Genomic DNA, 106,153 nt, shown 5'->3' with positions numbered 1-106,153 from the left:
TCCCCTCCCATCTGCTACCCCCCACCCCTCCCCTCCCCTCCCATCTGCTACTCCCCACCCCTCCCATCTGCTACTCCTCTCCCATCTGCTACCCCCCACCCCTCCCCTCCCATCTGCTACTCCCCACCCCTCCCATCTGCTACTCCCCACCCCTCCCATCTGCTACCCCCCACCCCTCCCCTCCCATCTGCTACCCCCCCTCCCATCTGCTACCCCCCACCCCCTCCCGTCCCCCACCTCCTCACCCCTCCCGTCCCCCACCCCTCCCCCGTCCCCCACCCCTCCCCCACCCGTCCCCCGTCCCCTCCCCCGTCCCCCACCCCTCCCCCGTCCCCCACCCCTCCCCCGTCCCCCACCCCTCCCCCGTCCCCCACCCCTCCCCCGTCCCCCACCCCTCCCCCGTCCCCCACCCCTCCCCCGTCCCCCACCCCTCCCCCGTCCCCCACCCCTCCCCCGTCCCCCACCCCTCCCCCATCCCCCCGTCCCCCACCCCCCGTCCCCCACCCCCCGTCCCCCACCCCCCGTCCCCCACCCCCCGTCCCCCACCCCCCGTCCCCCACCCCCTTTCACTCATCCTTCCCTGTCACCCTCACCTCTCCCCCTTCCCTGTCCTCTTCTCACCCCCTTCCCTGCCCCCCTTCCCCGTCCTCTTCTCTGCCCCGTCCCCTACCCCCTTCCCTGTCCCCTTCCCTGTCCCCCATCCCTTCTCTCGCTTCCCTGTTTCCCCCAAGCCCCCTCTTCGCCTCTGTGGACTGTTCATTGCCGGAGGTGGTGACGTAACAGCGGCGGCTGGAGGCCGGGTGAAGTCACCGGCGTGTTGTGGACGTGAGACTACAAGTCCCAGCGCGCCCCGCGCCGATGCCAGGATGTCACGGCGAGCGGTGGGGTTGAGCTGCGCTCCTCAGGTGCTGTCCTCGCCCACCGGCCTCTGCAGCATGATCGCCACCTCGAGGAACGTGTTTGTGGGCAGGAAGAGGAGAGGGGCGGTGCAGAGCTCCAGCAGGTCTGTGTGTGTCCGTCCACCTTCTCCACACTCCGTCCTTGCTCCTCTTACCTGGGAATCTGAGGTGTTCCTGCTATCCCCAAGGGAACGGTCGGCAACCTTCGGGGGGGGGGGAGGAGGGGGGGGGAGGAGGGGGCAGACGGGGTGGGCAGGGCAGGGAGCAGAGGGAAGGAGGGGTGGGGGACCGGAGATAAGAGAGGGAGGGGGTGTGGGTCAGGGCGGGGCGGTGGGGGGGGGGAGAGGAGGTGGGCAACAGGATGTGAGAGATGGAGGGGATGGGGACAGGGGGGAGTGGGACAGAGAAGAAGGGGAGGGGGATAGAGAGGGGAGGGAGGGTGTGGGGAGGTGGGGGAGAGAGAGAGGGGGGGTTGGGGAGAGAGGGGGGGTTGGGGAGAGAGGGGGGGTTGGGGAGAGAGGGGGGGTTGGGGAGAGAGGGGGGGTTGGGGAGAGAGGGGGGGTTGGGGAGAGAGGGGGGGTTGGGGAGAGAGGGGGGGTTGGGGAGAGAGGGGGGGTTGGGGAGAGAGGGGGGGTTGGGGAGAGAGGGGGGGTTGGGGAGAGAGGGGGGGTTGGGGAGAGAGGGGGGGTTGGGGAGAGAGGGGGGGTTGGGGAGAGAGGGGGGGTTGGGGAGAGAGGGGGGGTTGGGGAGAGAGGGGGGGTTGGGGAGAGAGGGGGGGTTGGGGAGAGAGGGGGGGTTGGGGAGAGAGGGGGGGTTGGGGAGAGAGGGGGGGTTGGGGAGAGAGGGGGGGTTGGGGAGAGAGGGGGGGTTGGGGAGAGAGGGGGGGTTGGGGAGAGAGGGGGGGTTGGGGAGAGAGGGGGGTTTTGCTTGCTGATTGCCAGGCTTGGAGAGTTGAGAGTTGGTCAGGGAGTGCAATGGGGGTAATGTTTGCCCTGAGCTCCTTGGAAGAGTTGGATCTACAGGTGATTGTGAAGTTCATGTGTTTTTTTTATAGATCGACTTGGGCTGAGCTTGTTTTTGTTGCCCTTTGCAGTTGAGTGTGTTTCTCATTATTTATTGGCAGGCAGCCAAATTTAAACGAGTTCTTGCTCTTCTATGCAATATTTCCACTCATGTTACCTGTTGTGGGGAATGAATGTTTTCCCCTCATCATTTGTTTCGGTCCTTTCTGCCTTGCACCGACTGTTGTGCGTCAACCACTGGCATCTGTCTCTCTTTTAAAGAGACAGCATTTACTTGGGGGAAAGACAAGTTGTCAATTCCTTACTTTTATAACACAGGTCTTTCTTGATCACTGGTGGGTCTAAATCCCACAACTCTTTTCCCCCAGCAGGCTCTTTCACCAGAAGGTCTGCAATAGTTCATGAAGTGTCCCCCCCCCCCCCCCAAAGCAACCAACCTCCACCTTCTTGGGGGCAGTTAACATTGGGCAATAAGTGCTGGTTGGCAACGACACCATTTCTCAGGAGTGAAAGTTTCTGAATGTGGTAATAACTTATCTGATAGTTTTATTTTAATCCTCACTATTAGTAAGAATGTAACTGAGCTGGAAATGGCACGAGAGAAACAGATTTCAATGATTAGGAGACTGGATTATTAAAAACATGAAATTCAGTTCACAGAATTGGAAGTGATCGTTGAAGAGGAAATGACTACGGGGTGGGAATATGATTTAAATTAATACTGGATCTACAGGATCAGTCAAGGATATTTGATTATAGATAAGACTTCAGAACAAGAGCCACAAATGTAAACTGTAACAAAATAATTTAAAAGAGGATGCTAGATTGCTTTTTCTCAGCATCAGAATTTATTGTCATGAACACATCACGAAATTCGTTGATTTGTGGCAGCATCATGGCAAACATTCATATGAACCACCTTACAAAATAAATAAAAATAGGGCAAGAAAATGTCAAAGTGAGGCTGTGTCTGTGGTTCATTGATTATTCAGGAATCTGATGGCGAAGGGAAAGAAGCTGTCCTTGTGCTGCCGAGTGCTCGTCTTCAGGCTCCTGTACCTTTTTCCTAATGGTAGCAGAGTGAAAAGTGCAGAGAACAAAACAAAGGACTCTACATCACCTTTGTTGACCTCACCAAAGCCTTTGACACCGTGAGCAGGAAAGGGCTTTGGCAAATACTAGAGCGCCTCGGATGCCCCCCAAAGTTCCTCAACATGGTTATCCAACTGCACGAAAACCAACAAGGTCGGGTCAGATACAGCAATGAGCTCTCTGAACGCTTCTCCATTAACAATGGCGTGAAGCAAGGCTGCGTTCTCGCACCAACACTCTTTTCAATCTTCAGCATGATGCTGAAACAAGCCATGAAAGACCTCAACAATGAAGACGCTGTTTACATCCGGTACCGCACGGATGGGAGTCTCTTCAATCTGAGGCGCCTGCAAGCTCACACCAAGACACAAGAGAAACTAGTCCGTGAACTACTCTTTGCAGACAATGCCGCTTTAGTTGCCCATTCAGAACCAGCTCTTCAGCACTTGACGTCCTGTTTTGCGGAAACAGCCAAAATGTTTGGCCTGGAAGTCAGCCTGAAGAAAACTGAGGTCCTCCATCAGCCAGCTCCCCACCATGACTACCAGCCCCCCCAGATCTCCATCGGGCACACAAAACTCAAAATGGTCAACCAGTTTACCTATCTCGGCTGCACCATTTCATCGGATGCAAGGATCGACAACGAGATGGACAACAGACTCGCCAAGGCAAATAGCGCCTTTGGAAGACTACACAAAAGAGTCTGGAAAAACAACCAACTGAAAAATCTCACAAAGATTAGCGTATACAAAGCCGTTGTCATACGCACACTCCTGTTCGGCTCCGAATCATGGGTCCTCTACCGGCATCACCTACGGCTCCTAGAACGCTTCCACCAGCATTGTCTCTGCTCCATCCTCAACGTTCATTGGAGCGACTTCATCACCAACATCGAAGTACTCGAGATGGCAGAGGCCGACAGCATCGAATCCACGCTGCTGAAGATCCAGCTGCGCTGGGTAGGTCACGACTCCAGAATGGAGGACCATCACCTTCCCAAGATCGTGTTATATGGCGAGCTCTCCACTGGCCACCGAGACAGAGGTGCACCAAAGAAGACGTACAAGGACTGCCTAAAGAAATCTCTTGGTGCCTGCCACATTGACCACTGCCAGTGGGCTGATATCGCCTCAAACCGTGCATCTTGGCGCCTCACAGTTCGGCGGGCAGCAACCTCCTTTGAAGAAGACCGCAGAGCCCACCTCACTGACAAAAGACAAAGAAGGAAAAACCCAACCCCAACCAACCAATTTTCCCTTGCAACCACTGCAACCGTGTCTGCCTGTCCCGCATCGACTTGTCAGTCACAAACGAGCCTGCAGCTGATGTGGACATTACCCCTCCATTAATCTTCACGAAGCCAAGCCAAAGAAGAAGCAGAGTGAAGAGGGCATGGCCTAGGCGGTGGGGGTCCTTGAGGATAGAGGCTGCTTTGGACGGAATGAAGTCTGGTGCCCGTGATGTTGCTGGCTGAGTTAACAACCTTCTAGGATTTATTCTGTCCCCGAGCATCTCTATACCAGTCAGTGACGCATCTGGACAGAATGTAGAAGTTTTCGGTGACGTACCAAATCTCCTTCCAAAATATAGTCACTGGCGCGTCTCCTTCATGATCCCATTGACGTGGAACTAATTTGGAATAGTTCATCAAAGGAGGTTTCAGCAGGACCCAGATGTCCTCCAAGTGAATTTTTGAGTTACAAGAACGAAAGCATGGCCTTGAACCCACCGAATCTGCACCGAGCCACTGATTTGATTTTATTCTGATTTTCCCACCAACTCTCTCAATCCTATTGCTCATCTGCACAATAGGGGCAATTTGCAGAAGGCAATTAACCTGTCAAGCTGCATGTCTTTGGGAGATGGGGGGACCCCTGCAGTCACGCAGAATGTGCAAATTCTGCACAGGTGGCACCAGAGGTCAGGATTGAACCTAATTTGGTAGAATGGATACGGAACATTGTGTCGGGTGACCTTGTGGTTTTTTTGCACCCTTTGCATAGCGTAGCTGGGGAAAAGCTATTGGGAGAATCCAGAGCTGAGGTAGAATCTTAAAAATGCGTGAAACACTTGATCACACACAAGGTAGTGAGAAAACTGTAGGTTTTTGGGTGGTCATTTTGAGATTTCAAGTGCAAGGTTCAGAGTTTGTTTCTTATGGTAAGGGGTGTTCAGTGATTTGGACCAGAATGTGCCTGTGGAGGTGAGTATCACCATGGTGGAATGGGCTCAAGGGGCTGCACCTCCTGTGTTGATGTGGTAAGGGTTCTCTGTCTTGGCATGAGCTAGCTTGGAGCGTTGGAGTCAAATATCCCAAACAGTGCCTGCGTTGGTATGTTCTGATGTTAAGCTTTGTAGTTGAAGAGGAGAGTTGTTAAAAATGAGAAATGTGATCACATGGTGACAGCTGCCAAATGATGTAATGACCTCAGCCAAATCTTTGTACAGTGAAAATCTGGATCAACTGAAAATCTGGGCTTCTTGACGACGCTTGGCTTTTGTGTGTATGCATTATGTGCGAGCATTGCTTAAGTGCCACAGATGAACTACCCCAGGATCTGAACATCTGGGCTGATCCATTCCCTGAGCAGTCCAGATTTTTAGGACTTGTACTGTACTGATGAAATTTGTTGCCAGGTTGTAGAGCTGCTCAGTTTTATGTGCATTGTGGAGGGATTTTGTACTTCTTGAGGGGATTTCTGAGTTGAGTGTTAAGGATGTTGAGTGTTTTTCCATTGTAAGTATGTGGGGGTGAATCTTCACTTCTTGTTGAGGTGGGTGGTCGTGGGCTGGCTGCCTGTTTTACAGCAATCTATCTACTGCCCTTCAGACGACTGCAGGAGTGAGATGGTTGTCCACCTTGTGGCAGATTGGGTTTGCGAGGAGGTTTTGGCACAGCATTCCATAGTCCTTGTTACAGTTCATCCTGAGCAGCTGCCTAATCGAGGACTCTCTGAATTTACAGGCTCTCACCAGGGGTGTGCACAGAGACCGACATCTGGTGCTGCTGGAAGATCATCAACTGGGTTGAAAGACATGCTGGTCTGCTCAAAACTTGTTGATCTTCCAGTGCAGTGGGACATGCAGAAGCGAAATGCCAGACTGTAGGAGTACGTGGCGAATGCGAAGGCATTGTGGGACAGGACCACCATCTAATATCCTTCTGCTCCTGTGAATTGAGGGGCTGAGACTGGTGGGGAAAACTTTGTAAACAATGGAAGGGTGTATCACCCCACGGGACCACATTAAGGGCAATGGTGCTTTGTTCAAAGAAAAAAAGGACATGCCTATTTGTAGAAGCAGTAACACTGAATCCAAACAATGAAGAACACAAAAAGCTTTGCCCTGTTTTATTTTTATAATGAATGAGGTTTATTTTTGAAATAAAATTCTTCACCAGTCTGGTATCAAAACTGAAAGTTCACTCTCCCAGTGACAGGCTTGAGCCTTTACTGATCAGCACTGCAGCAGATAATGCCCTGTGTATCCTTTCTCCCCTACCCCATTAATGGCAGGCTGAGTTGAAGGTGCCTTGCTGTGCTTCTGTACCATTTCCTTAGCTCTGCTTCATCTCCCCAGGGTGGGCAGGGTTAGCGGGAGTGTGAAGCATCCCGTGACGCGGGCTTCTTGAAGGGCATTGGGGTCTCCTGGAATCCAATGTTCAGCCCTCCACCAACACCATGAGCCAAGTTTATTGTCATTTGATTGTACAAGTACAACCCGACGAAACAGTATTCTCCGGTCCTCGGTGCATAACACGTGTAGAAACAATACATATGTAGGACAGGCCATCGATTCTCCAGTCACTGACCATTTAGGGATCTTGCTGTGTGTCGATTGGTCCACTGGGTTTCTGATTATACGTTAGCAACCAGGCTTCAAAGTACTGCACTGGCTATAACGCACTTTGGATGGAAAATCTGATGCTGCATGGAAATGCAGGTTCGCTCTTCCTTTGTTTTTCATCAATGCAGGGAAAAAAAAAATCATTTTTGAGTTTTGCATAAAATGGAGTGCTGATGAATGTACTCACCACTTGCCTACATATTAGAGGTAATTTAAAGTGGCCAATTTCCCCCTTTCCCTCCCAAAAGCAGCAGTGGGAGGAAACCAGAGCACCCGGGGCAAACCCACATGGTTACGGAGGAAGGTACAAATTCCACGGAGACAACACCAGAGGTCAGGATTGAAACCAGGTCCCTCGAACTGTGAAACTGCTCTACGCCACTGGGCCAGTCCTTGAAATGGAGTACTGGAGGGTGTCAATGAAACTAACTGATCAGAAACCTCGAGTATCGTTTCACAGACTTTATTGCACATATGTCATGGCGAGCAGGCAGCATCTTCACTGTTTGCTGACTTAGAAATCTACTTCAACAAGCACGAAGATTTCTGTTATGGAAATAAGATTTCTTTTCTTCTTTGGCTTGGCTTCGCGGATGAAGATTTATGGAGGGGTATGTCCACGTCTGCTGCAGGCTTGTTGGTGACTGACAAGTCCGATGCGGGACAGGCAGACACGGTTGCAAGGGAAAATTGGTGGGTTGGGGTTGGGTGTTTCCTCTTTTGTCAGTGAGGTGGGCTCTGCGGTCTTCTTCAAAGGAAGTTGCTGCCCGCCGAACTGTGAGGCGCCAAGATGCGCGGTTGGAGGCGATAGCAGCCCACTGGCGGTGGTCATTGTGGTAGGCACCAAGAGATTTCTTTAAGCAGTCCTTGTACCTCTTCTTTGGTGCACCTCTGTCTCGGTGGCCAGTGGAGAGCTCGCCATAGAACACAATCTTGGGAAGGCGATGGTCCTCCATTCTGGAGACGTGACCCACCCAGCGCAGTTGGGTGTTCAGCAGCGTGGATTCGATGCTTGCGGACTCTGCCAGCTCGAGTACTTTGATGTTGGTGATGAAGTCGCTCCAATGAATGTTGAGGATGGAGCAGAGACAACGCTGGTGGAAGCGTTCTAGGAGCCGTAGGTGATGCCGGTAGAGGACCCATGATTCGGAGCCACATCATGGAATAAACTCGAGAACTGCATCACGACCTTTATTACAATTTTTGTCCCATATATTCATGTGTAATAGGTGATACCATGTAAAAGTCACGCCCTGACCACTACTCTCTCCTCAGCCCCTGTCACCCGCCCATCCAAGCTCCCAACTCCTCAAACGACACAGGTACTTACCACAGTCAAAGGCAGTATGCGTGTAAAAGTCTACCCCCTAAATTTTACCCTAAAAAGTTGGTTCACAAAATTCAACTGTTGCATATATTAGGAGAGGGAAAAAGAGCACAAATTGAAATTGAATTTGGCTTTTTGCTTCCAGTTAATTGAACCCTGAGCTGTTGGAGCAGAAAACCTTTTGAAAGTAATGCTCTTCCCTTGTGTGCACCTGTGAGGTCGTTTCTGCCCACTGCAGGCTTGCAAAAGCCACAGTGCTTTAATGCCATTCTTTTGCCATGAGACAATAGATTTAATGTCACATGGGTTTTCTTTCAAAACGTGCTGTTCTACTGTTGGAAAAACTTCCTCCTGCAACTTTCCACGTAAAGGATTAAGGAGACTTAGGCACCTGATTTGGGGACAATTGGAACCTTTCTTTTTGAATATGTGTGAGTGCATGCATTTAAAAAAAAATCAAACTGCATTTCTTGAGGGATGGTGTTGAAAAGCAGAATGGTTCTGTGACGCTTAAATATAAGCCCATTCAATGAGTTGCACGTGTCTGGTTGCTGTAGTTTGCTAAAGAATATAGAGGCACCTGGGATGTTGAGGAGAATGTTACCTATTGGAATGACTGAACTGAAAGGAGGTCATTTTGATTAGAAATGGGAACCATCTTAGGTATGTCTTCAAGAACATGAAAATGATTTGAAGAGTTCATATTGAGAAGAGCAAAGAATCTCCTGGAGGAGCTTATTGGATCCAGCAGCATCTGTGGGAGTGAAAAACAAATTGTCAATATTTGTGGTCAGAAACCCTTCAGCCTCAACAAAGAACTTCGACCTGAAACTTTGATAATTCCTTCCCCAACCCCCCCCACCCTCCCCCTCACAACATACTGGTCGACTTGCTAAATTCCTCTAGCATCTGTAGTCTCTCATCTCATGGTAGTGAGAAGGCTTTTTCACTACTGATGGAGATCATAATAAATGGTCACAAGTATTTAATTGTCACTAATTTTCCACAAAGAAATTCTGGGCACATTCCGCTCCTCAGAGTGGCAAGAATAAGGTGCTTGCTGCCCCTTAAGTATTTGGGGTGAATCCACTTGATGTATTCAAGGGGAAACCAGAAAACACATGAAGCAGAAGGGAATCAGAGGCGTTGTTTTTCATATTTCATTCATGACATACAAGGAGGCCATTTGACCCATTGAGTTTATGCTAGTTCTCAGAGCAATCCCATCAGTCCCATTCTCCAACTTCTATCTCTCCATTAATTCTCCACCCATTCCCATGAACTCCCCCGCCGCACCCCCCCCCCCCCCCCCCCCAGATTCTAGCACTCATTTATACATGAGGGGCAATTTACAGCCACATCTTTGGAATATGGGAGGAAACTGGAAGGGGGGGGGGGAAGAAATCCACACGGTTACGGGGAGAACCTGCAAACTCCACACAGACAGTGCCAGATATCAAGGTTGAACCTGGATCACTGACCCTGAGAGGCAATGGCTCTACCTGCTGCACCACCATGCCAGCCCAAATATTGATTGAGGGGAGGGAGGGTGAAGAGCACAAACCCCAGGACAAGCTAAGTGGGCTGAGTGGCCTGCTTCTGTGCTGTAAATAATTTGTAATGCAAAGAAAATCCGGACCACGCGAGAATCCAGATTTCTCACACTCTCAGCTTTTGTATACGTGATTCACAGACATATTACCTGAAAATCCAGACTGACCCAATCCCTGAGCAGTCTGGATTTTAGGACTTTTACTGTCGCATGATTATTTTCAAATGTCGGTGTGTGAGCTGGAACCTGCCCATTTGCTGCCAACCAGACCTGCCCATGAAACGCACAAATGCATGAATTTGCCTTCTGTCCAAAGCTTGCACTTGTCACTGCAGAGGTTAAGAGTTTCTCAAGGAAAATACTACAAGTCTAAAATAAAACCTGGAGATGCTGGAGGTACCCCGGTCCCAATCACTGGTGCTATAACAGTGTTGTGCTGACTATGCTCTCCTGACCATCACACTGGGGAGGGAGTATGTAGTTTAGAGGAGAATAATATGCTTTGTTAATTTCCTTGGAATTTTTAAAAAACCATAATAAAATGAAAAGGGCTGCAGATAATTAAAAAAAAACACCCAGGTAATTTGCAAAACAAATGTTACACCTGTCTTTCCCATCAGCAGGGGCCAAATTTAAATTTCTCTGTTTAGAGCCCCCTCTCCGAGGCTGTCATCCCAGCCCCATGATCACATTCTCCTTCAGTGTGAATGACTTGCACCTCCTCAGTGACGTGAGTGTTTTTCTCGATCAGTGATTCTGTGCCAGTCTTGTCAATGTGAACGCTGGGTTGGGTTGCATCTATGTTCCCATGCAGCAGGGCGGTGGGGTAAAAGCACAGAGGAAATCTAGCCTCCACCTTGCTCATTGGTGATAGTGGACCTGTTGTGAATTTTGAAATTTAAATTAATTTTAGAGACACAGCACGATAACAGGCCATTTCGAACCCATGCCACCCAATTGACCTACAACCCCGGTTTCAAACAGTGGGAGTAAACTGGAGCCACGGGGAAAACCCATGAGGTCACAGGGTGAACATGCCAACTCCACGCAGGCAACGCCTGAGGTCAGGATTGAACCCAAGACTCTGGGTCTACCCACTGCCCCACCCTGCTGCTGGAACAGGAGGGGGTACTGCACACTATTGGATGGAAGCACGTGTTCCTGATTTGTGCTGACAACATCTACATTTCTGACCATGGACCTTCCCACTGCTGGGTGAAAACATTGTACCTGGGAGGCCAAGAGAGAGAAGCAAATAATTCTCAGTGATGCCCTGTTTCGATGGTTGTGTTTTTTTTTTCCTTTTGCTGGCAGTGAGGCTTTGACCTTGGTTGGCTACCATTGTGGTTTTGGCCATGAGTGGCACTGGTGAGGCTGGGGAAAGGTTCGAGTTCTGTTGGCATTGGTGGCATTCTGCAATCTTTGGCTGTGGTGACACAGGAAAGAAATGATTGCAACAGCAAATGTTCCCAGGAGTGCACTTCTGTGTAATGGGTTTGTTGTCAGTGGAACTATTGATGTGGGCAGCACCATCTGGTCCGTCACAGTAAGTGTTTTCAGGCAGCTGTGCTGCCTTTGCTAGCAGCAAGGAAAGGGATCTCGCAAAAAAGCCAAAGTCCCTTGGTTAAAATTCCAGTAAACACTGCTCGGAGTGGAAGGAGAAGAGACCTTCTTGGTATTTTTGGCTTGGGTTATATCCTGATCATATTGGAGGTTTGGATCTGGAGCTCGGGTTGCCATTGGATCAAACAGGAGTCTGCGCGACTGCAGAAGTTGTGGGAGGTGAATCCACGGACCCTCAATGTCTCTGAAGGAAACTTCATGTAATATTACATTTTTGTTGCATGAGGGGTATCTTCTTTGGCTTGGCTTCGCGGACGAAGATTTATGGAGGGGTATGTCCATGTCTGCTGCAGGTTCATTGGTGACTGACAAGTCTGATGTGGGACAGGCAGGCACGGTGGCAACGGTTGCAAGGGAAAATTGGTGGGTTGGGGTTGGGTGTTGGGTTTTTCCTCCTTTGTCTTTTGTCAGTGAGGTGGGCTCTGCGGTCTTCTTCAAGGGAGGTTGCTGCCCGCCGAACTGTGAGGCGCCAAGATGCACGGTTGGAGGCGATATCAGCCCACTGGCAGTGGTCAATGTGGCAGACACCAAGAAATTTCTTTAAGCAGTCCTTGTACCTCTTCTTTGGTGCACCTCTGTCTCAGTGGCCAGTGGAGAGCTCGCCATAGAACACGATCTTGGGAAGGCGATGGTCCTCCATTCTGGAGACGTGACCCACCCAGCGCAGTTGGGTCTTCAGCAGCATGGATTCGACGCTTGCGGACTCTGCCAGCTCGAGTACTTCGATGTTGCATGAGGGGTATGGATAAAGTGAATAATTGCTGTCTTTCTCTCAGAATTAGCAGGCTCAGGTTTAAGGTGAGAGGGGAGAGGTTTAAGAGGGACCTGAGGGGCAACTTTTTCACTCAGATGGTGGTCCATATCTGGAACGAGCTTCTGGAGGAAGCTACAGATAGGAAGGGGTCCAAAGTATATGGACCAAAAGCAGGCAAATGGGGCGAGCCTAGAATGTCAACTTGGTCGGCATGGACCAGTTAGGCTGAAGGGCTTGCTCTGTGCTATATAACTCTATGACAAGCCATGGCCAGTTCAGCTCCCTTCTGCCCTTGAAGCAAACCGGCTGACTTTCCCTCTTCTGATGACTATTGTATTTGGAGGAACTAATGGCAGTGATCAATGAGACGTCCTGCCTTGCCCTTGTCAATGGAGGGGATTGCCCAGGCCTGATACCAGGCTGACTCACAATCAGTGTTCCCTTTCACTGATGCTTGCTGGATGCGAATAAGCTGGTATCCGGAAGCTTTGACTGGCCCTGAGTGATCTGTAAATGGCAGTGGGGAGAAGCCTTTGCTATGACGTCAGAAAGATTTGAAAAAAAAACCCAAGTTCAACAGCGTCCTGATTTCTACTCACATTGGAGAGTTCATTGAAGTTTTGAATCTCAAACTCTCTGGAGTGCTCTCTCCGCTTGGTACTGGTTTTATGCCTTCCAATGTGAAAGTGGAAAATGTGAGCTTACAATAGTAAAGCATAATAGTCTGCAGACACTGTGATTGAAGTCAAAACAAATGCTGGAGGAACTCAGCAGGTCAAACAGTGTCCTTTATGTTGCAACAATAAAGATACAGAACCAATGTTTTGGGCTTGATCGATCAAGGTATGGACAAAATGTAGGTAGGCTCCCAAGTTGCCACAGCAGCTGCAAAGATTGGCAGGCAGAGGAGGTAGAAAGCAATGGGTATGGTTGATAGTGGAAACTCAACTCCTCTGCAGCCCGACTTGGAGCTGGGATTGGCTTGGGATCTTGTTCACCTGCACCAACCATGACACTGGCTGGGGCACTGAGCTCTTGAGCCTTGGAACCAGGAGAGTTACCATTTCAGCTTCACAGGTAGAGGGTGCTCACTTGAATTTAAATTAAGACGTACAGCACGGTAACAGGCCCTTTTGACCCACGAGTCAGTGCTGCCCAATTACACCCAATTAACCTACAGCCCCGGTACGTTTGGAACGGTGGGATTAAACCGGAGCCCCCCGGGGAAAACCCACGCAGACCTGGGGAAACATACAAACTCTTTACAAACAGTGCGGGATTCAAATCCCGGTGCCAAATACTGGTGCTATAACAGCGTTGTGCTGAGTATGCTGCCCTGACTATCACACTGGGGAGGGAGCATGTAGTTTAGAGGAGAATAACATGCTTTGTTAATTCCCTTGGAATTTTAAAAAAACCATAATAAAATGAAAAGGGCTGCAGATGATTTAAAAAAAAACACGTAATTTGCACAACAAATGGTACACCTGTCTTTCCCATCAGCAGGGGCCAAATTTAAATTTCTCTGTTAAGAGCCCCCTCTCCAAGACTGTCATCTCAGCCCCATGATCACACTCTCCTTCAGTGTGAACGACTTGCACCTCCTCAGTGACGTGATTGTTTTTCTCGATCAGTGATTCTGTGCCAGTCTTGTCAGTGTGAACACTGGCAGCCAGCTCGAGGAGACTCCACCATATCGCTATCCAAATGCAAACTCGTTGCAGGACCAGTGCCAAGCACAGCTATAGGCAGGAGGCAGCAGAGAGAACTTGTGATACACATCAACATCGCCCTGCTCTCACAGTTCAGAGAAGTACCTTGCAGCATTTTGCTCAATTAAAGATGCAATGTAAATGCTAAGGTGAAATATTGTTTTCTCTCTCTCTCTTTCCCCTCCCCCCCCTCCCCCCCACCTTGCAGAAGCACTGGTGCATTTGCAGCATTCCCAGCTAAAGCAGGTCAATGAGGTGCAGGTGTTGTGAATGGAACAGACATTCAAGGAATGTGCTGGTATTTTGGATTTGAACAATGACCGTCTATATTTCCACTGTATTGTGCAATGAACAAGGCTAACAGGTGCTCTAGCCTGGAATCCTGAATATGAAACCTTTCATGAAGCCTTTCATTGACGTTTCAATGTAAATATAACGTGTTGGACAATATCCACTTGTTTACCGTGGATTTTTTTTTGAAGGCCTGTCTTTATTGAGACATTTACCCCCCCCCCCCAACCCCTGTCCTTCTTTCCTTCCCAGCTCTGCTGCTGCGCTGCCAAGACCTTTAGGCTGTGGCAACGAGGTGTCTCGTTGCTGGGTGTCTACCTGTTGATGCTGGCAACGGCTACCAGGTGAGCATCCAAGGTTTCTGGATGGATTACAGACTTCCTTTGGTCATGAATATATTTTATTAAAAACTTGTCGTGTGGTTCCATCTGGTGAAGGATAAGTCAGGTTTCTCTCAATCCTTTGACATTATGAATTAAAAATAAAATCAACTTTCCATCGTCCTCTCCCACCACTTTTTAATCCCCCTCTGCAGTTTCTCTCTCGTGTACTCAGCATCTTCAATTAGATTGCAGCCAATTCTGGACCAGTCTCAATAATGATGACGATTGTCAAGCTAGTGGTCTGTGGTGTGAATTGCACAGGAAACTATTCTCGCCCTCAGCAACTTTTCAGGAGTTTGCCACGTACCCAGACTAAAGTTGTTTCATCAAAGTATCTTAGCAACACTACCCTGGATGTAGAATACTCTGACAGCAATTTGAGGGGAAGAATTAATGATCCTCATACAACAAAAGTGAAGTAGAAATTTGGAAGTGTTCGAACTATTGTCCATCTGAGATGAATTGTGGTGTCCTAACTGTGAAAATGGTGATAGCAAAACTTGCTGTTTGTTGCAACCACTGAAACCTGCAGCCAATATTGTACCAGTGCCAAAACTAATGCTGTACCTGCATTTCTCTCACACCTTTCATGATCTTTCAAAACACTTTCTAGTCTATGGGGTACTTTAGAAATGTAGCCACTGTTGTAATTCAGCACAACGAGCTTCCAGAAGCAGTTGTGGCCAGGTAATCTGTTTTTAGTGTCATTGGTTGATGGGGGCATGCTGTCAGTCAGGCCAGAGAGAACTTTGATGCTCTTCACAATCATCCTGTGGTCAGAGGTCCAAAAGCTGGATCCAATCACCAATCGTGTTGAAGATGTTTCTCAGTTTGTGTGAGATCAGCCTGGATTATATAGATTTTTACATCGTAGGGGAATTAAGGGATGTGGGGGAAAAGGCAGGTCTGTGGAGATGAGCCTCTCATCAGATCAGCCATGATCACATAGAATGGTGGAGCAGGCTCGATGAGCCAGATGGCTGACTCCTGCTCCTGTTCCTTGTGTCCTTATGATGCACCCTGTCAGATTGAAGATTTTGTTTGGTATGTCTTGGAAGAGTGAGATTTTGGGCTCAGTTCAAGGAGAATAAAATGGGAAGCCCCATCGTCAACTTGCTATCAAAGTTGGATGAGAATCCCATTGTTCTCTGGGCACAAGTGGTGCCTGCACCCAAGGCTTGGCCAATGTGAATTTTAATGGTACAGCTGCAATGAAAGTATGGGCTTTTCATGCGCAATGTAGACAGGAGAGGATCAGCAAAATCAATGAGTCAGTTGCATTATATGATAGTCTTCAATTAAATTGTTCCATGTTCCTCATGGTGGGTACAGGAACACAGCGGTCAAGTTACTGGGCAGCCAACTCATCACAGATCAAAATAGTTGAAATAAATGTTGAATGAAAGCGAGTCACGGTAACTGAAATGACCAAAATATTATTAAAAAACCTTCTGCTTTCGGGGAAGGGTGGTTGCCCTTCTTGCTCAGTCAGGCCTCTCCGTGACTCCAGTCCCACTATTGTGGTCCACTCTTGCTTGTGTCTTAAGTTGAGGAGGAAGTTGAACTGTTGGACTGCTAATTGTCAGTGATGTCTGTATCCATCAGCAAAAATTAAATGCAGGGTAGTGAATTGATGTCTACTGAATAGACAATAGATGGTAGCTATTCGCAATGTCACCGAAGAATCTTGAAAACTGGACCGGAGGGCCTGTGACATCACGGGCACCAGTCTTCACTCGATCGAGGATATCTACATGCAGCAGTGTCTTTTTTTTTAAAAAGCAGCCTCTATCCTCAAAGACCCCCCCACCACCCAAGGCCATGCCCTCTTCACTCTGCTACCATCGGGGAAAAAGGTCCAGGAGCCTGAAGACGAGCACTCAGCGGCACAAGGATAGCTTCTTCCCCTCCGCCATCAGATTCCTGAATGATCAATGAACCAAAGAGACAGCCTTACTTTTCATGCACTACTATGTTTTTTGTTTACTTTGTAAGATGGTTTATATGTATGTTTGCACGGTGACCCTGCTGCAAAACAATGAATTTCGTGACTTATTCATGACAATTAATTCTGATTCTATGGTTTCATGGTACTGAGGAAGATGGGGAGATTTGAAGGTCATAAAACCCCTTCAGCCTGTTCCTGCATCCAATAAGATCATACCTGATCTGAGATCTTTTTAAAATTTATACATTTTAAATTTAGACATACAGCACAGTAACAGGCATTTTCAGCCCACGAGCCTGTGTTGCCCAATTACACCTGCAGCCCCCAGTATGATTTGAAGGATGGGAGGAAACTGGAGCCCCCTGGGGAAAACCCACGCAGACGTGAGGAGAACGTACAAACTCCTGACAGACAGTGTGAGATTTGAACCCTGGTCATTGCGCTGTAACAGCATCGCGCTAACCCTAATGCCCACCTAACTCTATATTTTTCCTCAAATCCATTAAGGCTTTGATTAATTAAAAAAACCTTGCAGATTTATAGTTAGTAATTGACCACGTTATTAATTGTCACTTTCAGCTCGTTCCAAACATCTATCAATTTGAGTGCAGAGGTACCTCCTAACCAGGCCTGAAAGAATTAACTTTAATTTTTGAGATCTGGCCCCAATGTCCCAACCTGTAGAAATAATTTCTCTCCATCCACGTTAAATATCCCCTTAATACAGTGGTTCTCAACCTTTTTCTTTCCACTCACATATCACCTTAAGTAATCCTTAACTAACCACAGAGCACCTATGGTATAAATTGTGATGGGGGATAAAGGTTGCGAACCACAGCCTAATATCTTGAGTTACCTCTTAATCTTCTGAATGCCAAGGAAAATTAAATTCTGTTGAGGACTCGTTCTCAATTCTCATCATTCTCAATTGCCCTAAGATCGAAAAGTCGATTGATCTCAGCCTCGAGTCCACGTAATGACTATCTCTGTGTCTTCCTGTGTTATGTACCTTGGACGATGTTATCTTTGACAGAGGACAGGACTGAACCCACTGAGAGTGAGCCTGCGGTTGTTAGCCTCTCTCCGCCAATGGGGAGAGCTGGAGGCACGCGCTGGGCAGTTTAAAAAGTCCAGCGTGCTGGTTTTGAAGAGGTTAGTCAGTGGACTGGACTGCAGACAGTCGGTCTGACTATGCATGCTCACAGGGCAGCTTCGGCAAGCTACACGCTGAGTTGCTTTGTTCACGGGTGCTAGCACCGCCATCTGGAGCTGTATGTCAGTGTGTTGGCCCAGTAGTTTCAGTGGGAAAAGGAAGACTGAGCTACTTTGTCCACTGGTGCCAGCACAGTTGTCATTACAACAGTTTGGGGAACTCTGATTCTGCGTGCGTGCGTGCGACCGAGTGTGCGTGCCACATTCGAACCTCAAACCAGTCTCGTGTTCCCCTATCAGGGTTGAAAGTCTATAGGGACCACGGTCATTTGGACACCGCTTCAAACTAAAAGGCTGGTGGGCAAGGAAACAAATCTGGAGACCAGATCCGTGAGCTGTTCCTTTTTGACTGACCGACTTGACGTGACTGACGTGGGGGTTTTGTTTTGGGAATTATTGATTTTTGTGGGGGGGGGGGGTTGTTTGAGCTTGGACTTTAATGGTCTGGGTTTTTTTTTCCCCCCACATACGCCGTATAAGCTGTTGTTTATTTAGGGTTGCCATTAAGGCTGGTGTTCGGGTGTTAAGTTTGTTGGATTAATTCTATTATTGTTAGTTTGTTAATAAATTTTGTTTAAAATTAACCCATTTGTTTATGCAACTCTCAATTGCTGCTAGGGAGTGGAACTCCTGAATGAGGGTGATGAATCTTTGACTTTGAGACAATACATTCCTCCTTATCTTTCGTGTTGGACCCTTGATTCTGAGGGTGTTCCCTTCTTTGTGTTTTCCCCACGTTCTGCCTGTCGATACATTTGACTTTGTTGACTTGAAATTTGGTTGCGGTTTGGTGTTTTTTTTGTGTTGCTTTGTCATACTTGGTGGTTCGGTCCATGAGTTGATGATGCGAGGCTCCGTCCTCTTCCACCTGGATTCAAACAAAATTGAATTCATGTGAGCAAGACCCTCCAGCTATTTACCAGCTGATTTACTCGACTTCAGTGGTTCTCAACCTTTTTCTCCCCCCATACCACTAAGTATTCCCGATGCCATAGACGTTCTGTGATGAGTAAGGGATTGGTTAAGATGGTGTGTGAGTGGAAAGAAAAAGGTTGAGAACTACTGCTCTACTTGTTATATTCAAAACCCTGCATCTGATGCATTTCTTGACCTTCACTCTTGATGATTTCTATTATGATCGAGGGCAGAGGAAATGGCTGATGCAAACTTGCCAGGTAATGACTGGATGTCCTGCCAGAGGTGCTGCACTCATGCCCTCCACTGTGGAGTGGACTTAACTACAGCTTAGTGGGTGCAGATGGTCCTGATGTGGATAATTGCAATAACATGGCATATGGTTTAGATTGTATAAGATGAGATCTAACAATGAAGATGGGTTCTAGATAAAATGCTGTTCACCCATTAAATTTACTCATGAAACTCACAAATTAAGTCAAGTTCTGTCAATTCATCAGACTTTACAAGTACAACCCGACAAAACAGCATTCTCCAGACCTCAGGGCAAAACACACAGACACACATCCAGACATAACACACATCCAAACAATACACATGTAGAATAAGTATTCATGTAAATAAATATTGTTTCATGAATACGAGAGGGTTAGTGTGAGCAGTTCCTTTGGTCGCTCAGCATTCTCACTGCCCGTGGGAAGAAGCTGTTCCTCAGCTGTGTGCAGGGTGGAAGCGGTCTTCGATGACTTTGCGAGCTCACTTCAGACGACGGCCCCAGTGGATCATGTTGATGGGGGGCTGGGGGGGGGGGGTGCGGGGGGAGACTTCCAGTGATTCTCTCTGCCACCCTTGTGGTCCTGTGAATTGACCTCTGATCCATTTCTCTGCTGCAGCCGTTCCACACTGTGATGCAGTTGGCCAGGACGCTCTTGATCGAGCTCCTGTAGAAGGTTGACATTATGGTGGCTGGTAGCCTTGCCCACTTGAATCTTCTCAGGAAGTGCAATTGATGTTATACCTTCCTTATAAGTGAGGAGATGTTGAGTCTCCACGATAGGTCATTAGTTAATGAACCCCAAGGATCTTGGTGCTCTTCACTCTCTACTACAGAGTTGTTGATGTGCAGTGGAGAGAGGTCGTTCCTGGTCCTCAAATCCATGATCATCTCCTTCGTCTTGTCCACGTTGAGACTCGGGTCGTTATACTCTCACCATATCACGAGATTTTCCACCTCTTCTCAGTAGTGTGTCTCATCGTTGTTGCTGACGAGGCCGACGACTGGTGTCATCTGCAAACTTTATGGCAGTGTTGGAGCTGGATCTGGTCATGCAGTCGTGGGTTAGTGGCGTGAATAGGAGTGGTGCGCCAATGCTTACCACTTGTGTTCTGTCTTGTATATTTTAACTTAAATGGAGGCAATATGGCCCACTGTTTCCAGCCAGAAGAATTCCATTGGTCCCATTCCTCCTTCCTTTTTCCCTGCAACCAATTATCACATGCCCATCAGTTCCTTCTGCTACACTAAGGGATAATTTGCAGTCTCCAAATAAACACACAAACATAGCTTTTGGGATGTGGGAGGAAACTATGGAGCATGTGGGGAAACTCATCCAATCATATGGAGAACATGCAAACTGCACAGACAGGGTCAGAGGTCAGGATTGAACCCAGGCCACTGTGAGGCAGTATGCAAATGCTGTGATCCCCTTCTGCCTCAACAGGCCTCATAACTGACATGTGACCTTGCTCCCTTCTCTACTTGTTCCTCCAATCCCTTTGTACCTTTTGTTCACAAAAATCTTATCAGCATCAAACTTATGGGCCCAGCATTAAATGCAATTTGCAGAAAAGTATTTTGCATTTCCACTGCTGTTTGCATGTAGAAGCATCTTTCCAACTCTTGAGAGTTCCAGTCATAATATTTAGACCCTTCTTGACCCCCTAAACAGTGGTAATCGTTTTTCTCCACCGTGTTTAACATAGTGGGCTACACCATGTGGAGCTTTGGGCCACACACACAGAATAATACTCAGGCAATTAAGAGGGCACAGCACAGGTTCCTTAGTGTGCCACCTGATACCAGGAAATACAAATGGAACAAAAGCCTGTGCAAAATTGGAATCCGAACACGAGATTACAGGATGATTTGACAGAGATGTTCAAAGCTACAAAGGAATGTTGTGAGCCAGACTGGGTCTAACATGGGAGGATTAAGATGAATTGGAAGTGATTTGGGATGGAGAGTATGGGAAACATGTTCATGCAACACCATGAGGCACCACCTGAGTTACCGATCGAAGTAACAGCAATGTTCAAGAGTGGGTAAGGCAAGAGGTTGAAGGGATGGGAAAAAAGAATGGAAATGGAGCAGACACATGGGACTTGAAGACAGCTCTTGTGCAGAATCAACATTGACATAAGTTTTTTTGGGCAGAGCAGCAGCTTTCAGTAGAGCAATACAGGCCCTTCATGTTGTGCCAACCCATATATTCTTTAAAAAAAGGTACTAAACCCTCCCAACCCCATAACCCTTTATTTTTCTTCCATCCATATACCTAAGTCTCTTAAATGCCCCCAATGTTCCAGCCTCCACTACCATCCCCAGCAACACATTCCAGGCTTAAGGTGGCTGCATTCTTGGTGCCCTTGACCTCACCTGATGAAAAATCTGCTCCTGGCTGGAGATCAAAGATCTCTGATGGAAAGCTTGCATGACATTTGCTGGGAGGAGGATAGGATTTGGCTGTGATTTCCTCTGAAGAGGAATTGATTGCAGGAAAAGCGAGAGGCCACAGCTGGACATGGATAAGAGGGCAGGAGAGGAAAGGTGAGAATTGATCAGGGCAGGGGGGTGGGTCTGTGAATGCAGAACTGGGGGAAAGGAGACAGAGATACAAGGGCTGGTGACCTGGAGACATGGGGATAGGGAAGGGGAGAGAGAGAGGGGTGGGGCTAACAGAAACTGGAGAAGTCGATGTCAATGCCATCTGGTTGGAGGGTGCCCAGACGGAATATGAGGCATTTTTCCTTCACTTTGCAGCTCGTCTCCATTTGGCAGTGCACGAGACCATGGACAGTCATGTCAGCATGGGAATGGAGCGGGGAATTGAAATGGGTCCTCTGATTTGTGGATTTAATGATATTGTAATGCCTAAAGAAAGCTCTTGGTGCCTGCCACATTGACTACCGCCAGTGGGCTGATCTCGCCTCCAACCGTGCATCTTGGCGCCTCACAGTTCGGTGGGCAGCAACCTCCTTTGAAGAAGACCGCAGAGCCCACCTCACTGACAAAAGACAAAGGAGGAAAAACCCAACACCCAACCCCAACCAACTAATTTTTCCTTGCAACCGCTGCAACCGTGTCTGCCTGTCCCACATCGGACTTGTCAGCCACCAACGAGCCTGCAGCTGACGTGGACTTTACCCCTCCATAAATCTTCGTCCGCGAAGCCAAGCCAAAGAATGGGATGAATATTGACTGGAATACTGGGGAGAGAAAACAGTTTGATTTCAAATTTAATAACCATGCACATTGGCTGCTGAAGAGATGGGGAATTACTTGGTGCTGGTGCCTTTGAATGCTTCCCAATGGCTGGTTAGTTGGACTGAATCACCCTTGATGTTGAGGACTAATTGTGGCTGGAGGGAGAACTCAAGATCAGGGCAAGGGAAGAAGTGCCTTGGGAAAAAACAGAATGCTTGGAGGTTGGCAGACAGTGGACGATATGTTGGGACAAGTAAAGGCTTATTTAAAATTGGAAGGAGTATCTTGTACTTAATCACGCAATGTAAATTGCACTTTCTTGTAGAGTATCGACTAGTAAGAGAGAGGGAGAGCTCAGACTTGATTGGCTTAGAATATCATCTTGGCTCAGTCCTTAGTGCTCTGGCTCGGGCATGGTTTGGAATCAGGGCGGTGTGTGTCATTTCACAAAATGTGAGCATGGGCCAGTGCTCCCTTCAGAAGAGTGTCCATACACTGATTTGGAAGTGAGGTATGGCCCTGCTAAGGTGGGAACTTGACACATGTTCCCAAGCATTGGCTAATGTTTGTTCCTTCTCAGCCATCAAGGACAACTTCCCTGCTTAATTGCCTTGCTGCCTTTTGTAGGTTTCTACTGGTGCAGATCAATTTGTCTTCATCTAGATCACAGTCACTGACTGCAGAGATTTATTCAATGCTTGCTGAGTCATTCCAATGTTCAATTGGATATCATATAGAACTATAAAACATAGGAAGCTATTCAGCCCTTCATCTCTTGATTGATACATTTATTTGTAGTTCTTTTTGGGATGTACCCAGAACATTGTTTATTATGGGCGGCACGGTTAGCGCAACGCTGTTGCAACACCAGCGATCGGGACCAGGGTTTGAATCCCATGCTGTCTGTAAAGAGTTTGTGTGTTTTCCCCGGGGGCTCCGGTTTCCTCCCACCTTCCAGAACGTACCAGGATTGTAGGTCAGTTGGGTATAATTGGGGGGCACGGGCTTGTGGGCCGAAAGGGCCTGTTACCGTGCTGTGTGTATAAAATTAAAATTTAAAATAAATTTTAAATATTTATTAAATGACGAGAAACTGGGGGACATTCACATAGAAAGGACTATTTTGCAAAGAAAAGGAATACAGAGAGAATAGCTCATTAAAATGATTCCTGAGATTGGGGAAGTTGGTTTATGAGATGCCCATGAAAATAGCTTGACTGTGGGTGTCACCACTACAAAATGCCAAACTGGCTATTTCTTCCCCTCAATCTAATCTACCCAATCTCTCATTTTGAAACCATGGAAGCACAGCAAATGAGCAGATTGGAAAGGGAGACTGTGGATAGCCTTCAGGAGAAGGGAAGAAATAAGCTGTTGATGCACATCTGTAGCCAGTGAAAAGTAGCCATGTGTTCAGCCAAATGCAGGTGTGTCTCTGGGTAAGATGGAGGCCAGCGAGGAGCAGTGAGAAGCTGTAAAGCAGTGGTTCGCCACCTTTTTTTCCACTCACAGACCACTTTAAGTAATCCCTATGCCATCGGTGCTCTGTGATTAGTAAGGGATTACTTAAGGTGGTGTGTGGGTGGGAAGGGAAGGTTGAGAATCACTGCTCTAGACTCACTTGTTACTGATCTATTTTGCTTGAGAAAAATTGTCAGTGGCCCAGTTCCTTTGGAGTTCTGAAACCGTGCACATAACGAGTCAATGAGGGACGATTAAAACAGTGGTTTTCAAACATTTCCTTTCCACTCACATCCCACTTTAAGCAATCCCTTACTAATCACAGAGCACCTATGACATAGGTGGGATGTGAGTGGAAAGAAAAGGGTTGAGAACCACTGCTGTAAAGGGTCAATGGTCTGCACTTCAGCAGGAACTGGTAGAGAGACCTCTGCAGAAGAGAAGAACCTTGGTTGGCATTATTCCCAGAAGTGATGTACTCTGTCAGGAGTTCCATTCCACAACAGGAATGCAGCAGTGAGGCCTTGTACTGCTGGAAACATGTTGCTGCTTTGCTGGTACTTGAAGTCTGTCATAAATAAAGATCAGATTGATTTTTAAACTATGCACATTTGGTTGTACCTAACCCGACAGGCCTGAACTCAGCTTGTACTTCGAACCACGGCTTATTGAATTTTGATGGATGCCTCCTTCTTCGAGTGAATTTAGAGAGAGCGTGGGAGATGGGGGCAGAGGTGCAAGTTTTCCTCGATAGAAAAGCATGAGAAGGATAGAGACGGGTGCAAGTTGGCCATTGAGCCCTTCGATCCTGCTCCATCATTCACCAAGATCTTCCAGCTCCTTCTCCTTTGATGTCCTGGTATCCCCTCGATACTTGGCAGAGCATTGATAAATGGTTCCAGCTCAGGGCTCTGAAAATGTCGAGTATTCCAGCTACAGGTGCTTCCTTGTTCCTTAAAAGTTCTCCCCACATCATCCCAGATGTCCACATGCCAGTATAGACTGATGAGAGGCCTGCAAATTTACTGATCCAAGTACGTGCCTGCATCATTTCTGGAAGTCCCTAGTGAATCCTGCTTCCACCAATGATGCATTGGAGCAACCTTGCACATTTGAAGCAAAAGTTTTCCTCATTTCCCCTCTGGTCCTTCTCTTTCAAAGAGAAACAAGAAAGTCTGCAGACACCGTGGTTGAAGTAAAAACACAATGCTGGAGAAACTCAGCAGGTCAAACTGTGTCCTTTATGTAGCCATGATCTGCTCCACTTAACTGTCTTCACAGTTTTGAACTGCTCTCTCGAACTGCTGATTGGTGGACAAATAGGACAGTCAGCTCTGGTTTTGGTAAATGCCCAGAATGCAAATATTTCTATTACGTGAATGCAACCTGAAAAATGTAGAATCATTTCCTCTCTCTGCTTATCGCGTGCGTTCCTGTTGATGAAGGAGGAGATTCTAGCTCCTGGAAAGTGAGACAAACCACATCAATCACTCAGAAGTTCTGGCTTTCTAAACGATGGCATAGAAGACATGTGTAAAACACGAAAGTCTGCAGAGACCCTGGTTAAAGTAAAAATACGACGCTGGAGAAACTCAGCAGGTCAAACCGTGTCCTTTATATAACAAAGGTAAAGATACATAAACCAACGTTTTGGACTCGAGCCCTTCATCAAGGTGTGGACAAAATGTTGGCAGGCGCCCAAACAAAAACAACATTTTATTCAGACACCTGCCGACATTTTGCTCATACCTTGATGAAGGGCTCAAGCCCGAAACATTGGTTACGTATCTTTATCTTTGCTACATAAAGGACAGTGTTTGACCTGCTGACTTTCTCCAGCAGTGTGTTTTTACATGGAAGGTGTGTGTGGCTGCTTGCAATTGCTGATGCAAATGAATGTACTGGATGTGTGTTTGTATTAACAAACCATTTGTGATATTTTCTAAAGGAATTGACTTGCTCCTCAACCATGTTTTTTTGGTTTCTCCAAAATACTTCAATGAATGGGTGTCAAATACTTACAATAATGTAAGAGTGCATTCCTCATAGCCAAGTGTGGTGGGTTTGCCAGTTGACTGGCTTTGCTTGGTCTGCACTGGGTTTGTTGAGTAGGAAGCCAATTTCATTCAGTTGCCTCAAAAAGTTGTTTGAGCTGTTGGGGACTCTTTCCTGACTTCCTGTGTTGCCTTCTCCCCAACCTAGAGCCGAGCAGGGACCTGGGAACACCGTCAAGTCAAACCCTTCCAAGCGGCACCGCGACCGGCTCAATATGGAGTTTGACAACCTATTAAGTCTGCTTCCAACCACCGAGGATGTAGCTAGGAGGTTGGACAAGCTGTCCGTGCTGCGTCTCAGTGTCAGCTGCCTCCGACTTAAAAGGTTCTTTGAAGGTAAGGGCTACAGACTTATGACATCTAAATATATGAGATTCTTTTAATTGTCACGTCATAATAGATTAAAAATGTAATGTACATGATATACTTTAACTTCTGCCTGCCGTAAGGCAAACAGTCCCCATCAGAGTTCCCCAGTGCCCTTACAGTACGAGAGAAAGAGAAGCAATGGAGAGACCCTTCAGAGTCACCGAGCGTCCATGGATTCATCTATACTTCTGCAGCCACACAGATTCCTGTTCGATCCATGAGCCGCCCGAGTTCCAGTTCCAAACCTCCAATATGATCAGCAAGCCTTCAGCGCCCGAGGCCCTTCGGGAGCCCTTCTTGCTCTCAGTACCCTCTTGAATCCTGGCTTCGATACCTGGTTCTCACGAGCCAGTCTCCAGCAGCCTGTGCCCGATTGCAAGTTGCCAACGGCCTATGTGACCCTGCTGTGATCACCATCCTGTAGCGTTGTCTCCTCTGCTCCTCAGCAAGGGGTGTTTCTGGTGCCTTGTGCCAGCCTGCTGCTTCCCCGAAGTCTTGAATGTACTGTGAGCTGACGTCTGAAATCTTCAACTGCCCTTTTCAGAGTCAGAAAATTTATTGAATAGAAGGAGGTCTTTGAGCCCATTGTACCTGTCCCAGTCAAACAAGAGCTGCCTAGCCCAATCACTTGGGCTCTTGGTGCTCTTAGCCAACACACCATGTATTGTTTAAGAATGTGAGGGTCTCCACCTCTCACACCCTTTTCATGTTGTGAGTTCCAGACCCCACTACTGTCTGAGTGCAGGGTAAATTGCTCTTACAATAACCAAATTGAAGCCTCTGGTTTCTGAGCCCTCTGCTTCAGGAAAAATCAGTTCTTCTTTGTCTATTGATCCCCCTCATAATTTTTCTACCCCCTCGGTACAGCTGTGGAGTATCAGCATGCGTTTTGCAAGTAAGGCTCCAGAGCTGATTGAAGGGCAAGGGTGCAACCTCACTGTCGTTGCAGATGTTGATTGACACGTGAAAGCATGCAAATAATTATTGAAGATGTAAACTCCATGCTAAATTGTAAAGACCAGGGTTGTACCTTCAGGAATGACAGATTTCATGGATTACCCTGAGGAACAGTTAATCAGAGAGAGTATTTAGCCTGACCTAGGAAGCAACCTGGTCAGAGGTTAGAATACCTATGCACTACAAATAAATGGTAACACGACCAATAACAGGTAATTCTGCCTGGCCCACAGGAAGAAGAATGTCATGCATGTCCCCTAACAATAAATCTGAAATCGAAATACTCTGACATAATGGTTAATATAGAGCAAAAGTGAACAATAAAGAAATGCCTTTCTGTTTTATTAAAAAAAAAGTGCAGAATTCCCCTCAAAAAAGAAAGTGGATTCTATCATCTTTCCCTGAATTCAAGCAGCCTTCAGGGAGGCTTCCAAACTTTTGTTCCATTGCAGCCATGAAAATCTAGCCAAGAGGGAACTGCACAGTGAGTGGCAGTCAGCTCTTTAAATATAGAAGAGCTGTTGTCTACAGCACTCGTATACAGAGGTGATGATCCCAAGGTTACCCAATTGGGCTCTTTTTTTTCATCTCTCCCTCCCTTCAGTTTTATCCACTTTTTAAAAAAAAACTACTGTCCCTGAAAGTGTTAATCTGACAGGTTACCTGTTGCTTTGTGAGTTGGTGAGTAAAGTGTGTGGTGTGTAAAGAGGAAGGAGTTGTCACGAGATATTGATTTGAGTCAGGCTTTTCGATTCTCAGACTGAGATTTCTTTGTGCAAGGGTGAGATTAGGAGCAGAGATAAGCAAGTCTCAAAATCTCTGAAGATTGACTTCCTTTCTTTAGGTAAAGGCTAAAGTTGCATTTCAGGGCAAGGGCCAAGTTCATCGGCCGATGCCTTACACTGGGAGAATTTGATAACAACACACTGGCCGTTTAGACTGTCAGTGTCTCTGGCCCTCTGGCTCCATGTGGATATCTCTCCCAGCTGCTGTTGTCTGTGTCCCGTCCTTGACTCTGCCTTCCCTCCAAATGGAATTTTTTAAATTAAATTTTATTTCCAGCACAGTGGAAGCCTATTCCGCTCATTTAAACTTGTGCCACTTAATTATCCCCAATTAACCTTCAACTTTTAAGGGCAGCACTGTTAGCATGGGGCTTAGCAAAATGCTGTTACAGCGCCAGCAATAGGGGGCTCGAATCCTACACTGTAAGCAGTTTGTACATTCTTCCAATATCTGTGTGGGTTTTCTCCAGGGGCTCCAGTTTCCTCCCACCATTCAAAACATACCAGGGGTTGTAGGTCAATTGGGTGACACAGGCCTGTGGGCCGAAATGGACTGTTACCGTGCTCCATGTCTAAATTTATAATACATTTTTGGACAGTGGGAGGAAACCAGAGCCCTGGGAAGAAAAACCCATGCATACGTGGGGAGAGCGTACAAACTCCTTTCAGACAGCGCAGGATTCGAACACTGGCCCTGATCACTGGCGCTGTGATAGTGTTGAGCTAACCGCCTCACCAACTGTGCTGCCCCATTACTTTCTCTTATTTTTGCTTGGACTTTGCATGCTCCTGGTGATTCCAATCAACAGGTCCACTTCGAACTGTCCTAGTGTAGACTGGGATCTATAATCATCCTTTCAACCCTCTTCTTAGACTTCCTTTTTACAAAGCTGGACCTCACCAGCAGAAGAGGAAACTGTACAGCCTTTGTCTCCAATGTAAAACCAAGATCACCTTATCCTGAGTACTTGAATTCCAGGGTACAAGCAATGCTTCTGCAGGAGTACACTCAGAGGCTGAGTTGTTAATTCAGGGGTTAGTGCAACATGGTTCCAGCGACTGGAACTACTGTTCAAATTTGGCGCTGTCTATAAGGAGTTAATACGCTCTCCTCATGTCTGTGTATGTTTCCTCCCATCGTTCAAAAATGTACTGGGTTGTTGGTCAATTGGGTGTGCTTGGGCAGCACGAACGTGGGGCAATGGAGTCTGTAACAGTGCTGCATGTCTAAATTTAAAAAAAATTAAACAATTGTGGACTTGTTCTCCAAAGTGTCCATGAGAATTGGCCTTGGAACTCCAAACTAGGGGGCTTAATAGCCTACCCCAGCTATAGACTGTCCCTGAGAACAAAAGTGGCTCTATGTGTGACCGAGAATGTGTGCATGTCTGTGTGTAGTCTTTGTGTATGTGTGTGTGTATGCATTAATGTGTAGTCTGCATTTGAATAGGGTCCGTCTGTAATCTGTGGGTGTATGGAATTTGTGTGAGTGTGCGGGTGTCTGTGTAGTCTTTGTGTTTGTAAGAGGTCTGTGTGTTCCTGTGAAGTCTGTACGTCAAGAGTCTCTGTGTAGTAGAATTGGATCACCATCAACTGTGTATTTTTTTTTTCCTGGGATTCATGCTGATTTTACTGATCATTCGATGACAAATTGTAAATATTTTTCATCTGCTCGCTGTCTCATCGCTTTCAGCCGGTATTGTTTAGTCAGGCCTTTCGTGCCGAAGTCGAGCCTGGATGACAGCCAGTGATTGTTGATGGCAGATTGAGGAATGTAGGGGCCAATTTGTTTGTGGTGATAGAGTTCATCTGAGTTATCTTGTGATAGATGATCTGCCGTATTGTACCTTTTCCCTGTTTGTTTCAGCTAGTTTTGTTTCTACATTCTTGAGTTACCCCATGCATTCTGCCAATGGAACTTATTGATGAGCAATCCTGATCAGGAACTCTGCCTGAGTCAATTAATTTTTCTCCTTCCCCCCACCCCCCCCTATTTTTTTTTCTTCTTTGGCTTGGCTTCGCGGACGAAGATTTATGGAGGGGTATGTCCATGTCTGCTGCAGGCTCGTTGGTGACTGACAAGTCCGATGCGGAACAGGCAGGCATGGTTGCAGCAGTTGCAAGGGAAAATTGGTTGGTTGGGTGTTGGGTTTTTCCTCCTTTGTCTTTTGTCAGTGAGGTGGGCTCTGTGGTCTTATTCAAAGGAGGTTGCTGCCCGCCGAACTGTGAGGCGCCAAGATGCACGGTTGGAGGCGAGATCAGCCCACTGGCAATGGTCAACGGGGCAGGCATCAAGAGATTTCTTTAAGCAGTCCTTGTACCTCTTCTTTGGTGCACCTCTGTCTCGGTGGCCAGTGGAGAGCTTGCCATAGAACACGATCTTGGGAAGGCGATGGTCCTTCATCCTGGAGACGTGACCCACCCAGCGCAGTTGGGTGTTCAGCAGCATGGATTCGATGCTTGCGGACTCTGCCAGCTCGAGTACTTCGATGTTGGTGATGAAGTCATTCCAATGAATGTTGAGGATGCAGCGGAGACAGCGCTGATGGAAGAGTTCTAGGAGCCGTAGGTGATGCCGGTAGAGGACCAATGATTCGGAGCCGAACAGGAGCGTGGGTATGACAACGGCTCTGTATACGCTGATCTTTGTGTGTTTCTTCAGGTGGTTGTTTTTCCAGACTCTGTGTAGTCTTCCAAAGGTGCTATTTGCCTTGGCGAGTCTGTTGTCTATCTCTTTGTCGATCCTTGCATCAGATGAAATGGTACAGCCGAGGTAGGTAAGCTGGTTGACCGTTTTGAGTTCTGTGTGCCCGATGGAGATGTGGGGGGGCTGGTAGTCATGGTGGGGAGCTGGCTGATGGAGGACCTCAGTTTTCTTCAGGCTGACTTCCAGGCTAAACATTTTGGCAGTTTCCGCAAAACAGGACGTCATGCGCTGGAGAGCTGGCTCTGAACGGGCAACTAAAGCGGCATCGTCTGCAAAGAGTAGTTTACGGACAAGTTGCTCTTGTGTCTTTGTGTGACCTTGCAGGCGCCTCAGATTGAAGAGACTGCCATCCGTGCGGTACCAGATGTAAACAGCGACTTCATTGTTGAGGTCTTTCATGGCTTATTTCAGCATCATGCTGAAGAAGATAGTAAAGAGGGTTGGTGCGAGGACGCAGCCTTGCTTCACGCCGTTGTCAATGGAGAAGGGTTCGGAGAGCTCATTGCTGTATCTGATCCGACCTTGTTGGTTTTCGTGCAGTTGGATAACCATGTTGAGGAACTTGGGTGGTGGACTAGCCTCGCCAAACGAACCCAGCTCAGCGCGGACATTGGCGACTTCAGGGGTTTTTATGAGACACTAAAGGCTGTGTACGGCCCCTCACCCCAAGTCCAAAGCCCGCTGCGCAGCTCAGACAGCAAAGTCCTCCTCAGCGACAAGATCTCCATCCTCAACCGATGGTCAGAACACTTCCAATCTCTTTTCAGTGCCAACCGCTCAGTCCAAGAATCCACCCTGCTCCAGCTCCCTCAACAACCCTTGAGTCTAGAGCTGGATGAGGTCCTTACCCGGGGAGAGACATATAAGGCAATTTGAACAACTGAAAAATGGCATAGCAGCAGGTATGGATGGAATACCCCCAGAGGTCTGGAAGGCTGGCGGCAAAGCTCTGCATACCAAACTGCATGAGTTTTTCATGCTCTGCTGGGACCAAGGAAAGCTGCCTCAGGACCTTCGTGATGCCATCATCATCACCCTGCACAAAAACAAAGGCGAGAAATCAGACTGCTCAAACTACAGGGGAATCACACTGCTCTCCATTGCAGGCAAAATCTTCGCTAGGATTCTCCTAAATAGACTAATACCTAGTGTCGCCGAAAATATCCTCCCAGAATCACAGTGTGGCTTTCGCGCAAACAGAGGAACTACTGACATGGTCTTTGCCCTCAGACAGCTCCAAGAAAAGTGCAGAGAACAAAACAAAGGACTCTACATCACCTTTGTTGACCTCACCAAAGCCTTCGACACCGTGAGTAGGAAAGGGCTTTGGCAAATACTAGAGCGCCCCCCCCTCTAAATTTAGTTATAATGACAGAGATTCCCTCCCTTTTGCCAATGCTAATGTAGCTCATGTCAAACCTGTCCCCCTCCATCACCACCACCCTCTATCTGGCAGAACTTGTTCTCACCCTTAATAACTTCTCCTTCAATCATCCCACTTTCCCCAAATCAAAGGAATAGCCATGGGTACCCGTATGGGCCCCATCTATCCCTACTTGTTTGTGGGCTTTTTGAGGCAATCTTTACTGCAAGGCTACACAGGCAAGGCCCTCAACTCTTCCTCCACTACATTGTCAACTATAACGGTGCTGCCTCATGCACGTGATATCTCATCAACATTATCTACTTTTCTGCTAATTTTAACCCTGACTTCAAATTCACCTGGTCTATCTTCGGCAACACTCTCTCCTTTCTTGATCTCTCTGTCTCCATCTTGGGAGACAAACTTTCTATGGATATTTTTTTTCCAAATCCACCAACTCCCATAACTACCTTGACTACAATTCTTCTCGTCCAGTCCCCTGCAAGAAATGTATTCCTTTCTCTCAATTCCTCTGTCTTATCTGTTCCAAAGATGATGTCTTTCAATCCAGATCATCCAAAATGTCGTCCTGGAACATGGCTTTCCCTCCACCACCACCATTAACTCAGTCCTCACCCACATCTTCTCCATTTCCCGCTCACTGCCCTGGCCCCTTCTGCCCCCACACGCAACAAAAACACGATTTCCCCGGTCCTCACCTACCACCCCACCAGCCTCCACACCCAACCCATTATCCTCCATAATTTCTGTCACCTGCAACGTGATCCCATCACCAGACACACCTTCTCCCTCCCTTTTTTGCCTTCCGTCTTTGTAACTCCCTCATCCACTTATCCCTTCCCAATAATTTTGCTCACCCAGGCACTTCCCCTGCAGCCATAGGAAGTGCCAGACGTCCCCACCCCTCCTCCCTCACTTCTATTCGGGGCCTCAAACAGTCCTCCCAAGTAAGCAACACTTCACTTGTGTATCTGTGGGAGCGATCCATGGCACCCGTTGTGGCCTCCTGTTCGTTGGACGCAGACTGGGAGATCGCTTCGCTAAGGGCCTTTGCTCTGTCCACAGTGACCGGGATCTTCCAGTGGCCAACCATTTCCATTCTGCACCCCACTCCCACGCTGATGTGTCTGTCCATGGCCTCATGTACTGTTAAACCAAACCCACTTGTAAATTGGAGAAACAACACTTTATTTTCCACCTGGGCCCTCTCCAACTGGATGGCATTAACATCAACTTTTCCGGTTCCTGCTGGCCTACTCCCCCTCCCTTCCCCCTCCCTTCCCCATCCCTCTGTCTCCTTTCCTCCAGCCCTCCACCCCCTTCCCTCTCCATTCACAGAGCCATCCCCCCCTCCCCCGTTTGCTGGTGGGCCCTCCCTCCCTTCTCCACCTATTATCTCCTGCCCGTGGGACTGTGGTCCTCCCCCTGCCCCTACCATTTTGTCCAAGCCCCTGCCTACATTTTGCTCATACCTTGATGTAGGGCTCAAGCCCGAAAAACGTTGGTTGTGTCTCTTTATTGTTGCTGTATAAAGGACACCATTTGACCTGCTGAAAACCAACAAGGTCGGGTCAGATACAGCAATGAGCTCTCTGATCCCTTCTCCATTAACAATGGCGTGAAGCAAGGCTGTGTTCTCGCACCAACCCTCTTTTCAATCTTCTTCAGCATGATGCTGAACCAAGCCATGAAAGACCCCAACAATGAAGACGCTGTTTACATCCGGTACCGCACGGATGGCAGTCTCTTCAATTTGAGGCGCCTGCAAGCTCACACCAAGACACAAGAGAAACTTGTCCGTGAACTACTCTTTGCAGATGATGCCACTTTAGTTGCCCATTCAGAGCCAGCTCTTCAGCGCTTGACGTCCTGCTTTGCGGAAACTGCCAAAATGTTTGGCCTGGAAGTCAGCCTGAAGAAAACTGAGGTCCTCCATCAGCCAGCTCCCCACCATGACTACCAGCCCCCCCACATCTCCATCGGGCACACAAAACTCAAAACGGTCAACCAGTTTACCTATCTCGGCTGCACCAGTTCATCAGATGCAAGGATCGACAATGAGATAGACAACAGACTCGCCAAGGCAAATAGCGCCTTTGGAAGACTACACAAAAGAGTCTGGAAAAACAACCAACTGAAAAACCTCACAAAGATAAGCGTATACAGAGCCGTTGTCATACCCACACTCCTGTTCGGCTCTGAATCATGGGTCCTCTACCGGCATCACCTACGGCTCCTAGAACGCTTCCACCAGCGTTGTCTCCGCTCCATCCTCAACATCCATTGGAGCGCTTTCATCCCTAACGTCGAAGTACTCGAGATGGCAGAGGTCGACAGCATCGAGTCCACGCTGCTGAAGATCCAGCTGCGCTGGGTGGGTCACGTATCCAGAATGGAGGACCATCGCTTTCCCAAGATCGTGTTATATGGCGAGCTCTCCACTGGCCACCGTGACAGAGGCACCTCTTGGTGCCTGCCACATTGACCACCGCCAGTGGGCTGATATCGCCTCAAACCGTGCATCTTGGCGCCTCACAGTTCGGCGGGCAGCAACCTCCTTTGGAGAAGACCGCAGAGCCCACCTCACTGACAAAAGGCAAAGGAGGAAAAACCCAACACCCAACCCCAACCAACCAATTTTCCCCTGCAGCCGCTGCAACCGTGCCTGCCTGTCCCGCATCGGACTTGTCAGCCACAAACGAGCCTGCAGCTGACGTGGACTTTTACCCCCTCCATAAATCTTCGTCCGCGAAGCCAAGCTAAAGAAGATAAAGGACACCATTTGACCTGCTGAATTTCTCCAGCATTGTGTTTTTACTTCAATCACAGTGTCTGCAGACTTTTATGTTTTACTCTTGGCTGTTACTAATTTGGCAGTGCTGTTACTCCCTGAGACAGCAGAGGGTTTTTCTTGATATTTTTCTCCCCCCTTCAAGCTTTGCCCACCAAAGTAAAGAACGAGTTAACTCCACTTCCAATTGTGAGCTCCTCTCCTCCTCTTTGATGCAGTTTAAGTCTGAGTGATTAGTCTCAAACAGATCAAGCATGCACTCTCAAACTCTGGTCAATCGATCTTCCTGGTCTTGATCACTCCACTGCTGGTGACCCTATTTTCAGCTTCTGAGGCACCAAACATTGGAATTCCCACCCTAAGCCTCTTTGCCTCTCCTTGTATTAAAATGCAGCTTAAAAGCAATCTCTGATTTTACAATAGAAATGGAGATTATTATGAAAGAACAAGTTTTTTTCTTCTCTCCTTTTCATTCCCATCTGGCACTCCCTAATTTTCCCATCCTTGCCTGAAGGTCATGTCTTCCTCCTGGCTTGTGCTTGCAAAGGTATCGGGGACTTGCTGGTACCTCACTGAGAGTTTTGTGGGAACTCCAGTGGGCTTGCCGTGAGCTATTGAGCTGCAGGGAATAGCAGGCAGTGATAATTCTATCATGGCACTCGTGTTCTAATAGGCAGACCCAGATAGTTATTGGAAATGGAATCTTGAAATTTTGCTGTATTCCTTCTCGAAGGATGTGCAGTTTTATTTTAAAGCCCAGTTTCTTCACTGGATAAGAAGATAAGAAATAGGAGCACGAGTTGGCCATCCAGCCCATTGAGCCTGCTCCGCCATTCAATAAGATCATGACTCATCTCCACCTATCTGCCTTTTCCCCACATCCCTTAATTCCCCTACAATGTAAAACATCTATCTAATATTATTTATTTCATTGGTCGTCCTTCGGTTTGTAGAAGACATTGTTGTGCATTTCATCTGTGGACATGAAGGTGACTCTGCAGTCTAGTCTGGAAGCGCAGAGTCTTGTACAATGGGGGCACTGGAAGTCTGTTGTTGTAATAACTGCGACTGCTCCTTCGTGACACCGTTCACAGTTTTCTATCAGTTTTTGGCAGCGCCTGTCTTCAAAACTGGTGTAGGCTTCATAGCCCAGGGCTCACCAGCGGCATCTGTCAGCAGCCACAGCTTCTCGTTCTCTTGGCTGGATGCCACAATAGTGTAAGGTTTCCTTCACAGCATCTTTATAGCGCTTGCATGGACGACCTTGAGGTCCCCTTCCAATTTTCAGTTCACTATAGAGCAGCTGCAAGGCATACGGTGGTTGTCCATTCTGATGACGTGTCCAACCACTGCATCTGGGCTCTGATGATCAGGGACTCGATGCTGGTGGACTCGCACGACCCAAGATCTCCAGGTTGGAGACACGATCTTGCCAACGAATACCAAGAATGGAACAGATGACGTGCATATGGAATTTCTCCATTTGTTTGATGTGACGTTGGTACAGAGTCCAGGTCTCGCATCCATATAGGAGAGAAGGTAGACTTTCAGCTTTATGGAGATGCGGACTTTGTGTTGATTGAGCGCTCTGGTACGCAGCCTCCCAGAGCCTGGCTGGCCTTCCTGATCCTGGAGTCAATGTCTTTGTCCAAAGACACAATTAAAAAAAAATGTAAACAGCTTCAAAAATCTATCCAACCTTGTCTTAAATATATTTACTGAGGTTGCCTCCACTGCTTCAATGGGCAGCGAATTCCATAGATTTCTTCCCCCCCCTCCCCCGCCCCCCCGGGAAAAGCAGTTCCTCCTCATCTCAGTCCTAAATCTACTCCCCTGGATCTTGAGGCTCTGTCCCCTAGTTCTGGTCTCCCCCACCAATGGGAACAACTTGCCTACCTCTATCTTATCTATGCCTGTCATAACTTTATACGTTTCTATCAGATCCCCTCCCTTATTCTTCTAAATTCAAATGAGTACAGCCTCAGATGACTCTATCTCTCTTCCGAGACTAACCCACTCAACCCTGGAATCGACCTGGTGAACCTCCTCTGCACCCCCTCCAAAGGCAGTCCATCCTTCAAGTAAGGAGACCAGAACTGCTCGCAGTTCTCCAGATGCTGCCTCGCCAGGACCTTGTACAATTGCAGCAGGACCTCCCTGCTCCTAAATTTAATCCCCCTAGCAATGAAGGCCAACATTCCATTTACCTCGACAGCCTGCTGCACCTGCAAACCAGCCTTTTGTGAATCATGCACAAGCCCTCCCAGGTCCTTCTGCAAGACACCATGCTCTTATCCTCCATTTTTCCTTCCAAAGTGGATAACCTCACATTGCACTCCATCTGCCAGACCCTTGACCCCCTCACTTAATCTATCTCTATGTCTCTGCAGACTCTCCATAATCCACTGCACAATTTGCTTTTCCAGTTAATTTAAGTGTAATCAGCAAACTTGGATGCACCACGTACTCTGTCCCCTCTTCCAGATCGTGGATATGGATGTCACTTTGCAAAACCAGCATTTATTGTTCCTCTGTAGCTTGCCATATCATTGGCGTAGGTCTAGCGTTGCACACGTGGTCTAGCGTTGCACACGTGGTCTAGCGTTGCACACGTGGTCTAGCGTTGCACACGTGGTCTAGCGTTGCACACGTGGTCTAGCGTTGCACACGTGGTCTAGCGTTGCACACGTGGTCTAGCGTTGCACACGTGGTCTAGCGTTGCACACGTGGTCTAGCGTTGCACACGTGGTCTAGCGTTGCTTCTCTGAAGCATATCAGTGAACCAGATGAGTACCAGTATTTTTAAAATAATCCCTTTGGTTGCCAATACAGGTGCTCACTTTTTAATTCTGGGTTACTGGAGTTTAAATTCCTGTTGCCATGGTGAGATTTGAACTTGCGTCAGTGGATTAACAGTCATGGATCTTGCTCGCTAAACCACTATGCCATGTAACCCTTGGTCTTCAGGACCTTCTGATGGGACCTGTAATCCTGCTTTGTATTCCTGTCTGCTAGGATCTCATGAAGTTGTTCAGCATATTTTCAATGGTATAAGGAGTTGGCAGTGACCAGCAGTATATACCAGTGTTGAATTACAAAGACCTCTATTGTATTTGCAACCTCTGTTGGTTAGATATTTTTAAATAAAATTTGGATTCCGTCAAGCAGCAAATGCTAGAAGAAGTCACATGCTCCACTTTACTCCAGTTACACTAGGCTCTTTCAGGTGGCCCAAACCCCCCCGTGTAAAGCCATTGATTACCACCCCTTGCGGCTAAATATCTACTTACCTGAATGTGCCCAGGGTGCCTCTGAGGTGCCGATGTCAACCCTCCTCGGGGTGGGATGCACCTGAATGTGCAGCTCCTATAAGCGCTTAGGGGCGTGCTGAGGACTCCATCAGCCTGCGACCCAACTCCCCGCGACCTGACAGCCCCCCCGCCACGCGACCTGACAGCCCCCCCCGCCCCGCGACCTGACAGCCCCCCCGCCCTGCGACCTGACAGCCCCCCCGCCCCGCGACCTGACAGCCCCCCCGCCCCGCGACCTGACAGCCCCCCCCGTCCCGCGACCTGACAGCCCCCCCCGTCCCGCGACCTGACAGCCCCCCCCGCCCCGCGACCTGACAACCCCCCGCGACCTGACAGCCCCCCCCGCCCCTTTGGGAAGGGGGGCCTGCCGGTGCACTTCAGTCTTCGGGGCCGCTCTCTGTGGCTCAAGACGTGGCATACCAATGGCGGTCTTCTCTACCCATAATCCACCATGCAGCTGGAACTTAGGATGGGTGGCACTAGGCACCTGTTACCTTGGATCTGGAGGGCGTTCGAGTTGTCTCTGGATGTGAATGGGATTCTGGAGCAGCCTTTTAGGGTTGAAAGGTGAGTTCTTAGTTTTCAATCTGCTCTTGTCGCTGCCCTCAAGGCAGAGGGTTTGCCTGAAATGGCCTATAAAGTGTACACATCTACTGCGTTCCCAAAATCACTGGAATAAATAACTCTCTGCAATCAAGAATCAAGAAATAATTTTACCCACAAAACACAAGAACATAAGAAATGAGAGCAGGAGGCGGCCAATCAACTCCTTGTGCCTGTCCTGCCATTTAGTAACGACTTGTCCCTCAGTTTCTGTTTCCAGCACAAGCCCCTCATCTCTCAGTGCTACATCACTCGGAATAAACATTGTCTTTTATGGCAGGTGCTGCTGGGATTTGTTTTGATCCTACTGTCAGAGAATCCTTTGCCCATCCCTGGTCTGTGACATAACTGTGATCAGTCATTTTGCTCTCTCTTTGATTGCTCGTGCATTGGGGATGTCATTTGAATGTTACCAGCTGGGGTTCATTGCTGGTGCCAAGTCGTTTGTTTACTTATTCTCTCAAGAATAATCATATTGGCAAAGGGTAAAGCTGATCCATTGGTGACTTGGCACCCCTGTGATAAAGACAATTAACTGCCCAAAGACCGATGCAGGATGAGTGAGGAGGACCAGAAATTCCTTCCAGCCATTGCGATGTTGGTAATGCCAGTGTTCATTACCTGTCCTTGAACTTAATGACTCACCATTGTCAGAGGGCATAGGCTGACAGTGAGAAGTTCAGATGGGATCTGAGAGTATTTTTTTCCCCCAGAGGGTGGTTGGATTCCAGTTCCTGAGAGAGGGTGGTGGAGGCAGAGACTCTCTCAACATTCAACGGGTATCTGATTGAGCACTTGAATTTTCGAGGTGGAGAAGGCTACGGACCAAGTGCTAGTCCAGTAAAAGTCCAAAAATCCGGATGCCAGAAATTCAGACCACCCTGAGAGTCTGAACTTCTTAAACTTATAAAATTTAGTGGGCTTTTGTGTGCGTGCGTGCATAAGCACCACAGAGTCACAGAAGACACAGAAATGAACGAATAAATAGTTTTTTTTTTTACTTTGTATGGAAAACAAAAGTTTTGTTAATCAACTATTTCATCTCTTTATTCTCCTTAAATTTGAATTTTAAAAGTACAGCCAGAGAATCCGGACTGACTCAATGCCCGAGGAGTCCAGATTTTAAGACTTTTGTAAATGGGAGGAGTGTGGGTGGGCATGGTGCTTATCATGAACATGGTGAGCTGAAGGGCCTGCAGTCTGACTCTATGGCAACAGCATTAGTGTAACAAGGGGAGATTCAAGAGTCTGTTCGGTATTGGAAAGAAACCATTCTTGAACCTTGAGGTGCTGGTTTTCAGGCATCTGCACCGTCTGCCAGTGAGAAGAGGTGGTGACCAGGATGATTGGGGGGTCCTTTATTATTGTTGGCTGCCTTCTCGAGGCAATACCTCACATGGATGTCTGCAATGGACAGGAGACCAGCGACTGTGATTGTTCCAACTACACTTAATACCTCTGCAGCCTTCTGAGTTCTTGGGCAGTCGAATTCTGTGACTCAACTAGTCAGTGTGCTTTCCACAGTGCATCTGTCACAGGAAAAATGTAGAAAGCTATTATTAACCATATAACAATTACAGCACAGAAACAAGCCAGTTTGGCCCTTCTTGTCCATGCTGAACACCGTCTCCCTCCTATAGTCCCATTGACCTGCACCCCCAGCCCATAGCCTTCTATACCTCTCTTGTCCATATAACTATCCAGCTTTTCCCTCAATATTAAAATTGAGCCCGCATCTACCACTTTGGCCAGAAGCTCATTCCACACTCCCACCTCCCTCTGAGTGAAGAAATCCCCCCCCCCACTCATGTTTCCCCTAAACTTTTCCCCCTTCAATCTCAATCCATGTTCTCTTGTTTGAATCTTCCCCCACTCTCAATGGAAAAAAGCTTGTCTACATTGACTCTATCTGTCCCCCTCATAATTTTAAATACTTCTTTCAAAACATCCTTCAATCTTCTACACTCCAAGGAATAAAGTCCTAGCCTGTTTAACCTTTCTCTGTAACTCCAACCCTGAAACCCAGGCAACATTCTGATAAATCTTCTCTGCAATGTACTGTTTATATCCTTCCTATAATTTGATGATCAGAACTGCACATAATATTCCAAATTTGCCCCACCAATGCTGTATACAACTTCAACATGACATCCCAATCTTGTACTCAATAGGCCAACATACCAAATGCTTTCTTCACCACCCTATCAACTTTCAGGGATTTATATACCGGAATTCCTAAACCCCTTTGTTCGACTGCCCTCCTCAATTGTCTGCCATTTAATGTGTATGACCTGTTTTGATTAGTCCTACCAAGATGTAGCACCTCACACTTATTATTAATCTCCATCTGCCATCTTTCAGCCCACTCTTCTAATTAGCCTATATCCCACTGCAAGCTTTGAAAACCTTCCTCACTGCCCACAACATCACCAATCTTCATATCATCTGCATATTTATTAATTCAATTTACCATCCTATCATTCAGATCATTAATATATATGACAAACAATAATGGGGCCAGTACCGATCCCTGAGGCACTCCACTAGTCACCGGCCTCCACTTTGACAAACAATTTTCCACTACTACTCTCTGGCATCTCCCATCCAACCATTGTTGAATCCATTTCACTACTTCACATTAATACCTAATGATTGAACCTTCCTAACTAACTTCTCCCTCCATCCCCCTCCCATCCATATACTTATCCAACTCTTTTTTAAATGACAAAATTGACCCTGCTTCCACCACCTTTCCCAGAAGCCTATTCCACACAGTAACCACTCTCTGAGTAAAGAAGTTCCCCCTCATGTTACTACTAAACCTTTGCCTGTCAACTCTCAACCCATGACCTCTTGTATCCATCTCTCCTACTTTCAATGGGAAAAGCCTTTCCACATCAACTCTATCTATCCCTTTCATTACCTTAAACACCTCTATCAAATCCCCTCTCAGCCTTCTACGTTCCAAGGAATAAAGACATAATTTGTTCAATCTTTCCTTGTATTCCAAATGCTGAAACCCAGGCAACATTTTTGTAAATCTTCTCTGCACTCTCTCTATCTTGTTAATATCCTTCTTCTAAATTGGTGACCAGAACTGCACACGGTACTCTAAATTTGGCCTCACCAATGCCTTGTAAAATCCACATAAACAACATTCACAGTCTTCCTCTCGTCAACCTTCTTAGTAGCCTCCTCGAAAAACTCTTACGGCAGGATACTTTTTATATTAAAAAAAATTTGGCAAAGTCAACATTATTTTGTGAGGGTGAAATTGTGTTTGACTAATTTGAGTTATTTGACTAATCAACGTGCTGCGGATAGAAGGTGGATGGACTGCACTTGGATTTCCTGAAAGGCATGTGATAAAATGTCACATCAAAAAGAAAATCTCTGTGTGTAGGAGGTCGTGTATTGCTATGGATTGAAGATTGTATGGCATGTAGGAAACAGAATAGGCAGAAATGGGTCTTTTTCTACTTGGCAACCTACTGTGAGTAGTGTGCCACAGGAATCAGTGGTGCAGCCTGCGGGGCGGGGGGGGGGGTGGCAGGCAGGCGGATTACAAATGTGTGGAACCTGGTGATGAGGGAGGAAAGATTTGGAGAACAGAACATAATGTGGGGAAATGTGAAATTGTGCATTTTGTATCTACATTATTCAAATGGTGAGAGAGATTGCAGAGCTCTGAAATGCGAGTTCTCTTGGTGGCTTAGTTCATAGTTTACAGAAAGCCACTGTGTGGTACATCGTCATTTGGAAAGCTAGGGGAATTGAATACAAGAGTGGGGAGATTGTATTTCAGTCACTTCAGAACTTTGGTGCAAATTCATCTGCCTACAGTATTGGTCACCCTATTTACAAAAGGATATAAATTCATTAGAAGTAGTTCAGAGAAAGCTTGTGAGATTTATGCCTGGAATGGGAGGTGGGGGTGTGGTTGGTTCTGCGAGGAAAGGGTGGACAGGATATCCACTGGAGTTCAGAGAAGGAAGAGAGGACTTGGCAGAGTGACTCTGGAGTTGATATTTCCTTTTGTGGGAGAATCTCAAACTGGGCTCCCTGTTTAAAAACAAGAAGAAAATCACAAAATTCTGTAGACTCTCTGTTTGAAGTAAAAACACAAAAGTGCTGGAGAAACTCAGCAGGTCAAACAGTGTCCTTTATGTAACATTTCTCGTACCTTGATGAAGGACTCAAGCCCAAAACGTCTGTTATGTATCTTTTGTTATCTAAAGGACACTCTTTGACCTGTTGAATTTCTCCAGCATGTGTGTTTAAAAAGAGGTCACCTATTTAAGATGCAGAAATTGGAAGTTTCTTCCTCAAAGCAAAGTGGAATCAATGTCTTTGAATGTTTTTAAGACCGAGGGAGAAAGAATCTTGATAAGAAAGGAGGTGAAATGTCACCATGAGTTGATGGATTTGAAATTGCACACTGATCTTCCATGGTCTCATTTAAATGCAAAGCAGGTTTGAGAGATTGAATGGTCTACTCCTGCTTCTAATTTCTATCTTTATAAACTGGCACTGTGAGCTTTCTTGCGTTTTTGCTTCCTGCCTTAATATTCATGAAGCTGGAGGGACTCAGTGGTCAGGCAGCGTCCATGGAGAGAAACGATCAATCAGTGTTTTGGGTCATGACTCCTTTTTGAAACCAAACTGGGAATGGGAGACAGCAAACATAAAAGGGTGAGGGAGGAGCCAAGAGGTGACAGGATGCTGGACAAAAGAAGATGGGAGAGGTGAAGGGACAGATAGAGAGTAGTGTTTGAGGGAAAAGTGAGAATGGGAGCAGATGAAGGAGAGATGGAAACTGCGGAACTGGATCGTGCTGGGGGTTACCTGAAATTGGAAAATTCATGGTTCATCGTGTTGGGCTTTTGGCTCCCCAGCCACACCCCCTTCCCTCCCCCACCTCCCCTTTTTATGTTTGCTCTCTTCCCTTTCCCTCTTTGGTCTCGATTAAGGATCCTGACCCATAATGTTGACTGACCATTTCTTCCCATGGATGCTGTCTGACCTGCTGAGTTTTTCCAACATCTCAGTGTTTGGTTGCCGATCCAGCATCCACAGTTCTTGTAATTCTATATTTGTAGACTTTTATTTTTTTTTTTAAACGCAAGAATTCCTGCATGTAATAAAACCTCAGAACTGCCGCCTTCAACACACACACACACACACACACACACACACACACACACACACACACACACACACACACACACACACACAGTGTTTTAGCTGAGTGCTAGTTTTCCTGTGGGCATGGTTCAAAGTCTGTTCCAGTTAATGGGGATGAAATGGACACATTAACTGCAATGTATTGGACATAATTCTCTCCAATTCCCAGAAAGCTCCAGCTGACATAATCACAGCAGCATTGATCTCACTCCAGAGAACCAGCAGGGCACAATTGTCCCTTTCTCTTCACTGCCACCACACCCCCCCCCCCCCCCCCCACCAATTCATGTGATCTATGGGGGTTGTTGTCTGATGAGGGCATACAAAATCATCGAAGACTCCTTCCACCCCGCACACAGCATCTTTCAGCTGCTCCAATTGGGGAAGAGATCCAGGAGGATCAGAGCCAGCACCACCAGGCTGAGAAACAACTTCTTCCCACGGGCAGTGAGAATGTGAATGACCAAAGGAACTGCTCATACTGACCCTCCGAGACTCTCATATTCATGAAGCAATATTTATTTGAATAGCTGAAATACTTGTCCAGCATGTGTATTGTTTGACGGTATGTGCCTGATATCTGGTTGTGTGTCTGTGTTTTGCACTGAAGACTGGAGAATGTTGTTTTGTCGAGTTGTACTTGAGCAATCAGATGACAATAAACTTGACTTGGGCTTGTGCAGGGAAGGAGGATGTCACAGACACAGTAAGGATTGTTTTAGTTTGATTTCTGACTCAATTATTTGGGAAAGAAACTTTTTTTGAAGTTCAATGAGCTTGTTCATGTTGATCTGCAATTGCTCACTTGAGGAAGAGTATCCTGTAACTGAGTAAATCATCCCAAAATATGGATTGTGTGTGCACCACGGTCCAGTGAAACACTCTTTTGTTGGATTGTTTCTGTGCAGTCAGATGATACTGAGCTTGAAAATAACAAGTGCTCCATCATTCTGGATTTGCATTCCTCATCAGTCGTGCTTTGAGATTCCTTACCTGCATGCTGCAGTCTTGGTGTAATATTCACTTTGTCCAGTTGCTGTCTATGTACTGACCGGATTGACACTGGTCCCTACAGATTGTGAAGCACGAGTAGGAAAATTTAGGTAGTGTAGATGTGGAGTTTTGAAGGTTGAGAGGTCACCTAAACAGGCCACCTGAAATGATTGAGCAAGTCGATGGATCAGGTGTAGAGGAACTGTTTTCTCTGATTGGGGGTGGGGGGCGGGGGAATAAGAAGAATTTAATTAAAAATTATCGTCTTAAAAACATTTTTAGACATATAGCACGGTAACAGGCACTTCTGGCCCATGAGCCTGTGCCACCCAATTACACCCCATTAATCTACAACCCATAGAATGTTTTGAATGGTAGGAGGAAACTGGAGCCCACGGGGAAAACCCAAGAGGAGAATGTAAAAACTCCTTACAATCAGCGTGGAAGTCGAACCCTGATCCTGATTGGTGCTGTTTCAGTGTCGCGCTAATTGTGTCACCCTTTTCAGAAACAAAAAGGAGACATGATTGTAAAATCAGTGGGAGGATTTTGAGAGGGAAACATCGCACAACCATGGAGGGAATCTTGAACACTTTCTCCTAAAACTCTGGATTCCTCATGACTGCAAATTTTCATGTCTGTTAGTTTTTAGAGAAAGGTACTGAGGGCCATTTAAAGAACAAAATCTTGAATTGAGCTTTAGAGAAGAGTGCTTTCAGGTTTCCCAGCACTAAGGATGCTGATACTGTCATGTTTCAAGCAAGTGTTTCGTACTGATGTGATGGTAGTTTTTGCAGTTCCCAGCATGTAGACCAACAGGTGTGATCAGTGCAGCCAACTCTCAAAAGACACACAAGACAAGTGACATTCTTCCAGAAACAGGAGAATGTTGCTACTAAATAAGCAGGGGATTGGAAGATTGCTTTCAGGGGATCAAAGGGGTTTGGATAGGCCGGTGAAGAACAGAACCCAATGCCCTTTGAGCCTGGTGGTCATGGTGATCCCCCTGGGTGACAGCCTGGGGCTCCTGCTGGGAGGTGGCCAGGGAGAACTCTGTAAGGGTGAGGAATACTTCCACTGTGTAAACTCCCACAATCGAAGCAGATCCCCATGCCCGCACTTTGACTGCTGGAGGTGAGTGGATGATCGATCTTATTCACCCACTTATTTCCTTGTAAGCAGCCCTCTTTTCATATTGCTACACTACAATACGTTTTTGTTAAAGAAGCAACATTTCAGGAGTCTTTGCCGCAGCAGTGACTCAGAAGTTGACACGCAATCTAGAAGTTTCCAAAGCTTGTGCTTCGAAGCTTTACTCCATCTCAGCGGCAAAAGTGAACTTTTCTTTTCTGGTGAGTCATGGGCTGCGTCCCAGATAACCACAAGAACCTAACGATCCAAATTCGAGTCAAGTTGATACCAAGTGGCTGTGATTGCCGAACCCAGAGGAAAACCTCATCTAACTGCACACTCGTTTATCACGCTATTCAATGCATTTGGAAAGCGGAAGGAACTGAAGGTTGTGAGCGAGCAGTCATCTTGTACAGTGCCTTTCAATGTTACACTGGAGAGTGGGTGTCAGCTTCAGGGTTTCCCCATTCTCTTGCAATTGACTCATTCAATTGTGGAGCCAGTGAATAAATGTTCTTTCCTTCATGTGGTGGGGTGAGAGGGAAGCATCTGGAGGTGGCACAGTTGCTCTGAAGAAACCAAAGAACTTTTGAGTGCCCAGAGTGCATTTTTTCTTGACCATTCTGCATGCATTTGTTTAAGTGGGAGTGATTTACGTTCGCATAATTGTAATAAAAAGAAGGCCACTCAGTACATTGTGCCTCTTTGAAAGTGCTGCTCATTTAGTTCCGCTTCCCAGTTCTCTCCCCCCCCTCCCCCCCCACCACAATCCAACACACTTTTCCCATTTAAGATCTAGCTCTCTCTGCATTTTATGCTGCACTTTCACATTTGGCCTGTTATTCCACCTCCCCATCGCTGCTTCCCCAGGGTCAAAACATCATGTCAATGCAGTCATAAGGAAGGCTCGCCAGCAGCTATATTTCCTTAAGCATTTGAGGAGATTTGGTACCTCACCAGAGACTTGCAAATTTCCACAGGTGTACCATGGAGAGCATTCTGACTGGTTGCATCGTGGCCTGGTGCGGAGGTGCCAATTCACAGGATAGGAAAAGGCTACAGAAGGTTGTTAACTCAGCCTGCGGCATCACAGGCTCCAGACTTCACTCCGTTGAGGACATCTACAAGAGGCAATGTCTCAAGAAAGCACCCTCTTATCTTCAAGGGCCCCCACCATCTAGATCATGCCCTCTTCTCACTGCTACGATTAGGAAGGAGGTGCAGGATCCTGAACACTCAGCGGCACAAAAATGGCTTCTTCCCCTCTGCCATCAAATTCCTGAATGGACAATGAACAACAGACACTACCTCACCTTTTTTCTCCTCTTCTTTGGCAGAAATTTATTTATTTATTTTTAAATAGTGTATTTACAGAAATGTAATTTATAGCAATTTTTGTGCTTGTAATGCACGAAACAACAAACTTTGTGATATTTTCACGACAATGATTCTGAACAGCTCGTACAGATTCCACAAGGCACGGTTTCCTGATCACGTGTGACCAATTGTAGCTCCATGATGGAGAGCTCCAATGAGGTCTCCTACTATAGATAGCATTATAGTCGAGCGTAATTCTGCAGACTCGAGTAACTGCAGATGCTGGAGTTTTCAGCAAAGCGCAATCTGGTAAAACATCACAGCTTCCCCTTTGTTTCCATCCGATCCTTTTCTCTCCATAATATCACCATTATTGCCCTCTTCACTGATCAGGCTCCAGAGTTGGTAAGATTTTTCGGAGGTTTGGTATGACATTGGAAACTCAAGCAAATTTCCTCAGAAGTGTGGTGAAAATAGTGCTGACCGGCTGCATCACGGTATTGGTACAGGACACCAATACCCCTGAGCATAAAGCCCTGGAAAAGGTAGTGGACACAGCCCAGGACATCGCAGTCAAAACCCTCCCCGCAATCAAGAGCATCTATAGGGAACGCTGCCGTCGGAGAGCAGCAGCAATCATCGAGGATCCACACCGCCCAGCACATGCTCTGTTCTCGCTGCTGCCATCAGGAAAGAGGTCTAGGTGCCACAAGACTCATACCTCCAGGTTCAGGAACAGCTGCTCCCCCTCCACCATCAGACTCAACAACAAACTCAATCAGGGATTCATTTAAGGACTCTTGCTTGTGGATGAATGTAGAGCGGTTGATGTGATCTATTTGGATTTTAGTAAAGCTTTTGATAAGGTTCTTCATGGAAGGTTAATAAGGAAGGATATAGATAAGGTGGAAAGAGTGCAGAGAAGGTTTTCAAGAATGTTGCCTGGCTTACAGCATCTGGATTACAGGGAGAGATTAAGGAGACTAGGACTTTATTCATTGCAACGTAGATGAATGAGAGGGGACTTGATAGAGGTATTTAAAATTATGAAAGTAATAGATAGACTAGACATAAACAGACTCTTTCCCCTGAGGGCAGGGGAGGTGGGAACAAGAGGGTATGAGTTAAGGGTAAGGGGGCAAAACTTTAGGAGAAATATTAGAGGATGCTTTTTCACTCAGCGAGTGGTGGCAGAATGGAATGATCTTCCAAATGACATGGTTGCGGCAGGGTCCTTTCTGTCATTTAAGAGAAGGTTGGATGAGTACATGGAGGTGAGGGGGTTGGAGGGTTATGGGCAGAGAGTGGGAGGGTTGAGCTAGTGGAGTTGTTCTCGTGAACTGGTGCGGACTCGAAGGGCCGACATGGCCTGTTTCCACGTCGTAAACTGTTATATGGTTAAATGTAGACAAACAGTACAGTATGCGAGACGGAGGCTCGTTTTTTCTCGGAAGAAACACACAAAGATCAGCGTGTACAGAGCCATTGTCATACCCACGCTCCTGTTCGGCTCCGAATCATGGGTCCTCTACTGGCATCACCTACGGCTCCTAGAACGCTTCCATCAGCGCTGTCTCCGCTCCATCCTCAACATTCATTGGAATGACTTCATCACCAACATCGAAGTACTCGAGCTGGCAGAGTCCGCAAGCATCGAATCCATGCTGCTGAAGACCCAACTGCGCTGGGTGGGTCACGTCTCCAGAATGGAGGACCATCGCCTTCTCAAGATCGTATTCTATGGCGAGCTCTCCACTGGCCACCGAGACAGAGGTGCACCAAAGAAGAGGTACAAGGACTGCTTAAAGAAATCTCTTGGTGCCTGCCACATTGACCACCGCCAGTGGGCTGATCTCGCCTCCAACCGTACATCTTGGCACCTCACAGTTCGGCGGGCAGCAACCTCCTTTGAAGAAGACCGCAGAGCCCACCTCACTGACAAAAGACAAAGGAGGAAAAACCCAACACCCAACCCCAACCAACCAATTTTCCCTTGCAACCGCTGCAACCGTGCCTGCCTGTCCCGCATCGGACTTGTCAGTCACCAACGAGCCTGCAGCAGACGTGGACATACCCCTCCATAAATCTTTGTCTGCGAAGCCAAGCCAAAGAAAGAAAGACAGTACAGTAACAGGCTATTTTGACTCACGAGCCCGTACTGCCCAATTTACACCCAATTGACCTATACCCCCCAGCACGTTTAGAATGGTGGGAGGAAATTGGAGCCCCCAGAGAAAACCCACGCAGACATGGGGAGTTTTTTTTAAAAAAAAACATATGAACTCCTGACTGTGCGGGATTTGAACCCTGGTCCAGATCATTGTAAAGGTGTTGTGCTAACTGCTTTGCCAATGGTCTCTGTATTGCACAATCAGTTTGTTTACATTTCTACCTTTTACAGAGCTTTACGCTCAGGGGTATTGGTGTCCCCATACTCGACTATGATGCAGCCAATCAGCACACTTTCCACCACACCTGTAGAAATTTGCCAGGGTTTCTGGTGCCATACCAAACCTCTGCAAACTCCTGAGGAAGTAGAGACGCTGATGTGTTTTCTTCTTGATGCCATTGGTGCATTGACTTCAGGAAAGATCCTCCGAGATAGTGACTCCCAAGAACTTAAATTTGCTCACCCTCCCCACCTCTGATCCCCAATGATCACTGGATCATTCATCTCTGGTTTACCCTTCCTGAAGTCAACAATCAGCTCCTTGGTTTTGGTGACATTGAGTGTTAGATTGTTGGTGCACCATTCAGCTAAGTTTTTAATCACCTCCTGTATGCTGACTCATCACTCCTTCAATAGGATCACCTCTATTGCGTTAATACTTCTCTGTCCTTGTACATGAGGAGCCATCGCAACCGATAAGAAAATTGGAGGAATTGCTACATCACTGGGCTAATCGGACATCACCTGGACAACAATGAAAATTTATAACCTGTGCCCAGTGTGAAAATAGTTTTTCCCACATTGACAACGTTTGTACATTTGTTATGTCACCGAAGACTCTTGTAAACTTTTACAGATGTACCATGGAGAGCATTCTGTCTGGTTGCAACACTGTCTGGTACGGAGGTACCAATGCTTAGGGCAAGGTTGTTAACTCAGCCTGCGACATCCCAGGCACCAGACTTCACTCCATCGAGGACATTGACATGAGGCGGTTTCTTAAAAAAAACAGCCTTGATTCTCAAGAACCCCCCACTACCCAGGCCATGCCCTCTTCACTCTGCTACCATCAGGAAGAAGATACAGGAGTCTGAAGATGAGCACTCAGAGGCACAGTGACAGCTTCAACCCCTACGCCATCAGATTTCTGAATGATCAATGAACCACAGACACGGCCTCACTTTGACTTTTCGTGCACTGTTTTTATTTATTTTGTAAGGTGACTTTATGCCCCAAAACAACAACTTTCATGACAATATGTTCTGATTCAGAGAGGTGCGTAACGAAAGGCAAGGGCGATTATAAACGCAGTCATGTTTGCATGTCCAGTTCTTGTGGCCTTGACTAATCAGTGGCAGAAAAGCTTGCTGGAAAGCAGGTAAAGGAGCACCGAAGTTTGCGGCATACCTTGATGCATAAAGTTCCTTGGTGCAATGCCTCGTCCAATTGTCGTAATAGATTGTTTTCCTTTGGGGGAGCTTTGTGAATTCCAGCTGGCTGCACAGAATGGAACAGGTTCCCTACTTCCTTCTTGATCTTTGTGAGCTGAGGCTGGCATGAATGGACATGAGCAGACCATGGGCCCCAGGCCTGTTGTGGGCACACCCACTTTGCATTGACGTGTATTACCATTGTGTTGCTGATGCTCAGGAGTCTCTATAAATAGTCTAATTTGATCCCTGGAGTTAGATTGCACGCCACAACTTTATTAGAGGAGAGTAATTAGTTTTTTTTGTTTGCGACTGGCTTTAAATGTTGTGATAGTATTGATTCATGCTACAGAGATGATCACCAAATAAATGTTTGCAAAATTATTGTTAAAACACACCGAAAGGCTGGAGGAACTCAGTCAGTCTTTCCGTGTCAATAGGAGACACATTATATTGCTGATGTTTCGGGCCTGAGCCCTTATTCTGCTTATTCCTTGAAGAAGGGCTCAGGCCCGAAATGTCGGCAATATATCTTTGTCTCCTATGGACGATGAAAAACCAGTCGAGTTCCTCTACCCTTTTGGTGTGTTTTTACTGCGATCACAGCGTCTGCAGACTTTCGTGTTTCACTCCATAAAATTACGGTAACCATTTGGTTTATTCTACAGATGATGTACTCCTACTGCCCAAGGTAAAATTACAAAGCTTCCGCTATCGGTGTTCACCCTAGAATTTAACTGCTCATTCCTGCGTGGAAAATGCATGTTAGGAAGGCCCACCGTGACACTGGTGGCTGCATCTCTCAAATGTTGGAACTTGTTTCAGTGTGGTGTTGATAGCCATCATGTGGGTTTCTTGTTTCTTGTTCTATCCCTTAGTGTGACTTTACAGCACAGTACAAGCCCTATGACGCATGATGTTGTGCGGACCTATAAATACCTGCGAGAAAAACAGAAATCCTTTCTCCCTCATAACCCTCTATTTTCCTTTCATTCATGTGCCTGTCTAGTCTTCTAAATGCTCCTTTTGTACCAGCGTCCACCACCACCCTGGCAATGCATTCCAGGCACCCACAACTCTGTATGAAGAAAAAACTTGCCCCTGACGTCTCCCCTAAACCTCCCTCCCTTCACTTTGTATAGATATGCTCTGGTGTTTGCTACTCTCAAAGGGAGGGAAAAAGGTATTGATGGCCCTCAGGGTTTTTCTCTTTGGAGCGAAGAAGGATGAGATTATGAGAGGCTGAGATAGGGTAGACAGCCAGTGCCTTTTCCCTGGGGTGACAGTAGCAAATACCGAAGGGTATCTCTTGAAGGCGAGTGGAGAAAAGTTTAGGGGAGACATCAGTGGTAAGTTTTTTTTTTAAACACAGTGGAATTCATTGCCGGGGTGGTGGTGGAGGCTGGTACAATAGGGACACTTGAAATACCTAGGCACATTGATGTAAGGAGCATTATGGGTGTGATGTGGGAAAGGTTCAGATTGTTGTGGAGTAGGTTTATATAGGTTGGTGCAACATCGTGGGCTGAAGGGCCTGTACTGTGATGTATTGTTCTACCCATTTATATTGACCCAAAATTAGTCCCATTCTCCCCACATTCCCATCAACCCCCACCCCAGATTCTGCCCTTCACCTCTTGATTAGAGATAATTTAATGCATTCCAGGCACCCACAACTCTACCAATGAATCTTCCAACCAGCACACCTTTGGGATGTGAGGGGAGAATGGGACATCTGGAAGAAATACATGTTCACTATTCTTTGCATCTGACCTAAGTGAAAGATATCTGGTTGTGGGGGCATTGCAAAGGAGTCTGATACTCTTCCCCATCCAAGTCAACTCTTACATCCCTAAAGCAGTGCAAGGGCCTCTAATCTGTTTAAATTGCTCAGGTGCGAACCCCCCCAAAACGTACCATCTTGCGTGACCCCCCCCCACTTTGTAAGTAGCACTTGGATTCAGACCAGTAATAAACAAGTTTTTTTTTGGGGGGGGCCCAGCACGGTTAGCACAGCACTGTTACCGCGCTAGTGACCTGGGTTCGAATCCCGTGCTGTCTGTAAGGAGTTTGCATTTCTCCCAGCATCTGCATGGGTTTTCCTTAGCATTCGAGTTTCCTCCCACTGTTCAAAACGTACCAGAGGTTGTAGGCAAATTTTGTGCAATTGGGGGGCATGGGCTCGTGGGTTGAAAGGGGCCTGTTACCATACCGTATGTCTAAATAAATTTAAAATCCTTTCTCCTGCATCTGAAGAAAACTGGCTTTTATAGTTGGCTTTCAAATGTTGTGTTTGTCTCACAGCTACTTTGGGGCAACGAAAGGAGAGATTGCCCACAGAGCAGTCAGGCATCAATGAAGTGGACAGGCAATTTCGAAACCTGGACATCCCCCTGCTGTCAGAAGGGGATCTGATACTCCAGGTAAATGAAGTCCAGGGTGTTCTTTATAAGGGTTTTTTCTTTTCAGGTTTCCATTTGGATACATCAGCTGGCAGGGTGGCTGGGAGGGCAGGCAGAGGGGCACACACACACCGCATACATGCACTCGGCACACAGCATCTTTCAGCTGCTGCCGTCGGGGAAGAGATTGAGGAGGATCAGAGGCAGCCCCAATGCAAGAATGTGAACGACCAAAGGAACTGCTCTCACTGAACATCAAGACTCTCATGAGACTGTATATTTGTATAGATGGAATACTTGGCCTGCATATACATTGTTTGTCTGTATGTGTGTTATGTCTGGTTGTGTGTCTGCGTGTTTTACATCAAAGACCAGAGAACGCTGTTTCATCAGGTTGTACTTGCACAATTGGATGACAATGAACTTGACTTGAAATGCAAAAATAGGAAAACAATCTCGTTTAATTCCTGCTTCGAAGACTGGAGTGCTCACTTTTAGCTGACGCTGGGCAGGTGCTATTCCTTAAGCTTGCATTGGGCTTGGCTGGAACTTCATGGGAGAATTGTTAGTTTAAACGTTCAATGTCTTTTCTGCTTCCAGGCTCTGAATGGATTTGTCCTGGTCGTGACAGCAGAAGGTGACATCTTCTACGCATCTCCCACCGTGCAGGATTACCTTGGGTTTCACCAGGTCAGTGGCAGAGCTCGTAATATCAGGGAGGGCATGCGATGGGAACAATGGTGTGGCGGCGGACCACGTTGGTCATGGGGTTGGGGCAGGAAGGGAGAGGTTTCACCTTGGATGGTAAACAGTTGAAAGGTATTGCTGACTGAACAGATTGAATATTGGACAAGTAGGGGTGTGGTGAAGGGATCACAGTATATACCATGGTATAGGACAAGCTGAAACCTAACTATTTCACTTTAAAGTTAGGTTGTCCAATACAAAGGGTCTAAAATTCTTCCCCCGACGACCAAGTCTCAACACCACTGCCATCTTCCCGCTGGCTCCGACATACAATCTCGCGCATGCTCCATTAGTTATTTGCTAAATTTCAGCACTCCTCTGCAGGGTCCATCTGCCTAATCTGACTGCTTTCTGCTCTCTACAGACAGTGGTTTATTTCAAAATATCCAAATAAAATTTAAACCTTTAAATGATAATTTATTAAAATATTGTGATTTGCCATTTAAAAACATTCACAGGTCAAAGTGTGAGGTGGTAAGTGCCAGATGTGGGAGGATCGTCTTATACATCGGGTATCGCTCCAGCTAAACATTATAGGTGGAAATTCCAGGGGTCATCTTATATGACAGCATATACAGTACACTTCGCTCTGCCTCTTTTTATTTATTTAATTTTTTATTTTTCACACCATAAATCACATTAGCCATGATATACACTTTTTCTTTTTCACACATATACAGTGACTTTTTCTCCCCCCCCCCCTCCCTCCTCCCAAGCCACCCCCCCACCCCCCCTCTCATCCATTTTAGGTATACAATCTAGGTTGCATTAAACCAGTCAGACAATGTTGTCATTCAACAAAAATACACCAGAAATTCTACTGAGTCCATTCTTTTCTTTCCTTCTCCTTCCATCAACTTAGGTAATGTTTGTCCCCGGTAGGTTTTCGCTATTGTATTTAATGTAAGGCTCCCATATTTGTTCGAATATTTCAATATTATTTCTTAAACTATATGTTATTTTTTCTAATGGAATACATTTATTCATTTCTATATACCATTGTTGTATTTTCAAATTATCTTCCAATTTCCAGGTTGACATAATACATTTTTTTGCTACGGCTAGGGCTATCTTAACAAATCTTTTTTGTGCATCCTCCAAATCAATTCCAAATTCTTTGTTTTTTATGTTACTTAGGAGAAAGATCTCTGGATTCTTTGGTATATTGTTTTCTGTTATTTTATTTAATATCTGATTGAGATCATCCCAAAATTTTTCTACTCTCTCACATGTCCAGATTGCATGAATTGTTGTTCCCATTTCTTTTTTACATCGAAAAAATCTATCAGATACTGTTGGGTCCCATTTATTTAACTTTTGCGGTGTAATGTATAGTCTGTGTAACCAATTATATTGTATCATACGTAGCCTCGTATTTATTGTATTTCTCATCGTTCCAGAACATAATTTCTCCCATGTGTCCTTTTTTATCTTTATATTTAAATCTTGTTCCCATTTTTGTTTAGTTTTACCATTTGTTTCCTCATTCTCCTTTTCTTGCAGTTTAATATACATATTTGTTATAAATCTTTTGATTAATATTGTATCTGTAATCACATATTCAAGGTTACTTCCCTCTGGTAAACTCAAATTGCTTCCTAATTTATCTTTCAAGTAGGATCTCAGTTGGTAATATGCCAGCGCTGTATCTCCAGTTATATTGTACTTATCTCTCATTTGTTCAAAGGATAAGAATCTACTTCCTGAAAAACAATTTTCTATTCTTTTAATCCCTTTTTTTTCCCATTCTCTAAAGGAAAGGTTATCTATTGTAAAAGGGAGTAGCTTATTTTGCGTCAATATTAGTTTTGGTAATTGATAATTTGTTTTATTTCTTTCTACATGAATCTTCTTCCAAATATTGAGGAGATGATGTAATACTGGAGAAGTTCTATGTTGTACCAATTTTTCGTCCCATTTATATAATATGTGTTCAGGTATCTTTTCCCCTATTTTATCTAATTCTAATCTCGTCCAGTCTGGTTTTTCCCTTGTTTGATAAAAATCTGATAGGTATCTTAATTGTGTGGCTCTATAATAATTTTTGAAGTTTGGCAATTGTAAGCCTCCTTGTTTATACCATTCTGTTAATTTATCTAGTGCTATCCTCGGTTTCCCCCCTCTCCATAAAAATTTCCTTATTATTTTCTTTAACTCTTTGAAGAATTTTTCTGTCAGTTGTATTGGCAATGCCTGAAATAAGTATAATATCCTTGGAAAAATGTTCATTTTAATACAGTTTATCCTTCCTATCAGTGTTAGAGGTAGATCTTTCCAATGCTCTAAATCATCCTGTAATTTTTTCATTAGTGGATTATAATTGAGTTTATATAATTGGCCTAGATTTTTGTTTATTTGTACACCTAGGTATCTTATTGCCTGCATTTGCCATCTGAATGGAGATTCCTTCTTAAATTTTGAGAAATCCGCATTATTCATAGGCATTGCTTCACTTTTATTTATGTTGATCTTGTAACCCGACACTTCTCCATATTCCTTCAATTTCTTATATAATTCTTTTATTGATAGTTCTGGTTCTGTTAAGTATACTATAACATCATCCGCAAATAGACTGATTTTATATTCCCTGTCTTTTATTTTTATTTCTTTTATATTATTATCTATTCTTATCAATTCTGCTAGTGGTTCTATAGCTAGCGCAAACAATAAAGGTGATAGTGGGCATCCCTGCCGCGTTGACCTGCTTAAGTTAAATTGCTTTGATACCTGTCCATTTACTGTCACTTTCGCTAACGGTCCCTTATATAATGCTTTAATCCAATTAATATACTTCTCCGGTAAACTGAATTTTTGCAATACTTTGAACAAATAATTCCATTCTACTCTGTCGAAGGCCTTCTCTGCGTCTAAAGCAACTGCTACTGTAGGTGCTTTATTTCCTTCTACTGCATGAATTAAGTTAATACATTTACAAATATTGTCTGTTGTGCGTCTTTTTTTGATAAATCCAGTTTGGTCTAAATTTACCATTTTCGGTACCTGTTCTGCTAATCTGTTTGCTAATAGTTTAGCTATTATCTTATAATCTGTGTTTAGCAAAGATATTGGTCTATATGACGCTGGTGAGAGTGGATCTTTCCCTTGTTTTAGTATTACTGTAATTATTGCTGTTTTACATGAATCTGGTAAGTTTTGTGTCTCATCAATCTGGTTGATTACATCCAGGAGGGGTGGTATTAATAAGTCTTTAAATGTTTTGTAGAATTCTATTGGAAATCCATCCTCTCCTGGTGTCTTATTATTTGGTAATTTTTTTTATTATCTCTTGTATTTCTACTGTTCCAAATGGTTCTGTTAATTTATTTTGTTCCTCTATTTGTAGTTTTGGTAGTTCAAATTTAGTCAAAAATTCATCTATTTTCCCTTCTTTCCCTTCGTTTTCAGTTCGGTATAATTGTTCATAGAATTCTCTAACGTTTTCCTTAATTTCTTTTGGATTATATGTAATTTGTTTGTCTTTTTTCCTTGATGCCAATACCATTTTCTTAGCTTGCTCTGTCTTAAGCTGCCATGCTAGGATTTTGTGCGTTTTTTCACCTAGTTCATAATATTTCTGTTTTGTCTTCATTATATTCTTCTCTACCTTATATGTTTGTAATGTTTCATATTTTATTTTTTTATCCGCCAATTCTCTTAGTTGTATCTTCCTTCATTGCTAATTTTTTTTCTATGTTTACTATTTCCCTTTCCAACTGCTCTGTTTCCTGATTATAGTCCTTCTTCATCTTGGTTACATAACTTATTATTTGCCCTCTAATGAATGCTTTCATTGCGTCCCATAGTATAAACTTATCTTCCACTGATTCCGTATTTACTTCAAAATACATTTTTAATTGTTTTTCAATAAATTCTCTAAAATCCTGTCTTTTAAGTAGCATGGGGTTTAATCTCCATCTGTACATTCTTGGAGGGATGTCCTCTAGCTTTACTGTCAATATTAAGGGTGAATGGTCCGATAGCATTCTCGCTTTATATTCTGCTTTTCTTACTCTATCCTGCATACTAGCTGATAACAAAAATAGGTCTATTCTTGAGTATGTTTTATGTCTAGCCGAGTAGTATGAGTATTCCTTTTCTTTTGGGTTTTGTTTCCTCCATATATCCAAAAGTTTCATTTCTTGCATTGATTTAATTATAAATTTGGTTACTTTGTTCTTCCTGTTAATTTTTTTCCCCGTTTTATCCATATTTGGATCCAAATTCAGGTTGAAATCCCCTCCTATTAGTATGTTCCCTTGCGTATTAGCTACCTTCAAAAAGATATCTTGCATAAACTTTTGATCTTCTTCGTTAGGTGAATATACATTAAGTAGATTCCAAAACTCCGAATATATCTGACATTTTATCATAACATATCTCCCTGCTGGATCTATTATTTCCTCTTCTATTTTAAATGGCACATTTTTACTAATTAATATAGCCACTCCTCTTGCTTTTGAATTATACGATGCTGCTGTTACATGTCCTACCCAATCTCTCTTTAATTTCTTGTGCTCCAATTCAGTTAAGTGTGTTTCTTGGACAAATGCTATATCAATTTTTTCCTTTTTCAGTAAATTTAGTAGTTTCTTCCTTTTAATTTGGTTATGTATTCCATTAATATTTACAGTCATATAGTTCAGCGTAGCCATTTTATATTTTGTTTATCTTCTCTTTCCGTTTTCCCATCATTACCTTTCCTCCTTTTCCATTTCTGTTTTCTTATTTTCAGCTCTTTATAAGACAACATTCCTACAACATCCAACATTTTCCTTATTCTCCTATTTATATCTTCTTTATCCCCAATCTCCCCTTCCCCTCCTGAGTTGTCCTTTATCCCTTGTCGGACAACCACATCTCCCCTCTCCATTTGGGTTTGCGAATCCACTCGCAAGCGTCAACTGATTTTGCAGTGACCGCTATTTCCCCCCACCCAGCCCCCCCAGAAAAGATTTCACTTTTCATGTCACAAAGGTCACTCTTTTAATTCCCTCCTTATTCTCTCTATTCCATTACCTTCCCTTATTAATTCTTGTCTATACTATCTATATTTTCCTCTAAGTACAGATACATTCATGTATGCTCATTGTCTCTATTCACTCTTATACCTCTTTACCCGCATACATATCAATCGTGATCATTTTTACTCTCATTACCCGTCTTCATCCCTCAGTCTATTTTTGTCTTTACCCACATACATATCAATCGTGATCAATTTTACTCTCATTACCCGTCTTCATCCCTCAGTCTATTTTTGTAATTGTTCTGCAAATTTTCGTGCTTCTTCTGGATCCGAGGATATTCTGTTTTGTTGTCCTGGAATAAATATTTTCAATACCGCTGGATGCTTTAGTATAAATTTATACCCTTTCTTCCATAAAATCGCCTTTGCTGTATTGAACTCTTTTCTCTTCTTTAGGAGTTCAAAACTTATATCTGGATAAATGAAGATTTTTTGCCCTTTATACTCCAGTGGTTTGTTGCCCTCTCTTACTTTTTCCATTGTCTTCTCCAGTACCTTTTCTCTTGTAGTATATCTTAGGAATTTTACTAAAATAGATCTTGGTTTTTGTTGTGGTTGTGGTTTAGAGGCCAATGCTCTATGTGTCCTTTCTATTTCCATTTCTTGCTGTAGTTCTGGACATCCTAGCGTCTTAGGGATCCAATCTTTTATAAACTCCCTTATATTCTTGCCTTCTTCATCTTCCTTAAGGCCCACTATCTTTATGTTATTTCTTCTGTTATAATTTTCCATTATATCTATTTTTTGAGCTAGTAGTTCTTGTGTCTCTTTAGTTTTTTTATTAGATTCCTCCAATTTCTTTTTTAAGTCTTCTACCTCCATTTCTGCTGCTACTGCCCGCTCTTCCATCTTGTCCATTTTCTTTCCCATTTCTGTTAAGGTCATATCTATTTTATTCACTTTCTCTTCTGTGTTGTTTATTCTTCTTCTTAAATCATTAAATTCCTGTGTTTGCCGTTCTTTAAATGACTCCATGTATCCTCTAACAAGAGAAAGTATATCCTTTTCCTTGCCTTTCCCTTCTTCTATTTCACTGTACTCTTCCTCTTCTTCCTCTGGGTTGGCCATCTGTTGTTTCTTTGTTGCCTTTTCTTCTCTTCTTTCTTGTTTTCATTGTCTTCTGTGGTCTCTTCTTGCTGCAGGTGTTCTGCAGCTGTCGTTGCCGGCTGTGGAGATCGACTCCCCAGCTGGTCCCCCCTCCCGTCGGTGTGTTTTTTTTCATGCGCGGTTGCGCACTTTTACTCGGCTCTGCGAGCCATTTTTGTAGTCCTATTTCTACCGACCTGAGGAAGCACACTTCTCTCTCCACAGCGGGCCTCTTCGGACAGGTAAGGCCTTCTTCTTCCTCCGTTGTCTTCTCTTCCTCTCTTCTTACCGTTGATTTTGGTTTTTCTTTTTTTGTCGCCATCTTCTTTCCACCTTTATACTCACTTTTCTTTAACTTTTATTTCTGTGCCTTTGTATTTTCTCTTGTTTTTCCCGACTTTTCTGGAGAGGGTTGGAGTTCACCGTCCGGCCACTACTCCATCACGTGACTCCTCCTCGCTCTGCCTCATTGATGGATGCCATTGCAGCTGGAAAGCATCGACTGTTTATACACATCAATCAGCTTGTTAATCCACCTTTTTCTCTTCCCCTCCCTTTAGTCTGCTTCCACGTATCGCTCTTCTGTCTCTGTCTCTCACCTCCACCTCTCCAGCTACCCCACCTGGCTCCCTGTCAATCACCCTTCCTCAGTCCACACGTCACCTACTGATCCCTCCCCCCTCAAAGGAAGAGGTTTCAGAGTACACAAAAACACATGCCAAAGATGGCAAGATTTCCTTCAGGGGAGATCTTGTCTGACAAATCCGTTGGAATTATTTGAGAAACATCAGAGTCGGACAGACCAGGAGAGTCATTGGATCTTGTATACATCCATTAACAATGGCGTGAAGCAAGGCTGTGTTCTCGCACCAACCCTCTTTTCAATCTTCTTCAGCATGATGCTGAACCAAGCCATGAAAGACCCCAACAATGAAGACGCTGTTTACATCCGGTACCGCACGGATGGCAGTCTCTTCAATCTGAGGCGCCTGCAAGCTCACACCAAGACACAAGAGAAACTTGTCCGTGAACTACTCTTTGCAGATGATGCCGCTTTAGTTGCCCATTCAGAGCCAGCTCTTCAGCGCTTGACGTCCTGCTTTGCGGAAACTGCCAAAATGTTTGGCCTGGAAGTCAGCCTGAAGAAAACTGAGGTCCTCCATCAGCCAGCTCCCCACCATGACTACCAGCCCCCCCACATCTCCATCGGGCACACAAAACTCAAAACGGTCAACCAGTTTACCTATCTCGGCTGCACCATTTCATCAGATGCAAGGATCGACAATGAGATAGACAACAGACTCGCCAAGGCAAATAGCGCCTTTGGAAGACTACACAAAAGAGTCTGGAAAAACAACCAACTGAAAAACCTCACAAAGATAAGCGTATACAGAGCCGTTGTCATACCCACACTCCTGTTCGGCTCCGAATCATGGGTCCTCTACCGGCACCACCTACGGCTCCTAGAACGCTTCCACCAGCGTTGTCTCCGCTCCATCCTCAACATCCATTGGAGCGCTCACACCCCTAACGTCGAGGTACTCGAGATGGCAGAGGTCGACAGCATCGAGTCCACGCTGCTGAAGATCCAGCTGCGCTGGATGGGTCACGTCTCCAGAATGGAGGACCATCGCCTTCCCAAGATCGTATTATATGGCGAGCTCTCCACTGGCCACCGTGACAGAGGTGCACCAAAGAAAAGGTACAAGGACTGCCTAAAGAAATCTCTTGGTGCCTGCCACATTGACCACCGCCAGTGGGCTGATAACGCCTCAAACCGTGCATCTTGGCGCCTCACAGTTTGGCGGGCAGCAGCCTCCTTTGAAGAAGACCGCAGAGCCCACCTCACTGACAAAAGGCAAAGGAGGAAAAACCCAACACCCAACCCCAACCAACCAATTTTCCCTTGCAACCGCTGCAATCGTGTCTGCCTGTCCCACATCGGACTGGTCAGCCACAAACGAGCCTGCAGCTGACGTGGACTTTTTACCCCCTCCATAAATCTTCGTCCGCGAAGCCAAGCCAAAGAAAAAAACATACACAACTTAGATTTTCAAAAGGCCTTTGACAAGATGCTGCATGTGAGGCTGCTAAACAAGATAGGAGCTCATGGTATTTTTCAGATTTATTGTCAGAGGATGTACGTGACATCACATACAACCCTGAGTGCAGAATTCCCTCAAGGTTGTCTGGCAGGTCAAGTCAGTCGTAAGGAAGGCAAATTACAAGCAGTTTTTGGGCCCATATCAAAGGAAAGATGTACTGCCGTTGGAGAGGGCCCAGAGAAGGGTTACAAGAATGACCCTGGGAATGGAAGGATTAACGTATGAGGAGCATTTGATGGCTCTGGACCTGCACTCACTGGAGTTCAGAAGGATGGGGGAGGGGAGGAGGAGGGGGAGGGAATATTGAAAAGCCTGGATGGTGTGGTTGTGGAGATGTTTCCAGTGGTGGGAAAGCCCAGGGCCAGAGGGAACAGCCTCAGAATGAAAGGACGTCCCTTCAGAACTGAGATGAGAAGTATCTTCAGACAGAAGATGGTGCATCTGTGGAGGCCAAATCATTGGGTTTATTTAAAGCAGAGGTTGTTTGTACATTCTCCCCCTTTCTGCGTGGGTTTTCCCCAGCGACTCCACTTTCCTCCCACCTTTCAAAACATACAGGGGGCTGTATGTTAATTGGGCAGGATGGATTAGAGGGCTGGAAGGGCCTGTTACCGTGCTATATGTCTAAATTTAAGTTTCTGGATTGGTAAGGGTGTCAAAGATTATGGGGAGAAGGCAGGGGAATAGGGTTGAAAGGAAATATTCATCAGCCATGATATGAATGGCAGAGCAGGTGATGGACTGAATGGCCTCATTCTGCTCCTCAATCTTGTGGTCTTTAATCCTGCCTGTCTTCCCTCTCCATTCTCAGCCCTGAAGCAGGATGTCGACCTGAAACGTTGACTATCCATCTCTCTCCTCAGATGCTGCCTGACCCGCTGAGTTCCTCCAGCAGTTTGTCTTTCAGCTCTAGATTCCAGCTCTAGTCTCGTGTGTCTCCAGCTTGTTCTTTCAGTGCACTGAGGAGCAGGGGAGCTCTCCAGTGTCTTTAATATACAGTACCTTGCTCAATGCCACCAAAACTAATGCTCTGGCCTCCACCACATTGTGGGAGGTTGTTGTGTGCAAATTGGCTGCTGTGTGCAAATTGGCTGCTGTGTTTCTGCAATGAAGTTTTAAGGAAATGGAAGCTCATGCTGCCTATTCATGCCCTTCAACCAGCCCTGTCAGCCATCAAGATTATGACTAATCTCACAAGATACAACAGCAGAAGTAGGCCAAACGGCCTGTTGATTCTGCACTTCCATTTAATCACGAGCTGATCCTGATCTTTTACCTCAGCTCCACTTTCCTGCACCCCATGCCCGCAGATTCCTTCCAAATGAATTGTACTCTGCATATCAACTTTATTCTTTCCTCCTTCTCACACAATCAAGAGGAGACAAAAATAAACAGAATTCCCAGGGTTGTTAAAGAAGAAATACTCTCGGTGGGGGAGGGAAAGTCTGACATTTGTTTTGCCTTTTCCCTCTTGTAGACTGCCATCATGCACCAGCCTGTCTTTGAACTGGTCCACCCTGAAGACCGAGATGAATTTCGACTACAGCTGCATTGGGCATTTAACCCATTGCCACCTTCCAACGTGGACCATTCAGGGCCCGGTAAGGCAAAGGATTCTTGACATCCATCGAGGTTGGGGGTTGGTTTACTGCTTCACTGCACCCCCTTGATTCTGGACAAAGAAAAATGGCAGTGAAGCATTACAAAAAAAATCTCGCTGGATGAACTCAGAGGGTCGAGAAGCACGAATGGGAGAAAAAGAAAGTTGGCATTTTTGATCAAAACACTTTTTAAAAAAGAAGCCAACATTCCAATTGCTTTGCTAATAACACTTGACAACAATTTTTTTCAAAAGGTTTGCTTCCTGAAATAAAATTGGGGATTATGATAGATAACTTCAAGCTGAACACAAAGATAATTTCAGATTTGCTGTATCACGTAGGAAGTTGAAGAAACAGTGAATTAACTTTGATTGAATTTAGCCTGTTTAATCGCATCATGACACGTTGCGTTAGACCTAAAAATGTTTTTTTGCTGATTTTCGTTTGTACTCAGCATCTGATGCCTCTCATGTCAGTGTCCAACAATAGTTGGCCGGCATGATACTGCTTTTCCATGGTCGCAATGTCCTGGTGAAACCTTTCACCGTGTTCGTCACTGACGGCACCAAGATCAGCAGGGAAGACGTCCAAGTGTGAATGCAGAAAATGAATTTTCAACAACATGTTGCACTTAAGGGTTTTGTCTGCTTGAAGTCAACTTCAAATATGACAGGAAATCACAAAAATAGGTACATGATAGGAAACGTTTAAGGGGATTTTTGTGATTAGCAGCCCAAAATCCATAAAATACACCCAGAAGTGTTCAGGAAGCAAAATCTTCATTATCCAGTGTAATTTGCATGCTAATTTTATCTTTCATGTGTGAGAATCCCCAGATCCTTCTGAACCACTGTTCTTGTCTTCATTTAAACTATTTTCTGTTTTTTCCATTATTCTTTGCAATGACTATTCAAGCAGAATGCCACTGGTATATTCTGTGGGTTTGAGAGGATTAAGAGGCTATCTCAATTAATCTTACAAAATTCTTTTAAAGGTGGAACAGGGTGGATGCAGGGAGAATGAGCTTCTTGGCTGAGGAGCCTGGAACGATGGGGGAGAGGGGAGGCAGAAGAAATCTCAAAATATAGGGTAGGCCATTAACGACTGAGGTGGAGACACTTTTTCACACATTGGTTGGGTGGATGTCTCGAGTTTCCACCACCCCCAACCCCCCCCCACCCCTGCCAAAGGCCTGTGAAGACTCTGTTATTGGGTTCACTCAAAACTGAGATGAATAGATTTGTACATATTAAGGGCTATGGGGATAGCGCAGGCAAGTTTGAACTAGGTTGGAGGGGACTTGCATAATGTATGCAACAGTATGAGTGAGCCTTCTAACCACAAAACAGTTCCCGTGCCTGTGAATTAATTGTTGCTGTCTACTGTTAGTAATTTCCCTTTTCAATGAATACAGGGGTCTTTGGTTTTTTTGTATGCAGGTTGTGGGACTAAGCACAAAGTTTTTGCCAGCTATGATCCACAGCAGCTTCCACCAGAGAACTCCACCTTCCTGGAGAGGAACTTTGTGTGTAAGATGAGATCTCTCCTCAACAGTTCCTCTGGCTACATGGTAAGAAATAGTTCAAGGGCTGTTATCTCAAATGAAGGGTCATTCAGGCATCACGTGCACACTGGGAAGTGCAGGTTTTCTGCGGCCCCATGGTCTGCCACTAGTTTCCCACGAGACCTCTACTCTCTCTCTGTCTAATCCTGCTGTGGGAAACCGAGAACAACAGGATGATTTATAGGATGAGGTGTTGCAATCCCTAACTATTTAGTCTAGGTTAGATTGATCCTCTCTCATTGGAGTTTGTACGGTCAGTTACCTCAATTAGCATAAAGGAGGATGACAACTAAGGAACATTATCCGGTATCCGGCACCCGGCACATCTTCAGTTGTATTCCCTAGTATCACTGGGTGCTTTGGCCTTTTAGACACAAGACACCCTCTGCTAAGGCAGACCCACACAGGCTGATCAGACCTGGGTGTGTGTCCCAAACTACTTTCAAGCAAAGTAAATAAAAGGACCGTTAATGCAAAGTTGTTTTGACAAACTTGAATTAGAAGTCCACTTCATACTTTCTTCTGTTGGTGCACAGGAGACTGGAGATGCTGGAATCTGAAGTTCAACACAATCTGCTGGAGGAACTCAGTGGGTCAAACAGCATCAGTGGGAGAAAGAATGGTTAACGTTTTGACCCAAAACACTTTGAGAATGATCTCAATGAAGGGTTTTGGTTTGAAATGTTGACCATTCTTTTTCTCCCACTGATGCTGCTTGACCTACTGAGATCCTGGGGCAGAGTGGGTTTTACTTTCTTTTGTCATGTATGACACATTCTCCAGCTGTGAAACTGTGGGTGCTGAGTTTTGTATTCCTGGTGTGACTCTCAGTGCGTACCCCTGACATGATGCATTCTCATTGCTTTGACGTGGTCATGTTCCATCTGTGATGCCCAGCATATGGCCCTGCTCAAACCGTGTTACTTGGTGTTTAACTCCATCTTTGAAAATTGGCATGTAGCCAGGCTCCAGTTGTGGCAGAAGGCGAGCCCGTGCTTCCGTTGTGAGGTAGTGCACCTCTGCTCTACCTGACCCAGCTGTGACATGGAGTGTTACGTCTATGACACAATGTGGTAAAACCACAGAAATGCTGGAGGAACTCAGCAGGTCACTGTCTGACCTGTTGGATGATCCTCTGGCACAGTTTGCATAGCGGTTAGCTCAATGCTATTGTAGCACCAGTGACCGGGGTTCGAATCTGGCATTGTCTGTAAGGAGTTTGTAAGTTCAGTTTCCTCCCACCCTCCAAAGCGTACAGAGGGTTGTAAATTAATTGGATGGCACAGGCTTGTGGGCCAAAAGGGCCTGTTACTGAGATGTTCTCAAAGGTGGGGTGGGTTTTTCTTGTGATGTCCTGGGCTGTGTCCACTATCTTGTGCAGGGCTTTCCGCTCAGGGATATTGGCTTTGTCGCGGTTGTTTACTTCATTGGGAGCATTGCCGGCTGCCTCTGATGACTTAAGTGGTGCAACGTGCGGGAGTAATAGAGCGCATGCACGGGTGTGCAAAGCATCAGTATATGGGTGATGGATCTCAGATGCAGGAAGAGGAGAGCGAGAGCATTAGGATCGCCTGTGTGGCAGGTTGAAAATGAGAAGGTTAGAAGAGTTTAGCTGGGTGGTGTTTGGGGAGTTGAAGAATGCAATGTTGTGTCTCGAGATTATAAAAGAAAAGTCGACTTCACAGTGTGCTGTGAGAAACGAGTGAGTGTATTCTTTATTTGTTTGCAAGCTGTGGTAAATCAGTGCTTTTACAGTGTCCCCATACTTGACCATATTGTAGCCGGTCAGCACACTTTTCACTACACATCTGTAGAAATTTGCCGATGGCATACCAAACCTCTGCAAACTCTTAAGGAAGTAGAGGAGCTGATGTGCTTTCTTCATGTTGTCATTAATGTGTTATAACTTGATTGATCAGCCTCCGCTTGCCCCAGTCTCTTACAGACTGTCTGATAGATCCACCTTGAATGCCTTTCAAACTTTACCATAGAAAGAATGGTGAAAAGTACTTAGAATGGTCCCAATTTCTTCAGTTCCCAATTCTAAATCAATATGTAGTCACCGGGCGGATCACTGAATCATTGCCCTTTTGCTTATCACGAATGTTCACTTGCCAATGCACCTGGTGTACCTGGAAATGAAAAGCTTGTGAAGATTAGTTTAGTTGATATGTTGGACTTCGCAGCTTCAGTTGCTCACGATTGTATCTTTCTCTGTTTGAAGTGACACTAGTTTAATTAAAACCATTTGTTTCTTTTCCTTCTCCTCATTGATATGTTTAGGCTCTGCACATTGAAGGCAGACTGAAGTACCTTCATGGACAGAGCAAGCGGGCGGGAGATGGCTCCCTCCTCCCACCACAGCTGGCACTGTTTGCCATTGCAACTCCTCTCCAGGTGCCTTCGATCCTTGAAATCCGGACCAGGAGTGTCCTGTTTCAGACGAAACACAAGCTTGACTTTTCACCTGTTGCATGCGACGTGAGGTATGTGCCACTTTGGATCACAGCGAGTCCCTTTAAATGCGCTGAGATGCAATGAAAATCTTAGTTGTGTGTGCTCCCCAGTTAGGACAAAAAAAAATTGCCGCTCTCTGGTGCCATTTTGAATTTAAAATTTCACAGAGGTCATGTTTTGCTGCCAGTTTCAGCATTAAGTATCCCAAAATTTAAATCTGTGGCAAAATTTACATTTTGACTTGTGTTCTCTTGTAACTTCCACCTTGATCTCCCCGACTTTAAGTGATGTGCCTGAATCCTTGTCTCAGGAAATGATCAATGTAGCATCTCCGCGTTTATTTTCATGAGATTACTATGTTACCCATGCATCTGACCATTTTGAGGAAGGAAAAAAGGTCTTCGTGCTTGCAAAGGGTTGGGATGTACTTGGATGCTGTTAGGAACTCGGGCAAATGGAAAAAAGGAAGAAGGAGAAACGAGAGGTCTTCAAAGCTGCAATGAAACACCAAATGGAGGCACCATTTTGGGTTCTGTTCACAGTGATTGTTCTCTTTTTTGATAGCAGAATGTGGCTGGTCTTCCTGTGAGATAAATAACTAGCAGAGGATATTGACCCTTTTCAATGTCTTTTTCTTTTCCAGGGCAAGGATTGTGCTGGGTTATTCAGAGCTGGAGCTGTGCATGAGAGGTTCAGGATACCAGTTCATCCACGCACACGACATGCTTTACTGTGCTGACAACCACGTTCGGTGTAAGTTGCGGTTTTCTTTTTTTTAAAAAAAACCTTTATTCACAAAGGAAATGTAGTGCGAAGGCTCTTGCTGTCATTTGCTCTACCATATGCATGTGTATAATAGTCGAATTTTGTGGACCAATTCTTAGGGTAAAATTTAGGGGGTTGACTATTACACGCATACTACTTTTGATCACAATATGGCCCTATGTCGCTCGGATAGGTGGGCAGCTGGGACTGGGTGGCAAGTCTGCATTTGGTGATCAGGAGCATGGCTGGGGCCTAGCTAAGAGTCAGCAGTTGAGACGTTTGGAGCTCCAGTGGACAGGCAGCTGGGGCAAAAAATTGAATTTACATGGTGTTGACTATTACAAATGTATATGCGGTATTAATTCTCTGTGTCATTCAGTCTGTACATTTAGGTTCAATACATAATAGTGTTAGCACTTTTCTCTCATACATAAGAGCATTAGCAGTTGTGTGGCGCCCAGGGTTGTTTGAAGGGCTTTCTTACTGGATTCAGCCTCTCAATGTCCAAGAGTGGAAGAATATTAGACTGAGGTTGTTCTCCTAAACGTGTGGCCTTTGCGGTGGCCACACCGAGCTTCAGTGCGTCCCTCAGCATGTACCTCTATGGCCTGGAATATACCAATCGGCTGCATTCCCTCCTTGACTTCACGCTATACTGGAAGATCAACAACTTTCAGGCATATCTGAGAACGTTTTTCACTTGAGTTGACGATCTTCCAGCACCACTGGATGTCTACCTTTGCGTGCGTCTCTGGGAACAGCCCATAGATCAGTTGTGCTGGTGATGAACCTGGGCAAGGACCCTTGCATCCTTCTCCCGATTCTCTCCTCCAGTCTGCAAAGAAGTGCAGTTCTGCTACAGGAGAGGAAATCGTTAGCTATTGGTTTCACATTTGCTCGAGTTGAGAGGCCATAGCTCAAGTCCAACTCCAGAGACTTCAGCCTCAAACTCCAGGCTGACCCCCCCACGCCCCCCCAACCCCCTGCCTTGCACAGTCTCAGAGCTATGCTGCCAGTGATGTTGCCCTTCGTGGGATGCTGAAATAAACCTCTGTCTGCCCATTTGTTGGTGTAATTGTTCCTGTGACAGCATTTTCAGAGAGTCGTACACAGAAACAGCAAGGACACAGGCTACTGAATCCCCACCAACCATCAACTAAGAATTTGCACTAATTGTAAGCTGATTCCCATTTTATTCTCCCAATGTTCCCATCAACTCCCCCACTCACCCACACACCAGAGGCAATTTACTGCAGACAGTTAACCAACCACCACTCCCCCACATCTTTGGGATGTGGGAGAATACCAGCATATATCTTTTTTATAACTTATAAATTTAAGGGTGAAAGGGAAAAAGTTTAGGGGAACTTCTTCACACAGAGAGTGGTGGGAGTGTGCAACGAGTGAAAGGGGAAAAGTTTAGGGGGAACTTCTTCACAGAGAGTGGTGGGAGTGTGGAATGAGCCGCCAGCTGAAGTGGTGAATGTGGGCTCAATTTTAACAGTAGAGAAGAATTTGGACAGGTCCATGGATGGAAGAGGTAAGGAGGACTATGGACTGGGTGCAGGTCAGTGGGACTAGGCAGAAAAATAGTTTGGCACAGAATAGAGGGGCCTGGGTCCTTTTTTTGGTTTGCTGTAATGTTCTTTGCTCATGTGAATAATGTGATTAATATTTCTGAACCAAAATTAAAAAAAAACTAGTCATCATTGCATTGCTGCTTGTGGGATCTTGCTGTGTGCAAATTAGCCACTTCATTTCTGCCACTGCCACCATTAATTGGCTGTTAAGAGATCACTGGAGAAATGCACGTGTGTTTCCCTAAGCGTCGTTTCTTGATTTTCTATTTCCACACGTCTGACCCATGTCACATGCCATGGGATGGGGTGTTTCTCACTGATCATTTATGTCCACCCCTTTCCCCCCCACCCCCAACCCCCCTTTCCCCTTCCCATTTCCTCCAGTGATGAAAACCGGTGAAAGTGGATTGGTCATCTTCAGATTACTGACAAAACAGAACATGTGGATCTGGGTGCAGGCAGATGCTCGGTTGGTGTACAAGCATGGGCAGCCAGACTGCATCATAGCAAAGCAGAGACTCTTGACGTATGTAGACTGAATCTCCGCACAATTTATTTCAAGCATTTAGAGCTTGCATACACTGTTCAATTAAAATGTTGAGCTGATTCAGAAAATTGTTTGTGAAAATTATTTGGGCGGCCCGGTTCACGTTAGCAGTTGGCGCATTACTGTTATAGGGATTCTAATCTGGCACCGTCTGTAAGGAGTTTGTACATTCTCTCTGTGACCTGTGTGGGATTTCCCCAGGTGCTCCAGTTTCCTCCCACCCTCAAAAAAACGGACGGGGTTTATTGGTTAATTGGTGTACTTGGGCGGCACGGGGGGGGGAGAAACAACTTTGTGTGACCTTTTCTTCCCATTTTAATTGGTCTGTTTTTCACAAGTTCATCAATGCAATACAATATAATGAAGTATTCTAATTTCCGCCCCCCCCCCCCACCTTCCAGCTCAGTCTCTTTCCCTTTCCCGTTTCCTTTCACACATATAATTGATTCATACCTCGTCCCTGACCGTATCCAATTAACGTAGTTTGTTGGTCTGGACTCCTCCCCCAGCCGCACTGCCTGTGTTCTGAAATTTCTTGGGTTTTTTTTGCTTATTCCTTGAAGAAGGGCTCAGGCCCGAAACATCGGCGATATATATCTTTACCTCCTGTGGATGGTGCGAGACTGGCTGAGTCCCTCCAGTATTTCTGTCTGTTTTTACTACAATCACAAAGTCTGCACACTTTTGGGTTTTACATAAATAATAATGTTCTCTGTATTGCTAGCAGTGAAATGGATTCTAGCCTCTCAGTTTAGAGGCTTAAACTAGATCCATTGACACAAGTTCAAATCCCACCCTGGGTGCTGGGAAACTTAAATCTGGTTATTTAAGTAACCCAAAAAGAGAAGCTAGCACCAGCACTGGTAGTTGCACCACCTCTCTGGTTCACCAATGTCTGTCAGCGAAGGAAATCTGACCTAAATTTGACACTTGACCCACAGCAATCTGCAGGACTTCTCACCATCCTTTGAAATGGCCCAGCAAACTATTCAGTTCTAAGCAATTGGGGATGGGGATTAAATGCTAGCCTTACTAGTGCCCACATCCCTGGAAAATGAATGCGAAAACACTAGTGTAATATTAATAGTACAATTACACAACGAGTCGAGCTGCTTCCTCACAATGCCAGCAACGTGAGTTTGCTCCCGACCTCTGGCGCTGTCTGTGTGGAGTTTGCACATTCTCCCTGTGACCATGTTGGTTTCCTCCGGGTACTCCAGTTTCCTCTTGCGTCCCAAAGACGTGCGCGTTAGTAGGTTAATTGACTGCTTTAAATTGATCCGGGGGTGGGGGGGGTGCTGGCAGGTGGAAGAATCTCAGGCAGTTATTCCCAAAGTGGGCGGTGCTGCCCCCCTGAGGACGTGGAAAGATCCAAGGGGGTGGTCCGAATGTTTGTGTCTTGATGATGTAGTCTGAACAGGACAAACACCAGACAGATCAGACAGCAGTCGCCTTGAGGACTGGTGATCATCGCATTTTCACATCTGCAAGAGCCAAGGCTTTAAGTTTGTGAGCATTGCAAGTTATCTTCAGTCTTGTAATGTACAATTATAATATAAAGATATGATTGGGGGTCCCCACAATATTTCTTTGTTTTTCTGGTGTTTTGTGATTTATGTGGTTTTTAACATTTGTTTTTTTGCTAGAAATGCTTTATTTTGTTGTTCTCCTCTGTCGCGGCACACAATATATTCATTTATTTATATTTATGTAACATCAGACAGTGTTAACTTGTATTTCATTAATGCACATTTACATGTGATGCATATATATGTATTAGCCGGCATAGTTTTCGTTATGTATTTATGTCTAACTGTAACTTCTAATGTTAAGTATTCTTAACCATAACAGTTTACAGCGTGGAAACAGGCCATGTCGGCCCTTCAAGTCCGCACCAGTTCACTAGAACAACTCCACTAGCTCAACCCTCCCGTTCTCTGCCCATAACCCTCCAACCCCCTCACCTCCATGTACTCATCCAACCTTCTCTTAAATGACAGAAAGGACCCTGCTGCAACTACCTCATTTGGAAGATCATTCCATTCTGCCACCACTCGCTGAGTGAAAAAGCATCCTCTAATATTTCTCCTAAAGTTTTGCCCCCTTACCCTTAACTCATGCCCTCTTGTTCCCACCTCCCCTGCCCTCAGGGGAAAGAGTCTGTTTATGTCTAGTCTATCTATTCCTTTCATAATTTTAAATACCTCTATCAAGTCCCCTCTCATTCGTCTACGTCGCAATGAATAAAGTCCCAGTCTCCTTAATCTTTCCCTGTAATCCAGATGCTGTAAGCCAGGCAACATTCTTGAAAACCTTCTCTGCACCCTCTCCACCTGATGTGTTTGTTTTTTTTAGTTTTCCATTCGTACTTGTGTTATTATGTCATGTACTTTCCCTAGTCATTGAACTGCTACTGTATTTCCTTATGAAATACATACGCTTGTTTATATGTTAGATTAGTTGTTGTTTTAAAAAGGTGTGTTGGGGAGACCCCGCTAGGGATGTGGCCTAGCCAAGGGGGTGGCACCGTGAAAAAATTTGGGAACCACTGATCGAGGGGGACTCGAAGGGGATGTAGCGGAGAATAAAATAAGATGAGTATAAATGGGTGGTTGACGGTCAGCACGAAGTCATTCAGGCCAAGGAGCCTGTTTTCTATGCTGAATGACTCTGAATAAGTTGATTGTGAGTGTTTCTGTCGCGTTGATCTCGCAGCATGTCTTGCCTTTGTGCTGCTTCCGCGATTATTCTTGCATATGTGCTTCTTATTGCCCTACTTGTCCGAGTCTTCCATTGAGGAATTCACTTCTTTTTCCCCCCACAGGGATAAAGAAGGGATTGATCACTTTCAGAAACGCACAATGCCATTCCAACTACCCTTCTCGACAGGCCAGGCTGTCTTGTATGACAGCAGCTCTCCACTGCTTGGGCTCACCAACCCACCTCCTTCTGAGAATGGCAACTCCAGCGTGGCACAAAATGGATGCGTGGATCCCAACTCACTCCTTGGAGCCGTGATGAGTCAAGGCCAGGCGGTTTATATCAGGCACCCAGCAGTGGAGCCCAAGTATTCCTTCAGCCGAATTGGCGGAGCAGTTGCCAGCGGATCTGCAGCCAATGCATCATCATCCCCGAATGGAGAGAAGAATCTAAAAGAGGAAGATCCCAGCGGGGAAGACGATCTATTGTCCATATTGGATGACATCCTTCAAAGCGACAATGATGAGGGGTTGACTGCCCTCCCCAACGTACTGGAGAGCTTGTCACCAGAGGACTTGGAGCTCATGCATTGGGTGGAGAGCTCACTGAGCATGGACTTGGATGCCGAATGCCCCCTCAATGACATGGTGACAAACGACCAGGTTTTGTCCTATGTCCATGAATCACTAAAGAAGAAGCACAGACAGGGTTCACACCAATCAGCTGGATTGAAAGAAAATGTGGGCGGAGGGGACCAATTGCCTGAATGCTCAGGAATATCACAGAGGCAAGGTGATCGGTTACCTCAGACAGCATCCTTGCATGCGCAGCAGAGCACGTCATCGTCAATTCCTGAACAGTCCTCCAAGGCATGTTGCTTGCGCCAAGGAGCCATGCAACCTTGTAACCAAGCACAAAGCATCCCACAGCAGCACTTGTTACAGCCGTGGGACGTGCATTGGCCCCATTCTCTGCAGCAGCAGTATGGACAAACCTTGGGTCCCGTGCAGCAGCACACCGTCCATAAGCAGCAGGCCCCGAGACCAGACCTTCAACTGCAGCAGCGCATGGAACTATCTGACCAGCAAGTCCCAATGCAGTACTACAACCAACAGTCATGCCATTATGCACTGCAGTCCACCTATCCTAGTCCATCTCCAGTCACTGGACTAAATCCTGCTGCCCCAGTAAACTGCAGCATCAGCAATGGATATCCGAGAACTGTACGGAGCTGTCGAGGGAAGTTGCAACAAAACCCATCCCTTTTTAAGTCACCATCCAGTGCCCCTCCCTGTGTTGCTCCTGCTCAACAGAGCAGACTTGACTTCTGTCATCCAAGCGCTGGACTAACTCATGAACACATGCTTTGCAATCAAACAGACTCATTCCCTGGAGCCAGCCAACCTAATGGGGCGGCATGTCCACTTTTCAGCTCCACAGCACCTCATGTGGGAGGGAAGAGTCCAAACCTTCCTGCATTTCACCCAACATCTCCAATCCCATTGTCCCATGTGAACAAATACTCACACATACACTCAGAGGAACAAAGCAGTTGGTGTACTGTTGATCTCTACAAGGTAAGCTCATGATTTTAATTTGAAGCAAGAACACAGTGGTTACTTAACAATGACTGTCTTATGAGATCTACCGTTTTTAATTTCCTTTTCATTGTCAGATCTGAAGTGGGTCTACATTCAGTCCACATCGGAGAAAGTGGAGATAATGAGGAGTATTCTGGGCACTCCAGAACCCTTTGGAGGCAGATACTCTCATGCAGAAAGAACCTTCACAGAGCATTTTTCTATTCTTTTGGATGTGTAGATTTTTGTCTCCCTCATGGTTATGAATGTAGGAATAACTGAAATGTTCAGGACTGCAACAGATAGATTTGTCCTGGGCAAGCATATCGAGCAATATACCAAGTAAATGAAGTTGAAATTGGGTCAACCATAAGTTGATTGAGCGTTAGAACTGACTTAAAGGATAAATGGTCCACTCCAGTTCCGATGGAATGCATTTCCAACACCTGGAGATTTTTGTGATTGACCAGTGCCTGCCAACCTTGATTCCAATTCCTTCAACCACAACCTCTCAATCTCCATTATTTTGGTTATATTCACTACTGTGGTAAACCACTTGAATGCCGGCGAATCCCTTGTGCCAGGGAAGGAGGTGGGAGGCATCAGAATGGTAGGCCTCCCTAGCTATTGCCTTAGGTGACAGAAAATCGATGATTGGGCAAGGAACTCTAGACCTGTTCACTTTTAAGAGTTATTCCATCTCGAGTGACGAGCAGGTACTCTTTTCATCAAGCACAATGAAGGAGCAATTTTAGAGGTAAAGACATTTAGAAATGAGTGTTTTGTAAATCAAATCCAGTTCAACCTCAAAATGGGAACTTTTGCAAAAGGAGGTTCTTGAAAAAGAAAATGAACTTGGTCTTTTATAATCCTCAAGATATTGTGTGGTACCTATTCTGAAGTGATAATCTTTTGGTTCCTGATTCTTGTTCAGAAAAATGTAATTCCTCTTTCAACATGCAATGTACTGGGTACTCAACCAATAGCAACTAAACTTCCTCTTTTCAAACTGAATGGGCCAATTTTGTGGCAGACATGGCAGCCTGATGCAAACCATCAGTGATCATTTGGCTGGCTCTCTTTATGTCACACCCTTTGAAACACAGAACCATTTAACTTGGCCCTTGGGACACTTCATCATACAGTTTATTGAAAGCGAAGGCCCAATCCCATCATCACTTGGGATAGTCATTAAATTCTGGCCTTTCCTGTGATGCCCACATCCCATGAATGAATATCAAAGGTTCTCAAAGATATATTTGAGAGTACACATGAAGAATAATTAGAATCATGTTGGGCTCAAAAGGCTAAATGCTTAGTACAGTCTGCAGACCTTCCCTTGACCTTAGAAGGTTGGGGTGGTGGAGAGGATCAGTAACTCAGAAGTTCCATGCAAGGAGTTAATGTCTTAAAATTTACGCAGGGCCACTATGGAGTAAAATCGACAGCTTTTCATATAACTGCTTGTAATGTGTGGAATTCATTCTGCCACTTGGTGTCGGCATTTGGATAAATGAAATGTTCAAGGCTGAGACTTTTTTTGGAATGAAACACGCAAGTCTGCAGACCCTGTGGTTGAAGTTTAAAAAAAACGCTGGAGAAACTCAGCAGGTCAAACAGTGTCTTTTATAGAGCAAAGATATGGGCAAAATGTAGGCAGGAGCCTGGGGAGGGGCAGGGGGTGGAGTACAGCCCCACAGGCAGGAGGTAACCGGTGAATAAGGGAGGGAGGGCACAGCAGCAAACGGGAAGAGGGGCGATGGCTCTCTGAATGAAGAGGGAAGGGGTGGAGAGCTGAGGGAAAGTAGACAAGGGAGGGAGAGCAGAGAATAGGTTAGCAGAAACCAGAGAAGACGATGTTAATGCCATCCAGTTGGAGAGTGCCCTCAGACAGAATGTTAGGTGTTGCTCCTCCAATTTATGGTTGACCTTGGTTTGGCAGTACATGAGGCCATGGACAGACTTGTCAGTATGGGAGTGGGGCACAGAATTGAAGTGGTTGGCCTCTGGGAGACCCCCGTCACTGATCCGGACAGAGTGAAGGTGCTGAGCGAAGTGCTCTCCCAGTCTGCCCCCAGTCTCTCCAATGTAGAGGAGACCACACCGGATGTAGTAGACGACCCCTGCAGATTCTTGGCTCTTTTTTAAAAAAAAAAATGTAATTTTACTCCCACAAAATTATTTTCCAACAAAGACGACATTTTGCACAATGAGTAGTTGAACTGGATGATTTTAATTTGGCTTGTTGGGCACTGTCACTAGAAGATTGTAATGCCTGAAAAGCTTTAGAGATAGTGGATGCACCGGTTGGCGTTGACGTGGATTTACAAAAGGAAAATTGTGTCTGAGTCATCGGATGGAGCTCTTTGAGCATGTGACTAGTGGACCAGATAAGGAGGAACCAATAGTGCAATGCTGTTACAGTGCCAGTGACCTGAATTCTAATCATCTGCTGTCTGTAAGGAGTTTGTACCTGTATATTCTCCCTGTCATAAACAGGAAAGATGCTGGAATTGTAGTGGAATTCACAAAAGTGCTTGAGAAACTCAGCAGGTTACACAGCATCCATGGGGGGAGGGGGGTGACCAATGGTTCGGTTCTGAGCCCTTTGTCAAGGTATAAGCAAAAAGCAAGCAGGTGACTGAATAAAAAGGTTGGAGGGAGGAAGGGAGAACAGGCCAACAGGTAAGAGGATATTGGTGAGAGTGTAGAAGAGAAAAAGCTGACAAGTGATGGGGGCAGAGGATAGCTCTCAGTGAAGGGGAGAAGGTAGGCAACTGGAGGAAAGGAGACAGATGGGGAAAGAAAAAGACTCGGGGTGGGGGAGGGAGAAGGGTGGAGTTTAGCAGAAACTGGAGGAGTCGACGTTAATGTCATCTGGTTGGAGAATGCCCAGACGAAATATTAGTTGTTCCTCCGATTTACAGGTGCCCTCAGTTTGGCAGTACGTGAGGCTGTGGATAAACAGTCGGCATGGGAATTGTGTGTGGAATTAAAGTAGTTGGCCACCGGGAGGTCCCTATTGTGCAGTGGTTGGAGTGAAGGTGCTCAACAAGCGATCTCCCAGTCTGCGTCCAGTACCTCCAATCTAGAGAAGGCCACAATGGGATGCAGTAGATGATCCCTGCAGATTCACAAGTGAAGTGTTGCTTCACTTGGAAGGACTGTTTGGGGCCTGAATGGTGATGAGGGTGGCAGTATAACCTTTCCTGCAGTTACAAGGTAAGAACTGAGGGGGCGATTCGTAGGCAGGGGATGAGGGAGTCTTGGAGCAGTCACTGGAGAGGAGAGGAGAAGATCTGTCTGGTGGTGGGATCACGTTGTAGGTGGTGGAAATTGCGGAGGATAACATGTTTAATGCAGAGGCTGGTAGATGGGGACAAGAGGAATCATGCCCTTGATGGGTCTCCGGGTGGTGGGGGCCACGGCAGATGTGCAGGAATTCAAGAGATGTGGCAGGAGAGGGAAGACCACTTTTTTTTTAAGAATGAGTTTCTGCTACAGCTCAGCTGGATCCACTCTCATTCCTCACACACCAGATGCTTGTGGGTTTGAGTTCTAGTCAAGGAAACTTGAGCCCCAAGCCTTCGATGACTCTCCAGCCCATTTTCAGGCCACTCCACTTATTCTGGAGAAAGCTCCAAGTTGCCAAAAGCCAATACGCTGTCCGTTGACCTTGTGCTGCTTGCGTGCTTTTACTCTGAGCAAAGTGGCTGTTGAGTCTGTTTACCTAATGAAAGCACTGAATTTCATGGCAACCAATTGCAAGTGAAGAGCTTTGAGACATTTCTGAGATATGTGCTAAGCCAATAATGAGTCCTTACAGTTCGTCGTGTTGAGCTCCTTGTGTTTTTCCTTGTGGGCCTGAGAGAGGGGAATCCCCAACCTTCAGATCTCAGTGCTTGTGAAGACTTGTCCAATATTTCGACGACTATTTGCTTGCTGCAGAATCCTAGCCGGTTCCTGATTTTAATTGGAAGGAACGTTGCAACCAAAATGAAGCACAATCAGGTGTTTTACCAACAGGACTGCAGGTCTGAAGAGAAAGACTTGCATTTTTATGGCACCTTTCATTTTCAAAATGCCTAAAGCAACAGAAGGCTATTAAGTGTAGTCACTGATGTAATGCAGGAAACACAACAGTCAATTTGCACACAGCCAGCCACCACAAATACTTTACTTTGGCTAGGCTTCGCGGACGAAGATTTATGGAGGGGGTAAAAGTCCACGTCAGCTGCAGGCTCGTTTGTGGCTGACAAGTCCGATGCGGGACAGGCAGACACGGTTGCAGCGGCTGCAGGGGAAAATTCGTTGGTTGGGGTTGGGTGTTGGGTTTTTCCTCCTTTGCCTTTTGTCAGTGAAGTGGGCTCTGCGGTCTTCTTCAAAGGAGGTTGCTGCCCGCCGAACTGTGAGGCGCCAAGATGCACGGTTTGAGGCGATATCAGCCCACTGGCGGTGGTCAATGTGGCAGGCACCAAGAGATTTCTTTAGGCAGTCCTTGTACCTTTTCTTTGGTGCACCTCTGTCACGGTGGCCAGTGGAGAGCTCGCCATATAACACGATCTTGGGAAGGCGATGGTCCTCCATTCTGGAGACGTGACCCACCCAGCGCAGTTGGATCTTCAGCAGCGTGGACTCGATGCTGTCGACCTCTGCCATCTCGAGTACTTCGACGTTAGGGGTGAAAGCGCTCCAATGGATGTTGAGGATGGAGCGGAGACAACGCTGGTGGAAGCGTTCTAGGAGCCGTAGGTGATGCCGGTAGAGGACCCATGATTCAGAGCCGAACAGGAGTGTGGGTATGACAACGGCTCTGTATACGCTTATCTTTGTGAGGTTTTTCAGTTGGTTGTTTTTCCAGACTCTTTTGTGTAGTCTTCCAAAGGCGCTATTTGCCTTGGCGAGTCTGTTGTCTATCTCATTGTCGATCCTTGCATCTGATGAAATGGTGCAGCCGAGATAGGTAAACTGGTTGACCGTTTTGAGTTTTGTGTGCCCGATGGAGATGTGGGGGGGCTGGTAGTCATGGTGGGGAGCTGGCTGATGGAGGACCTCAGTTTTCTTCAGGCTGACTTCCAGGCCAAACATTTTGGCAGTTTCCGCAAAGCAGGACGTCAAGCGCTGAAGAGCTGGCTCTGAATGGGCAACTAAAGTGGCATCGTCTGCAAAGAGTAGTTCACGGACAAGTTTCTCTTGTGTCTTGGTGTGAGCTTGCAGGCGCCTCAGATTGGAGAGACTGCCATCCGTGCGGTACCGGATGTAAACAGCGTCTTCATTGTTGGGGTCTTTCATGGCTTGGTTCAGCATTATGCTGAAGAAGATTGAAAAGAGGTTTGGTGCGAGAACACAGCTTGCTTCACGCCATTGTTAATGGAGAAGGGTTCAGAGAGCTCATCTGACCCGACCTTGTTGGTTTTCGTGCAGTTGGATAATCATGTTGAGGAACTTTGGGGGACATCCGATGCGCTCTAGTATTTGCCAAAGCCCTTTCCTGCTCACGGTGTCGAAGGCTTTGGTGAGGTCAACAAAGGTGATGTAGAGTCCTTTGTTTTGTTCTCTGCACTTTTCTTGGAGCTGTCTGAGGGCAAAGACCATGTCAGTAGTTCCTCTGTTTGCGCGAAAGCCGCACTGTGATTCTGGGAGAATATTCTCGGTGACACTAGGCATTATTCTATTTAGTAGAATCCTAGCGAAGATTTTGCCTGCAATGGAGAGCAGCGTGATTCCCCTGTAGTTTGAGCAGTCTGATTTCTCGCCTTTGTTTTTGTACAGGGTGATGATGGTGGCATCACGAAGGTTCTGAGGCAGTTTTCCTTGGTCCCAACAAAGCTTGAAAAATTCATGCAGTTTGGCATGCAGAGTTTTGCCGCCAGCCTTCCAGACTTCTGGGGGGATTCCATCCATACCTGCTGCTTTGCCACTTTTCAGTTGTTCGTTTGCCTTATATGTCTCATCCAGGGTGAGGACCTCATCCAGCTCTAGCCTTAGGGGCTGTTGAGGGAGCTGGAGCAGGCCGGAATCTTGGACTGAGCGGTTGGCACTGAAAAGAGATTGGAAGTGTTCTGACCATCGGTTGAGGATGGAGATCTTGTCGCTGAGGAGGACTTTGCCGTCTGAGCTGCGCAGCGGGCTTTGGACTTGGGGTGAGGGGCCGTACACAGCCTTTAGAGCCTCGTAGAAATCCCTGAAGTCGCCAATGTCCGCGCTGAGCTGGGTTCGTTTGGCGAGGCTAGTCCACCACTCATTTTGGATCTCCCGGAGTTTGCGCTGAAGATGGCTGCATGCGCGACGGAAGGCTTGTTTCTTCTCTGGTCAGGACGGCTTTGTAAGGTGAGCCTGGTGGGAAGCTCGCTTCTTTGCCAGCAGCTCCTGGATTTCCTGGCTGTTTTCGTCGAACCAGTCCTTGTTTTTCCTGGAGGAGAAGCCCAGTACCTCTTCAGTGGATTGCAGTATGGTAGTCTTCAACTGATCCCAGAGGGTTTCAGGGGACGGGTCCATGAGGCGGGTTGCATCGTCGAGCTTTGCTTTGAGGTTTGCCTGGAAGTTTCCTCTCGCTTCGTCTGACTGCAGGTTTCCAACATTGAACCTCTTTCTGGGGGCTTTACTGTTCCTGGGCTTTGGCTTGAAGTGAAGGTTGAGCTTGCAGCGAACCAGCCGGTGGTCAGTGTGGCATTCCGCGCTAGGCATGACCCTGGTGTGGAGCACATCTCGTTTGTCACTTTCTCGCACCAGGATGTAGTCCAGGAGGTGCCAGTGTTTGGATCGGGGATGCATCCAGGTGGTCTTAAGGCTGTCCCTCTGCTGAAAAAGGGTGTTTGTAATGACAAGCCGCTGTTCTGCGCAGAGCTCCAACAGGAGGCGCCCATTGTCGTTGCACTTGCCGACGCCACCACAAATAACACTGTAATAATCCCCAGGAATATCTGATTGTTAGCACACAAATGCTTCAGCCTTTGACATGAAGGCCGGCATGGTTAGTGTAGGGGTTAGCGTGACACTGTCACAGTGCCAGCGACCGGGGTTCGAACTTGGCGCTGACTGTAAGGAGTTTTGTACATTCTCCCCGTGGGCTTTCTCTGGGGGCTGCAGTTTCCTCCCACCTTCCGAAACGTACCGGACGTACTGGGTTTGGAGGGGGGGGGGAAGGTTCGTAGATTAATTAGGATATTTGGGAGACACGGCCCAGTAGGGCCGGTCACTGTGCTGTATGCCCACATTTAAACTTGAATATGATTGACCATGCCATCCTTTGTAATAGAATTGCAAATAGACTTCTCTTTCTGTCTCCACTGTTATCTCTGGTGTTCCCGAGGATCTTTCTTTTTAGCCCTTCCTTCCTATCGGCAACTTCACCTGAAAACAAACCTTCAGTTTCCATGTGTAAGCTGGCAGTGCCAAATCTATCTCACTGCCACCTCTCTCCACCAAGCTGTCAGACTGCTTGTCAGTGTACAGCAATTGTTCCACGGTCATCTATTGCCGAGCTCTGGCTCTCCGCCCCTCCCTGGCAGTTGTCTGAATTTGACCAAACTGTTGCTATTTTATGTAGCCCTCAGACAAGTTTCTGATTGTATGTGCTTGTCGAGGCGAAGTCTGTCTACCTCTGGATCCTGACAAAACTCCACCCCTACCTCTGCTCATTTGTTGCTGAAACCCTTGTTGATACTTTTATTCTCCTGAGACCAAAATTTTCCAAGACTGTCCTGGCTGAAATCCATCTCTGAACTTTTATCTTGGGGGGGAAATAAAGACCTCTGCTAATTGCACTATGTCTTGTTCAGCCAAGGCAATATCTTTGCTTTGAAGCACTCATAATCGTCTTCAGTTCCCAGCCTGGCTTCACCTCTGCCATCCTTTAAATCCCCTCCATCCCTACAACCCTCTGAGATCTCTGCTCTCTTCCAATTCAAGTCAAGTTTATTGTCATCCAGTTGTACAAGTACAACCCGACAAAACAGCGTTCTCTGGTTCTTGATGCAAAGCCCAGTCACATAACCAGACAAACAATACATCTGCAAGACAAGCATTTCATCTATACAAATAAATATTGTTTCATGAATATGAGAGTCTTGGATGGTTAGGGTGAGCAGATCCTTTTGTCGTGCAGCATTCTCACTGCCCTTAGGAAGTGAGAATTCCCCCCTCCTTTGCTCACCCCCAATTTCAGTCGCCTGTCATGTCTTAAGCTTCCGAGGCCGCAAGCTCTGGAATTCCCTTCCTCAACCTCTTTGTCTCTCCACTTTGCTTTCTTCCTTCAAGTTGTGCGCTTTGTCCCAGCTTTTGGTCATTTCTCTTCTATCTCCTGTGGGAGTTTCTTCGAATGCTTCGCTGTATTAGAAGCTTTATATAAATGAAAAATATTACAGTAAAAGTCCAAAAATCCGGATGCCATGAAATCCGGATTCTCCAATTTTTGAAACTTACTGGGCTTCTGTGTGCGTGACTGCCACAGATGCAGAGCGGCAACAGATGACTACGCTTAATACAGGTCATCTTATCACAAAGAAATTCATTTGTACACTGGATTTTTCTTCTACAATGTTCATTTTAAACATTTCAAACTTTGCACGCTTTTTTGTTGTGAAACAAGTTTCCATTTTTGTCAAATGTTGACTATATTTTTCTTTAAAACGCCTCATTTTTGATAAAGTATTTTGTATTTGCTAACGAATAAATGATCAAAATTTACCTGTTCATCTCTCCTTTATTTCTCCTCAAATTTGAATTTTTAAAAGTACTGCCTGAGAATCCAGAAAATCCAACAATCTGGATCGACCCAATCTCTGAGCAGTCCTGAGTTTAGGACTTTTATTTCCTTTGGGGAAATGACATCGTATTGTACTTTTCCAGAAGACACAGGAGCAGAAATAAGCCATTCGGCCCATCATTTAATCCTGAGCTGATCCATTTCCCCGCTCAGCCCCACTGCCCAGCCTTCTCCCCATAACCTTTGATGCTCTGCCTAATCAAGAATTTATCGATCTCTACCTTAAATACACCTAATGACCCGGCTTCCACAACTGCCCATGGCAACAAATTCCACAGATTTACCACCCTTCAGGAGGAAGCTGATAGGAAGGACATGCAGATTGGCTGTGCTGGGGTACGAAAGGTCAGGAAAGGAGATTGTTAGCATATGAGGAATGATTGTTGGCTCTTGGACTGTACTCGTTGGGAGTACAGAAGGATGACGGGGGAACCTCATAGAAACAGTTTGAACGCTGGAAGGCCTGGACAGAGTAGATGTGGCAAGGATGTTTCCCATGGTCGGGGAGTCTAGAACAAGAGAGCACACCTTCAGGATAAAAGGGCGTCAATTTAAAACAGATGTGAAGAAATTTCTTCAGTCACAGGGTCGTGAGTCTGTGGAACTTGTTGCCACAGGCGGCTGTGGAAGGGAGGTCGTTGAATGTATTTAAGGCAGAGATTGACAGGTATTTGATTAGTCAGGGCATCAAGGGTCATGGGGAGAAGGCCAAGGAGTGGGGCTGAGTGGGAGGATGGATCCGCTCATGATTAGAAGGGAGGAACAGACTCGATGGGCCAATGGTCCGACTTCTGCTTTTGTATCATGTGATCTTGTTGTGAGATGGGGCGAGTGAAGCAGAAGATACAGCATTCCACTTTGTGATGTCTGCTTTCCAGATGACTGACCATATTTTTGGTCAGTGATAGCAGGCAAGGCTCTTCATTCGTCCCAGATACAACAACAGAAAGAGCAGAGGAAGCACAAAATGGCCTTAATCTATAAGTCCAGTTCCCCAAACAATTGACCATCCCTCATCAGCTTGCTTCATGGAGATAAAGTGAGGTTTTTATTAGATATTCAGCATGGTAGCAGGCCATTTCGGCCCACAAGTCTGTGCCGCCCAATTTACACCCCATTAACCTATAACCCCGATATGTTTTGAATGGTTGGAGGGAACTGGAGCCCCCGGGGAAAACCCATGCGGACACAGGGAGAACATACCAACTCCTTACAGATGGTATGGGATTCGAATCCTGGTCCAGTCCTAATTGCTGGCGCTGTAAAAGTGTTGCGCTAACTGCTATGTGTGTGTGTTCAAATTTTTTTTCCTGCCAGGTATCCTCACTGAGTCACCTTCCAAAGAAAGTAGAGCAAGGAAGGGGGCAGGTAGATAAGTGTCTATGACTTCTATCCAATTTCCTTTTTCAGATGACTGAAGATTCCAATGACGTTCTCAGCTTTCACCCCAATGTGAATGGTACTCCTATTTTTGGGAATGGCTCTGCACAGTAATGGAACATCTGACTTACTGTGAAAGGAACTGGCACTGTTTCTATTCCAGATATAAATGTGCAACTCCAAACATCGGCTTGGCATCTAGCGAAGACTCCTTTGGGCAAACCCTATCCTTGTCACAAGGGTTGCTTTTTAGATTTTTCTTCAGAAGGATTTTCTCAAGTGAAGGCTTGCATTAATCAAAGTGAACACTGTGAATAGTCCTCACATTGGGTGGCCAAATGCAACAGGAAGTGGCAGGACTTTGAAGGTAACCAAAGTAACGCAACATGAGAAACTGGTTGTTTTAGCCTTAAAGGAAGATTGTCATCAAATGTTTGCAGTAGATGCCATTTTATAGGGCAGCTCTTCCTTAATTAAGAAATTCAGTTCTCGAATGCATCTAGCTGATTGTGTTTTGCCAGGTTTTCAGGCAGAAAGGCAAGTTGCACCCTGACTTGCAGTCGATCCTTTGAAAGCTCAAGGATTGGTGCGGGGCAGTAGATAATCAAAATCACCCTACACCCATGTCTGAAGGCATCTGTGTTCCTCAGCACTGTAAATTCTTTGAGAATTAACTTGATGCTTTGTTTTGCAATTGGGGACCTGAACTGTATTCAGCCTTGTGAGATTAATGCAGTCTGCTCAAACACCTGTGGGAGGGGTTCTTGTTTTCTTTTGAAAACAAAAAGCACAGTTTTGAAAAGAAACTCTGATCCTCTTTCAAAGCAATGTTGGCTTGCACCTTTCACTCTTTTCTGATTTGGAAGAAAATGGCTCAACCAGTTTTGGAAGGATTTTCAAAGGGATTTCTAATGCCGTACGTGGAGATCAATGAGTGGGAGCAGACAGCGAGGCACTTACTCCGCATGGGGGTATCTTTGCCTTTGCTGTCCTGTTACTTTTTGAATGCAAAGGAGTCCCTCGCGAAGCCAGGTTGATCCAGTGAGCTCCCAACTCGTAGCACAGAACACAGACCAGCGCAAATTTAAAAACGATGACAAGGTGGGCTACGTAACTTCAAGTGCCTTGTACTCTCCACGTCACTCGAGCAGGTGTTGCCTTATCCCCCTGTCCCTCTTGGGTCCAGAATTACCTCAAGAAAATGCCACCAAAAGCCTTTTAATAGGGAATACAGTACAATGGAATGAGATTGAGGTACTTAAAAGCTGAATTAATCACACTTTATTCATGAAGAGCTTATTAATAAATTGGATCCAGTTAAAGAAATATTTTTGTATTGTAGTTTGCAATAAATGGGTGAAGTTAAGGAGAGAGGACAAAATTGAAAAACAATGCGGGAGAAAGAAAAAAATAAGGGAAGGCGTGAGAAGTATTGGAGAGAAAGAAGAAATCAGCCATGGTGAAAGGGATTTCATTGACCATAAAGCTTCACCAGTGATTAATCTTTTGATTATGACTGATTTATTGTCTTTGAGCTAGATCTAATCAGCCATAGATTTTGAGTTGAAGACTCTAAGTGTGGGGGTGGGGAGGGGAAAAGAAGACCATTGAAAAAGAAATGAACAAAAATATTTGTCAAAGAACTTTTTAAATACATTTCATAAACCTACAATTTCCCAGTATCCCTCCAATCAACAAAAAAACTAAATATTCAAATATGATTTCCCCTATTTTGAAACATTTCTCACTGGCCAATGAATGGAAATATGAAGAGGGGCTCCACATCTTCACAGAATAAATTGAGCTGCTATACCTGCATTTTGGCAAAAAGAAAAGCTCTTATTAACCTTAAAATGGACCTTTATAACTTCTCTGTCTCATAATGAGAAGAAACGCCGGAATGTTATGATTGTATCTGGATAATTCAAATGATACAGAATTTGATAAACAAAGAGTTAATGATCTTAAATTAATGACTAAATAAATATTTGACAGTCTGTTTCTCTTAACTGAATAATGGTGTTCCCAAGGAAAATATTTGCAGATCCAACGTCTTCCAACCTTCTTCTGCCTGTCCTCTGGGGAAGGTAACTTGTTTGCCCAAGATTGAACGACTGGGCATTTGATTTTGGACTATTGACACATTGGGTCATTGATGGAGAATTTTACACTTTGGAACCAAGCCTTTACAGAAAGTTTGAATGAATGCATGGGGAAAGTTTGATCTGTAGTTATTGTGTTGACTTTAGGGCTCTGATAAAATGAAACTTTGTCATCCTGTCAACTTTTAGTTCATGTTCACCAGGATCTGTAGCCGGATTGATAATCTTCAATGCAACAAATCAATTGAGAATAAGTGGCAAAAGAAATTAATCCCATTAGTGACAATTCTTTCTCTGGGTGGCATTTTGCCCTGATATAAATGCATAGTCTTTTGCAGTGCTGTTCCATTCTTCACACAGGGATTAAATGTGGGCTTTAACTCGAGCCAAATCTCCCCATAGACTTGAAAATGCAATACTAGGTGTATTTGTTTGCCAGTCCTGCTGGAAATCCTCCAAAAGTTGATTTTTTTTTTGCATTGCATCCACTTGGAACTTAGGAGGATGCAGAGCACAGATTGGAGCTTGGTCAAGTTGACCTAGTTCTTAAATATACACCAGGTGGAGCACCGGCTGAGGATGTTGCATTCCAAATTATTATGCAGGAAATGCTTCATCTGATTAGAATAGATGAAAGTGATTTTTTTTTCCCCCCTGAAGACAAAGCCTTGCTGAAGTTGGCTGCCCTTCTGGTTAATTTGGTCAACACTCTCTCAACTGTGGAATTGAGGCAATGCTCAATTGTTGGTAATAGGGGTCTAAATTTATATTGGTGTCTAAAACTGATTTGGAAGAGTCTTGACTCTTGATGCCTCCATGGCCAAACAGCCCACTAGCAGTTCTGGTGTGAAGCAGGACCAGACAGGCAAGATGGCAGAGGTCAGTACCCCAGGCATAGGCCTTCAAGTGAATTGAGTTGGACCAAAGTGGGTAAATTTTTAGTGAGTATGAATTTACCTCTGAAAATAAAAGGTGATTCTCGCACCACTTGAATCATATCTTCTTTCGCTCAAATATTTTGGTGCAATATCTTAAGGTGAGGCTTTAATTGTTTTTAAATTTTCAACACAAGTGGCTTTTTCAATGCAACCCTTTCCTGGAACGTGGTCCATTTATTGCAAACCTGCACAAGGAGAAAGGCTTTTCTTTAATAAAACAGAAGTTTTTCAAAGAAATGAAGCCATTAACGAGCAGCCATCTACGACCGCTAGTCTTTGAGATTACTGGTGCCTCATGCCACCCCAAGCTTCATTTTATCCAGTTCTGCTTTGTGTTCTCCTCTGTGACGGTGAGGCTAGCTCTTGCCTATGCTTGGTGAATTTTCAATGGACTATCTTGAGGTGGTACCTTCCTTTCCCAGTGCAACCAGAAAATTTATTTGAAGGGGCCATTAATGAAAAGACCTCGAGGAAGGAAATGTCCAGGTCTGGCTGAGAATGACAGCTGTGTGCCCTTTCTGTTGGTGTCCCTAGCGGTTAAATGTGTGTCTGCGTGTTTTGCTCTGAGGTCTGGAGAGCGCTGTTTCATTGGTTTGCACTTGTGCAGGCAGCTGACAATGAACTTGAATAAAGTAATTCTCCCATGGATGTAGCCTCTATAATTGTCGTTTCCCATTTCCTCAGGAGGTTTGGAATGCATCCTCAAAATGCCTTTGCTCTGCATGTGATTGCTGTAAAAAGCCAATGGCTTTTCTTCTGGCTCAGTACTACCACGAAGCTTGCCATTCCTGACGTGACATTCTTGATCATCCACAGTGTCAGGACCAGGATGATCTGCAATGCCTGACTATTCCTCTCTTGTAGCGCAGGGCCTTTTAGGTGCTCCCAGCCTTCCTCCCTCCTCATGATTGCAAGTACTGATTAACTGCCGAAGTTTCAATTCAGAAAAAAATAATCAAGTGCCATTTTCAAAGCAGTCTGGCTCAAAGACAGAGTGGCGCAGAAGCATAACGGCAGCTAACAATCTGTGCATGAGATAGGATTGCATTTTCTTTGACTACTCGTGTCTCTTTGGCGCAGTGCAGCAAAGGCAAAAGGCAACACAGCAGCAAAAGGGAGAAAAAATGCATGCAGTGCAGCCTTTCTCTTGCTGCACCAGGTCTCTCTTCAACTTTGCGACGTCCTTCAGTGAACACCATTTGTGTGCCAAAATTCAAGCTCCTGCAAACAATTGCAGAATTCAAAGAGCCCTGGGAATTGCGGGACAAGCCCGAGGGACAGATGCCTGTGTTGGATAAGATGAGGAAGGCCTTGACAATGTAGTGGTGGGCACAGCCAGAGCATGATTGATGCAAGAAAACGTGTGAAACTCTTCAAGTAAGGAAGAGGCAGCTGAAGATTTACCTAACTTGAGCCAAGCAAAAGGGCAATTTCTTTAGAGTGACAGGCTTAACAAGAAAGAGAACAATACAGCAAAAGAAACCTAAAATTGTGTATTGCTTCCAATGCAAACTTGGTCCTCAACTTCAACCATTCTCTACCTTATTTCGGTTATGGCCCCCTTTGGACTCTGCTCAAAGTTTATGGGCCCCCCTTCACTGCGAAGCAGTCAGATTTTTGCTTCTCTCCTTCTGACAGCAGAACAATTTTTTTTTTTTGGTTTTCTGTTTTTATGGGGTGAAAGAAAAACAAGGCTTTTACTTAAATGTGCTGTGACCCACCCCCGCCGCCCCCTCCCCCCCCACAAAGGGGAACTGTAGGGCCCTGTTGAGAATGGCTATCTGTCTTTTTTTTAATGCTGTCCATTGGCAGAGACCTGAGGTGTGCTCCTATTCCAGTGTCATTCAGGCCTGTACAAGATGGTGGAAGAGCAGCCACTCCCATGACTGCTGGGAGTACATTTCACCCTTAAACAGTTTTTTTTGCACTTCAGTATCCACAGTCGTGTTTCTTTAAATCGACTGCTTTTTCTGTGTCATGTTTGGCTGCTGCTCAGTACCACACTGGTCTCACTTACCTTTTACCAAGCACAACCTGTCCACTTCTGCTCCCATTATCGAGACTGGGCATACTGTCATCATAACCATCTGAATCTGTTGTTCATCAGAAGGTCTTTATACCTGTGGCCCTGGTACCAACTGACAAAAATCACTTCGTATTTGCCCATTTCCATGTTTGTATCAGAAAATTTTCCAGAAATCCATGTCAAACGTAACTGACGTCCAGATCATGAAATGATGAGGGGATTTCAAAATATTACTCACTTAAGGGAAACAGCAGCAGATTGATATAATTGAGTAGAACTGACTAGCAATGTGAGATGTGTGGCATACAAATGTTTTATGTCATGAAAATGTACAATTTCTTGTATCAATGTTTTCATTAGTGAGCATGTATGATTACACTGGATGACAAAATTTTTCAAAAAGTTTGTTTCCTGAAAATTGGGGATTATGATACAGCTTCAAGCTGAACACAAAGATAATTTCAAATTTGCTGGATCACGTAGGAAGTTGGAGAAACATTAAATTAACTTTTATTGAATTTAGCCTGTTTAATCACATCACGATGCTGTCACATTGTGTCAGTTCAACTGACCTAAAAATGTTTTGCTGCTTGTACTCAGCATCTGATGCCTCTTGTGTCAGTGTCCAACAAATAGTCGAACGGCATTGATGGACTCCAGTTGTCCTGATACTGTTTTTCCATGGTCACAATGTCCTGGTGAAACCTTTCACCGTGTTCGTCACTGACAGCACTGAGATTAACACAGGGGTGGGGGGGGGGGGGACGACACAGAAACTGAATTTTCAATGGCATATTGCACTTTATGGTTTTGTCTGCATGAAGTCAACTTAAAATATGACAGGAAATCGCAAAAAGAAGTTTTTTTTTTAAAAGTACGTGATAGGAAAATTTTAAGGTGATCAGTTGCCCAAAATCCATAAAATACACCCAAAAGTGTTCAGGAAGCAAAATCTTTGTGGTCCAGTGTTATTAATTGTGGCTGCTTGTCTAAACTGTTGCTTTTTTTAAAATGAGAATGCGTTAATGTCTGGTTATGGCGACGAAGTGCAGCAGGTGTTTGTTGGCGATGGCAATTTTTCCTCTGCTGTTAATCAGTGTAGTTGTACCCATGCATGGTGCTTTTTGGGGTTTTTTGTGGATAGAAATCCAGGCGCCTTCTGTGTCAACCTGGAAATAGCTATACAAAGTTCACATGCCTGATTCACCCTTTCTTCTTTCATTCCTCTACCTCCCTGTTTTAAGGGAGGCATTTGCACGTGTGCTCAATGGGTTAACACTTGCAAAAATAGAAGATGCAAATTTTAATAGAACGAGGTTAGATGGTTATATCATGACAATATTCACTCGAATTGGTGTTTAGTCTTTCTGTCTCGAACTATTCCACTTGTGATAGATATTGTGCAAAAGGATAATACACAACAAGACAATATAAGAGCAAGGCTTCTGCTCTTGGTTATCATGGCAGTCAAACTCTCCCCCCCCCTGCATTCCTACTTTTCATTTGGGGTCATTTTGCCCTGTAACAGATTCAGCTGAGAGTAGAGAGTGTTCTGTTCACAAACCAAAGGTGAGGGTACAGTTTTGGTCTCTTTGTAGAAATGTGCGCCTGTTTGAGAAGAAAGATCAGCAAAGAATCACCAGACTAATTCCTGGGATTGTTCTATTACAGCAGCTTGGGGAGATGACAAGAATTTGGAAGAAGTCATGGAAACATTTAAAAATTTTTTAATCTGGTAGCGGCTGGGAGCTTGTTGGGTGTCGAGACCTTGGGCTTGCATGCTCGCGATCAGGAATAGGCCTTTTAGGACTGAAGTAGGATCATTTTTTTCCAACTTAATTATTTAACGGTGAAATTTTTGAACTCTCCACCCAGCAGGTTCTGATTGCTCAGACATTTATAATTCTCAGTGAAGGTCAAGGATGCTTGAATGCAAAAGGGATCAGGGGCAATTGGCATAGTGCAGCATGAGATGTGGACCAAGCTCCAGGGGCTGAATGGCTTTCTCGTCCTCAAAGTTCTAATGTCCAATCAAGCGCTTGGATATTTGGTTCCACAAGTTTGCTGGAGTTGATCCAGTGAAGCTTTACTATTAAGGATTATAGACTTTGATCCATTTACATGATACCACCTTCTACCCCAGTATCTAAAATGCATTGAGCTCAGTGCTGAAAGCCTCTTTGCCTTTTGGTGGGGGAAATCCTTGCACCATTTGCAAAGATCAGCCTTGAACCAAAAGGAAGTTCTGGAGTGAAAATCAAGAGCAGTGGGTCAGTTTTGGATTGCTTCAGTAAAAAGACAGGACAAGTTCAATGCACAGAACGGCCTCGTTCTGTGCTCTGTTCTTGCATGGTTTACATGATGATGAGCATCAAAAGGAATAGAAACATTTTGTAAAAAAAAATTATGGTTGCTTCAATCTTGCCAAAGATGATTACCAAAGGCAAGCTGTGTTGACTGACTGTGTATTGTTCATTCTATATATGTGCATGCAAATGGTTTACTTTTACACCAATAAAAATAAAGATTTAGCTGCTTATTCAAAATGTCTCTTTCCTTTTGTGTTTTATTTTGTTTTGTGGCCCACATATCAAGTCTTGAGAGAGGTGATGGGCTGCATCAGTTTTAGTGCATTAATTATGGCAGCCCTTCATTAATCTTGCTTTTACCTAAATATTCCTCTATCTTCCACGGGATGGTGCACGCAACTGTAAGTGGCAGAGGCTGCAATTTATTTGATAGCGCCAGTGGGCGATTTAACCAGACGTGCCACATTTGTGGCTGAAATAGGCCATTGCTTTGGTCTGCAAATTATGGAGATTGTGGAATGTTTTAAAAATTCTCCCCTTATTTTGATGGGTCTTTGTCGTGAAGTTGGAAGTGGGATGTTCACTCATGGTGGCACGATGTACAATTCCATTCCCAAGTCTTCAGAAAATGAAGCAACCCATGCCCGCATAAAGCGAGATCTGGACCCACCTCAGACTTGAATAAGTGGGGTAAGTAACATTTATGCAACACATCATCTTCTAACAGAGTATATGTACGTCCTGTTGTATTTTGAGCCAAAGGTGGTGATTCTACTTGAAGGGGGTATCTTCCCTACACACCTGCCATCTTTCTCTTTCCTGATGTTCAAGGTTGCAGCAGGGGAGGTCCTGCTGACAAAACCATTGTCGATTTCTGTCACATCACTCTGGCAAGTTGTTGAACCAGGTGGTGTCCATCGCAATTGGAAGAGCGGTAAAACCCCTCAGGCCCAACAGCTTGAATTGGAGTTGAAATGACTCCCAACTCTTTGTTAAAGAATCAAACTCTTCCACCCTCTTCATTAAAGAGGGCAGCATGGTTGGCATAACAGTTAGCGCAATACTGTTACAGCGCCAACGATCGGGACAGGGGTTTGCATCTGGCACTCTCTGTCCGGAGTTTGGACATTCTCTCTGTGTTTGCGTGGGTTTTCCCTGCAGGCTCCAGCTTCCTCCCACCGTTTGAAGAACATACCGGGGATTGTAGGTCAATGAGATGTAATTGGGTGGCATGGGATCGTGGGCCGGAAGGGCCTGACACTGTGCAGTGTCTAAACTGAAATGCAAAATACATTGGAAATTTGTTTCTGAAAAGATAGTTTAATATTTCAGTAGAAATCTTTTACCAGGTACCAGCTGAAGGATTTCATTGGTTGTAGCAGTGATGCTGACAGATGCCTCCTGATTTCCTCTTTGGTCATGGGGGTTCCCTAATCATGTTGGTCTTGAAATTGATCCTATTCGCCTCGGCATCTGGTCCAAATAGCCACCTTCTCCAATGAGATCCTCGACCCAAGTCCAACCATTCCTTTTCTCCTTCATGAGATGACTAAGTTTAAATGCTCCTTAAGCAGAGCAGCGAAGCACCCTTGGGTGCAGGAGAAGAACGGAACAAGGTTGTTGCCAAAGGATTCCAAAAAGAAAAGCAAAGAAAATTGGAGTGTTTGGTGCCAAACAAAGGTTGCTACATTGTTTGCATTAGGAAGAGATCTGTTTCCAAAGACTCAAGATTAATTTATCCCTGATGCCCTAATCATGTGCTTTTTGCACATTTTTGATGCATGACTTTGACGCATGAATGTTCTTGAAGGACGTGCTTTGTCACTTTTGCACAGCTGAGCAGTGAAGCAGAGTGAGCAAGATTCTGTTTCTGTCCACTGTGGTGTGCGCAAACTAAAGAGGGGGGCAGGCAGATGAACACCCAAAAGCTGAAAGAAAAGCAAAAAATGCTTGAAATGCTCAGTTGGTCATGCAGCGTCCGTGGAGCGAGAATATTTCTGGGTGATCTGAGGGTTTCTGTCGCTTTTTTAAAAACTTCAGACCCAGCAGATTTATACTTGATGGTTCAAGCCTCGTATGGTGTTTTTGGTTACTGCTGGCCATGTGAGTGAATTATAACTGGCAGGAGGTATCTACTGTGAGGAGGCAAGTACAGTAAAAGCACCATTTGTAATGGGGAACAGGAAGCATCGTTGTGCTCTGATAGATTGAAAAGTTATCTGTTCTGTAACGTCGACACCAGCTTTACATTCGAGCTTTCAGCTCGCACTCATGACTGACACTTCAGAGCAATGTTGAGGGAGCATTGATTGTCTACAGGGTGGTAAACCGAGCCCCTTTACCCACACATATTCCTGCAATATCAATGGAGAGAGTACTGGAGGACTGCTAATACTGTGGGGTTTTTTTCTTCTCCCTGCAACCAAGGCAACTAAAGCACGTTAATTAGCCATCTGTCCTTTTACTACATGTGGGACCTTGCTCTGAACAAACTGGCTGCTGCAGTTTCCTCCAGTATAGACGTGCCTAACAGTCCAATTTTGCAGACCAATTTTCGGGAGAAAATTTAAGGGGTCAACTATTATATTACTTTTGACCGCGGTAAGCGCCTGTGTCGTTCGGGGTGTTGTGAGTTTGGATGGGTGGGCCGGGGCCTAGGCGAGACAGAGTCTGTGGACAGGGCATCGGGAGCTTTGGTGGGTGGGTAGCCAGGGCATAGATGAGAATCCACGATCCGGGCGTCGGGAGCTCTGGAGGATGGGCGGCTGGGGCCACAAATGGGAGGGGGATCAACTTTTACACCTGATGTATGAAAAATATCAGATTTGGGGGTCCAAAATGGGGGGTGGGGCAGGGTGACTTTTACACGGTGTCAACTATTAAACATATATATATACAGTCACTTTGCAGCTGACCTAAAACTGCATCACCTGCCAGAATGCAGCTACATTCAGTTTACTAATAGACAAATAGACATAAAACCACAGTGAATAATTTTCAGTGTATCAATTTACTCAGATGTGTGACCCTTTCAAGTATAGGTCAATGTGGTGGTGAAATTTGATGTATAAATGCAAATTCTACTACCCTTTCTGTGGAATATTGCATCATTATTCTTGTACTGCAAATATCGATCCACTGACAATTGTCTTGCATTCATTATACAGGATCGTGACTACTAATTGTCTGGCAGTGAGCAGAAAACCTATCCAGGGAAGGTTGCAAGTGACATCTAGGACTGCCCTGACAGTTTCACAGAAGCACACTGTTCCAAACTTCAGCCTTTGGAACTGGAACCCATCGATATTATAAATGAATGTAACTGGCTGTAAGAAAATCCCAACATTGCTTTTCCTATTTTGATCAGAAAGATATTTTGTATTTCATTTTAATATGGGTAAAAACATAGTCTTTTGCAAAATTTCTGCTTGGCTTGTAGCACATGAAGTTCCTTGCTTTCTTTTTAAGGACCACCATGGGAATTATTCAACAGGAAGCTGCATAAAAGCAAGATTTCAGGCAAGTGGAAGTTTAAATAAATCTGATGAAATGCTCAGCAGGTCAGGCAGTGTCTGTGGATAAAGAAGCAGTTAACATTTTCAAGTCAATTATCTTTTGGTAGGGAAATAACATTGTGCATGGCAAAGCAATGGTAATTACCTTTTTCTATTGAAGCCCATGGTTTTTACTTCCATTATTTCAATGCATGTTATTCACTGTGATGTATAACCTTTAACAGGACATGCTTCTGTGATGGCAGTGACCAGAATAAGGCCAAGACTAAGAGTGACAAATATGATTAAGTTGCCACTGTACGGTAACTTTAGGTGAGGAGCAAATGTTAAGTTTGGAGTTTTGAAAGTCAAATCTCACTGATGTCTCACCGTTGCCACGCATTGGGCTACTGTTTCTGCATTGTAGATCCCAAAAAAATCCAACACCTCCCTCTTCCTACCCCCCCCCCCCCCCCCCCCCCCCCCCACCATTTCCTCCCTCACTTCCATCTATGGCCACAAACAGACCTTCCAGGTGAGGCAGAGCTTTTCATGCACGTTGTCCAACCTATGACATTTCTACTACATTTGGTGTACTTGGTTTGTCCTCCTCTACGCTGGTGAGATCGACCGCAGGTTGGGTGACTGCTTCATCCGAACACCTGCACTCTGTCTGCAGGTCGAAGCTGTAATTCCTGTTTGCCATCCATTTCAATTCCCTTCACCATTCCCACACAGAAGTGTCCACCCTTGGCCTCGCCAGGATGTGGCCAAAGTAAACTTGAGGAACAGCGTACCATATTAAAAACACACGGAAATGCTGGAGGAACAGAGCTGGTCTTGCAGCGTCCATAGGATACAAAGAAGTATTGCCGACGTTTTGGGAAGTTTAAAAAAAAATTTATAGACATACAGCACAGTAACAGGTTAATTTAGCCCACGAGCCCAATTACACCCGATTGAGCTGCAATCCCTTCCCCCCAGTATGTTTCATACGGTGGGAGGAAACCGGAGCCCATGGGGAAATCCCACGCAGATACAGGAAGAACATAGAAACTTCTTACAGACAGCGAATCCTGGTCCTGATAGCTGGCGCTGTAAAGGTGTTGCGCTAACCACTACGCCAACCGGAATAAGCATGCAATCTGCTTATTCTTTGAAGAAGGACTCTGGACTGAAGTGTCGGCAATATATCTTTGTCTCCTATGGATGCTGAAAGACCGGCCAAGTTCCTCCAGCATTTTTGTGTGTTTTTATGACAATCACAGTGTCCGCAGACGTTCAAGATTCACAATGCATCATATTACTCCTGGATAGCCTTAAACTCAGTGGCACAAACATTGATCCTTCTAATTCTGGGTAACTCCCCCACCTCTGTCTGGTTCCACTGTTTCCAGCTCTTTACCTACTACTCCTGAACATAACTCCTCAGTGTTCTCTGGCTCAGCACCCCTCCCACCTTTAGTCCAATACCGTAAAATCTCTTAGCCCCTCTCCAGCTTCTCCCCATCTCATTTTTTAAAAAGAATTGCAACTTGATACACAGTACTTGTTATCACCTCTTCCTACTTTAGTTTCAATAAAGGACCATTTCTACCCATGAATGCTGCCTGACCTGTTGAGTTCCTCCAGGTTCTCATTGATTGCTCAAGCTACAAACTGTACCGAACTCTGATATGAAGCAACACAAGTATTTCCTTTAACAGTCATTAACTACTACTAGTTATCCTCTGCCACAAAGTGAATGGTGTTTGAATTCTCCTGCAGATGCTGAAAATAACATTTAATTAAATAAAATTAAGACATGCAGCGTGGTAACAGGCTCTTTGGGCCATGAGCCCGTGCCATCCAGTTTACCTACAGCCCCTGGTACGTTTTGAAGAGTGGGAGGGAACCGGAGCCCCTGGGGAAAACCCACACAGACACTGGGAGAACGTCCAAACTCCTCACAGTGTTCGATTTGAACCCCAGTCCTGATCGCTGGTGCTGTAACAGCGTTAACTGTGCTGCCCTGTATATACACAGTCAGATGACCATGTTGCCCAATTACACCCAAATTAGCCTATTTTGGAGGGTGGGAGGAAACTGGAGCACCCGGAGGAAACCCACACAGACGCTGGGTGAACATTCAAACTCCTTACAGAAAGCATGGGATTTGAACCACGATCCTGCTCTAACTGTGCTAACCATGTCACCAATATTTATCGGAAATAAAAAATGTGAGCTGCTAACAACATGGAATAGATTGTGACCTCAGCAGTTCTAATAAACAGTTTTGACCTGAAACATTAACTTTTTCTCTTTCCTGATCTGCTGAGTATTTCCTGCATCTTCTCAATCCTTCAGGTTGTGATGAATTGAGAGTTTTTAAGTGTCAGATTTTCCCATTCTATTTTTTTTCCCCTCTGTGTAATTCTGCTTATTTTCATTGCCCCTTCTGTAACTGATTTAACCCTGAATGGCTTTTAATTCACCCTCTTGCTCATTCATTCTGCTGTTTATTTTCCAAAGTTACAATCTCCTTGGTTCCACTTGTGATAGATATTGTGCAAAAGGAAAATACACAACAGACAATATGAGAGCAAGGCTTCTGCTCTTGGTTATCATGGCAGTCAAACTCTTTCCCACCCCCCCCCCCCCCCCCCCACCACGTTCCTACTTTTCATTTGGGGTCATTTTGCCCTGGAACAGATTCAGCTGGGAGTAGAGAGTGTTCTGTTCACAAACCAAAGGTAAGGGTACAGTTTTGGTCTCTTTGTAGAAATGTGCGCCTGTTTGAGAAGAAAGATCAGCAAAGAATCACCAGACTAATTCCTGGGATTGTTCTATTACAGCAGCTTAGGGAGATGACAAGAATTTGGAAGAAGTCATGGAAACATTAAAAAAATTTTTTAATCTGGTAGCGGCTGGGAGCTTGTTGGGTGTCGAGACCTTGGGCTTGCATGCTCGGGATCAGGTATAGGCCTTTTAGGACTGAAATAGGATCATTTTTTTCAACTTAATTATTTAACGGTGAAATTTTTGAACTCTCTACCCAGCAGGTTCTGATTGCTCAGACATTTATAATTCACAGTGAAGGTCAAGGATGCTTGAATGCAAAAGGGATCAGGGGCAATTGGCATAGTGCAGCATGAGATGTGGACCAAGCTCCAGGGGCTGAATGGCTTTCTCATACAATTTCTTGTCCTGTGCTTATTCCTTGAGCTTCTAGATTAGCCAGACCACCAAGAGAACATAGAACACTACAGCACAGTACAGGCCCTTCAGCCCTCCATGTTGTGCTGACCCATATATTCCTTAAAAAGTTACTAAACCCTCCTTACCCTGTACCTCTCAACTTTTCTTCCATCCATGTACCTGTCTAAGAGTCTCCCTTATGTTCCAGCCTCCACCACCACCCCTGACAAAGCATTCCAGACCCCCACAACTCTCTGTGCAACATACACTTCTATCAAGTCTCCTCTCATCCTCCTTTGCTCCAAAGAGAAAAGCCCCAGCTCTGCTAACTTTTCCTCATAAGACTTATTTTTCCAATCTAGGTAACTTCCTGGTGAATCTCCTCTGCCCCCTCTCCACAGCTTCCACACCCTTCCTCAAATGAAGTGACGAGAACTGAACACAATACTGTAAGTGACTCTGGGCAAGATGTGTTGCTGGAGCTGCCGAAAGATGCCAGGATGAGCCCAGTGGTGCTGGAAGGCCTTCTCTGAGGGCCCAAATGAGCACATTTGCAAGCCCATTCCCACTGTGAGCTACCCTCAAGATAGCAGTGGGGAAGAGGCAGTCTCTCTGCCCTGTGACAGGGAAGCTCCTTTGTAGATGTTCAGGGAGAGAGGTTTTGTGACCTATCCCAGTTCATCCCCAGCAACTCAGTAAGTGGGCTCTGCTTCATGGTCTGATCCCTTGCACACAGGGAGATGGATGCCAGTTGCTCTCACCTTGGCAGAATAGATGCTTTTATCAGCCTGAAATGTATTCGTCTATCAGCTTAAAAATCTTCTCATCATTGCCAACTGTCTGTACAAGCCTTCACCTCCAACTCTGACCCAAAGGCCCGACCCCAGAGCCTTAACCAGACATTGACCCTTGAATACCAATCCATCCTATAACCCTGTCCTGAGCCCCAATTATAGCTCTTAAACCTTCAAATTTGAGACTCTCAATCCTAAACCTTGAGTTTTTACCCAAAGCCCGGAGCCCTAACTTTCAACTCTCGGCGCTAACCCTAAGCACGATCCCTACTTTCTGCAAACTGACAACCTTGTTCCAGCCAGGTGTGACTGATGGAAAGTAGTCTGATGCCCTCCGCAAACCATCTGCAACATACACTGTCTGAGTTGATAAAGCCATCGCAGAGACCACCCCCCCCTCCCCCAATAGAAATGAGATTGTTCAGTGTGTACCAATTCAAGAGCATGGTTAGTGCAACACTGTTACAGCACCAGTGACCTGGGCTCAAATCCCATGCTGTGAGGATTTTGTACATTCTCCGCGTGTCTGCGTGAGATTTCCCCAGGGGCTCCGGTTTCCTTCCACCCTCCAAAATGTACCAGGGGTTTGTAGGTCAATTGGGTGTAATTGGGCAGTGCAGTCTGAAGAGGCCTGTTAGTCAACTGTGCTGTAAATAAAACAAAATAAATTTAAAGTATGAATGTGTTGAATGGACAGAGAATAGTTGAAAAACAAACGTGTATTGACTCTAACTATGTAAGATGTGCATTTACATTTCTCAATGGAAATATTTTCTAATAAATTAAGTCTTCTTGAAGGAAGAAAAGGCCGAGCTCTTTGTGGTTTTGTGCTCCTTTCCTGGTTTCCAAAAATCCGAGGGAATAATGCAGACTTGGTGCGAGAAAATGATGCAAGACCTCTTTAATGTTACCTCAAACTATGGAGTCTCTTAGGATTCTCACAGTAAAAAAAAATTCTGCTTGTCAAAGCTCAGCTGAGTAATGAACAACAGGAGTCCAGTTCCCCAAACCCCATTGATTCTCTTGTTCTTTTCAAAGAGGAAATGTTGTTTTTGGTTCTTCAGAGGCTGAACTGTGCACACAAGGGATGGGACACTGGAGCTTATTCATGCTGCAGGCATTTGTGCTTGGAATTGCGTGAGAAGGAAGTCATGCGGTCCAGATTCAGCTCAAATCATTCACTGACAACACTTTTTTTAGACATACAGCACAGTAACAGGCCCTTCCGGCTCATGAGTCCGTGCCTCCCAATTTACACCCCATTAGCCTACACCCCCCACCACCCCTGCTCATTTTGAACCGGAGCCCCCAGGGACAACCCACGCAGACACAGGGAGAACGTATAAACTCATTAAAGACAGCTTTAACAACTGCACCAACAGTGTTGTCCTATCAACGTTAGATAAGCAATATTGTGTTCTCCAATTTTTGCATAAAATATTCTTTTGATTCTGTGGAATTGGTCACTCCGTTAGCTTGCTGTGACTAGGAGGCTGCTTGGCCCATCAAGTCAATGTCAGCTCTCAAATCCATCCCATTCCCCCATTTTTATCTGTGACCCATTCTCTCTCATGTGCCCAATGTCTCCCACATGAATTTCGTGCCACCCATCTGCATTAGGCTGTGTCTTATATGGAAAGAAACCGGAAAATTCTGTCTCCCCCACTTGTCTGGACAACTTCCACTCCATCACACTCTCACTCTCACCAAGTTTTCTTCCCTTTCTGATTGGTACACGACAAAGATCTTTCACCGAAGGATGATTTCCCCAGCTGCTGAGGTTTTGTGCTGATAAATGTTCCTGACGTTCACTGTTCTTTTTTTCCCATGGATGATGCTGCACTCACCTGGGTGGTTGGGGGTAATGGCAACAATGCCTCTGGTGCGGACCCAGGAGAGCAGAGATGCAGTGCTGCTCCGAAGGGTCCAACTGCCTGCCCCAAACACCGGCGGCTTCGTGCAGGTTTAAACAGCCTGTTAAAGGAGTTGGTGGTTTTTTTAAACTAAAATCTGCAACCGCCAGGGTCTATGGCCAAGATGGTGGCGCATGCGCTCAGAAGCGAACCATGAGGAATTGCGTGAACTGAACGGGGAAGGAGCAGCAGACTGGCGCAGGGCACCAGAAATGGGGAGTACACCCCCGCCCCCCCCCCCTCCTCTGTTGAGAAGGAGAAGCAGAGGAGACAGCCCTGCAGGTCATTGACCATTGAAGGGCTCAGCAGCTGAGGGACCCACACGGGCTGCAGGCGACTCGCGGTCAGGGGACCCACACGGGCTGGATGGAGACTGGAACTAGGATTCAGAGGGTGCTGAGGGAAAGAAGGGCTCCCGAGGGGCTTCAGGCTCTGAAGGCTTCCTGATTGGAGGTTCGGATCTGGAGCTCGGGCTGCCGAACAGGAGTCCAGATGCAGAGACTGCGGGAGGGCCGGAGGTGAATCCACAGGCACCTCGTATCTCTGAAGGGGTTCTCTTTTGCTTCTTTCTCTCTTACTGTCAGGAGTGACACTAATGGCAACTCTTTGCCTGTCTTATAGCAGGCAGAAGGCAATTTCATGTAATATTGCATGTTCCGTACTATAACAGCCTCTCTGATCTATGAGCTGTCCCCAGGGATGCATATAGTCAGATGTCCAGATCAGCTGGAAGACCATCAATTTGGTGAAAGACTCCTTTTTGTCAGCCCGAAACCCGTTGGTCGTCCAGCCCGCGGAGATGTCAGGGAGGAAGCGCTGCCAACTTGCACATTCCAGGCTGCAGGAGTATGTGCTGAGGGATGCACTGAAGCTTGGTGCAGCCAATGCGAGGGCGCTGTGGGGCAGGACCGCAGTCAAGAGTCCTCCCGTTACCGGGCACTGAGGGGCTGAGATCAAACTACAGAGAGGGGAGAAATGACAAGGTGCCACAGGAGTGGTAACAGGGTACTGAGAGAAACTAATGTAACGATGTATATTGATGGTAATGTGTGAATATGACTGACATTATGGGTGTAAAAAGACTTTGAACGATGTTCTTTTTGGTAAATGATTTATTGAAATAAGTTGGTGTTTGAAATCTCCCTTTTTTTAAAATACTGCTTTGGAACAGTCTGATCCAATTACATACAGGTATACCCCTCTTTACAAAATGAGAGCATTCCCATGAAATGGTGTAAAGCGAAGGCCCATTCACTGCTGTTGGAGGCTATTTTTGTAAAAGTGAAAACCCATTCAAATCCTTTCGTAAAAGCAAATTGTTGTAATTTGAGTATTTGTGAAGAGGGGTTTACCTGTATTTCCTCCCCCAATCCATTTTCAACCAAACCTTTGGCAAATGCACAGTTGATGAAGCACTGGGCACTGTGGCCTTCGATGGGACAGTGTGTGTTAGGAGTGAGACTCTCGCTTGTGTGCAGGAAGTACCTAATGGGGAGAGTCCCTTTCACTGCCACCCGAGTGAGTTCTTGGTGCTTATTGGTGAGTTCTGACAATGACTCTGATGCCAAAGACCCATGCGTCACAATCTACTAGCTCCTCCCACAGGGCCTCAAGGACATTCTGTGATGGATCAGTCGGGTCATTGCCCCAGGAACAAGAGAATGCAAATACAAGTCCTTTCAGGGGCCGACTCTCGTTTTCTCATTGCCCTGGCCTTTCTAAAGTAACAGTGTGAATGAAATGTATCTGAAGCAGCAGGATCAGCCATGGGGTGGTGGGTGGGTGTGTAATTTGCGATTTTTAACTGGTTTATTTAATCAATCTGTAGAAAAGTATTGTTCAACTAACAGTTTTAGCTGCAGGCCTCACACTCGCTGCTTCATTTGCTTTGAGAAAATTGTGGATTTTAGATCGTGTTGAAGAGGGCCTTAGGACCATCGAAAGCTACAGCACAGGAACAGGCCCTTCTAGTCCATGCCGAACAATTGCTCTACCTTGTCCACTGCCCACTGACTGACACCTGGATCATATCCCTCCCATTCATGTACCTGTCCAAAATTTTCTTAAATGTTAAAACTGAATCTTCATTCATCACTTCAATTGGCAACTTGTTCCACACTCCCACCGCTCTCCGAGTGAAGAAATTTCCCCTATGTTTCCCTCTATGGCAACACGGTTAGCGCAACGCTATTGCAGCACCAGTGATCGGGACCGGGGTTTGAATCCCGCGCTGTCTGCAAGGAGTTTTTATGTTCTCCTATCTGTATGAATTTTCTCCAGTGGCTCCGGTTTCCTCCCACTGTTCAAAACAGTGGTGTAGGTCAATCGGGTGTAATTGGGCGGCCTGTTACCGTGATGTATGTCTAAATTATAAAATGAATCCTTTCCCCTTTATTCCCTAACCAAGTGTTTTTCAACCCTTTTCCACTCACATCCCACTTTAAGTAATCCCGATGCCATGGGTGCTCTGTGATTAGTAAAGGGTTGCTTAAGGTGGAATGTGGGTGGGAAGAAAAAGTTTGAAAACCACTTTTTTAATCATACCTAATTGACTTGTTATGTGCATGGTTTCAGAACTCCAAAGGAAATGACCATTTCTCTCAAGCAAAATATTTCAGTAACAATTGGGTCTGGAGCAGTGATTCTCAACCTTCCCTTCCCACCCACATCCCACCTTAAGCAATCCCTTACTAATCACAGAGCACCGATGGCATAGGGATTACTTCAAGTGGGATGTGAGTGGAAAGAAAAAGGTTGAGAACCACTAGTTTAACCCATGCCCTCTAGATTTTTATCTTTCCCACCCTCGGTGGAAAAGCCTACTTGCATTGACTCTATCTAAACCCATCATAATTTTGTATACCTCATGAAATTTCCCCTCGTTCTTCTACGCTCCAGGGAGTAAAGTCCTAACCTTTGCCTATAACTTATTTCATCAGAATCTGGATGTATTGTCATGAATAACTTATGAAATTTGGTGTTTTTGCAACAGCGTCATCGTGCAAAACATTCATATTACTAGTGAAACAAAAACTAAGGCCGTGTCCGTGGTTCATTGTCCATTCAGGAATCTGATGGCGGAGGGGAAGAAGCTGTCCTTGTGCCGCTAAGTGCTCGTCTTCAGGCTCCTGAACTTCCTTCCTGTTGGTAGCAGAGTGGCTGGGGTGGGGGTGGTGGGTGGTGGGGGGGGGGGGGGGGGGGGGGGAGGGGGGGGTCTTTGAGGATAGAAATAGCTTTTCTGTAGTTCGGTGACCAAAGCTGTTCACAATACTCCAAATTCGGGCCTCACCAATGTCTTATACAACTTTACCATAACATCCCAACTCCTGTACTCAATACTTTGATTTATGAAGGCTAAGGTGCCAAAAGCTCTCTTTGCAACCCTATCCACACTTACAATTAAATTTTTACATGTTATCTATAACACAGAAGAAGCCGATTCCAGCCATTGAAAATCTTGCACGCAATTGACCTCAACCTCCATGTGTTGTTGGAGGGTGGGAGAATATTGGAGCACCTGGGGAAAACCCACACATGGGGAGAACGTACAAACTCCTTACAGGCAGTGCCAAATTCCAACCCGGGTCACTGGCACTGTAACAGCATTGTGCTAACTACCACATTAACTGCTCCCCGTGCAGTAATTTGGAGAAGCAAACTCATCAGTACTAAGAGTGAATTTCCCACAATCCAACAGCAGTTGACATGTTAAGTGAGCTCAAGGACATTTCTGGAACAGAAGGGAGATGTGCATCTGGATACTTTCACGGCTTGTGGAAGACGCAGTGTCAGACTGAGGAAACAAAAGCTCTGCTGGCCTTTGCTGTCGGTCCTTATTTGCATCTTGGTGTCAAGGATTCTTCCAAGCGTTGAGAGAGATTTCTGAGTACTGAGTTGCGGACGATTGCAAATTGGCCCAGGGAATCGCTGCGTGCAACGCAAAAGCTGCAGGCACTGAAATCGTGCCTAAACAAAGAATGGCTGCAAGAACTCCAGGCAGCATCCGTGGGTCAAAATGGTCAGTCGACATTTTTGGGTTGGGACTCTTTATCAAGATGGAGACCTACTGTCTTGGGCAAGGTTAATTGTGGGTCACTTTGTGGCAGAGTTTGAAGGGCGAGATTAATGACACAAAGTTGATGGGGAAATGTGGCACGAGCTGTGAATGGGCAATAAATGTGGGGTGAGGGGGGTGGGGGAAGATGGGAGCCACTTGCTGATTAAGGGGGCCATTCTGAGAATAATTTGATTTAAAATTATAGTCTATGGGGGTGTCTTTCATGAGGCAAGTTACAGTCAAGGGCAGAATGTTACACAGCCATCCAAATAATGTCATATGTGGCTGGAAATAGTCACAAATAAGACCATAGGACAAAGGAGCAGAAATAA

General features: G+C 45.6%; 1 protein-coding gene across 2 annotated transcripts; it reads left to right on the top strand.

The window, feature by feature from the left end:
• Positions 1-626: 626 nt before the first annotated feature.
• Positions 627-92,623, top strand: LOC138747453 (aryl hydrocarbon receptor-like). Of its 2 annotated transcripts, XR_011347505.1 has the most exons (12): positions 627-1,003; positions 25,724-25,911; positions 53,012-53,130; positions 53,710-53,799; positions 63,548-63,671; positions 65,111-65,241; positions 67,519-67,721; positions 68,336-68,445; positions 70,422-70,563; positions 73,409-74,861; positions 74,960-75,621; positions 85,042-85,122. XR_011347505.1 is itself a non-coding variant. In XM_069906689.1 (11 exons), exons 1-11 carry the CDS (start codon positions 867-869, stop codon positions 85,123-85,125), a joined length of 2,781 nt encoding a protein of 926 aa, XP_069762790.1. In that variant the 5' UTR covers positions 627-866; the 3' UTR covers positions 85,126-92,623. The 2 variants fall into 2 exon arrangements, 1 of the variants encoding a protein (XP_069762790.1); XM_069906689.1 differs by lacking the exon at positions 74,960-75,621 and having other exon boundaries at positions 85,042-92,623.
• The last annotated feature ends 13,530 nt before the right edge of the window (positions 92,624-106,153 follow it).

Source organism: Narcine bancroftii, chromosome 12, assembly GCF_036971445.1.
Source record: "Narcine bancroftii isolate sNarBan1 chromosome 12, sNarBan1.hap1, whole genome shotgun sequence".
NCBI classification, from domain to species: Eukaryota; Metazoa; Chordata; class Chondrichthyes; order Torpediniformes; family Narcinidae; genus Narcine; species Narcine bancroftii.
Note: the sequence above shows the minus strand (reverse complement) of the source record. Positions and strands in the feature narration are given on the sequence as shown.

Excerpts from the sequence above, each read along its gene's own strand:
- LOC138747453 (XM_069906689.1), top strand. The coding sequence starts at position 867 with ATGTCACGGCGAGCGGTGGGGTTGAGCTGCGCTCCTCAGGTGCTGTCC. Across the intron at positions 53,800-63,547 it reads ATTACCTTGGGTTTCACCAG|ACTGCCATCATGCACCAGCC; the intron begins GTCAGTGGCAGA and ends TCCCTCTTGTAG. Across the intron at positions 74,862-85,041 it reads GTACTGTTGATCTCTACAAG|ATGACTGAAGATTCCAATGA; the intron begins GTAAGCTCATGA and ends TTCCTTTTTCAG.